Below are 128058 nucleotides of genomic sequence, written 5' to 3' on the forward strand. Positions count from 1 at the left end.
GCATGCTACACCTTTTCCTGGACTGAACATAGAGGAAGTTAACTGGAAAGATGCAGCTTTTAAGGAAAAATATTTTGACCAATAGCTCCAGGGACAGTAGGACCCCCTCAGCCAGCCTATGGCCACTGTGGGAATGCCAGCCCCCTCACTCTCTTGTACCTCTGATCATCCAGGGCTTTCTGTTTGATCATCAGGAGACTTCAGAATTCACCTCGCCTGAAAGCCCTCGCTTCCTCCGTCTCTGACCCTGTCCCTCGCAGGAGAGTCTGTCACTCTGAGAAGTACAAACAGGGCAGCCTGTGGTTGGAAATGCCTGTCCTGGAGGCTCTGCCCTTCCTTCCTTGCCCCTGAGGGCTTCCCTGTGCCACTTGGGGTCTCATCACCGAGGGAAGGACATACCCCTGGCACCTCCAGGGTTTCCCAGTTCCTAATACTTGCTGTTGTGGCTGAAACTTGGCCTTTTCTGCTCATTATCGAGTCTGGGCCTTGGGAAGACTGATCTCTGGGTCTTGGGAAGACTCATCTATGAGCCCAAGGATTTGGTCTTAGGGATCCCTGGGGCCTGTCCATCACCACCATCCTCTCATCAATTCTCCCTCTGTCCTGGGACCCCTCACTCCCCTTGGGGGCGCTGCTGTGGGAGACAGAATCCCCTGGGCACAATGACACTAATGATAGTAGTACCTTATAACAAAAATGTTTACTCTAAAAACACTATAACATGTCTTGGGATTTTATATTTGTAAATAGAAGATCATCCAATGTGCTCCCTCCCCCCTTTATTTGCAGAATGTTCAGTGAATTTGCTCCTTTGGAACATGGGAATGACCTCATTTTCTTGAACTTTTATAATATTTTGTGACTTCTCCAAAAGGAGTTTCCTATGAAAGTGATTTTCTTAGTAAATTTAAACACGCAAATGGGAGAAATTTTCACCTCTTTTTAAGGGAAGTCTTTCATAGAAGGAATTATACTTAAACGTTAGAGAATAATTTGTATATTTAGTTAAGACCCTGACAGGTATACCTCTTCCTTGTACCCTTCTTAACCAAGCCACAGTAATAGGTTAAAATTGTTTCCTCTTGAAAACAATTGAACAGTAGCCCCTTAAATGTCCTTATTAGATGAGTGACTTCAGAGTGATGCAGAAAACATATGTTTGGCCGAAAGCCTTGACGCCACAAACCTGAGAGGCTAAGACACAACCACCTCACCTGTGTTTGTCTAGGAGGGTTGTACGTGTCAACATAAGGTCTATCTATGTACATTTCTGAACATGAGGGAAGGATTCGAGACCTCAGGATGAAGAGAGAAAACAGACGGAGCCAGGTTGGGTGTGTGAGTGTGGTGTGGGGTGGAAAGTAGCGAAAGCTCTCAGAAGCAAGTTAGCGGCCAGGCAGAGGACCAAGGAGGAAACAGGAAACAGGGCTGGGGCGGTCCAGGGCAGCATGGGCAAGCAGCTGAAAAGATGGAGGAGGGCAGACACTGGCTGATGAAAGGGTGTACAATTAGGAACCACAGAAGCTCAGGTTCAGTTTGTTGTTGTCAGTTGCCATGAAGTCGATTCTGACTTGTGGCGACCCCATGTGTTTCAGGGTAGAACTGCTCCATTGGGTTTTCTTGACTGTAATCTTAAGAGAAGCAGATCGCCAGGACTTTTCCTCCCAGTACTCCTACTTTTAGGTGAGCTGTCGAGCACAAACTGCATCACCTAGGCACCTTTACCTCCTTGACCTATACTTTAAATTAAGTAGAGTAGGAATTTAAAATGCTATCTTGAAGTGAGGCTTTGCTGTGACTGGGTGTTAAGCCTTGGAAGAGGAGAAGGGGATTCCCTGGATCTAGGGGGATGGGGTCTTCCGCCCAAGCCCAGGCTGGGACAGCATAGTTCACAGTGGTACAGACACAGTGCTTCCTCACGCCACCCACTTTCATAAGCTCCTGAGAAATTTTACTTCTTTCGTTATTCCTGACATGACATATTAATTCAATCTTATTTGAAAATATGATACAAATGAATAACTGATCTCCCTAAACACCCTTCACCCCCGTCCCAGTTGCCCAGTGGCTTCCTCAACATAGGAGGTTCCCAAGCCTGAACAATTGAGTAGCTAGTCTGTGCCTACTCAGAAAGGCCCTTAGAGTTACAGTAGTGTTCTTTGGTTCACTCACTCATTCCTTTATTCATATCACTGTTTTGTTGTCTACTAAATGACAGCAAGTACTTTCTCTGGGAGAGCCACTTCATCTCCTCACTCAAAATCCATATCTTGTCTCCAAATCTTGTCTGGTGAAATCAGACTCTTTGCCACACACCTCCTGTCAATCAGGAAGAATTTTTCTCCCACCCCTACCTCGAGTCTTAGAGGTTTCTCCTTCCCATATTGCCATTTCATCCTGACTGGGTGAAGGTAAACCAAAAAAAAAAAAAAAAGGTCCCCCAAAGGATGTTCACCCCTCTGTTCCAAGCTCTCACGAGTTGGGAACTCCAACTGAGGAATCACTCTCTGTGAACTGGTAGCTTAAGTTGCTCTCCCACAGGAGACCTCAGATCGACAACCTCTCCAAAGAGCAGTTGGATCTGAGTGAGCACCAAGGCTTCCATAACACTTGTGTGACATCATTGCTGACATTGTTCAGTTTCGAGGGCCCAGTTTGAACCTAAACAAGACAAACATGGCAGCTTTTGGAGATGTTGGGAGGATTGGGGGAAACTTAATAATAAGTATGTAATAAAAATGAATTGAAAGTTTTCCCTGCCTTCAAAGAGGTTACCATTCTATTGGAAAGAGAAATGTGAGTTCAGGGAATGATAACGGAGTGTGATGGGCTGTGGTTTCTCCCAAACCTCTTATCTCTGAATTTTAGATGGCGGCTTACTAGCTTGGAAGACCCCAGATGCCATTCACCAAAACTGGATGCAGAACATTTTCTTAATAAACTTCCTTATGCCAATTACCTACACGTCCCCCGAATCCATGGTCCCCAGACCACCGCCCCTGCTCTCCTGTCCCTCAAAGTATTTGGTTGTGATCAGGAAACTTCTTAGCTTTTAGTTTAGTCCAGTTGTGCTGACTTCCCCCGTATTGTGTGTTGTCCTTCCCTTCACCTAAGATGATATTTGTCTACAGTTACTGTTAAAAAAACTGTCTTTGGAATTGGAATTGGGATTGCATTGTATCTGTAGATGGTTTTGGGTAGAACTGACATTTTCACAATGTTAGTGAATTTTCTTCTCCCTCACTCCCCACACTCTTAACCATCAAAGAATGTTTTCTTCTGCGTTTAAACTTTTTCATGAGTTCTTACAATAGTGGTCTCATACAGTATTTGTCGTTTTGCGACAGACTAATTTCACTCAGCATAATGCCTTCCAGATTCCACCCTCAGTCCCCTGTAGGCCCGAATGCTGCCGCCAGGTGGGCAGACGCTGCCTGATGGCCGCCAAGAAGAGGGAGGTGAGGGAGAGTGTGGGTCTGCAGGCACCTGGAGGAGCAGCTGGAGAAGCAGAGAGAGGAGCTAAAGAGGCTGAGGGACCAGCTGGAGAGGCTGCAGAGGCAGAAGTTCAGGCTACAGAGGGTGCAGGTGCAGCACTAAGGCCAGAGCGGGAAGCACCAGAAGACCCTCTAGCACCCCCGGACTAGGAGGAGCAGGGCCTTTGGGCTGGAAGTGTGGGCCCTTCAGGAGAGACCTCCATTCAGTTTTGTTTAACCCAGCTCCCCTGGAAGATCCCCACCCTCCTACCCCGAATACACAGAGAGCTCCAGCCCTAGGAGGATCTGGATGGAGGAAGCCCCAGATGGCTGACCGCAGACACCAGGTCCCCTCAGAGGCTCCACTGGCCCAGAAGAGGAGAGGACAGGCCTCACCTGGATGATGAGGTCTCAGAACTCTGAGGATGAGCATAGCATAAGTAGGGAAAGGGAAATGGGATTTCAGTGGGACTTGGGAGGCTGAGGGGTCCCTGCAAGGACAGCTCTAAGGGAGGTGTGACGGTCATGGGGTGTCACTGAGTTCTTTGCAGGAGAAGGAATCAGAGAAGCCGCAGACTGAGCGGAACCTGCCCGCAGGTGAGCAGTGAACATAAAGCCCTAAACCAAGGCCTCTGGGTCCCTTCCCAGCAGCCTGCAGGCAGAGAAAGAAGCAGGGCTTGGGAGGAGGACAGGAGGGCGGGGTGGAGAAAAAGGAGCTCACCCCGGTCATGTCTTCTGTCCTCACAGGGTGAATTTGGGTTTACGATTAGGATTAGGGGAGTGGAAGGGGGAGCTGGTGTAGCAAAATCCTCCTGGGTGTTTTCCATTTCTGGATAAGAGTTGATCCAGTGCTTGCAGGATATTTTCTGTATAGCATGTCCTAAGGTAAGGAGTAGAGCTTTGGAACTTTTTCCTCTCCTCTAAATCAAGCTATTCTTTCAGGTTTTCCACATGTTAATGAAACTTGCTAATATTTTTTCTTCTTTCTGTGGTCTAACCTGACATGTCCTGAGGTCAAAGAACTGAAGAAAAAGGTTGACTCAGATGAAAGAAGCAGAGGGCAGGCTTGTAAACCCAGAGAGAACAGCAAGAACACAGGTGATCAGAGGTGAGGGTGGGAAGGGGCAGATTCAGGCCCAGACTAAGTAGTGGACAGAAAAGCCCAAATCTCAGCCGTAGCTTCAGGTCCCAGGTCTGGACATGACAGGGGCGTAGCCATCTCCCTGGAAGATGAGACCTCTACTGTCACAGGGAAGCCTTCGGGACACAGGCAGGGAGGGCAGGACCTCCAGAATGAGCACCTCCAACCACAGGCTGTCCTGTGTGGATTTCTCAGAGTGACAGAGACAGCTCCTGCATGGAACAGCGTCAGAGGTAGAGGGCAGTGAAGGCTTTCAGGACAGGTGAATTCAGCAGTCTCCTAAGGATCCAAAAGGAAAATCAGAGATTCTCAGAGGTATCAGAGTGGGAGAGGTTGGCATTCCCAGGTTGGGGAGAGGCTGGTTGGGGAGGTACTGCTTTCTGAAATCTTTTCATCAAACTCTCTTCTATTCATCAACTATCTTCTCAGTTGATGTCATCTAAGCTCAGTCCTGAAAAGGGCCTAGAATGCACAAGGGTGGGCTATTCGGTGTGGCAAGGTGGGGAGGAGGTAGTGGCAGCATATCCGGGAAAGAGAATCTTCTAGAGGCACATGAGTTACCTAGTGAATTGCACATGGTGTCCATTCTCCTTCATTTAGCTGTGGACGTGTGTTTGCAAGAGGTGATTGACTTCCCCAAATTATTTCTGGTCATTTCTAGTTACAGACACCAGAAGAGCACATTGGCTCCAAGAACATGCAAGAAATCCACTGATTGTGATTATTACTGTCTGTGGTATGCTCTCCTTTCAGTGATTAAAACCTTTGTCTGTCATAGAGAATTTTCACCTATTTAAAAATATATGTCTATGTCATTTACTAATTTCCAAAGCTATGAAATTCTTTTTTATTACATGTCTAAAAATACAAATTTGTATAATGAAAAAGTTAACATGCAGAGTCCCACCCTCATATTTTGCTCCTGCTCCCCCAAGGTATCCAAAGTTAATAGACACGTGTATCCTTCCCTAGGTTTCTCTGCTGTGACATGTATACACAGTCACAGGTACACAAGTAGATCTGATGGGGTGTTTGCTTTTATGGAAACTTGGTCACACTCTACCCACATTGCTCTTGCCCCTTCTTTCCCTTGACATTCTATCTTGACTCTCTGTAAGTCATTAGATATAGCATTAACTATATTTTTATGTCTTCTAAGTTACACACATAAATTAAATAGATGATAACAATTTTAGTACACTTTATCTAGACTTATACATGTTGTTAAGTGCTATCGAGTTGGCTCTGACTCACAGCGACCCTATGCACAACACAACAAAACACTGCCTGGTCCTGGGCAACCCTCATAATGGTTGCTATATTTGAGCCCACTGTTGTAGCCACTGTGTCAGTCAATCTCATTGAGGGTCTTCCTCTTATTCGCTGGACCTCTGCTTTACCAAGCATGGTGTCCTTCTCCAGGAACTGGTCCCTTCTGATAACATGTCTAAAGCCATCCTTGCTTCTAAGGAACATTATGGGTTCTTTCAAGACAGATTTGTTTGTCTCATACATAACACTAGTGAAATGGAAACACGTTATCACCCATGCTTTTTCAGTCCACTCTTCCTGCATGTTCTAGCTTTCCACCCCCTGTTCTTTCCCACAAGTGAATCCAAGGTAATGCACTTCGACCATATGGTAAGTAGTCTATCTTATCCTTGCTTAAAAAAGCACACGCACACATACATGTACCATCATCTGTTCATTTATACACACACATACATGTAAACAGGTATTCAAATATGTTCAATTGTTATTGTTCTACCCAAATGTGCTCATTTTATATATACTTTTCTGCACCTTGATTTTTTCAGTAAACTTCCATAATACTTCACAGAGATTTCTCCTACTTAACTACTACAACTCTTTTTCATTCTAATGACTCCCTATGTTATTGATGATGTAGCTCTACCATATATTCTCTATCATTTCACCACCAATGGACAGTCAATGTTTTGTCAGCATCAATAATAAACATCCTTTGTATAGTACAGGATTCGCTTATGTGGAGTAGACTCCACAGAGTGAGATTTCCAGTTCAAAGAATGTTAAAAGTACAGAGCCATGGTCATGTCTTTCCCCTATAGGCTGTCCTAAAGCACCTTTCCAGCCATGTCTCAGGGCTTCCTTCTCCCCACAGCCCAGCCAGCTATAGATGGTGTCGATTTTTAAATTGTGCCAGTTTCACTGGGACTTTGATATTTTCTTATTTACCAGTGTTTTTGAGCAACTTGGACTATGTTTATTGGGCATGTGGATTTGCTGTGAACGATCTGTTTGAATTCACTGCTCATTTTTCAAGTGCTTAACTTTTATCCTTCTGTGTAAAATATAAACTGTTATTAATCCTGGTCATCTACATTTCACATAATTTTCCAAATCTATGATTTGTGTATCACATTTTTGCAAGCTTTGTCCCCCAGAACAATCAGTTGAGTCAGCACCATTTATTAAATAAATATGATTTTCACACCACCTTTTTTTTTTTTTATGAATAGTTACTGTGATTTCCTAGTAGGTTTTCTATTTCAGTTGTCTACCTGTCAGTTTGTATGCTATGTAATATTGATTTGTTCTGTTACTTGATGAGGTAGACACCTGTTACTATCCTGTTATTTCAGGTTTTTCTTGTCTATTCTTTGGTAATGCAGCCCTGGTGTTGCAGTGGTTAAGTGCTTGACTGCTAATTGAAAGAAAGGCTGCCAGGTCGCACCCACCCAGTGGCTCTGAGGGAGAAAGGCCTGGCGGTCCGCTCCCATAAAGATTACGGCCTATAAAGGCCTACTGGGCAGTCAGACGGGATGGCTGAGTCAAACATCTTGTCCAAGGCTCCAGCAACAACATTCTTTGTTATCTATTGTACTACTTGTAGCTTATGATTAATGTATACAATTAAAAAACAACTACCCGAATATTCTAATTGGAAATGCAATCCATTTATGTGTTAGTTTTGGGAACCTCCATTTGATTAACAAGGCTTCCCACTTGGAAATATGGCATATTTTTTTGCACATATTCAGGTTTTGTTTTATTTACGTTAATACATTAGTTTTCTTTATATATGTCCTTCGCTGCTCCGGTCAAAACAATGTTCCCCTAAATATTTTATAGTTTTGGACACAGTTTGCTACAGTCAAGTAATAGGCGAAAGAGAACGACCAGCCTTTCCCACCCTTGCTAATTTTAGTCTCTTATGTCCACATGGGACAGAAACCCTTGATTTTGATGTATTTGTCTTTTATTCGGGTATGCAATTATATCATTATTTTGAAAATCTGTTTTTATACTTATACCAGTTATTTAAATTTTCTAGTTTAACCCTTCACCTTAAAAGTATGTTGAGTCTTACCAAAATCTTTGTCTAGTTCCAAATTTATCAGCATGAATTGAATATTTTTCCATTTATCTCTCATCTGCTAAGTTTGGGGATAGTCTATTATGCCCCAATAGGTAACTAATACTCTGACCTGCTGACCGTTGTTGTAATCACACACAACTTGTTTCTGACAGTTAAGTACTTCTACCTGGCCTCTGTTGGGCTGGGATCCCATTACTTATATTGGTATGAGGTAGCCCAGCTCCCATGAACAATCTCAGCCAATAGAGAATTGTTGTCGTTTGTTGTTGTCGTTTGTTGCTGTCAAGTCATTTCCAACTGATGACAACCCCATGTGTGCAGCGTACAACTGCTTAATAGGGTTTCCAAGGCTGTGACCCTTTAGAAGGAGATCACCAGGCCTGTCTTCTGAGGCACCCCTCGGTGGGTTCAAACTGCCAACCTTTCAGCTGGTAGTTGAGCACTGAACTGTTTGTGGCACCCAGGGACCCCCTAGAGAAGACAGATATCAGTAAGTTCAGTGTTGTTGCTGCTCCCCTCATCTCTGCATTCCTTATTATTTTGATGAAATGCGTGTCCTTCAGGACTGCCAAGAAATGGTCTTATAGAAACTAACTCTGCCACGGCCACATATTGGAGACTTTTGCCTCATCTTCCCACATCTGACACAGCAGGTCTGGCATTTCTATTTCGTAGATAGTGGGCCATTGCCTTTTCCAAGCATCGAAGAACAATGCCACAGCTTACGAGACCCATTTCTAGAGCCCTTGCTATGGCGATAAATCCTTGTTAGGAGAGAGTTCCCCCATATCAACAAACTGTCCTTGACCCAACTTTATATTAAACTCCCCTTGACTCAGCACCTTCAGCACCCATCCTCAGCACACCCCCGTCCTGCTCACACAAGGCAGCCAGATCTTGCAGCTCCTTCAGTGTACAGTCCCTCCCCCCCTTACCACAACCAACACTTCCCCCAGTGGCTATACTGGTATGTGACAACTAAGTATCTGGACAAATGCATGGGCCGCTATCTCAGGACTCTGCAAAGGAAGTGGTTGGCAGTGGTAGGAAACCAGAACATAAAGTATAAACATTCCAGAGGCTGAAATTAAATGAGTCCAAATCATGTAACTGCATACCAGCTGTGCACAGAAACAGCTCCAAGAGAAGCACTCTCTCATATCAAATGGGATAGAGGGTCCATAAAGGAGAGAGGTGGGCAAGTCGGCAGGTGGGAAGAAACTTAAAACTCTGGAAGAACAGATTCCTTCTCTCTGACCAGAGTATGTAAGGGCCCAAGAGTGTGGAGGAAGCTCCATTACGTTTTCTCTCTCCCTGTCCGCTGTTGGCATTTAGTCAGTTCTGCCTCAAAGGGTGTGACTTTTCGAAAGCAGATCACCAGGCTAGTCTTCTGAGACGCTTCTTGACAGACTCATGCTGCCAACCTTTGGGCCGGTTGTGGAGTATTTTGGCCCCATAGGCAGAACCAGTCGCTTATGTGCACGACAGAATGAGGAGATTAAAGCCACAGGATTCCTACCAGTGGGCCAAGAAAGCACTCCTTCAGAGCTCAGAGAGCATCAGAGAAATAGAGAGAGGAAGCGGCACAAGAAAGAGATTCTTCAAACTTGCTATGAACTCCTGGTTCACCACCCATCCCCCCAGATGCATATGCCTTGCCCTGACCCTAAGAAGCACTATCAAATCCTTTAAGAGCCTCACTAGGGGTTACAACGCCATCAAGATTCCAGTCTGGGTGGCACTCATGTAGATTAGACCCGAGTATCACCGCAAAGGCTTCAAAAATTGAACAAAGATGTGAGCCACAGAATACAAAAACAGGACAGAACTTGCAGCATGAACATATCTGGGTCAATTGAATGCTAAAAAAAACAAAATTAACATTTTGTTTTTCCATAACATTTAAGCAAGACTTACAGTTTTGAAATCTTAAGACACGTATTTTAAAATGCTATTCTAATCATGCTCCAAGAAATATCAGGGACATTTTTTAAATACGTGGAAAGATAGTGGCTATTTGCAAATGAAAATTTTACATGCTAAAAATGCAATGCTAGCAATGAAAAATTCATTTGATAGTTTCAAAAGCAGAATGGTGATGACAGAGAAAAAAACTGAGTTGGAAGTAGATCAATAGAAAATATTTATTCTGAAAACAGAGAAAAAATACAGAAAAAGATGAGCAGAGCCTCAAAAACTAGACCAAAACCCTATTTCTTTATTGGAACTCCAGAAGACATGGAGAAAATGTGTGGTGCAGAAAAAAGTATTAGGAGAAATACTAACACTTTCCAAATTTGGTGAAAGACATGAACTTACAGATTCAAGAAGCTCAGCAAACCCCAATGAGTTAAATTTAAGGAATTATATACAGCAATAACATATTATTATGAAAATATTTTAAGCACACTATACGAATTCTTTTACAGTGACATGTAAAAAAGAAAACGGCGTACTGTGCTTATGACAATACCTGGGAGGGGGAAAATGCAGTTGACAAAAAAAGAAAAAATATATATAAAACATGCATTATTTGCATAAAAATATGATATATCATAATCAATGGCAGAATAACAAAGACCAAGAAAATACTCAGGAAGAAGTTAGACAGAAAACAACACATTTCAAATGGGAAAAATAATTCAAATAACTCTATAGTCATTATCAGAAGCCATGGAAGCCAAAAGATTGTGAAACAACATTTTTTCAACACAAAGAGGGAAATATTAATCTATATAGATATATAATTCTATACCCAGTCATACCTTTGGGAGTAAAGCAAAAGTAATGCCATTCTCAGGGGATGGAAAACTGAGAGAATTCATCACCACCAGACTTCTGCTAAATGAAACACTGAGAAAAGTGGTTCAGGTGGTAGACTTGGAATTTCATTCATATTTCAGGAAAGCAGAAAATGTGGGAACTATGTGGATAAATATACTATGTCAACACTGTAGTCACTGCACAACATGGCACTGGACATGCCTCTTTGGAAAGGTTTTCCAGTCTCTTGGAAATGCTTGGGAATACACTCTTGGTGGCAAATCATTATTAGAGAAAGGAATTAATTTTGACAATATCTGAGAGCTGGCTGTATTCAAGTCTGGTGAATAAACTGGAAAATAAATTTTTGGACCCAAAATAAGTCGTGGAAACAAAAAAATGAGTCTCAATTCCCATGTGGCCATGAGCCAGCTCTGAAGGCCTTCCCCAGAGAGGCATTTCAAGCACATCGGGAGCAATGTCTTCCTGTTGTTTTTGCTAGGTGCCATCGAGGGGATTTCTGAGTCACCGTGGCCTGGTGTGAAAGGAGAATTGTCCCCATAGGGTTTACTGGTGTGTAATTTTAACGGGAGCAGGCTGCCAGATCTTTATTCCTTAGAGCCTCTGGGTAGGTTCAAACAATTAACATTTCGGTTAGCAGCCGAGCACTTAACTTTTGTACCACCAGGGCTCCTTGGAGCAATATCAGTACCACAGAAGTTGGTATGAACCTTCCCATGGACCTTCTCTGAGAGATAATCCCTTGCTTAAGAACCAACTTTAGTTTTCATATATACTCATTCTGCATCAAGTCTAGGTAAGAATTAGAGTGCATCCTTGAGAGGACAATATTTTATATGTGGTCATCAACAAAATATGCCTCAAGGGCAAAGTTTAAGAATAAACCAAGGGATTTCCCATCAGTCCTTGGGACCTGAGAGGGTCTTCAGGAGGATTTTCTGAGACTCATGGAAAAGGAAGTAGTAGATGCTGCCTTCTTTTTACCACTTCCCTCCCAAACAAACAGGAACCACTGCTAAGATGTCAGGTGTCAAACCCAAACTCCTCTTCGCATCCTCTATGAAACTTGTATAGTAAGACCAGGAACCAGGTGTTCAGCTGTGTGAAGAGAAAAGAAAAATTTTTTTTTTTTTTTAGTATTTCCCATCTTCCAAAGTTTCGAGTTCCAGTGGAATCCTGTTATAAGTCACTAGATCAGCCCAGGACCTGGAAGACTGAAATTCCTGGTGCTCTGACAAGTGGGAGGGGTGGGGGGGGCACTGGGCAGAGCCTCCTTGACATCACTTGCCCCAAGAGGCTCTGGAGGCTGCTTCATGTTAAAAGTCAAAGGCCCTTCCGGCCCAGCAGAGTAAGAGCAGGGAAAGACTTTCTCCATTGAAAGAAGAGATGGGCTCAGGAGCTGCAGGTGTGAGACCATTCAGCTTTTTGGCTTCAGGGCATCCCGGCCGGCCCCAGTTCACCTTTACAACTGGGCCTTTATAGCCTCTCCACTTCTCTCTCCCTCCCAGCTTTCTCCCAGCACCATGGGCTGTGGCTTCTGCTAGTTTCAATGTTTCAGTAGCACCTCACCCCACTCAGAGGAGGCAGGTTTGCAGGGTGGGGGGCACAAACCCATAGTGCCGCTTAGGTGTCCTTCAACAGAAACTCTCTGGAGGGGACAAGTTGGCCTGACTGATCCTGAGACCCAGACAGAGGGAAACCCAGGGGGAGGGTCATTGGTTGAGGAAGTGTCAGCACCCTCAGGGTCATGTCCCTGGGGTCATGCCCAATTGCAGGAAAAAGGAATTAGCTCTGCAGCTTGGTGTGTTGACCATCCAGTATGAAGGCCCCGGAAGCCTCTGGAGAATTCTCAGAATTTAGTCTAGTCCAGCACTGGGGAAATCCTTACTGAATGAGAGCAGCCATATTCCTGGGGATCTTTATTCTAAAACTCTCAAAGCAGTTGATACAGTCTTAGGAGGTGGGAGATAAGAAAGCTTGGGGCCACAGAGGGACTGTGGCAAAAGAGGGAGGTTCCTATCACTCCCTCTGGGGTCTTGTTCAGGATTTTTTTTTTTTTTTTAATGCAACTTGGGCTCCAAACAGGCATTTATCGCTGAAGTTGTATTTATGATCCTTAACTCAAATCTGGAGTTTTGAGCTTATTTTGATGATTTCTTCTTTAGTCTATGGAGAAAGGAGTCTACTATAAGCCAGTGGTGAAAGTGCAGGAAATAAAGTCCCTAGTCCTGACCGGGGTCGGCTCTGCTGCACCCCAAACTAGGGGTGACCTCCCTGGGGAGCCCTTCTGAGGGAGAAAGGGGGTGCAGTGTGTGTACCTACAGTGTGGCCTCTGGGGCTTTGCCTTCTCCTCCCAGAAGTGCAACCTCGGGCCTCCACGTGCGGACCCAGAGTTAGAGGGTGACCTCAACTCTCCCACCTTTCCTGGGTCATCCTCTGGACCCAAGTCCCCATATGCCTCCTCTGCCCTCCTATCCCAGCATAAGCGCTGTGATCAGGCTCAGGTGCGTGCACTGGGTCTCGCTCTCTGTGACCTCAGGCTTCCCCTATTCTGGTGCGACCTGTGAGCCTGGTGGGTCTGAGTTCAGGGCAGGGCTGGGTGGGCTGGGACTGTCGCAAAAGGCTCCTGAAGCCAGCTTCATCCTGCTGCCCGCGAGCTTGCGGTGGGGCAGCCCTGGGCATCGCGCATCCCCCAGGGCGCCCCTCTCTGTGCAGCCCTGCCCCGCCCCCACCCCCCAACCACCCACCCTCCGCCTCAGGCCTCCTAGTTCTAGAGGCGCCTTTTCTTGATGCCCAGATGCAACTGGGCACCGCACCGCCCCGCAGAGTCAATCCAGCTAATGACCTCAACCTGAAATGCACAACTTTAAAACTGCTAGATAGGTGGGAAATGAAAAAAAAAAAGTAAATGTGAAACACTTAAAAAGAACAATTACAAAGGTGTCACATTATGTGGGACTGACTGTATTCTCACATCATAGACTCAAAGGAGGCTTGGTTGTATGTTTCTTTGCAAATAAGTCTTAGATAAGGGAACTGGTACCAGGAGTAGATACGCAGCGTGACTTCCGGAAAATGGAAAATCTGGGATTGATTAATTGGCCTGGATGAGGCTGAAAACAGTGATAACCGCGTAATATTTAATGATGACATCCTAGCAGTCTACAACATGCAGTGAAAATTTTTCTAAGTAAATTGGCACCAGAAATGGCCTTTAATCACTATACAAAATGGGTCAGTAGTTCAAGATCTCCCTAAGAAGAAGGAATCAACTCGATGGCCAAATGGTTTCAGGTTTGGGAGACCACTTTCAGGCAAGTTCCAGCAAACATGCAAAAAACAGATCATCTTAATCTTGTACATAGTCACCAAAGAAGAGAAAAATATGAGATGCTCTCCAACTTGATCCCTAAGACTACTTTAATATTGATACCGAATTAGAAAAGAAAGGTATAAGTAATTGAGATGCAAAACCCTACATAAAATGCTGGCAAAGAACTCCAGACAAGTGTAAACCATGTAATACGCCACGATCAAGGGGGTTTATTGTCAGCATGCAATCGAGTGAACATTAAACATTTAATAACTTAATCCACCACATGTGTAGGTTAAGGAAGAAAAGACAAGGCTCACATAAAGAGATGGCGAAAAGTAGTGATAAAATCCAATCACACTGAGACATAAGAACTCTGAGCAAACTAGGAACAAAAAAAGGAGTTCCCAAACTTGGAAAACTACAACTAGCATGATAGTTCATGGCGAAATGTGGGACATTCTCTTTAAAATTAATTAGCAATAAAACAAGGATGCTTTCTCTTATTATTTCTATGAAATATTTAACAATGGAGGTCGAAGCTAGAACGAAATGACAAGAAAAAGTATAACTGTTATTATTCATAGATTATACGAATGTCTTCACAGGAAATTTTTAAAAGCCATAGAAAACATTAGAATTAATACTAGTTAATCATAAATACAAAGTAAAAAATAAAGTGAATTTCTATGCCTCAGCATCAAGCCGGCTCTTTTGTAGCTTAGTGAAAGCAGAGGACACTGATAGGGAAACAGCAGGATCCAGGTGGGCTAGACAAGGAGGGGAGAGCACTATTTTACCCTAGGCTGGATTTATAAGCACAGATATGTGTGTTAGTTACCTAGTGCCGCCATAAGAAAAAAATAACACAACTGAGTGGCTTTAAAGAACAGAAATTTATTTTCTTACAGTTCAGGAGAGGCTCGAAGTCTGAATTCAGGGCACGGCTCATGTCTACTTCAGCTTCTAGCAGCTTCCAGCCACCCTTTGTGTTCCTGGCCTTGTAGATGCATCTGCTCCTGTCTGTGTCTATTCTGCTGTTTTTATAACTCAGAAGGGACTAGGTCTAGGACCCACCCTACACTGGTATGGCCTTATTAACATAATTTTAAAAATCCCCTATTTCTAAATTAGGTCACATTTACAGGTACAGTGGTTAGGATTTCAACATACCTTTTGGGGTTATACAATTCAGTCCATAATAGTGCCCTCACCAGACATTCTGGACTGAGAGTCCAAGCATGAGCTGCTGAGAGTGGTTCTGTTTTTTTTTCTATATTAGTTGACTGTAACTTGTATCAATGGTCACCCATATGAACTTTGGAGCAACTTATTATGAAGGACCTGGTCAACCTTTTTAACCATGTCCATTATGTGGAAAAACACACAGACTCCCATCACTGTAGCCTTGAGAAATTGATACGGGTGGAATGGGTTTGGGACCAAGACTTGCTTCATGGCCTTGATAACATGGCATAGCTGTCAGACGTCCACGTGGAGATGTCAGGTAATAATACTAACAGCTAACACTTACTGAGCACATGCACTGGTGTCAGGGGCTCTTGTAAAAGCTTCTCCTTAAGAGTTTTGCTCTGCATGATAGTCCTATGAGGAATGTGCCATTATAATGCCCATTTTACAAAAGAGGTCGATACAGAGAGTTAGGCTGACATTTGAATATACGAGTCTGCACCCAGGAGGAATTTGACTAGAGCTACAAAGCTGGCATCTTTAGCTACAGATAGACAGCAGTGGACTCACTGAGTCATTCTAGACAGAGGGTGTCAATAGAGAGAACTAAGCACCGAGCCCTAGGGCACCCTGACGCCTACAAGCTGGCCAGGTGAACCACAGCCAACAAAGCTCTCTGAAGGCCAGTGTGGTTCCTGGAAGGTGGCCTGTCCTTTCTCTAGGCCGAATTTCCCCACTGCCCCTCCCACCCGCACTGGCTTGTCCCCTTCCTAATGGCAGGGACAGTGTGTAACTTTCACCACTGCCCAAGATCCCAAGGTTACAATAACATTGGTATGGAAAGCAGAATGATGGAGTCAGGAAGCCTGGTGGTCACATGCAGCCAGCTGGAAAGAGAAAAGAGCAAATAAACAAGGGGAGAAGACCGTGAGCCAGAGGAGTGGGAGAAATGAAATATTTCCTGAGTGCCAAGTAAGGCTGGGCGACTGCTAGTGGCATGTAGTTCCTCATTTAAGCTTCAGAGGGACACAATGGGTGGAATAGACATTGTTACCACTTTCATCATGCAAACGCTTTATTATCTTTGATTTTAACAGTCACATGTTAACAAACCAGAAAACTGAGAAAAGTATAATAAAAGAATACATCTCATCAATTGCAGACTATAATGTTGCCTCAGAAGCTGCTCATTTTTGTTGCTGCTGTAAATATTGCACACAACCTTTGCCAAGTGAACAAGTTGTACAGGTGTACAAGCTATTGACAGCAATTACATTAATCAGCTGTGCAAACTTACCCTTATCAATGGGATTTTTCCACCACCATAAACTGAAACTCCGTGCTCTGTATGCAATAACACTGCTTTATTTCCTCCCTCCTGCCCCGTTAACCCCTAATAAACTTTCGTTACTATACATTTGCCTGTTCTTATAAAAGGCAGGTTTCTGAATCTGAAAGCTCTTGACAAGCCACAAGGGTGAATTCGTATGGTAGCAGAAGTTATTTGCAATACCTATGTCCTACTATGGACTTGGTTCTAGAATATATAAAGAACCGTTTATAAAGCAAAAACAAAAAAAAAGTCCAATAGATGAGGAAATACTTGAAAAGATTTCTGTATGGCCAACATACATTCATTAGTTATCAGAGAAACTCTTAACAAAATGTCACAATGTGATACTATCCCCCACACACCAGAATGGCTAAAATGAAAAAGATGGAAAATACCAACTACTAGGTAGAGCATGGAGCAAAGGGATCTCTAATTTACTGCTAGTGAAAGTGTAATTTGGTACAACCACTTTAAAAATGCTTTGGCCATATCTACTAAAGCTGTGAACACACATGTATCCTACGACCCAGCAATTCTACTTCTAGATACATACCCAATAGAAATGGGTAGATATGTTCAACAAAGCACATACTTCTAAGGAATGAACACTCTCATTCTGAAAGCCTAACTTTTTAAATTTTTCTTTAGATGAAGGTTTACAGAACAAACTAGCTTCTTACTAAACAGCTAGTACATATATTGTTTTATAACAACGGTTACCAACCCCATGACATGTCGACACTCTCTCTTCTTCAACTTAGGTTCCCTATTACCAGCTTTCCTGTCCTCTTCTACCTTCTAGTCCTTGTTCCTGGGCTAGTATGCTGCTGGAGCCTCATTTCGTTTTATGGGCCTGTCTAATCTTTGGCTGAAGGGTGAACCTCATGAGCGACTTCATTATTGACCTCAAAGGATATCTGGGGTCCATACACTCAGGGTTTCTCCAATCCCTGTCAAGTCAGTAAGTCTGGTGTTTTTTTTGTGAGTTAGAAGATTGTTCTACATTTTTCTCCAGTTCTGTCCTGAATGCTTCACATTCAAAGCATTATTCTCTGTCTGTTCTAAGGTGATGGCCATATATAATATGTTTATATAGAAAAGTCTAGAGCTTTCTCTGAAATTCAAGAGCAAATCTCTAGAGGCTCATGTGCTTATAGCTTCTGTTCCCTCTGGAGCTACTGCTTCTGTCTGTCCTTCTGCTGGGCTGCACCACATGGAACCAGTTATAAAATTCAACCTCATCTTATAAATTCACAGGAGTCCTACTCACACAAAATTTTTATTGGCTATGACAACAGGTGTGTAGAAAAGGAATAGAAGGGATTTCTATTGCAGCAAAGCAAAATCTTAAAATGAAATGGCTGGGAATGGCGGGCCTCCTTCTGTAAAAATGCTTTTCTATATGGAATATGGGAAAATGCAGTTAAGATATGGCTTATGCAAAAAGGCAAAAAGGAATGTTTGCAGCAATTTGGTAATCATTTAGATCACCTGTAAAAATATTTTCATCCTTTTTCTCATAGCTTGCAGGAAAAAAAATTCCAAAAGGATCACATACTTAAAAGTAAAATATGCCACCATAAAAATTTCAGAAGAAACTATGAGAGATTTTGTTTTGCTTTTTATTGGTAAAAGAGAAAGATTTTCTAAAAATCCCAAAGCTGTGAAGGCTAAAACTGGTAAGATATAGATACAGATCTTTGGCATAGCAAAAACTATATGAAGAAAGCAAAAATACAGGCAAAAAGCTGAAAAAAAAAATTGCAGGCTAAGGATTTGACTAGACATTTCTCCAAAGAAGATATAGAAATGGTCAATAATCACATGAAAAGAAGCTCAACCTCATTAGTCATTAGGGAAATGCGAATCAAAACCAAAACGCACTATTATTTCAAAACCACTAAGATGGCTCAAATCAATAGGATGGACAACATATGTGGTGAGGATGTGGAGAAACTGGAACCCTCATACATTGCTGGTGGACATGTGACACGATCCAATCAGTTTGGAAAACAGTTAAGTACTTGCTCAGAAAGTTAAACATAGAGTTACCATGCATAGCAATTCCACTCCTAGGTATGTACCCAGGAGAGCTGAAGCATGTTCACATAACAACTTACAAAAGAATTTTCATAGCAGCATTATTCATAAATACCCAAAATATGGAGAGAATCCAAATGTCATGAACTGATAGACAAGCTGTGGTATATTCGTAGACTGGAATATTAGTCATTAAAATACATGCAACAATATGGACAAACTTTGAGAACGTTATGCTAAGTGAAAGAAGCCAAACAGAAATGACCGCATGGTGCGTGACTCCATTTATATGAGATGTCCAGAACAGACAAACCAACACAGACAGAAAGTAGATTAGTGGTTGCTACGTCTTGGACGAAAGGAATAATGAGGATGACTACTAATATGTAGGGCATTTATTTACAGGGCACTGAAAATATCGTGAAGCTAGACAGTGGTGATTGTTGCACAACTCTGTCCATATACTAACAACCACAGAATTGTGCACATTTCAAAGGGCAATGTTATGGCGGGTGAATTATCTCTCAATAGAAATATTTCTGACTCCTAAAAGACTAACTTTTCAATTCAATATATAGAACTTATAAATCAGTAGGGGAAAAACAACCCAACTTTACCATGTCTCTTTCCAACCAAAGTGAAGGGGGTACATTCAGTTAGTACACTTTATTTTTGTCTCTCTCTTCATTATAGAAGTTCTGTTCTCATTTTATATAACTTTAAGTTATACAAGTACTAGTCTCCATTCCCTTATCCCTGTTTTCACTATTGTAACTACATAAAGAGAGCAGTACCATGGTTTTTATAAAAACCCACCCACTCATTCATTCACTCAAATCAGTTTTGAGTGCTTCTTAGGTGCTAGGAACCAGGATACTCTTGCAACACAGCAGAGAAGCTCCTGCCTGCACGGGCCTTCTATTTGTGTGGAGCAGTCAGATGATAAACCAGCCAAACAGCATGGAATGTTACCTAACATCAGGGAGGAGGCGTGTGATTTTGGAGGTGTCCCAAGCTGTGTCTCTCTCGTGAAGAGTTCTCTCTTTCCTCTAAACCCAGTGAAAAGTACACACTTCGAAGGCACTGTGGGGTCGATAAGTGTGAAAAAGAGATTTCATTTCAGTTTCATTGTGTTGGTTTCACCTGCTACTCTGTCAGCATTTTTTTAAACATTATTCTGCAGCTAATATCAACCCCTCTCCAAAAAAAACACTCTTGCCATGCAGTTGATTCCGACTCACAGCGACCCTATAGGACAGGGTAGGGCTTCCAAGGAGTGGCTCATCTTAGGACACAAATAACTCCTGCTTATGAGAATCCGAAAGCTGTTCAGTGTGGATGTGTGAGGGACTCAGCAACACTTACGGTAATTTCCCAGTAGGTGGGCTGCAATAGTGTGAGCATCAGGAGTAACGAACCCCATGTGCACTTTGCATCCTTCCACAGATTATGACACAACAAACATTCCCTCCTCATCGTCCTGCATCTTGTAAGAGAACAGAGGGAACCGTTAGGCAGGACCCTTTGAAAACGCAGGGCAAGAAATTTTATTGAAACATTAAATTCAACATAAAATCTTTCTGCATTTTCTTTCCTTCCCTACCTCATTTCAGAGAGGTAGTTGGACTCACAGAGTTGAATCCCTGAAGCCTGGAGACTCTGAAGAGTCTATGGTAAAAGCCTCAGCTCACTGGATTAATCACAGTGAGTGAACTGGAACCCAGGGGAAGAGTGGGAGTCAGACAGCAGAGTCCTAGACATTAGGAAGGGGTGAGGTCTGCTTCTTGATAAAGCCCTGGGGTAAGTGGCAGCACCTCAAAGGGTGATGCAGGCACGTAAGTAGACAGACTCCCTTATGGCGTTCCCAGCCCTGCCAACGTTCTCATGCTCCAGCTGGGAAAGGAAGCTGCAGAGGCAATGCTTCTAGAGAGATCACCCACATAGACTGGGGCAATGAGTGTGTTAAAGCTCTTCTCCAAACCTTGGTCCTTCATTAGACTCCAGGAATTACTGCATATCTGGGTGAGGGGCACCCTAAAAATAAACCAACACGGAAAAAAAAACAAAGCCCTAAAAATAAGTAAGGTTAAAATTTCACCCCAATTTTGTAAGCCAAGAGCTCTGAGTTGGAATTCAGTTGATTGAAAGAAATATCATGTTTTCTTGCACACATGAATTTGTGCAGATTCACAGTTACGGTTCATATTATTCATTCATCCATGGAGCCACCAAAGATTTACTATACAATAGCTACATGTGAGACCCTATGGCAGTTGCTCTTGATGATGAAATGACTCAGAGAATTTCCCTCAATGCCTGGTGAGAGAAACAGCCAAGTTAACAGTTGTATCAGTCATGTATTGCTCTGTAACAAATGACCCCAAATTGTCGTGTCTTAAAAGAGCAACAATTTACCAGCTCACAATCTTTCAAGTTGTCAGTTTGGAGCTCTTCTGATCTGGGTCAGCGTCAGTGGCTCACAACACGGCTTCCTCATGTGTCTACAATTTGCTTCCAGGTAGCTGGGAGCCAGTTCATAACATCAAGTCAGTGAAACCACTAGATCCTCCCTCCATTGGTCTTCCATCATCTAGCAGGCTAGCCTGAGGATGTTCCCATGAGTTCTCAGGGTTTAAGAGCAACAAAAGGGAAGTCTCAATGTAAAGTCTTCCAACTCTCTCATTTTATCAGGTTTTCTACCATCCCAATGTCCAAAACAATAATGTCAGCCCCAACTAAGGGATGGAGAAAGACTCCTACTGCTAATGAAAGGCGCTCCAGAGTCTCATAGAAGGCATGGGCACAGAGAGAGGATAAATGTGTAGACATTTCTTACATCAACCACAACAGGTAAATGCAATTGTGTTTTATACTGTGGTAAAGGGTTTTGCAGGTACAATGGAGTAGGGAGCAAGAAGTGAACAAATCTACCAGGAGGATATTTAGGGAAGAGCACAACCAGGAACTGATGCCTCAACCAAGTTGGGAATATGATTGGATAGTTAAGGGGTGAAAAAAGGCCCGGGTCCAGGAAGCCCCATGTCTTCTCCAGAGAGAAGTCTGAGGAGACAGGCTGAAGCCACTGAGGCATTTGGTACATTTGTGACCAGATGCAGATCATCTTTTGTTCTACTGTTTTCCAACCACTCGTCCCTATTTATAGTTTGGAGTCATACAAGAGTAGACCCTAGCATTTCCCTGTTGAAACTGTTATTTTCCTCTGAGAAGTCATCACCACCCCAACGTTCTTAATTGCTTCCTCAAATGCTGCTTCCATTTACCAGCTCCTTTTCTATATGGGCTCCAGAGTGAAAGCAGAGCCTGGAAGATGCAGAGGTCATGGACTTTCCCCAAGTCAACTCCTAAACCTCCCATTCTGGCTGACCACAAATTCCTGAGTCTTAGCATTTTATGGTGAGCTCATAAGCCCAATCTGTTCCAATGGGGTCAGTTCTCTTAACCACCATGCTTCACCAGAGAGTAGGCCATAAGATGGGATGGGAGAGAAAATCTTCTAGTCACGGGGAAGAGCCTGTGTGAAGCCTCAGAGGCTAAGGAGACCTGAGAGGTGTTCAGAGTGGACATTGTATGACCAGGGCTGGAGAGACATGATTCCAAGAGAGTCAAATGAGAAGTTTTGGGCAAATCAACTCCTGATCACACTGTAACGATTCCCTGTACTCTCTCTCTCCCCACCAAGGGATAGTAACGACATGGAGTGCAGAGAAAAGTTGCAATTCCTTTTTTATATCTAAGCCCCCTTTTCCCAGTCTGGGACTGGCAGTATTCAAGCTCCTACTTGAACTGTTTCATATTTTTGTTTTTGCTGTGTTTCTGTTTAAAGCGGGCCCATGGAACTAAGCAATGTCAGGAATGATGTCACACAGGGTTATGGAAGTTCACGCTGATCTCACCTACTCTTTTGGAGAGGGTGTCGATCTGAGGTCCTGTGGGAGAGCATCTGAAACTACTCTATCACGGAAATTCCGGACTAAACCGGGGTCCCCAAGTCACCAAACGGTCATGCATCGTGAAGAACTGGGAAAAGGGATAAAGATCCTTCAGAACATCATTATGATTGAACTTCTTCACCCAGAGAGGAGGAAACAGTGATACAGAAGGAAGAGGCCTTTCTCTAAGACTCTAGATAAGGGTGAGAGGAAAAATTGTCCCAGACTGATGTGTGTTATGGAACAAAGGGTCTGGTTTCCACCAGAAAAGAGAGCCATGATAGGACAAGATGAAGGAATTGGGAATGGATAAGGTCATAAGAAGGAGCGTCCTGAGAAAGCATTTCCTGTCATTTGGTGGGCAATTAACCAAATTCTTATATCAATAAGAAATGTAGGAATAAGTGAGGGATCAAGCTACAGAATTCATTGGGAGTTCGAGAGCTTTCCAGGCACTCTGTTGTTTAGGATCTGTACCTGGTGGAAAGGAAGGAAGCCAGTGGCCAACTAGGGCAGAGAGTATAGGATGGGGGAAAGGGTGGTTAGAGAGAAGCGTACTTATTATATTTTCTAATGACATGATATTAATGTACTATGTGAAGAATTAAGAAAATATTTCAGGAGGTTCTGGGAGTGAGAAGTTGAAGGAGCCCAGAGCCCACATCATTGAGGGCAGAAGATGGCTTGCAGACTCCTCCCCTAGATTCAGGAACTCCCCTTCTCCTCCTATGTCTTCTCCCCACATCTCCCGAAGGGCCTAAAAAAACTCTCACAGCAAAGAGAGCTATAGAATTTTTTTACATTCCTACTTTTCTTAACCTGAATTTTGTCTAGGATCTTTAATTTGCCACTCCTTTCAGGGCAGTTTTGTTGCCCTCTCCACTACCATTATTTTTGCTACCCCCCACCACTACTGTAGTGCTGCCCTCCACTGGCCCTATTTCCTTTTGCTTCCTAGGTTTCTAACTGGCCTCTAAAACCCTCTTGAGAGATCCCCTGCTGCAACTTCTGTCACGGAGTTTGCACTCCACTCCCAAGATGCTTCCATCTCTTTCTTCCTTAACTCGCCAATCCTACCTTCATACTCAGGAAAATACAGACCCTTATGTTCACATATACAACCCACCCACACACACAGTTGATGTGGTTGTGTCTTGGCTACTGAGATTTGTACCATCGGACTCTCAAATATGGACATCTCTTTCTGCCTCACACTGAAAGAGTATTTCCCATAATGACATGGTGAGAGCTTTCTGTTCAGGGAAAGGCAATCTTAAAGGAGAAGCTTTAAATTATACATAAATATACAAATTTTGCTCTAAGTATAATTCTTTGAATAAAAGGTCTTCCCTTAATGGCCACATAAACCAGAGACGCCATCAGCCTAAAACCAGAAGAACTAGGTGGTGTGCAGCTACAGTCAATAACTGCCCTGACAGAGGATACTTGCAAGTTATAAAAATGATGGTACCCTCTAATACAGCCCTTATACTGAAAGAAAAGACCAATATGAATGTCAGAGATACTCTGAAACTTGCTCTTGAACGTAAAGTAGCTAAAGGAAATGAAAGAAATGAGGAAGTAGAAGAGCTGAAGAGAAGATTTCAAAGGGCGGCTCGAGAAGACAAAGTATGATAATGACATGTGCAAAGACTTGGCGTTAGAAAAACAAAAGGGAAGAACATGCTTGGCATCTCTCAAGCTAAAGGAACTGAAGAAAAAATCCAAGTCTCGAGATGCAATAGTGAAGGATTATACAGGCAAAATATTGAACAACACAGGAAGCATCAAAATAAGATGGAAAGAATACACAGGGTCACTGCACAGACACACAGACACAGACACACACACACACACACACACAAAAGCATGGGTCGATGTTCATCCATTTCAGGAGGTAGCATGTCATCAAGAACTGATGGTATTGAAGGAAGAAGTCCACACTTCACTGAAGGCATTGGCAAAAAACAAGACTCCAAGAACTGACAGGTACCAATTGAGATGTTTCAACAAACAGATGCAGCACTGGCCGAATAATCTAGCCATCCGATTGGAAGAGATCCATGTTTGTGCACATTCGAAAGAAAGTGATTCAACAAAATTCAGAAACTATCAAACAATATCATTAATATCAAAACTCAGTAAAATTTTGCTGAAGATCATTAAAAAGAAGTTGCAACAGAAATTCAAGTCAGATTCAGAAGAGGATATGGAATGAGGAATATCATTACTGATGTCTGATGGATCTGGGCTGAAAGCAGAGAATACCAGAATACCAGAAAGATGTTTCCATGCGTTTTATTGACTATGAAATGGCATTATACTGTGTGAATCATAACAAATTATGGATAACACTTCAAAGAACGGAAATTCTAGAACACTTAAATTTGCTCATGTGAAACCTGTACATAGACCAAGAGGCAGTTTTTCAGAGAGAACAAGGGGTACTATGTAGTTTAAAATCAGGAATAGTTTGTGTCAGGGTTCTATCCTTTCATCACATTTATTCAATCTGTATGCTGAGCAAATAATCCAAAAAGCTGCACTCTATGAAGAAGAACGTGGCATTAGGTTTAGAGGAAGATTCATTAACAACCTACGATATGCAGATAACACAAACTTGGTGAAAGTGAAGAGGACCTGAAGCACTTAGCGGTGAATATCAAAGACTACAACCTTCAGTATGGGTTGCACCTCAACATAAAGAAAACAAAAATCTTCACAACTGGACCAATAAGCAACACCATGATAAACAGAGAAAAAATTGAAGTTATCAAGGATCTCATTTTATTTGGTTCCCCAGTCCATGCTCATGGAAGCAGCAATCAAGGAATCAAATGATGTATTGCAAATCTGCTGCAAAAGAACTCTTCAAGGTGGTGAGAAGCAGAGATGTCACTCTGAAGGCTAAGGTGTGTATGACACAAGCCATGACATTTTCAAACGCCTCATATGCATGTGAAAGCTGGACAATGAATAAGGGAAACCGAAGAAGAAGTGCTGCCTTTGAATTATGGTGTTGGTGAACAATATTGAATATACCATAGACTGCCAGAAGAACAAACAAATCTGTCTTGGAAGAAGTACAGCCAGAATATTCCTTACAAGCACAGATGGTGAGTGTTTGTATCACATACTTTGGACATGTTATCAGGGGAGACCAGGCCCTGGAGAAGGACATTATGCTTGGTAAAGTAGACAGTGAAAAAGAGGAAGACCCTCAGTGAGTTGGATTGACACAGTGGCTGCAACAATGGGCTCTAGCATAATAACAAGTGTGAGGATGGCACAAGACTGGCCAGTGTTTTGTTCTGCTGTATATAGGGTCACGATAAATTAGAACTGACCTGATGACACCTAACAACAACAATACCCTGTTCAGCTCGCTGCCTGTCTCTTAGTTTGCTGTACTGTGGTGGTTTGGACGTTGCTATGATGCTGGAAGCTAGGCCACCAGTATTTTAAATACCAACAGAGTTATCCATGGTGGACAGGTTTCAGGGGAGCTTCAAGACTAAGACAGACTAAGAAGAAAGACCTGGAGATTTATTTCTGAAAATTAGACAATTCAAACCTTACAGATCACAAGAGAATACTGTCCAATTCACTTGCTTTGGACATGTCATCAGGACAGATTAATCAGTCCTAGAGGAGGATATCGTGGTTGGTGAAGAAGAAGGCCAACAAGGCTGTAGGAGACCCTTGGTGAGATGGACTGATACATTAGCCATAATGATGGAATCTAAATTGCTGGCACTTGTGAGGATGACACAGGACCTGGCAACCTTTAGTTCTGTGGTACCTAAGTTCACCATTAGTCGGAGTCACCTCAATGGCAGCTAGCAAAAAATTACTGTTTGAGAGGAGAACTGAGATATGAACTTGATACAATATACCAAATATTAAAATGTTCAAAGATCTCATGTTTACTATGAAAGAACAGGAATTAAAAATACAGCTTTCAAATAGCTAGAAGGAAAAAGAAAATTTCATCATTCCAATAAAAAAAGAAACAGGAAAGGCAGAATAATAACAAAAAAAAGAACAGTGAATATGAAGTATAATATGGGAATTATGTCTAAATGTATGAGTAATAGCAAGAAAAAGGGATTAATACCTTAGGAAAAAACATGTACACTCAGCTTAGACTTGCAAATCCAGCCATATCTTATTTATAAAACAAAATTAAAACATAATGACAGAAACTTTTAAATTATGTGACTACAGGAACAACCCTCTGCCAGATACCGTTGATACAGAAATGATTAAGAAAAGATTCCTTGCAGTCTCGAGAGAGAAACAGCCCAGTTAACAAACCAGTTATCAATTGCTGTATAACAAATGACCCAAAAATGAAGTGCCTTAAAAGAACAAGCAGTTACTTCGCTCACAGCTTTGCGGGTTGGCAGTTTGGGGTTCTTCTGGTCTGGGGCAGACTCAGCCGCTCTCGGCTGGGCTCCCTCATGTATCCGGAATCAGCCACAATGTCAGCGGGAGGGCAGAGGGTCTGAATTCTTCTCAGCTGGATTCTCTCTCTAATGATCTCTTGTCATTTATTAGGGTGGCCTGGGCTGTTCCCATGGGTTCTCAGTGTTTGAAGAGCAGCAAGAGGGCAAGGAGGAGCCCTGGTGGTGCAGTGGTTAAGGGCTCAGTTGCTAAAGGAAAGGTAATCAGTTTGTACCCACCAGCTGCTCTGTGGAAGAAAGACATGGCACTCTCCTTCTGTAAAGATGACAGCCTTGGAAATCCTATGGGGCAGTTCTACTCTGTCTTTCAGGGTCACTATGAGTTAGAATATACTTGAGAGTGATGGGTTTGGTTTTTGGTAAGAGAGCACGCCATGATGTGTCTGATTATATCTGGTCTCTGCTTCTATTAGTCTTTGTACTGTCCCAAAGACCAAAGCAATCATAGATCAGTCCAAATTCAAGGAGTGGAGGAAGAATCTTGCTCTTGAGAAAGGGAGCTATAAGTCATATAATATGTATGGGTACATACATATTAGAACATGTGGCCATTTTTGCTATCCATCACAACATGTAAATGCAATCAAGTTTGTCCCTAGTTGTGGCAGAAGCATTTCTTAAATACAATAGAGTATGCAGCAGGATGGGAAATTCTACCAGGTGTAGGGTTGGAAAGGCTCCCACCAGGAAGTGATGTTTGACCTAAATTTTGAAATACGAGTGGATGGTTAGGAGATTTTCTTTTTTTTTATATTTCCAACCACTTGCCCACATTCTACCATCTGTACTCACAGAAAACGAGCCCTCTGCTCCCATGTTGACATCTTTCATTTTCCTTCAAATCCTCAGGCTCTCCTCTACCTACCAAGCACAACTTCCCAAACCCTGCCTTAAAATGTTTCAACAATTTACTTGTTCCTTTCCTAATTGCCCCCTGGACAAAAAAGGAGATCAAGCAGAGGACAGTGGACCTTTCCCCGAGGGCTCTCCTAAGCCTCCCAGGCAGGTTGACCATAGACGTCTGGAGTCTCAGTGCTTTTCTGTGATGATGTAATCCTACCCTTTTGAGTGGCTCCAAGGGAGAAGCATGTGGACAGGCCAAGAGGCTTCACACGGTTTAGAGTCAGGAGGTCAAGAGAGAGTGGCGTAGACACCACCACTGAGTGATAGTACCTCCAGGCAACAGACCGAAAACTCCATTCTGCACGGATGGCTACGAAGGGTGAGTCTTTTGGAAGAATCTTCTTTTATCTAATCAATAGATATACATTGAGTATCTCCTATGGGTGGGGCTCTGTCTCACTTTCTGGGACTGCCAAATATGAGGCAGACCTCATCTTTGTTCCCAAGTTATTTACAACCCATTTGGAAGACACAAATTGGAAAATGAGCATCTCCTATGACTCAGTGCTATGATGGAGGATTACTAGGTGCTCTGAATACATAAAGCAGGAGCACAGACTGGGTACCATGGAGGAGGAACCAGTCAACTGAAGGGAGAGTATGTCTACTAGTCAGAGGGAACAGCCTGTGTGAAGCCTAAGTGGCAAAGGAGGCCTGAGAGGTGTTCAGAGTGGACATTGTGTTTCTAGAGCTGGAGAGATTTGATGCAGGGCCAGAGAAGAGGTTTGGGAGAAACAGCGACTCATTATACTCTTCTATTCCCTCAACTCACAGTTTCCTTCCTCTTGGATATTGACTTCTTTAAGTGAACATCTCAATTCATTTTTAAGATACAATTTCCCTCCTCCCAGCCTCCTATCCTCTCCCACAACAGTTGCCATGTTTTTTCCTAGTGCGCTGTTTAGATTCAACCTGGGCCCTTGGAACTGAGCGATGTCAGCGATGATGTCACACAAGGGTTACTGGAAACCTTGGTGCTCACTCAGATCCTAACTGCTCTTTGGAGAGGTTGTGGGTCTGAGGTCTCCTGTGGGAGAGCGACTTTGGATACCAAATTACAAACGGTTCTGCCTAAATCAAGGTCCCCAACTTGTGAGAGTTTGGGACATCATCTCTACGTGGGAGGAGGAGAAACATCTTGCCGGTGACCATCCTTCGTGGTTCATCTTCACCCAGCCAGAATGGAGCAGCAATACATGAGAAAGAGGCCTTTCTCTAAGGCCCAAGGTAAGGGTGGGAGAAAAATTCAGTCTGTGCGATGGGTGCTGGGCAGCAAGAGGTTTGATTCACTCCGGAAACAAGGACCACAAGGGATCACTGAGGCTTTCACCTGAAAAAACTTCCTGTCAATTAGTAAACAGTAAGAAATTATACTGTGAATAAATAAATGAAGGAATAAATATGTGAGTGAAGTATAGAAATCTACTGTCATCTGAGGGGCTTTCCATAACAGTAGCAGACAAGTCAGATTTGTGAACTCTCCTGCTCTGTTAGTGGAAAGAACGCAGGTGGGCAACTGGGGCAGTGGGTATAGAACCAGGGAGAAGGGTGGTTACAAAGACTTGTACTTAATTTTTTCAGGAGACTGAATTAATATATCATGCGAATTAAAACAAAATATCAAATTTATCAGGAGGTTTTGGGAGAGGGTGGTGTGATGGAGCACAGTACCACACGTTCATTCAGAGTTCCCAGTCAATGTAAGCTGCCACAGTTCTCAGCCTGGACTCAAGCAGAAGAAGGTCCAGGAAGGCCCTGCCCCTCTAGCTCTAGGGATTTCCTTTCTCCTCCAAGGTCTCCTGACCATCTTTACCTAAGGGTTTAACAATTCTTCTAGGTAAAGACAGCTATAGTATAGATCTTTTTTTCTCTTGTAATTGAATAATTTCTAATGTATGAGTCAGTGACACTCATTACATTCTTCAAGTCATGTAACCATTCTCAATATCCGTCTCCAAACTCTTCTACAACCATTAACATAACCTCAATGCCCCAGTGGAAAAACTTCCCCTTACCCCTGCCCACAACTGGCAATGACCAATAATCTTTGCTTTCTATATATTTCCTTATTTCATATAAGTCACATTGTACAGTATTTGCCCTATACTTAGGGCAAATACTAACTTATTCCATTTAGCATGATGTTTTCCAAGTCTAGCAGGAAAGAATTTTAAAATTCCAACTATAGCTAAACTCATTTTCTGCTATCATTCTTAGTTATCCATTCTTTCTCCGACTAGTGTGCCCCCGCCTTGTCTTCTTTGTTGCTACCCCATTCTGCCCTTCAGTGGCTGAGCCCTGCTTTCTGCTCCCTCCTTGATCTCTGTATCCTTCTAACCAACTGCTGGCATGTTCCCTCTCTGAATCTTGTCTCTCTCTCGAGCTTTCCCTCCATTCAACGCACCCAACCTAGCTCCATCTCTTTCTGCATCCTGAACTCTGCAGTCCTTCCCACAGATTCAGAAGCATACACAGACCTTTAGGTTGACATAGACAACCCACGGAGACATACACAGGAGAGGAGGTTGTGTGTTCTCCATCTGAAGTTCTCGCATCAAGGTTCTCAGATACGGCCATCTCTTTCTGCCTCACTTCATCTACTAAGGACTGGGCTTCTATTCTGAGAAAAACAATTTTCATCTTCTACTGTGGCTGGGTTAATAGGGGTGCAAGGAAGAGGTATACATGTAAGAATCATAACTAAATATACACATTCTTCTCTTTACGTATACCTCCTCTATAAAAAGCCTTTCAGTAAAAAGAGGATGAAAAGAGGTTACCATTGCTCTGGAGTGTTTACCCTCCAAATTTACTAAGAATATCACCCGCATACAAAACATCAAGTCACACATTTATTATGAAGCTTCATGGGAATGAGGTCATTTCTAAGTTCCAAAGGAACAAATTCATTGGAATTCAATAAATGTGGAATTAAAGAAAAATAACTTCTTAAAAAATGAACTATCATAAACAGTGCCACTTTACAATGGAGACTTTGTCTTCCACAGCAGTGCCCCCAAAGGGTGGTGGGTCTCTGGGGAAGAAGAAAGAAACCATGGGGTCTGCAGAGGTGGAGGATGTGGTGATGGAAAGGCCTCCAGGGGTCCCTATGACCAAAGCTTTGGGGTCACAGGTGAGAATAAGGACCCTGAAAGCTCAAGTAAATTAACTCTCTATTCTCAGAGGTCTCTATCCAAGAGGAAAATGCGCAACAGTCAGCAACATACCAAGAAAAAAGTCGAAGCTCCAGGCCAAGGAAGATTCCAAAACAATCTCAGAATTCTTATCCTTCATCTTCCACCGAGCAGCCCTCTCACTCCTCCAGCTACGGGGCTGCCCCAGGAAAGCCATGGGTCAGGTGCGCATATTTCACCAAGGTGCGCACGGTCAAGGGGGTGGCGGTCGCCTGGCAGACCAAAACCTCCTTTGACCCCGTGGGCAAGATGCCCCAGGTCTTTGAGGCCGAGCTCTCTGAGGAGAGCACCATCGGCTCTGCCCCAAGTCTGGCCAACACTGAGTCCCTGGTCAGCAACCTGGAGCCCTGGCAGGAGGGGCCCCAGACCTGTACCCAGGAGCCCACTGACCAACGGGAGGAGCATGGGGAGAGACCCCGCGCAACCACCCCGGAGTGGCTGGTGACCCGTGAGCACGGCTTCCGCTGCGTGGCCTGCTGCCGCGTGTTCCAGTCCCGGGAGGCCCTCGTGGCCCACGCGGAGCATGGTGTGAGCCAGGGCTTCAGCTGCCGGGTCTTCTTTGAAGAGCTGCTGGAGAGGCAGCTGCCACGCTCAGTCCAGCGAAGGCCCAGACGCTGCCACCAGCTGGCCAGGCGTTGCCTGATGGCCACCAAGAAGAGGGAGGTGAGGGAGAAGAGAGCGGTCTGCAGGCGCCTGGAGGAGCAGCTGGAGAAGCAGAGAGAAGAACTGAAGAGGCTGAGGCACCAGCTGGACAGGCTGCAGAGGCAGGAGACCAGGCTGCAGAAGGAGCAGGTGCACCACCGAGGCAAGATGGGAAAGCACCTGAAGACGTGCTAGAGCCCCGGGACTAGGAGGAGCAGGGCCTTTGGGCTGGAAACGTGGGCCCTTCAGTAGAGACCTCCATTCAGGTTCGTTTCACCCAGCTCCCCTGGAAGATCATACCCTCCTTCCCCTGTGACCCCAACCCTCCCAACCCAAGTGCACAGAGAACTCCAGCCCTAAGGGAGATCTGGATGGAAGAAGTCCCAGATAGCTGACCGCAGACACCAGGTCCCCTCAGAGGCTCCCCTGGCCCAGGAGAGGACAGGACAGGCCTCATCTGGATGGTGAGATCTTGGGACCATAAGGATGAGCGCAACATAAATAGGGAAAGGGAAATGGGATTTCAGTGGGACTTGGGAGGATTGGGGGGGCCCTGCTGAGGTGTCATGGTGAAGGGGGTGTCACTGAGTTCTTTGGAGGAGAAGGAATCAGAGAGATGGCAGGCTGTTGGGAAACATGCCTGCAGGTGAGCAGTGGACATAAAGCCCTAAACAAACAACTCTGGGGCCCTTCCCAGCAGTATAGAGGCAGAGAAAGAAGCAGGGCTTGGTAGGAGGAGAGAAGGGCAGGTTGAAGGAAAATGAACTCACCCCAGCCATGTCTTCTGGTCTCCTAGGGTGAATTTGGGTTTATGATTTGGATGCACCCTTTTTGCCACATTGGGGGAATGTGAACTGGGAGGTGGTGTAGAAAAATCCCCCTGGGTGTTAACCATTTCTGGATAAGAGCTGATCCAGGGCTTGCAGGATATTTCCTGTAGAGCATGTCCTAGGGGAAGGGGTAGAGCTTTGGAACTTTTTCTTCTCCTTAAAATCAAGCTGTACATTCCGGTTCTTGACATGTCAAACAAACTTGCTAATTTTTTTTTTGTTTTCCTGTGGTCAAATCTGACCTGTCCCGAGGTCAAAGAACTGGAAGAAAAAGGCCCTCTGAGGTGAAAGAACCAAAAGAGAGGACAAGCTTCAAACCCAGGGAGAACAGCGAGAACACAGGTGATCAGAGGTAATGGTGGGAAGGGGCAGACTCAGGGCCAGACTCAACAGTGGACAACAAAGCCCCAGTCTCAGTCGCGACATCAAATCCCAAGTCTGGGGAAGCCCTGGACATGACAGGGGTGTATCCATCTCTCTGGGAGATGAGACCACAAGTATCACAGGGAACCCCCCATGGGCAGAGGAATGGAGGGCAGGGCCTCTAGGATGGGCACCTCCGTCCACAGTCTGTCCTGTGTGTATTCCTCAGAGTGACAGAGACAGCTCCTGCGAGGCAGAGGGTCACAGGTAGAAAAGAACCAAGGTGTTCAGACCAGGTAAATTCTGCAGTCTCCTAAGGATCCAAAACGAAAAATCAGAGATTCTCAGAGGTATCAGGGTGGGAGGGGTTGGTATTCCCAGGTTGGGGAGAGGCTGGCTGGGGAGGTGCTGCTTTCTGAAATCTTTTCATCAACATCTTTCTTCTTAAAAGCTACCTTCCCAGTTGATGTCCTCTATGATCTAGGCTCAGACCTGAATGGGGCCTAGCATGCACAAAGGCGGGTTATCCAGCGGGGCTAGGCAGGGAGGAGGTGGAAGCAGCATATCCGGGAAAGAGAATCTTCTAGAGGCGCAAGAGTTACCTAGTGAATTGCACATGGTGTCCAGCCTTCTGAATTTAGCTGTAGACGTGTGCTCGCAAGACGTCTTTGAGGGGTAACTCTACTGACTTCCCAAAATTATTTTTGGTCATTTCCAGTCATAGAAACCAGAAGAACTCACTGGCTCCAAGAACAACAAGAAATCCACTGGATCTGATTATTACTTTCTGCGGTGTGCTCTCCTGACAGTGATTCAAATCTTTTGTGTGTCATTCTGGAGAATTGTCACCTATTTTAAATATCTAACAAAACACGTTAAAATATACATATATCTATGATGTTTATGAATTTCCAAAGCTCTGAAATTGTTTTTTATCACATTTGCAAGATTACAGATTTGTATGACAAAAAAATTTATGTCAGGGTCCCACCCTCATATGTAATTTGGTCCTGCTCCCCCAAGGTACGCAATGTAAATAGACACACGTGTATCCTTCCCTACACCTCTCTGCAGGGTCACATATACACAGTCACAGGTACACAAGTACATCTGCTGGGGTGTTTACTTTTATGGAAGCCTGGTCACACTCTACCCACATTGCTCTCGCCCCTTATTTCACTTGATATTCTACCTTGATTCTCTTTAAGTCGTTAGATATGGCACTGACACTATATTTTTCAGTCTTTAACTTACATGAATAATTTAAATAGATGATATCAATTCAGTACACTTTATCTGGACTTCTACATGTTGTCAGAAGCTATCAAGTCAGTTCTGACTCACAGTGGCCCTTTGCACCACAGAACAAAACACCATCCGGTCATGGGCAATCCTAATAATCTTTGCTATATTTGAGCACACTGTTGCAGCCACTGTATCAATCTCATTGAGGGTCGTCCTCTTTTTCACTGGACCTCTGCTTTACCAAGCATGACGTCCTTTTCCAGGGACTGGTCCCTCCTTCTTGATAACATGGCCAAAGCCATCCTTGCTTCTAAGGAATATTCTGGCTTTCTCCCTTTAAGACAGATTTATTCTTCCATACATAACACTACTAAAGTGGAAACATTATCATCCATGCTTTTTAAGTCCACTCTTCCTGCGTGTTCTAGCTCTCCTCCCCCTGTTCTTTCCTGCAAGTGAATCCAAGGTAATTCAGGTTAACAATGTGGTAGTCTCTCTTATCCTTGCTTAAACAAACACACAGACTTATACACACTCATAAACATAAACAGGTATCCAAGCATATTCAAACAATTGATATTGTTTAACCCAGATGTGCTCATTTTATATACACTTCTCTGCATGCACCCTGATTTTTTCAGTAATACTTCAATAATACTTCACAGAGATTTTTCCCACTCAACTACTACAACTCATTTATTGATGATGTAGCTTTACCATAAGTTATATATCATTCAATTATCAATGGACAGTCAGTGTTTGGTCAATACTAATAATAACTATCCGTTGTATACTACAGGATCTGCTTCTGTGGAAAAGACTCCATAGAGTGAGATTTCCAGCTCGAAGTATGTTTTAAAAGTACAGAGCCATGGCCATGTCTTTCCCCTAGAGGATGTCCTAAAGCACCTCTCCAGCCATGTCTCAGGGTATCCTTCACCCCACAGCCCAACCAGCCATAGATGGTGTTGATTTTTAAATTGTGCCAGTTTCACTGGGACTTTGATATTTTCTTAACTACCAGTGTTTTTGAGCAACTTGGACTATGTTTATTGGGCATGTGGATTTGCTGTGAACGATCTGTTTGAATTCACTGATCATTTTTCAAGTGCTTAACTTTTATCCTTCTGTGTAAAATGGAAATTGTTATTAAGTCTTGTCATCTCCATTTCACATGATTTTCCAAATCTATCATTTGTGTATCACATTTTTGCAAGCTTTGTCCCCCAGAACGATCACTTGAGTCAGCACCATTTATTAAATAAATATAATTTTCTCAAAATACCGCCTTTGTATCAATGGTTATTGTGACTTCTTAGCAGATTTTGTTTCATTGGTCGACTTGTCAGTTTCTATGCTATGTAATATCAATTTATTCTGTTACCTGAAGAGGTAGACACCTGTTAGTATCCTGCTTTTTCATGTTTTTCTTCTCTATACCTTTTAAAGCAGCCACAGTGTTGCAGTGATTAAGTGCTCATCTGCTAATCCAAAGAAGGTTTGGCAGGTCGAACCCACCAGGGGGCACTGAGGGGAAAGACCTGTTGTTCTGCTCCCATAATGATCACAGCCTAGAAAACCCTATGGGGCAGTGAAATGGGATCGCTATGAGTCAGAAATGGACTCCAAGTCTCCTAACACCAGCAACATCCTCTGTTATCTACTGTACTATTTGTAGCATATGATTACTGTATACAATTCAAAAACAACTATCTTAATATTCTGACTGGAAATACATTCCACTTATATTATTAGTTTTAGGGACCTCCATTTAATTGACAAGACTTCTCATTTGAAAATATGGCATATTTTTTGCATATATTCAGGTTTCATTTTATGTACTTTAGTACATTAGTTTTCGTCATAGAAGTCCTTTGCTGCTTTGGTCAAAACAATGTTTTCCTAAATATTTTACAGTTTTGAACACAGTTTGATCCAGTCAAGTAGTAGGGGAAAGAGAACGGTCTGCCCTTCTCACCCTTGCCAATTTGAGACCCTCATGTCTATACTGGAGAGAAACCATTGATTTTGATGTATTTGTCTTTTATTCAGGTATGCAATTATATCATCATTATTTGAAAAATCTCTTATTATACTTATACTAGTTATTTAAATTTTCTAGTTTATTCCTTCACCTGAAAACTATGTTGAGTGATACCAAAATTTTTGTCTAGTTCCAAATTTATCAGAATGAGTTGAATATTAATTTTCCATTTATCTCACACCTGCTAAGTTTGGGGAGAATCTATTATGCCCCAATAGATAACTACTACTCTGACCTGCTGACCATTATTGTAATCACACACAACTTGTTTCTGACAGTTAAGTACTTCCACCTGGCCTCTGTTGATCTGGGATCCCATGATTTGCATTGCTACTAGGCAGCCCAGCTCCCACTAACAACCTGAGCCTATAGACGATTGTTGCTGTTAGTTGTCATCAAGTCATTTCTGACTCATGACCACCCCATGTGGGCATAGTAGAACTAACTGTTCAATAGTGCTTTTAAGGCTTTCATCCTTTAGTAGCAGATGGCCAGGAATGTCTTCCAAGGATCCTCTGAGTACGTTCAAACTGCCAAACTTTCAGATAATAGTCAAGCACTTAATTGTTTGTGGCGTCCAGGGACTCCCTACAAAGTATACATATTGGTAAGCTCTATGTTGCTGGTGCTCCCCTCATCTCCGCATTCCTTATTCTTTTGATGAAATGGGTATCCTTCAGGACCTCCAAGAAATGGTCTTACAGAAGACTAACTCAGACATGCCCACATATTGGAGGCTTTTAATCCCTCTTCCAACATCTGACACAGCAGGTCTGGCATTTCGATTTCAGAGAATGTGGGCCATTGCCTTTTCTAAGCTTCCAAAAGCAATCCCACAGCATATTAAACCCATTTCCAGAACCCTTGCTACGGCAATAAATCCTTGTCAACAAACACTCCTTGACCCAACTTTATATTAAACTCCCCTTGACTCAGCACCTTCAGCACCCACTCCTCAGCACACCCCCATCCTGCTCACACAAGGCAGCCAGGTCTTGCAGCTCCTTCAGTGTACAGTCCCTCCCTCCTCAACCACAACAGCACTGCCCCCTGGTGGCTATGCTGGTATCTGACAACTAAGTATCTGGACAAATGCATGGGACACTATCTCAGGACTCTGCAAAGGAAAGTGTTGAAGGTGGATGGGGGCAGGGCGGAGCCAGAACATAGAGTATGAATATTCCAGAGGCTGAAATTAAGTGAGCCCAAATCTCACAGCTGCACACCCGTTGTGGACAGAAACAGCCCCGAGAGAAGCCCTCTCTCATATAAATGGGATAGAAGGTCCACAAAGGAGAGAGACAGGCAGCTGGGCAGGTGGGCAGACACCTGAAACTCTGGCAGAGGAGAATCCTTCTCTCTGACCAGAGTATGGAAGAACCAAATATTGTAGAGAAAGCTCCATTACATTTTCTCTCTCTCTGCTGTTAACTGACACCTAGTCAATTCTACCTCAAAGGGTGAGACTTTTCAAAAGCAGATCGCCAGGCTTGTCTTCTGAGGCGCTTCTTGACAGGTTCAAACTGCCAGCCTTTTGGCTGGTTGTCCAGTGCTTTGGCCCCATAGGCAGAACCAGTCACTGATGTGCACAACAGAATAAGGAGATTAAAGCTCCAGCATTCCCACCAGTGGGCCAGGAAAGCACTCCTTCTGAACTCAGAGAGCAGAAGAGAAAGAGGAGGCTGTGCAAGAAAGAGATTCTGCAGACTTGCTATGAACTCCTGGTTCACCCCTCAGGAGCGTATCCATTGCCCTGACCCACAGAAGCATTATCAAATCCTTTAAGACCCGCACTATGGGTTAGAATGCCATCGAGGTTCCATACTGAGTGGCGCTCACATAGATTAGACTTTAATACAGCTGCAAAGCCTTCAAAAATTGAACTAACATTTGAACCATAGAATACAGAAGATGGGACAGAACTTGGAGCCTGAACATAACTGGGTCAATCGACTGCTAAAAACAAAAAAATTCTCCATAAAATTTAAGCAGGACTTGTACTCTCAAAATCATAAGAAACAGATTTTAAAATGCTATTCTAATCCAAGAAATAACAGGGACACTTTTTAAATAAATGGAAAGATAATAGGTGCTATTTGCAAATGAAAATTTTACATGTTAAAAGTACAATCGTAGAAATCAAAAATTCAGTTGATATTTTCACAATAGCAGAATGGTGATGACAGAGAAAAAAACTAAATACTTGAAATAGATCAGTAGAAAATATCCATTCTGCAAACTGAGAGGAAAATATGGAAAAAAATGGACAGTGCCTCAAGAACTAGACAAAAAGCTTATTTATTGGAACTCCAGAAGAAGTGGACAAAATGTGTGGTGAAGAAAATAGTATTTGAAAAAATACTGGCTGAACACTTTCCAAATGTGGTGAAAGACGTAAACTTACAGATTCAAGAAGTTCAGCAAACCACAGCAAGTTAAAGAATTCCATGCCCCAAAACCGAATTTGCACAAAAATATTCTGCGAGTTATGGGTTTTTTGCCAAGCCAGTGGGCCTTATGCCACATCCCAAGTATATTTGTAAGTACATTACTAATATATATATATATATATTTTTAACAGCAGCATGTAAAAAGAAAAAAACAGTGTACTGAACTTACAGACATACCCGGGAGGGGAAAAACAGTTGACACACACATATATATATAAATCAACTGCAGAATAACAAAGGTCAAGAAAATACTCAGGAAGGAGGTAGAGAGAAAACAACACATTTCACCTGAGAAAAATAATTTGAATGACTCTGTATTCACTATCAGAAGCCATGGAAGCCAAAAAAAAAAAAGATTGTGAAACAACATTTTTTCAACCCTGAAAGATGGAAATATTAACCCAGAATTCTATGTATCATGTATCTATGTATCATTACCTTCAGGAGTAAAGCTCAAATAATGCCATTCTTAGGGGAAAGAAAACTGAGAGAATTCATCACCACCAGACTTCTAAGTGAAACACTACGGGAAGTACTTCAGGTGGTAGACTTGGAATTTCAGTTGTTATTTAAGGAAAGCAGAAAACGTGGAAACTATGTGGTTAATATACTACATCAACACTGTAGTTACTGCACAACATGGCGCTGGACAAGCCTCTTTGGAAAGTTTTTCCAGTCTCTTGGAAATGCTTGGAAATACATCCTGGCAAATCATTACTAGAGAATGGAATTAATTTTGACAATACCTGAGAGATGTCTGTAGTCAAGTCTCGTCAATAAACTGGAAAATAAATTTACTAACTGAAACTAAGGTGTGGTAACAAAACATGAGTCTCAGTTCCCGTGTGGCCATGAGCTGGCTGTGAAGGCCAGCCTTCCCCAGAGAGGCACTTCAAGCACATTGGGGGCAACAGCTTCCTGTTGTTATTGCTAGGTGCCATCGAGTGGGTTTCTGAGTCATTGCGGCCCAGTGTAAAAGGATAACTGCCCCGATAGGGTTTCCTGGTTTGTAATCTTAATGGAAGCAGTTCGCCAGGTCTTTACTCCTTAGAGCCTTTCGGTGGGTTCAAAAAACTAACCTTCAGTTAACAGCCGAGTGCTCAAACTTGGCACCACCTGGGCTCCTTGGAGCAATGGCAGCACCACAGAATTTGGTAGAAACCTTCCCATAGGCCTTCTCTGAGAGGTAACCCCTTGCTTAAGGACCAAGTTTAGGTTTTATATATACTCATTCTACATAAATTCTAGATAAGAATTACAGTGCTTCCTTGAGCGGACAATATTGTATATGCCCTCCATAAAAAAAATGTGTCAAGGGCAAAGTTTAATATTAAACCAAGGCATTTCCCGTCAGTCCTTACCTGAGAGGGTCTTCGTGAGAATTTCCTGAGACTCTTGGAAAAGGACTTAGTAGACACTGCTTTCTTTTTACCTCTTCACTCCTGAACAGAAACCGCTGCTAAGAGGTCATGCGTAAAGCTCCAAACGCCTCTTCTTATCCTGAATGTAAGCCGTGTAATAAGACCAGGAACTAGGCATTCAGCTGGGTGAAGAAACCCAGGAGTACTTCCTGTCTTCAACACCTTCCAGTTCCAGTGAAATCCTGTTATGAGTCACTAGATCAGCCCAGGAGTTGGAAGACTGAAATTCCTGGTCCTCTGACAAGTGGGAAGAGCAGGGTGGGGTTAGGCAGAGCCTCCTTGACCATCACTTGCCCCAAGAGGCTCTGGAGGCTGCTTCATGTTCTAAGTCAAAGGCCCTTCCAGCCCAGGCACATAAGAGCAGGGAAAGACTTTGTCCATTGAAAGAAAAGATGGGCACAGGAGTGGCAGCTTTTAGGGCACTCAGCATTGGTCAGCTTTGCGACTTCAGGACATCCTGGCCCATGGTCGCCTTCACACCTGGGCCTTTATAGCCTCTTCACCTCTCCGTCCTTCCCAGTTTTCTCCCAGCACCATGGGCTGTGGCTTCTGCTAGTTTTAATGATTTCAATGTTTCAGTATTCCAGTAGCTCCTCACCCCACTCAGGGGAGGCAGTTTTGCAGACTGCAGGACACAAACCCACAGTGCTGTTTACGTGTCCTTCAGCAGAAACACTTCCGAGGGTACAAGTTGGCCTCAGAGATTCTGAGACCCAGGCAGAGAGAAGCCCAGGGGGAGGGTCACTGGCTTCAGGAAGTGTCAGCACTCTCAGGGTCATGTCCCTGGGGTCATGCCCAACTGCAGGAAAAATGAAGTGGGCTCTGAGGCTCTGTGTGTTGACCATCCAGTACACAGACCCCGGAAGCCTCTGGAGGATTCTGTCTTAGTCTAACCCAGCACTGGGGAAATCCTCACAGGGTAACAGCAGTGATATGCCTGGGGATCTTTATTCTAAAAGTCTCAAAGCAGTTGATACAGTCTTGTGAGGTGGGAGATGAGAAAGCTTGGGACCACCGAGAGAGGATGGCAAAAGAAGGAAGCCTTTATCACTCCCTCTGTTCAAGTTTTTTTTTTTTTAATTCCAACTGGGGCTCCAAACAGGTCTTTGTTGTTAAAGTTGTATTTCTCTGTGTTAATTTATGATCCTTAACTCAAATCTAGAGTTTTGAGCTCATTTTGATAATTCCTCTTTAGTCTGTGGAGACAGGAGTCTGCCTTCAGCCAGTGGTGAGAGTGGAAGAAATAAAGTCCCTAGTCCAGACTGGGGCAGGCTCTGCTGCTCCGCAAACTAGGGGTGTGGTCCCTGAAGAGCCCTTCTGAGGACAGCACAGGAGGGGCGTCCCGCCTGGAGAAAGGGCAGAGGGGGGTGGGGGATTGTTTGTGTGAGCAGTGTGGGCTCTGTGGCTTTGCCTTCTCCTCCTGGAAGTGCAACCTGGGGCCCTTCACGTGCAGAGCCAGAGTCCTAGGGTGACCACAACTCTCCCACCCTTTCTGGGTCACCCTCTGGACCCAAGTCCCCATACGCCTCCTCTGCCCTACTATCCCAGCATAAGCACTGTGACCGGGCTCAGGGGTATACCCTGGGACTTGACCTCGGTAGACTCAGGCTTCCCCTAGTTCTGGTGGGACCTGTGAGCCTAGCGGGTCTGAGTTCAGGGAAAGCCTGGCGAAAGGCTCCTGCAGCCAGCTCCTTCCTGATGCACGTGAGATTGTGGTGGGGCAGCCTCCGACCTGGCACCTCCCCTGGGCGCCCCTCTCCACACAGCCCTGCCCAGTTCCCTCCCCCGCCCCCGCAACCGCCCAACCACCTCCTCCTGCCTCCTAGTTCTAGAGGAGTGCTCTTTGGATGCCCATTTGCAACTGGCACCCCATGGCCCTGCACGGAGTCAATCCAGCTAATGACCTCAACCTGAAGTGCACAACTTTGAAACTGCTAGATACGTGGGAAATGAACAAAAAAAAAAAAAAAAAAAGAGGAGAAACACTTAACAAGAAAAACAGTTACAAAAAAAGTTATATGGGACTGTATTCTCACATCATGGACTCAAAGATGCTGGGTTGTATTTTTGTTTGCAAACAAGTCTTAGATAAGGGAATTGGTACCAGGAACAGATGTAGAGTTTGACTTTGGAAAAATGAGGGAAAATCTGGGATTGATTAATTGACGTGGATGAGACTGAAAATAGTGATAACAACATAACATTCAAAGATGAAATCCTAGCAGCCTAGAACATGCAGTGGAAATTTTTCTAAGTAGCACCAGAAAAGACCTTTAATCACTACACAAAATGGGTCAGTAGTTCAAGATCTCCCTAAGAAAATAGGAGGCCGAGACCACTTTCATTCAGGTTGCAGCAAACAGGCAAGAAACAGAGCATTTTAATCTTGTGCAAAGTCAGAAAAGAAGAGAAAAAGATGAGATGCTCCTCTACTTCATCCCTAAGGCTAGTTTAATATTGACACCAAATTAGACAAGGATCGTAGAAGAAGAGTTACAGGGCAAGCACACTAAGTAACTGAGATGCAAAAACCTACATAAAATACTGGCAAAGGAAATCCAGCAAAGTATAAACCAGGTAATACGCCATCATCAAGGGGGTTTATCGTCAGCATGCAAGCTTGAGTGAACATTAAAGATTTAATAATTTAATTCACCATAAGCATAGATGGAAGAAGAAAAGACATGCTCACCTCAAGAGATGGGGACAAAGCAGTTGATAAAATTCAATCACACTGAGAGATAAGGACTCTGAGCAATCATGGACCAGAAAAGGAGTTCCTTAAGTTGGAAAAATACAACTGGCATGATAGTTCATAGTGAAATGTGGGACATTCTCTTTAAAATTAATTAGCATTAAAATAAGGATGCTTTCCCAATTTGAAGACTGGCGTCTGGCGTCTTAAACATTAGAAAGCAGCCATCTGAGGTTCATCCATTGGTCTCAACCCACCTGGATCAAAGGAGAATGAAGAACACCAAGGACACGAGGTGATTACAAGCCCAAGAGACAGAAAGGGCCACGTGAATCAGTTACTACATCATCCTGAGACCAGAAGAACTAGATGGTGCCCGGCTACAACCAATGACTGCCCTGACAGGGAACACAACAGAGAAACCCTGAGGGAGCAGGAGAACAGTGGGATGCAGACCCCAAATTCTCATAAGATCATACTTAATGGTCTTACTGAGACTGGAAGGATCCCAGTGGTCATGACCCCCAGACCTTCCGTTGCCCCAGGACAGGAACCATTCCCGAAGCCAACTCTTCAGACATGGATTGGACTGGACAATGGGTTGGAGAGGGATGCTGGTGAGGAGTGAGCTTCTTGAATCAGGTGGACACTTGAGACTATGTTGGCATCTCCTGCCTGGAAGGGATATGAGAGGGTGGAGGGGGTTTAGAAGCTGGCGAAAAGGACACGAAAAGAGAGAGTGGAGGGAGAGAGCAGGCTGTCTCATTAGGGGGAGAGTAATTGGGAGTGTGTAGCAAGGTGCATACGCGTTTTTGTGTGAGAGACTGACTTGATTTGAAAACTTTCACTTAAAGCACACAAAAAAATTCTTTAAAAAAATAAGGATGCTTTCTATCATTATTTATATTAAATATTTAACACTGGAGGCCCAAGCTAGAACAAAGCGACAACAAAAAGAAGGAAAAGCTGCAACTGCTATTACTCATAGATTACAGAAATGCCTCCACAGAAAAATTAACAAACCATTGAAATTAATGCTAGTCAATCATAAATATAAACTAAAAAATAAACTGCATTTCTATGCATCAGCATCAAGCCGACTCTGTTGTAGCTCTTAGTGAAGGCAGAGGACACTGATAAGGAAATAGCAGGATTCGGGTGGGCTAGACAAGGAGGGGAGAACACTATTTTACACCAGGCTTCATGGATAACCATGGGTATGTGTTAGTCATCTAGGGCTGCCATAAGAAAAAAATAACACAATTGGGTGGCTTTAAAGAACAGATATTTATTTTCTCACAGTTCGGGAGGCTAGAAGTAGGAATTCAGGGCATGGCTCATGTCTACTTCAGCTTCTAGCAGCTTCCAGCCACCCTTTGCGTTCCTGGCCTTGTAGATTATCTTCCCCTTTGTCTGTGTCCCTCTTCCCCTGTTTGTGTCTGTGTCTATTCTGTTCTTTTTGTAACTCAGAAGGGATTAGGTTTAGGACCCACCCTACACTGGTATGGTCTCATTAAAATAATTTTAAAAATCCCCTATTTCCAAATCAGGTCACATTTATAGGTACAGTAGTTAGGATTTCAACGTACCTTTGGGGTTACACAATTCAGTCCATATAGTACCCTCACCAGATATTCTAGGCTGAGAGTACAAATATGAGCAGCTGAGAGTTCTATTTTTTGTCTATATTAGTTGGCTATCACTTGTCTGAGTCCACCCATATAAACTTTGGAGCAACTTATTATGAAGGACCAGGCCAACCTTTATTAGCCATGTCCATTATGTGGGAAAACGCACACATTCCCATCACTGAAGCCCTGAGAAATTCATCGATAAGGGTGGAATGGGGTTGGGACCAAGAATTGTTTCATGGCATTGATAACATGGCATAGCTGTTAGACATCTACGTGGAGATGTCAGGTAATAATACTGACAGCTAACACTTACTGGTGCCAGGACTCTTGTGAGGGTTTCTCCTTTCTTAAGATACTTGCTCTGCATGATACCCATGTGAGGAATGTATCATTATAAGGCACATTTTACAGATGAAGAACTCGGTACAGAGAGTTACGCTGACATTTGAATAGAAGTCATGAACCAGGAGGAGTTGAAATGGATGGAGGTGTAAACATCACATCCTCAGCTACAGACAGCCACCGACTCACTGAGACATCCTAGAGAGAGGGTGTCTATATAGAGAGAGAGGACTAAGCACTGAGCCTGAGGGCACTCTGACATCTAGAAGCCGGACAGATGAACGGCAGCCAACAAAGCTCTCTGAAGTCCAGTGTGGTTCCTGGAGCATGGTCTGTCCTTTCTCTGGACTGCATTTTACCAGTCCCCCTCCCACCCGCACTGGGTGTCCCCTTCACAATGGCAGGGACAATGTGTACCTTTCACCACTGCGTCCACATGATGTAGACTATTCCTGGCACATGGAATCTTTCTAGATATTGATTGAATGAAAAAATGAAAATGATGAATGAAATCATAGTTTGCTACCCCCACGTGTCTGACAGTTTGTCATATTGTGGGGGCTTGTGGGTTGCTGTGATGCTGGAAGCTATGCCACCGGTATTCAGATACCAGCAGGGTAACCCATGGAGGACAGGTTTTAGCTGAGCTTCCAGACAAGAGAGCCTAGGAAGAAGGACCCGGAAATCTACTTCTGGAAAGCATTAGCCAGTGAAAACCTTACGAACAGCAACGGAACACTGTCTGATATATGGCCGGAAGATGACCCCCCCAGGTTGGAAGGCACTCAAAACATGACTGGGGAAGAGCTGCCTCTTCAAAGTAGAGTCAACCTTAATGACATGGATGGAGTAAAGCTTTCAGGACCTTCATCTGCTGATATGGCACTTCTCAAAATGAGAAGAAACAGCTGCAAACATCCATTAATAATTGGAACCTGGAATGTACGAATTATGAATCTTGGAAAATTAGAAATCATCAAAAATGAAATGGAATGCACAAACATCAATATCCTAGGCATTCGTGAGCTGAAATGGGCTGGTACTGGCCATTTTGAATCAGACAATCATATAGTCTTCTACGCTGGGAATGACAACTCGAGGAGGAATGATGTTGCATTCATCGTCAAAAAGAACATTTCAAGATCTATCGTGAAATACAATGCTGTCAATGATAGGATAATATCCACACTCCTACAAGAAAGACCAGTTAATACAACTATTATTCAAATTTACACACCAACCACCAGGGCCAAAGATGAAGAAATAGGAGATTTTTTTCAGCTGCTGCAGTCCGAAATTGATCGAACATGCTATCAAGATGCATTGATAATTACTGGCTATTGGAATGCAAAAGCTGGAAATAAAGAAGGATCAGTAGTTGGAAAATACGGCCTTGGTGATAGAAACAATGCCAGAGATCAAATGATAGAATTTTGCAAGACCAACGACTTCTTCATTGCAAATACCTTCTTTCACCAGCATAAACGGTGACTATACACATGGACCTCGCCAGATGGAACACACAGAAATCAAATTGACTACATCTGTGGAAAGAGACGATGGAAAAGCTCAATATCATCAGTCACAAAACGGCCAGGGGCTGACTGTGGAACAGACCATCAATTGCTCATATTCAAGTTCAAGCTGAAATTGAGGAAAATCAGAGCAAGTCCATGAGAGCAAAAATATCCCACCTGAATTTAAAGACCATCTCAAGAATAAATTTGACACATTGAACACTAGTGACCGAAGACAAGACAAGTTTTTGAATGACATCAAGGACATCATCCATGAAGAAAGCAAGAGGTCACTGAAAAGATAGGAAAGAAAGAAAAGACCAAGATGGGTGTCAGAGGAGACTCTGAAACTTGCTCTCGAACCTCGAGCAGCTAAAGCAAAAGGAAGAATTGATGAAATAAAAGAACTGAAGATTTCAAAGGGCCTCTCAAGAAGACAAAGTAAAGTATTATAATGACATGTGCAAAGAGCTGGAGATGGAAAACCAAAAGGGAAGAACATGCTCGGTGTTTCTCAAGCTAAAAGAACTGAAGAAAAAATTCAAGCCTCGAGTTGCGAAAGTGAAGGATTCCATGGGGAAAATATTAAACGACGCAGGAAGCATCAAAAGAAGATGGAAGGAATACACAGAATTATTATACCAAAAAGAATTGGTCACTATTCAACCATTTCAAGAGGTGGCCTATGATCAGGAACCAATGGTACTGAAGGAAGAAAAGTCAAAGCTGTTCTGAAGGCACTGGCGAAAAACAAGGCTCCAGGAATTGATGGAATATCAATAGAGATGTTTCAGCAAACAGATGTAGCACTGGAGATGCTCACTCGTCTATGCCAGGAAATATGGAAGACAGCGTCCTGGCCAACTGACTGGAAAAAAAAAAAAAAAGAAATATATATATATATATATTTTTTGGAAGAGATCCATATTTATGCCTATTCCCAAGAAAGGTGACCCAAACGAATGTGGAAATTATAGAACCATATGATTAATATCACACACAAGCAAAATTTTGCTGTAGATCTTTCAAAAACGGCTGCAGCAGTATATCGACAGGGTACTGCCAGAAATTCAGGCCAGTTTCAGAAGAGGACGTGGAACCAGGGATATCCTTGCTGATGTTGGATGGATCCTGGTTGAAAGCAGAGACTACCAGAAGGATGTTTACCTGTGTTTTATTGACTATGCAAAGGCATTCAACTGTGTGGATCATAACAAACTATGGATAACACTGGGAAGAATGGCAATTCCAGAATACTTAATTGTGCTCATGAGGAACCTTTACATAGATTAAGAGGCAGTTGTTCAGACAGAACAAGGGGATACTGATTGGTTTAAAGTCAGGAAAGGTGTGCGTCAGGGTTGTATTCTTTTACCATACCTATTTAATCTGTATGCTGAACAAATAATACGAGAATCTGGACTATATGAAGAAGAACGGGGCATCAGGATTGGAGGAAGACTCATTAACAACCTTCATTATGCAGATGACACAACCCTGCTTGCTGAAAGTGAAGAGGACTTGAAGCACTTACTAATGAAGATCAAAGACCACAGCCTCCAGTATGGATTACACTGCAACATAAAGAAAACAAAAATCCTCACAACTGGACCAATGTGCAACAAAAGGAGAAATGGAGAAAAGATTGAAGTTGTCAAGGATTTCATTTTACTTGGATCCACAATCAACAGCCATGGAAGCAGCAGTCAAGAAATCAAAAGACACATTGCATTGGGCAAATCTGCTGCAAAGGACCTCTTCAAAGTGTTGAAGAGCAAAGGTGTCACCCTGAAGACTAAGGTGCGCCTGACGCAAGCCATGCTATTTTCAATCACATCATATACATGTGAAAGCTGGAAAATGAATAAGGAAGACCGAAGAAGAGTTGACGCCTTTGAATTGTGGTGTTGGTGAAGAATATTGAATATACCATGGACTGCCAAAAGAATGAACAAATCTGTTTGGGAAAAAGTGCGGCCAGAATGCTTCTTAGAGGCAAGGATGGCGAGACTCCGTCTTATATACTTTGGATATGTTGTCAGGAGGGATCAGTCCCTGGAGAAGGACATCATGCTTGGCAGAGTACAGGGTCAGCGGAAAAGAGGGTGACCCTCAATGAGGGGGATTGACACAGTGGCTGCAACAATGAGCTCAAGCATAACAATGATTGTAAGGATGGCCCAGGACCAGGCAGTGTTCCGTTCTGTTGGGCATAGGGTCCCTATGAGTCAGAACCGACCTGACGGCACCTAACAACAACAACGACAATCTTTGAATACTTTAAGGGCCTTCGTGTGTAAGAGGGAGAAAATATGATCTGAGTTGATCCTGAGACTATCTCCTAGTGTTAAAGAATGCTGAATAACAAATAAAAAAAAAGGTTCAATAGCAAAGATTTTTGTTAAAAGATTTAAGTATAGGTTGAAGATTACTAGAAACATGCACATTTAATATTTCAACTATACTCAAATTGCTAAAATTATATACTCCTTGCACACAGCAGAATATAATAAAACAATTTGATGTCTGTAAAATAAACAAAACTTTATCATGGAAATATAATATTGAGTGAAAGGAGCAGGATATAATATTTAAGTGAATATACATAAATGTGTGCGACACACATATAAAACCCATTGCCGTGGAGTCTATTCTTACTCATGGTGTTCCCATGTGTGTTGGGGTAGTCTCCAAATTTTCAATGACTAGAATATACTTCTACAAGCAGGACAAAATTAAACGAATATATTTAAACAATAAATGAACAGAAGTGAAAGAATTAAACCTGTGGAGAGGCTGCCCAGGAACCCAAGACTACAATAACATTGGTATGGAAAGCAGAATGATGGTGTCGGGAAGCCTCTGGTCACATGCTTCCAGCTCGAAAGAGAAGAGCAAATAAACCAGGGGAGAAGACAGTGAGCCAGAAGAGTGGGAGAAATCAAGTATTTATCGAGTGCCAACCAAGGCTGAGCCTCTGCTGATGGCATGTAGTCCCTCATTTAAACCTTAGAAGGATGTAATGGGTGGGATAGACCTTGTTATCCACTTTCATCATGCAAACATTTTATAAATTTGAACAGTAGCATGTTATAAAAACAAATTAGAAAATAGAGAAAAGTATAATAAAAGAATACGCCTCATCCGTTGAGTACTATTATGTTGCCCCAGCAGCTGCTCATCGTTGTTGTTGTAAACATACCACACAACCTTTGGTGACTGAACAACTGACAGTAATTACCATTAATTGGCTGTGCAACCCTGCCCTTAATCAATGTGACTTTCCTACCACTGTTAACCAGAACTCAGTCTCCATATGCAGGAACACCACTTTATTTCCTCCCTCCTGCCCCTGGTAACCCCTAATAAACTTTTATGTCTACACATTTGCTTGTTTTTGTAAAAGACGGGTGTTTGCATCTGAAAGTTCACGACAAGCCACAAGGGTGAATTCATGTGGTAGCAGAAGTTATTTGCAATACATATATCCTAATACTGACTTGGTTCTGGAATACATAAAGAACAATCCAAAAAGGAAAAAGGAAGCGGACAGTTCAATAGAAAAATGAGCGAATACTTGTACACTGTATAAAAGATTTCTATATGGCCAAGAAACATATGAAAAGTGACAAAACTTCACTGGTTATCAGAGAAATTCTAATAAAAAGCCATAATGTGATACTATCCGCTACACGCCAGAATGGCTAAAATGGAAAGGATGGAAAATACCAACTATTGGGTATAACGTGGAGTAAATGGAGCTCTAATCTACTGCTACTGGAAGTGTAATTTGATACAACCAGTTTAAAAATGTTTTGTCTGTATTTACAAGAGCTGTGAACATACATATATCCCAGGACCCAGCAATGCTACTTCTAGATACATACCCAGTAGAAATGGGTACATATCTTCACCAAAACACATACACTTCTCAGCATCCGCTAAGGAATGAACACCTTCCTTAGGAATGTCTAACTTTTAAAGCATTATTCTCTGTCTGTTCTAAGGTGATGTCCATATATGATGATAAGTTTACACAGAAAAGTCTAGAGCTTTATGTGAAATTCCACAGCAAATCTCTAGAGGCTCCCGTTCTCATAGCTTCTGTCGCCTCTGCAGGCCCTGCTTCTGTCTGTCCGTCTGCTGGGCTACACCACACGGAACCAGTTATGAAATTCAAGCCCATCTTACACTCGCCAAGGTCCTATTCACACAAAATTTGTATTAGCTTAAAAGAAAAGGTGTGTAGATAAGACACACAAGGGATTTAATTGCAGAAAACAAACCTTAAAATGAAATGGCTGGGAATGGTGGCCTCCCTTTGTAAAAAGGCTTCTCTGTACGGACTACGGGAAAATGCAGTGAAGATATGGGTCATGGGAAAAGGAGCGTTTGTAGCAATCTGGTAATCACTCAGACCACCTGTAAAAATGTTTTCATCCTTTTTCTCATACCTTACACAAAACAAAATTCCAGATGGATCGAATATTTAAAATTAAAATATGCAACCATAAAAATTTTAGAAGTTTTTATTTTCTTTTTATTGATAAAAGAGAAAGACTTTTTAAAAATCCCAAAATATGAAGGCTAAAACTGTTAAGATCTATAGATCTTTGGCATATCAAAAAGTATATGAAGAGAGTAAAAATACAGGCAAAAAGCTGAAAAAAAGTTTGCAGGCTAAGGATTTGAATAGAGATTTCTCAAAATCAGATGTAGAAACTGTCAACAAGCACAGGAAAAGAAGCGTAACCTCATTAGTCATCAGGGAAATTCAAATCTAAACTAAAGTGCACTATTATTTCAAAAGCAGTAAGATGGCTAAACTCAACAGGATGGACAACAAGTGTCGGTGATGATGTGGAGAAGCTGGAATACCGCTGGTGGAAATGTAAAATGATCCAATTGTTTTGGAAAATGGTTTGGCAATTCTGCAGAAAGTTAAACAGAGAATTACCATACAACACAGCAATTGCACACCTAGGTCTGTAGCCCGGAGAATCAAAAGCATGTTCACATACAAACTTACACAGAGTATTCCTAGTAGTGTTATTCGTAACAGCCAAAATGTGGAGAGAACCCACATGTCATGACCTGATAGACAGGATGTGGTATATTCATAGACTGGAATATTACTCAGCCATGAAAAGGCACCAAGTACTGATACATGCCACAACATGGACGAACCTTGAGAACATTACGCTAAATGAAAGAAGCCAAACACAAATGACCGCATCGTGCATGATTCCATTTACATGAAATGTCCAGAACAGACAAACCAACACAGACAGAAGTAGATTAGTGGTTGCTACGGCGTGGAGGAAAGGAGTAATGAGGATGACTGTTAATACGCCTTTATTAACAAGGGCCTTTATTTACGGGGCACTGAAAATATTCTGAAGCTAGACAGTGGAGACTGTTGTGCCAAGTCTGCCCATATACTAAAAGCCAAGGTATTGTGCATATTTTCAAAGGCAGTGTTACGGCAGGTGAATTGTATCTCAATAGAAATATTTGTGATTCCTAAAAGACTACCTTTCAATTAACATATAGAACCTATAAATCAGTAGGGAAAAAACAATCCAATTTTAAAATGTCTCCCTCCAAAGCAAAGGGAAGGGGGTACATTCCATCCGTACAGCTTATTTTTTTATCTTCATTATTCAAGTTCTATTCTCATCTTATGTAACTCTAAATTATACAAATAATTGTCTCCATTTTCCTTATCCCTGTTTTCACTATTTAACTAAATAAAGACAGCAACACAGTGTTTTTTATAAAAACCCACCCACATTCACTCAAATCATTTTTTAGCACTTCTTAGGCACCAGGTACCAGGATGCTCTGACAAACACAACAGACAAGTTCCTGCCTGCATGGGCCTTCTATTTTTGTGAAGCAGGCAGATGATAAACCAGCCAACCAGCTCTTAATGTAACCTAACATTAAGGAGGGAAACGTAATTTTGGAGCTATCTCAAGCTGTGTCTCTCTCACAAACATTTCTCCGAATCTAGTGAAAAGTAAACACCTCGAAGGAACTCTGTGGGGCCAATAAATGTGAAAAAGCCATTACATTTCAGTTTTGTTTTGTTACTTTCACCTGCTACCCTGTCATTATTTTTTAATAACATGATTATGGAGCTGACATCAAACTCTCACCACTCGGCTGAAAGAAAAAGCCAAACCTGTAGCCATCTAGTCAATTCTGACACAGAGACCCTATAGGACAGAGTAGAACTGCCCCATAGGGTTTCCAGGGAGCAGCTGGTGTTAGGACACAATTCCCTCTTATAAGAATCTGAAAGCTGTTCACTGTGGATGTGGGAGGGACTCAGTAACACTTGCAGAGATTTCCACATGGGTGGGGTGCTCTAGTGTGAGCATCGGGGGAATGGACCCCATGTGCACTTTGCGGCCTTCTGCAGATTATGACACAACAAACACTCCCTCTTCATCGTCCTACATCTTGGAAGAGAACAGAGGGAATTGTTAGGCAGGACCCTTTGAAAATGCATGGCAAGAAATTTTATTGCAACATTAAATGGAAAATAAAATCTTCCTACATTTTTCCTCCTTCCCTACCTCATTTCAAGGAGATAGCTGGACTCACAGTGTTGAAGCCCTGAAACTTCAAGACTCTGAAGAGTCTGTGGTAAAAGCCTCAGCTCACTGAGGTGATCAGACTGAGTGAACTGGAGCCCAGGGGAAGAGTGACAGTCAGATAGTAGGGTCCTAGACATTGGGAAGGGGTAGGACCTGCTTCTTGATAGTGCCCTGGAGTAGGTTACAGAACCTCAAAGGCTGATGCAGGCACATAAGTAGACAAAACCTGTTATGCTGTTGACAGCCCCACCAAGGCTCTCATGCTCCAGCTGAGAATGGAAACAGCAGAACGAATGCTTCTAGAGAGATCACCCACATAGGCTGAGGCAATGGGTGTGTTGAAGGTCTTCTCCAAGCACTGGTCCTTCATTAAACCCTGGGAATTATTGCATATCTGGATGAGGGAGTACCCTAAAAGTAAGTGAGGTTAAAAACTCCCCTCAATTTTGTAAGCAGGTAGTTCTGAGCCTCAATTCATTTTATTTTTTAAAAAATCATGCTTTTTTTCATAATGATTTTGTGCAGACTCGCACATACAATTTGTATTACTCATTCATGCATTAAGTCAACAAAGATTTCCTGTATGAACAGCTACATGTCAGACCCTAGGCCAGATGCTCTTGGTGATGAAATGACTTAGAGAAGTTGCCTCACTGCCTGGTGAGAGAAACGGCCAAGTTAACAGGTGTATCAGTCACCTATTGCTGTGTAACAAATGACTCCAATAGGTAGTGTCTTAAAAAAACAACCATTTACTAAGCTCATAATTTTTCAGGTTGTCACTCTGGGGTTCTTCTGATCTGGGCCAGCCACAGTGGCTCGCATCAGGGCTTACTCATGTGTCTACAATTTGATTCCAGGTCACCTGCGAGCCAGTTTCATAAAATCAACTCAGTGAAACCGCTGGATCCTCTTTCCAATGGTCCCTCATCATTCAGCAGGCTGGCCTGGGGTCATTCCCACAGGTTCTCAGGGTTTAAGAGCAACAAAAGGGCAAGACTCAATGTAAAATCTTTTCAATTCTCTCCTTGTATCATCTCTGCTACTATCTCAAAGGCTGAAGCAACCGTAAGGTCTGCCTTCAACAGGTAGAAGAAGACTCCTCCTGCTAATGAAAGGTGCTCCGGAGTCTCATAGAAGGCATGGGCACAGAGAGGGGAAGAATGTGTAGTAAATGCAATTGTGTTTTATGCTGTGGTAAAGGGTTTCCTGGGTACAATGGAGTACAGAGCAAGAAGTGGACTCATCTACCAGGAGAAGATTCAGGGAAGACTACAACCAGGAAGTGATGCCTGAACCAAGTTGGGAATATGACTGAATAATTAAGGGGTGAAAAAAGGCCAAGCATCCAGGAAGCCCCAGGTATTTTCCAGAGGCTTCAGTAAAAGGGGAGGGATGGCTTGATGACAAAAGTCTGAGGAAACAGGCTGAAAACACTGGGGCATTTGTTACATTTGTGAAGAGGCACGGATTATCTTTTGTTCTATTGTTTCCCTACCATTCCTGCCTCTTCTGTCCTTTGGGGTCACACAACACAAGCCCCTACCATCCCCATGTTGAAACTTTTATTTTCCTTGGAGAAGTCTGCTCCTTCCTCATCACCACCCCAACCTTCTTAATTTCTTCCTCAAATGGTCTCCCCATTGGCTGGTTTCTCTTCTAAATGGCCTCCTAAACAAAAGCAGAGTCTGTCATGGGCTTTCCCCAAGTCAACTCCCAAACTTCCCATTCTGGCTGGCCACAAAACTCCTGAGTCTTAGGGCTTTTTGGTGAAGTCATAAGCCTAATCTGTTCCAGTGGGGTCAGTTTTCTTCACCTTCACGCTTCACCAGGGAGAGTAGACCAGCAGACGGGAAGGGAGAGAACATCTCCTAGTCAGAGAGCAGAGCCTGTGTGAAGACTCAGAGGCTAAGGAGACCTAAGAGGGGCTCAGAGTGGACATTTTATAACCAGAGCTGGAGAGACATGATTCCAACAGAGTCAAATGAGAGGACTGGGAGAAAGCAGCTACCCGTGATACTGTTATCATTCCCTGTGCTCTCTTTACCCACTAAGGGATAGTAACCCCTTACACGGCACGGAAAAGTTTCAATTCATTTTTAGTATCTAATCTCCTTCTTCCCACATTGGCACTAGCACTTCTCAAGCGCCTACCTGACAGTTTCATGTTTTTCTGGTTGCCGTGTTTAGCTTCAAACTGGGCCCATGGAACTCAGCAGTGTCAGCAATGATGTCACACAGGATTACGGAAGCCTTGGTGCTAACTCAGATCTCAGCTGCTTTTTGAAAAGGGTGCCGACCTCAGGTCTCGTGGGAGAGAAACCATAGCTACTGAATCAAGGAAATTCAGGAGCAAGCCAGAGTCCCCAGGTTATCAAAGGTTCCTGATGGGAGAAGGGATAAAGGTCCTTCACACCATTATGTTTGGACATCTTCACCCAAGCAGGATGAAACAGTGACACACGAGGAAAAGGCCTTTCTCTAAGACTCTAGATAAAGGTGAGGAAAAGTTGTCCCAGATTGCTGAGTGCTACAGAACAAAAGGTCTGACTTCCACCAGAAAAGAGAGCCATGGTAGGACAAGATGAAGGATTTGGAACGAATGGATAAGGTCACAAGGAAGATTCTTCTGAGAAAGCATTTTCTATCATTTAGTAGACAATTAACCAAAGTTTATTTTGTCGATAAGAAATGTAGGAATAAATGAGGGATGAAACGAAAGAATTCAATTGTAAGTTTGAGAGCTTTCCAGAATAGCTGCAGACAAGGCACTCTTTTGTTCTGGATCTGAACATGGTGGAAAGGAAGGAAGCCAGTGGGCAACTGGGGCAGAGAGTATAGGATGATGGAAAGGGTGGGTAGCAAGAAGCCTACTTAATTATTATATTTTCTAATGAGATGGAATTAATATACCATGTGAAGAACTAAGGAAATTTCTCAGGAGGTTCTGGGAGTGGTAGGTTGACGAGCCCAGAACCCACATCATTGAGGGCAGAAGAAGGGCTGTAGACTCCTCCCTAGATCCAGAAACTCCCCTTCCCCTCCTGTGTCTCCTGCCCACCTCCCTCAAGAGCCTAACAACCCCTAACCACAAACATGGCTACAGGATAGAATTTTTTATTTTCCTACTTTTCTTAACCTGAGCTTCATCTAGGATCAGTCATTTATCACTCTTTTCAGGCCAGTTTTGTTGCCCTTCCCACTACTATTACCTCTGCTGTCCTCCTCCACCCAGTGCTGCCCTCCACTGGCCCTGCTTCCTGCTGCTTCCTGCTTTTCTGACTGGCCTCTAATACCCTTTGAGAGATCCCCCACCCCATCTTCTGTCTGTCACTGGAGCTTACACTCCCCTCCCAAACTCCTTCTCTTTCTTCCTTAACTCGCCAATCTTTCCCTCAAACTCAGAAAAATACTGACCCTTATGCTGACATATACAAGCCCCGCCCCCCCCACAGGAGGCATGGTTGTGATTCAGCTACTAAGGTTTGTGCCATCAGACTCTCAAATGTGGACATCTGTTTCTGCCTCACCCTGAAGGACATGGTAATGGGCTTCTGTTCAGAGAAAGGCAATTTTAATCTCCTGGTGTAGGCTAGTTAAGGGTACGAGAAGAAGTTTTAAATTACACAGAAAAGTACAAATTACGCTGTCTCCTTAAGTATAATTCCTTCTATGAAAATCCTTCCCTTAAAAGGAGGAAGAAAACAAGTTACAAAGAGGAGACCGATTCTCCTGTTTCAATGTTTACACTCTAAATTTACTAAAAAAAATAACTTTCATAGAAAACAGCTTTTAGAGAAACCATGTATTATCATGAAGGTGTAGAGGATGAGGTAATTTCCATATTCCACAGGAGCAAATTCACTTCCGTCCAACAAATGCAAAAAAAAAAATTTTTTTTTAATGTGGTGATCCTCTGTTTATATTATAAACTATCACTGGATAAACGTTTGGCTGCGAACTAAAAGGTTTGGCAGTTGGAATCCACGAGCTGCTCCTTGGAAACCCTATGGGGAGTTCTACTCTGTCCTACAGGGTTGCTATGAATTGGAATCTACTAAAAGAAAACTGGGAGTTTTTTTTTTTAAATCAACGTATTATAATTTTTTGAAAAACGATAGACTTTTGCTATAAGGTAGTACCATCACTGAAATTTTCTGGAGGAGACTTTATTGCCCAGAGTAAATTCCCTAAAGTATGGTCGGTGCCTGGGGAAGAAGAAAGAAACCATGGGGACTGTGGAGGTGGAGGATGGTGGTGATGGAGAGGCCTCCAGGGATCCCTGAGACCAGAGACTTAGGTCACAGTTGAGACACCAGAGCCCAGAGGGCTCATGTAAATTAACTCTCCACTATTGCAAGCCTCAACCCAAGAGGAAAGTGTCACTCAGGGTAGAACATGAGAACAAAAAGCCCAGGTTCCAAGCCCAGGAAGATTCCCCAAGTATCAGCAAGGCCTTTTTCATCAGCTTCCACTAGGCAGAATTCCCACTCATCAAATTACTCCAGAGATCCATAGGTCAAGTATGAGTATTTAACCCAAGTGTGTAAGGTCAAGGGGTTAGCCATGGTCTGGCAGACCAGACCAAAACATCTCACACCCCTGTTGGCAAAAGGCCCTTGGTCTTGAGGCTGAGTTTTTGAAGAAAGTGAGTGCCATCATGTCTGCCCTCAGTCTAACCAACACTGAGTTCCTGGTCAGCATCCTGGAGTCCTGGCAAGAAGAGCCAGGCACCTCCAGGAGCATCTGGAGCAGGAGACAGGGGCTGAAGAGGCTACCACACCTACTGCTGATGCTACACATGTGGGAGACCTGGCTGCAGACGGTGCAGGCATGGCCTCAAGGTCAAAGGAGAAAGCACCTGAAGACGTGCTAGGACTCTTAGACTGAGAGAAGCAGGATGTCTGGACTGCAAAATATGCACCCTTCAGGGAAGAACTTCATTCAGGCTTCTTAAACCCACTTCACCTGGAAGATCCACTCTTTTAGCCTTGTGCCCCTTCCACGCCCCCTCTACTACATGGAGAGATCCAGCCCTAGAGCACCAGGGTGGAAGAAGCCCTAGGATATCTGTCCAAAGACATGAGGTCCACTCAAAAGCTCCCCCCACCAAGGAGAGAAGAGGACAAGACTCACCTGCAGATGAGGTCTCAGGGCCCTGAGAATGAGCACAATGTTTGTAAGGAAAGAGAAATGGGATTTCAGTGGGACATGGAAGTCTGAGAAAGAGCCTCTGCAAAGATAGCTCTAAGGGAGGTGTGATTGTGAAGGTGGGCTGGTCACTGAGTTCTTTGTAGTACAAGGTACCAGACAGAAGCCAGACTCTGGGGGGAACCTGCGTGCTGGTGAGCAGTGGGCTTAAAACCCTAAACCAATGAGAATCGAATCCCTTCCCAGCAGCTTCTGCACAGATCAGTGATGTTTGCTTGGTCTTTCTCTTTTCTGTGGTCTAACCTGATCTGTTCTGAGATCAGAGAATTGGAATAGAAAAGCCTGACTGAGATGAAACGAGCAAAGAGAAGACAAGGCCTCCTAAATCTGGTGAAGACAGAACACAGATAACCAAAGGTGAGGATGGGAAGAAACAGATTGAGTTCCAAGTCCCATCCACAGTATCCCAGGGCCTGGGAATCCCTGGAAGTGCCAGAGGTGTGTACTCCCTGGGAGATGCGACCCCAAGTGTCAGAGGAAGCCCTATGGAGCAAGGAAGGGAGGGCAGGGTCTCTAGGATGGGCACTTCCATACAGGCTGCCCATGTCAATTTCTCAGAGTGACCGTGACAGATCCTGAGTAGGACAGTTTGAGGCAAAGGAAAGTAAGTTTTCTGAAGACGGGTGAATTCCACCTTCTCCTGACAATGAAACAGAAATCCCGTCCTGCTCAGAGGTACTGTGTAGGAGGGATTGTGAATTCCCATCCTGCACAGAGGTTGGCTGGGAAGTTCAACTGTCTAAAGACAATGTGGCCAAAGTCTTCTTTATCTTTCAAAGATATATCTTTAACTTCCTGCAAATTCAATCCTGGAAAAAAGCCTAGAATATACAAGCGTGGGTTTTTCAGGAGAACAAGGGGAGAAGGTGATAGTGGCATATCAGAGAAGGAGAACAATAGTCTAATGGTCCCCGTGTTACTTAATGAATCACACATGGTGTCCAGCATTCTTCCTTACCTGTAGACATGTACATGCAGTAGATGTTTGAGCAGTGACTGAATTAATCCTCACAGAATTGTTTTTGGCCATTTCCAGGCATAGAGGCCAGAAGAAGTCATTAGTTACAAGAGCAAGCAATAATTCGCTGGTCTGAATTTTGTTCAGTTTCTGTGTTTGCCCTTCATAGATGGATAAAAGTCTCTGAATCTGGCATTGAAGACAGTGTTTTCTCTATTGTTATGGATTGAATAGTGTCCCCCAAAATGTGTGTCAACCTGGCCAGACCATGATTCCCAGTATTGTGTGGCTGTCCTGCATTTTGTGATCTGATGTGATTACTTATGGGTTGTAAATTCTAACCTCTGTGATGTTAATGAGGCGGGATTAGAGGCAGTTAGGTTAATGAGGGAGGACACAATCTACAGGATTAGGGTGAGTCTTGAGTCAGTCTCTTTTGACATACAAAGAGAAAAGTAAGCAGAAATGAGAGGGACCTCATACCACCAAGGAAGAAGTGCCTGGAGTGGAGCACGTCTTTTTGACCCAGCGTCCACGCGCTGAGAATTTCCTAGGCCAGGGGAAGATAGATGACAAGGACCTTCCCCCAGAGCCACAAAGACAGAAAGCTTTCTCCTAGAGCTGGTGCCCTGACTTCAAACTTCTTGCTTCTTAAACTGTGAGAGAATAAGTTTCTGTTTGTTAAAGCCATCCACTTGTGGTATCTTTGCTATAGCCACACTAAACTAGATAACTAAAAAACACATTTATAAAATAGTCAAAAAAAAAAAGTTTCAAATACACACACATACACGTATGATGTTACTAAACTTTAAAAGGTTTTACATTCTTATAACACATTTAACAATAGAGATTTGTATACAGAAGTTATAATAAGAGCCATCCCCACATAAGTATATTGTACCTGCTCCCCCAAAGTGTCCAGTGTCCAAAGATACATATGTATCCTTTTACATACTTCTTTTTGCCAGGACACACGTAAGGACATTCATTTGTTTGTTTTTATGGAAATTAGGTCACACTCTACCCATGTTTTTCTCTGAATCACTCTTCACTTGACAATTTCTCATGGTTCCTCTAAATCAGCAGACATGGAAGAAGCACTCTTTTTGGTTCTTCTCATTTTTAACTCCCACCACTCTTCTGTCAGTTTGTTGTACTGTGGTGGCTTGCATGTTGCTGTGATGTTGGAAGCTATGCCACCGGTATTTCAAATACCACCAGGTTCACCCATGGTAGACAGCTTTGAGTGGAGCTCTGGTTTTAGACAGACTAGGAAAAAGGACCTAGTGATCTATTTCTAAAAAAAACTGGCCAGTGAAATCTTACGAATAGTACTGGAACACTGTCTGGCTGAATGACAGAGGATAACCCCTTAGGTTGGAAGGCACTCAAAATACGAGTGGGGAAGAGCTACCTCCTCAAAGTAGATCCCACTTTAATGACATTTGCTGATGGGGCACAACTCAAAATGAGAAGAAACTGACGCAAAAATCCATTAATACTCAGAGTGTGGAATGAAGGAATTATGAATCTGGGGAAATTGGAAGTCATCAAAAATGAAATGGAATGCATAAAAGGTCAATAATCCTAGGCATTAGTGAGCTGAAATAGCTTGGTTTTGGACATTTTAAACTAGACAATGGTATGTTCTACTATGCCAGGATTGAGATACTGTAGAGAACGGCATCATATTCATCGCTACAAAGAACATTTCAAGATCTGTTCTGAAGTACAACACTACGAGCAATAGGATAATATCCACAGGCCTACCAGGACGACCAGTTAATAAGACTATTATTCAAATTTACACACAAATCATGAATGTGAAAGATGAACAAGTTGAAGGTTTTTACCAAGTTCTGCAGTTTGAAACTGATCAAACATGATGCATTGATCAATCAAGATGTACTGATAATTACGTAATTGGAATGCGAAGTTGAAAACAAAGCAGACAAATCAGTAGTTGGAAAATAAGGTATTGATGATAGAAATGACACTGAAGCTTACATGATAGAATTTGGCAAGACCAATGACTTATTCATTGCACATACCTTTCATCAGGAGCATAAACGGTGACTATACTCGTGCACCATTCCAGGCAGAATAGACAGGAATCAAATTTGTGGAAGGTGATGATGGAGAAGGTCAATATCATGAGTCAGAATCTGGCCAGGGGCTGACTGCAGAACAGATGATCAGCTGCTCATATTCACGTTCAAGTTGAAGCTGAAGAAAATTAAAACAAGTCCATGAGTCAAAGTATGCCCTTGAGTATATCAAACCTGAATTTAGAGACCATCTCAAGAGTAGATTTGATGCACTGCACACTAATGATCGAAGACCAGATTAGTTGTGGGATGATAGCAAGGACATCATATATGAAAAAAAACAAAAAGTCATTAGAAAGACAGGAAAGAAAGAGAAGACCAAAGAGGATGTCACAAGAGACTCTGAATCTTGCTCTTGAATGTACAGTAGCTAAAGAGAATGGAAGGAATAATAAAGTAAAAGAGCTCAATAGAATAATTGAAAGGGAAGCTGGAGAAGACAAAGTATGATAATAATAATGTGAACAGATCTGGAGTTAGAAAACCAAAAGGGAAGAAAACACCTGGCATTTCTCAAGCTGAAAGAACTGAAGGAAATATTCAAGCCTCTAGGTGCAATACTCAAGGATTCTATGGGCAAAATATTGAACAACACAGGAAACATCAAAAGAAGACGGAAGGAATACACAGACTCAATACACCAAAAAGAACTGGTCAACGTTCAACCATTTCAGGAGGTAGCAGATGATCAAGAGCTGATGGTACAGAAGGAAGAACTCCAAGCTGCACTGAAGGCATTGGCAAAAAACATGGCTCCAGGAATTGATAGAGTACCAAATGAGATGTTTCAACACATGGGTGCAGTGCTGGAGGCGCTCACTTGTCTATTTCAATATATTTGGAAGACAGCTACCTGACCAAATGACTGGAAGAGAGGTGCTCCAACGCAATGCGGAAATTATCGAGCAATGCCATTAACATCACATGCAAGAAAAATTTTGCTGAATATAATTAAAAACAGTTGCAGAAGTACACAGACAGGGAACTACCAAAAATTCAAGCTGGATTCAGAGGAAGACATGGAACATGGGATATCATTTCTGATGTCTGATGGATCTTGGCTGAAAGGAGAGAATATCAGTAAGATGTTTACCTATTTTTGTTTACTATACAAGCACACTCAATGTGTGGCTCATGACAAATTATGGATAGCTTAGCAAAGAATGGGAATTCCAGAACACTTAACTGTATTCATGCGGAATATGTACTTTTTTTTTTTATGTACATAGACCAAGAGGCAGTCATTTGAGTAGAACAAGGGGATGCTGTGTGGTTTAAAATCAGGAAGTTGTGTGTCATGGTGGTATCCTTTCACCATACTTACTCAATCTGTATGCTGAGCAAACATTCTGAGAAGCTGGTCTCGAAGAACAAGAACATGGCATCAGTTTTGGAGAAAGATTCACTAACAACCTATGATATGCAGCTGATACGACCTTGCTTGCTGAAAGTAAAGAGGACTTGAAGCAGTTACTGATGAACAGCAACCACTACAGCCTTCAGTATGGATTACACCTCAACATAAAGAAAACAAAAATTCTCACAACTGGACCAGTAAGGAACACCATGATAAAAAGAGAAAATACTGAAGTCATCAAGCATTTCATTTAACTTGAATCCATAATCAATGCCCACAGAAGCAGCAGTCAAGAATTCAAACAATGTATTGCATTGGGCAAATCTATTGCAAAAGACCTCCTTGAAGTGTTGTGAAGGAAAGATGTCACTTTGAGGACTAAGGTGTGCCTGAGCAAAGCCATGATATTTTCTATCACCTCACATGCTTGAGCAAGTTAGACAATGAATACGGAAAACCAAAGAACTGATTCATTTAAAATATGGTGTTGGCAAAGAATACTGAATATACCATGGACTGCCAGAAGAATAAACAAAACCATCTTGAAAGAAGTACACCAAGAATGCACCTTAGAAGCAAGGATGGCGAGCTTCGTCTCATGTGCCTTGGACATATTTTCAGGAGGGACCTGTCCCGGGAGAGGCTCATCATGCTTGGAAAAGCTGAAGGTCAGAAAAAAAGAGGAAGGCGCTGAACAACACGAACTGACACAATGGCTGCAAGAATGGGCTCAAACATAGCAATGATTGTGAGGATGGTTCAGGATCAGGCAGTGTTTCATTCTGTTTTACACAGGATCGATGGCATCTAACAGCAACAACAACTAACATATGTATGTATGCATATGTGTGTGTGTGTGTGTATATACCCATTGCCGTCAAGTCGGTTCCAACTCATAGTGACCCTACAGGACAGAGTAGAACTGCCCCACAGAGTTCCCAAGGAGCGCCTGGTGGATTCGAACTGCTAACCTTTTGGTTAGCAGCTATAGCTATTAACCATTATGCGACTAGGGTTTCCATATATATGTATATATATACACACATACACACACATATATATACACACACTCATATATATGTGTGTATATATATATATATGTTCCCTTCACTAGTTTTGCACCTCTAGAGATCCCAGGCTAAGACATTTGGTACCTACAGTGATTGTAGAGGAACCAAATCTTAAGGATGAGTTTTCTGAATTGATTCTCAAGTCTAGCTAGTCTTAAAGGCACTGATGACTGTCTCCAGAAGTAAACAGGCTATTGCTAATCCATGGTGGGAGGTGACAATAGAAATACGCAAAATACTACTACCACTGGACCAAATATTTGTGAGAGACAAGGCTCTGCCTGATTACATATTTGATACTTTTCTATAATTTTGTCAGAATAAGAATAATAAGGAAGCTGCTTGGTTGGTCCTGCTTTTGGAGCCACACTGGTGAATGAAAGAAATGGGCTCAAAGCTCAAGCACCACATACAAGATCTGAAAGCTGCCACTTGTGCCCAGAAAGAAAACCATATTTCTTATAGTAACAAGGCTAATGCTGCCAAAAATAAACTCAGATTCTTATCATAAGAGTGACTGAATTAAAGCGCCAGTTGAATATCCAGCCTCAAATGGTGTCTGAAGTTAAAGTGAGGGCACTGATTGGGAAGAAATGGGATCCTGAAACTTGGGATGAGGACATATGGGCAGACAGTCAGGAAGCGGGGGACAATGAACCTCCAATTTCTGTTGAATCGCTCTTCCTAACAGAACCAGACCTCTTACTCCCATCTGAAGAGATTCTCTAACTTTGCCTGCTAAGGCACCCTTCCCAGTAAAACAATTATCCCTTCCACCTCCATCTGATGAGATTACCCCAGCTGTGCCTGAAGTGTCTTGTTTGAGTTATCTCCTGGGGTGGGGTCTGGGGCATTGCCTGGGGCATTACCTTAGGCAGATGCCTTATAAGACACGGCTGAACATCCCACTGCCACTGCCCATTTTTGCTTCTAGACCTATACCTAGACTTCAGTCCCAACAAGCCCCAAAAGGTGAACTATGAAGTGTGACCCAGGAGAAGGTATGCTAAACTCCAAAAGAACTACTTGATTTTTCTAATACATACATACATACAGAAACCTGGTGAACATGTGTGGGAATGGCTATTATGGGTGTGGGATAACGGTGCAAGCAACATAAAGGTGAATTAGTCTAAGTTTATTGATATAGGCCAAGGAAGCATAGATTCTTCATTCAGTGTTTCAGCTTGAGAGGTTAGAAAAGGATCTCATAGTTTATTTGGCTGGTTTACTGAAGCATGGATTAAGTGGTGGCCTACAATAAATCAAGTGGAAATGCAGATCTGCCATTGTATAATGTAGGAGAAGGTATCCAAAGGCTGAGGGAAATTGGCAGGTTAGAATGGATTTATTAGGCTGGACCCACAGACCCACACACGGAGTGCCCAGAGGGCTCTCTTTTTACCATAGCGGTGAGGTACAAATTTGTGCAGCAAGCCCCAGCATTATTGAAGACTTCTGTGGTTGCTATTTTATGTAAGTAAGAGTCCACAGTGAGAACTGCCCTAACTGAATTAAGACACCTAACTACAATGCAGCTGCCTGGACCCCGTGGTGGTAACAGCCAAGTGGTGGCACTCAATTAACAAAGACAAGGTGAGTGTGGTTACCATAACAGACAGTAGAGTCAAAGCAGTAATCAGAATAGTCTGCTTGCATGGATTTATGGCATTGGCTACTTAGTCATAGTGGCCCTGGGAGTGAAAGAGCTGGGAAATGTACATCTCCTGGTACCTAGTGTCTTAGATATCTAGTGCTCCTGTAACAGAAATACCACAAATGGATGACTTTAACAAAGAAAATTATTCCCTCACAGTCTTGGAGGCTCTATAAGTCCAAATTCAGGGTGCCAACTCCAGGGGAAGGCTTTTTCTGTCACTCCTAGGGGAAGGTCGTTGTCACCAATCTTCCCCTGGACAAGAAGGTTCTCAGCATAGGGATCCTAGGTCCAAAGGATGTACTGCTCCTGACACTACTTTCTTGGTGGTACTGAGGTCCCCCTGTCTCTCTGCTCTTTTCTCTTTTATATCTCAAAAGAGATTGACTTAAAACACAACTTAATCTTGTAGATTGAGCCCTGCCTCCTTAACATAACTGCTTCAAATCCTCGCTCATTAACATCACAGAGGTAGGATTTACAATACATTGGAAAATCACATCAGCTGACAAAATGGTGGATAATCGCACAATACTGGGAAGCATGGCCTAGTCAAGCTGATATATACATTTTGGGAAGACAGAATTTAATCCCTAACACCTAGTATGCAGCTATCAACCTGTTAATGCCTTTTTCTCCATACCTGTTTCGAAGTATCACCAGAAACAGTGTGCCTTCTCTCTGACCTAAGTGTATAAGGACCAAATAATGTAGAGGAATCTCTGTTATATTTTCTCCATCTTACCAATATTTGGCCTCATAGGCAGACCCAGGCACTTCATTGCACAGCAGAATGAGGAGATTAAAGCCCCAACATTCTTGCCAGTGGACCAGGAAGGTAGCTGCTCAGACATCAGACAGCCTCAGAGAGACAGAGACCAGGTGGCTCAAGAGAGGGATACCATAAAGTTGTTTTTCATACCCCCCCGACTCCCACAGTTGCATATGCTTTGCTCTGACCCTAAGAAGTAGATCAATCCTTTGAGAACTGCATTATGGGTTAGAACACCAACAAGGTCCCAAACTGAGTGACACTCCCATAGATTACATCCAAATATCACTGCAAAGTCTTCAAAATCTTAACTGACATCTGAGCCACAGCATCCAGAAGTTGGGAAAGAACTTGCAGCCTGAACATAACTGGGTCAAGTGATTCCTAAAACAAACAACATCGACATTTTCTGTAAGATTGAAGTAAGACATAGTCTTGGAATCATAGACAAAAACTTTAAAAAGCTACTTTAACCACGCTCAAAGAAGTAACAGGCACACCTTAGAAAAATAGAAAAATACATAGAAAACATTCACAAATGAAAATTTTAGACAGGAAAAATAGAGATAAAAAATTCACTTGATCAGCTCTACAGCAGAATGCTGTTGACAGACAAAAGGATCAATGAGATGAAAATAGTTCAATTGAAAATATCCAATCTGAAAACAGAGAGCAAATATTGAAAAAAAAAATGAACAGAGCCTCAAAAAAATCCAAAAATATCTAACATTTATTTATCGGAATTCCATAAGGAGTAGAGAAAATATGTGGTGTAGAAAAAAGTATTTGAAGAAATACTGGCTCAACACTTTCCCAATTTGTTGAAAGACATAAACTTACAGATTCAAGAAGCTATGCAAACTCCAGCAAGTTAAACTCACATAATTTTACCCCCAAATGCCTCACTGTCAATTGTGGAATAACAAGGACCAAGAAAATATCTTCAAAGAAGCTAGAGAGAAAACAACTCATCTCACACAGGAAAAACAATTGGAATGACTCTGTATTCATCATCAGAAGCCATGGAGGCCAAAAAGCTGTGAAAACAACATTTTTTCAACACTGAAAGAAAAGAAACATTAACCCAGTGTTCTATAGGCTGTTATTTCCTTCACGAGTAAAGGAAAAATATTGACATTCTCAGGTGAAAGACGATTAAGAGAATTCATCGCCACCAGACTTGTTCTAAATGAAACACTAAAGGAAGTTGTTCAGGTGGCAGGCTTGGAATTTCAGGAATTATGGAAAGCAACACAGTGGAAAGTATCTTCTGAAGTTCGCCCTTCAGCCAAAGATTAGACAGGTCTATAAAACAAACAACAACACACGTGAAGAAACTGTTTCTTAGTTCAATCATGTGTATGAGACCAAATGTGCAAAACCTGCCCAAAAGCACAGAAAAGAGGGCAGGATGGAACAGGAATCATGGCAGATGGAAACGGGGAACTGGAGCATAGGAGAGTGTTGACACATGATGAGGATTGCAACCAATGTCAAAAACAATTGTGTATAAATGGTTGAACAAGAAAGTAATTTGCTCTGTAAAGTTTCAAATAAAGCACAATAAAAAAAAAAAAAAGTGGTAGGTATCTGGGTAAACATATTATGCCAACCCTGCTGTCACTGCACAACATGGCGGAGGACTCCCCTCTTTGGAAAGACTTGCTAGCCTATTGGAAACACTTTGGAATATACTCTTGGTGGCAAATTAGTATTAAAGAATGGCATTAATTTTGAAAATATGAGATGTCTGTACTCATGTCTGGTGAATAAACTAGATAATAACATTTTCAGAGCTAAATGAGATGTTCTAACAGAAAAATAGGCCTGAATTCCCACGTGGGCCATGAGCCTAATCTGAAGGCCTTTCCCACAGAGGCATTTCAGGCACCTCTAGAGCAGCAGGAGCACTGGGGAATGCATGTATCAACCTCCCCCAGGGCCTTCTCTGAGGGGTAAGTACCTGCTTTAGTACTAAGCGTTCATAAATAGTCATTCTGCATAAGGTCTTCAGGTTCAAGTCTGTAATCCAGCTGGGATTCTGTGTGTGCTGCATCTCTGCATCAAAAGAACATGCTTCTAGAAGCAGAATGCCAGGAGAGAGGCGGTTGGGCAGTTGGGGGTGGAGGGTGCTGCACAGACAGGGGTGCCCGAGGGAGGCACAATATAGTCATTCTGCAGCAGGTCTAGTCATTCTGCATAAGAATTAGAATGCTTCTGTCAATGCACAATAGTTTACATGCAGAACATAAACAAAGTTACTGAAGGACAAAGTTGAATAGTAAACCAAGCCACTCCCTGTCAGTCCTTACCTGAGAGGGTCTTCATCAGGACTTCCGGGGATGGAGAAGGACACAGAAAACGCTGATTTATTTTACCTCTTCCTTCCTCAAGAAACAGGAACTGGTGTTAAGATGTCAGGTGTCAAGCCCCAAACTCCTCTTCTGGTCTGTATCTAAGGTGTATAATAAAACTGGGAATGAGGCAATCAGCCGTGAGCAGACAGACCCAGAGTATTCCCAGTGCCCCACATCTTTGAGCTCCAGTGAGATCCTGTTCTTAGTCACTACATTAGCAGAGGAGCTGAAAGACTGAAATTCCTTATTTTCAGGCAACTTGGGCTTCAAGCAGGCACTTATTGCTAAAGTCGTATTTCTCTGTGTTAATTTATGATCCTTAACTCAAATCCGGAGTTCGGAGCTGATTTTGATAACTCCTCCTTAGTCTGTGTAGACAAGAGTCTGCTCACAGTCAGGGAAGACAGTGGAGGAAACAAAGTCCCTAGCCCAGAGGAGGGACTGCTCCCCAAATTGGGGCAATGCCCCTGGGGAGCACTGGCGAGGTGCACTGTCCCCTCTGTGGCTTTGTGTTCTGCTCCTGGAATTGCACCCTGGGGGCCTCCATATGCAGACCCATAGTCCGTGGGTGGCCACAACTCCCGCCCTTCAGGGTCATAGGCACCTTGCGATATGCTTCCTGCCCTCCTTCTGAGCATAAGCGCTGAGATCACGCATGGCAGAACCAGTTCCGAGGTCCAGACCCTAGGCCTTGCCCTCCTTGGCCTTAGGCTTCCCCTAGTCCTGGGGGAACCCGCAAGCCTGGCGGGTGCGAGGTTAGCACCGGGCTCGGAGGGCTTGGGCCTGTCTCAAAAGGCTCAGGGCGCACGCAGGTTCCGCCTCCTTGGAGCCTGCGGGCTTGCGGCCGGCAGCCGGGCCATCTCCTGCCTCCCTCGGCCGCCCTCTCTGAGCAGCAGCTCCCCTCCCCCCACCCCACCAACAGCCCAACAGTCGCACTGCCTGCTTTCTGCTTCTAGAAGCCTGTTCTTTTGGATTACAGACTTGAACCTGAAACGCACAACTTTAAAACTACTAGATGGGGTGGCGGGGCGGGGGGGGTTGGGTGGCAGTGAAAAAAGGAAAAAAAATTAAGAAAAGAACAATTACAAAAAAAGTCTTAGAAGACTATCCTCACATTATGGACTCAAGAAGGCTGCGGATACACAACTGCATAGATAGCATACTGTTGTCTCTTTCTTTGCAAATAAGTCTTAAATGAGGGAATTTGGTACCGGGAATAGTTGTAGAGCCTGACTTTGGGGAAATCTGGGATTGATGAATTGGCTTGCATGAGGCTATAAGCCCTGATAGTCAATATTTAAAGATGAGATTTGAGCAACCTAGAACATGCATCAGAATTTCTTCTAAGTAAATTAGCACCAGAAGATGCCTTTAACCACCTAAATAAAATGGGTCAGTAGTTCAAGATCTCCCTACAAAGAAAATGGCAGACCTAGATCATTTCCAGTCAGGTTCCAGCAAACATGCAAGAAACAGTCATTTTAATCTTGTACATAGTCAACAGAAATTAGAAAACCATGAGATACTCCACTAACTTGACCCTTAAGGCTAGTTTAAAAATGATAGCAAATTAGAGAAGGAAGGTAGGAGAAGAGTTAGAGGACAAGCACACTCAGTAACTAAGATGCAAAACCCTACGTAAGATGCTAGCAAAGGAAATCCAGCAAAGTATAAACCATGTAACATGCCATGATCAAGGCGGTTTATTGCAGGCATACAAATTTGAGTGAACATTAAAGATTTAGTAATTTCATTCACCACATGCATAGGTGAAAGAAGAGAAGACATATGCTCACCTCAAGAGATGGGGGCAAAGCAGGTTGATAAAATCCAATCACACGGAGAGATAAGGGCTAGGAGCAAACATGGAACAGAAAAGGAGTTCCCGAACGTGGAAAACTACAACTAGCATGATAGTTCATGGTGACGTGTGGGACATTCTCTTTAAAATTAATAAACAATAAAATAAGGATGCTTCTATCATTATTTTTATTAAACATTTAACACTGGAAGTACAAAAAGAGAAAAAGTATAACTGCTATTCATAGATTATAGGACTGTCTCCATTGAAAACCGTAGAAAACACTGGAATTAATAGTAATCATAAATAAAAAAATAAATTGAAATTTCAATGCATCAGCATCAAGCGGACTCGGTCATAGCTCTTAGGTGAAAACAAAGGACACTGATAGGGAAAGAGCAGGTTCAGGTGGGCTAGACCAAGGAGGGAAGAAAATTATTCTGCACTGGGCTGAACTTACAAGCACGGGTATGTGTGTTAGTTACCTAGTCCCTCCATAACAAAAAATAACACAACTGGATGGCTTTAAAGAACAGAAATTTATTTGTTCATAGTTCAGTAGGTAGTAGTTCAAATTCAGGGCATGACTGTAGTGGGAAGTCCTTCCTTGTCTACCTCAGCTTCTAGTAGACGCCAGAAATCATTTGTGTTCCTGGCCTTGTGGACGCATCTGTCTTCTTTGTCTGTCTTCCTCTTTGCCTGTTTGTGCCTGTGTGTATTCTGCTCCTTTTATAACTAAGAAGAGTAAGGCTTAGGACCCACCCTACATTGGTATGACCTCATTCACATAATAAAAGGAGGCCCCCTATTTCCAAACAAGGTCAGATTTACAGGTAAAGGGGTTAGGATTTCCACATACATTTTGGAGGGACACAATTCAATCCCTAACAGTCGACTTACCAGATATTCTGGATTGAGAGTACTCGCATGAACAGCTGAGAGTGGTTCCAATTCTTTGCTACATTCGTTGGCTGAAACTTGTCTCAATGGTCACCCATAGGAATGCTGGAGCAATTTATGGTGTAGGACCTAGCCAACCATTCCTAATCACGTCCATTGTGTGGAAAAACACACACTCCCATCACCGAAGCCTTGAGAAATTCATCGATAAGAAGAGAATGGTGGTTGGAACCAAGAATTGTTTCATAGCCTAGATAACATGGTGCAGCTGTTAGATATCCACATGGAGATGTCCGGTAATAAAACTTCACCCCACACGGAGATGTCAAGAATAATACCAACAGCTAATGTTCATTGAGTACCTACACTGGTGCCAGGCACTCCTGTGCTTTTCCTTTCATGTTTGCTTTTCATGATGGCCATATGAGGAATGTATCATTTTAATGCATAAAGAGGTCAATACAGAGAGTTAGGCTGACATTTGAATATATGAGTCTGGACCCAGGAGGAGTTTGAATGGATGGAGGTATAAACCTCACGTCCTTAGCTACAAATAGACAGCAGTAAACTCACTGAGGCATCCTAGAGGGAGGGTGTCAGTAGAGAGAGGAGCAGGCACCAAGCCCAAGGGTACTCGGGTATCTAGAAGCCTGCCAGGTGAACAGCAGCCAACAAGCCTCTCTGAAGTCCAGTGTGGTTCCTGGAGGGTTGTCTGTCCTTGCTCTCAGCTGCATTTCCCCAGTGCTCCTCCCCCCTGCACTGGGTTGTCCCCTTCATGACGACAGGGACAGTGTGTACCTTTCACCACTGTATCTGCATAACACAGACTACTTCTGGCCCATGGAGTATACTGACTGAATGAAAAATAAACAAAGGATAAGGACGTAAAATCCTTCGTAGTTGATACCTTGGGATACATTAAGGGGCTTCATGAGTAAGAGGGAGAAAAACTGATCAGGGCTGCTTCTGAGACCATCTCTTAGGCGTAAAGAGTGTTAAACAATAATTAAACAAAGAGATTTAGTGGCAGAGATGTATGTTAAAAAGATGTAAGTATAGGTTGAAGATTACTAGAAACATGCCCATTTATTATTGCAACTATAGTCAAATCGTTAAAAAACATATACTACATGCACACAGAATATTATAAAGTAATTTAATGCCCTCATTAAAAAAAAAAACAAAAAAAATTTATCATGAGAAAAGACTAATGTTGAATGAAAATATCAGGATATAATATCTGTGTTAATATATATAAATGTGTGTGCTAATACACACATAAAACCAGTTGCCACTGAGTCAGTTCTGATCCATGAGGACACCAGTGTGCCACAGTAGAACTGTACTCCATAGGGGTTTCAGTGGCTGGGTTTTCGGAAGTAGACTGCCAGACCTCTCTTTCATAGCAATTCTGGGTGGACCTGAACTCCAACTTTCTGTCAGCAGCTCAAGATATTAACCATTTGCATCAACCAGAGACTCTAATACACATACACGCCAATATAAGTAAGATAATAGACATATCGGAATGTTAATAATTTATTCTATGCATTACGTATGTTTTCTTGTTATTTATTGCATACTTTCCCATTGCTTCCAAGTTTTTGAGGAATAGAATGTACTTCTGGAAAAATTCATGAGAAATTTTTAAGTAATGAAATAATTAACAGAAACAGAATGAGTAAATCTGTGGCAAGGCAGCCCAGGAACCCAAGATTACAGTAACACTGGTATGAAAGGCAGAATTGTGGAGTCCTGAAGCTCAGTGGTCCCATGCATCCATCAGGAAAGAGCAAAGAGCAAATAAACAAGGAGAAAATACAGTGAGCCAGAGGAGTGGGAGCCCTCCGTTGTGGGCACAGTTTCCTCGTGAAACTTTAGATGGACACAATGGGTGGGATTATCCACTTCCATCATACAAACATTTTTATTACCCTTGATTTTAATGGAACTATGTTATAAAAACACATGATGAAATAAAGTATAATAAAAGAATAAATCTTATCAGTGGACTACTATCATTTTCCCCGGCCACTGAGGAGGGCGGGAGACACACACGGGAAAAGATGGAGCAGTGTGAAAACTCATGCTAAGTGGGGAGGAGAGTGTTTCTGAGACAGGCCTTAGCTGCTACCACCTAGGGAAGTAGGCAGCCGTGCACAACCAACTGGAAGAAATGGCACATTATTTCTGAGACCTACTCCAGCTCATAACAAATTATGGATAACATGGGGAAGAATGAGATTTCCAGGACACTTAATTGTTTTCATGAGAAACTTGTACATAGAAAAAGAGGCAGTCATCTAAACAGAACAAGGAATACTGCATGGTTTAAAGTCAAGAAAGGTGTGCATCAGTGTTGTATCCTTTCGCCATACCTATTCAACCTGTATGCTGAGCAAATAATCCGAGAGGCTGGACTGTCTGAAGAAGAATAAGGCGTCAGGATTGGAGGAAGACTCATTAATAACCTGAGATATGCAGATGATACAATCTTGCTTGCTGAAAGTGAAGAGGCCTTAAAGCATTTACTGATGAAGATCAAAGACTACAGACCAAGAGCCTAACAACTGGACCAATAAGCAACATCATGATAACGGAGAAAATGTTGACATCATTAAGGGCTTCATTTTACTTGGATCCACAATAAACACCCACGGAAGCAGCAGTCAAGAAATCAAACGACACATTGCATTGGGCAAATCTGCTGCCAGAGACCTCTTTAAAGTGTTCCAAAGCACAGATGTCACCTTGAAAACTAATGTGCGCCTGACTCAAGCCATGGTGTTTTCAGTCACCTCATACGCACATGAAAGGTGGGCAATGAATAAGGAAGACAAAAGAAAAATTGAAGCCATTGAATTACGGTGTTGGCAAAGAATATTGAATATACCACGGACTGCCAAAAGAATGAACAAATCTGCCTTAAAAGAAGTACAGCCAGAATATTCCTTAGAAGCAAGAATGGCGAGGCTTCATCTCACATATTTTGGACATGTTGTCAGGAGAGATCAGTCCCTGGAGAAGCACGTCACGCTTGGTGACAAGTGGCCACAACAATTGGCTCAAACATAACAACGACTGTGAAGGTGACGATAGGTAGTTTAATATACATTTTGACCCATATGAATTAAAATTTAAACAATTATTTCATACCTTTTCATAGCGGTTTTAGAATATACAATTAAAATAAATGTAAACAACTATTAGAAAAAAATCTCTGAAAATAAAATTTAAGAAACTGCTCCATACCCCAAATCTAAATGGCTTGATATAAAGCACTGGTCTTTGTAATTCACAAAAAACAGGTACCAATTCCTGAACAAGAACTGAAGTGACAGGAGAAACTCCCCATGCTGTTAGAGCCCTGAGTATGGGCCCTAATCCAATGATCTGTCTTCATTAATTCCTTTTCATTTCATCTCTGTGAAAGAGGGAAGGGAGAAGGTGAGAGAGGGTTACATGTGCCTATTCTGTTCTTTAGCATCTAGTTCAGTGCCAGGAACAAGTATTCATAAGAGTCTAAAAATCATTAAAATACAAATAAGGAGGAAAACCTCCTAGTATATATATGTATTAGGCGGCACAAAGAGTTAAGTGCTCAGATACTAACTGAAAGGTTGGCAGTTTAAATCCACTCAGTTGCCTTGGAAGAAAGGCCTGGCAATCTCCCTCCAAATGCTCACAGCTATTAAAAACCGTATGGAGGGCAGTCCTACTCTGAAAACTCACGGGGTCGTCATGAGTGAAAATCTCCTCAACGGCAACTGGATTGGTAATCTATATATGGCATAGATGTTGGGAAAATTAGTTTCTGAACATATACACAGCATTGAGAATACACTGTACATTAGTATTATGTGCCAAAACCCACTGTCATCAAGTCGATTCTAACTCATAGTGACCCCAAAGGACAGAGTAAAACTACCCCATAGGGTTTCCAAGGCTGTAAGTCTTCACTGAAGCAGACTGCCACATCTGTCTCCTACAGAGAGGCTCGTGGGTTTGAAACACTGACCTTTCAGTTAGCAGCCAAGTTCTTTAACCACACAGCCACTAGGGTTCACTGCTGTCATGTACAGTGATTACATAAAGCAAATTCTGAAACAAACTGCCTGGGTTTAAATCCTAACTCAATTTATCAGCTGGGTGATCTGGGCACGTTACTTTACCTCTCACTGCCTCAGTTTCCCATTTCTAAAACGGATCTTATGCAAAAGGTTGTTACGCAGGTTAAATAAAACACACAAGGCACTTAGAAAAAGGCCTTACACACAGAATGAACACAATAAATGTTAGTTTTCATAATAAGGGAATACAAACAAACGGCTAGGTTGAAGGAACTTCCACTGAGAAAGAGTTGAGTTCTGAAATTCATGTGTAAAGTCATTTACATCAACTGTTAAAGTTGTATGTTTAGATTCAAGTGATTACTGAGGTATGTCATGATCTTGAACAGAGTTCTGGGGACTATACAGGCAGACTCTGCATGCCCTTCTCCTGCACATCCATTCCATCTCCCTTGGAGCCCAGACATCATGTTATCAATTAAACCCCTCCCACACTGGTGGTGTACTGTTTAAGAGCTATGGCTGCTAACCAAAAGGTCATCAGTTCAAATCCACCAGGCGCTCCTTGCAAAGTCTATGGCACAGTTCCGCTCTATAGGGCCTATAGGGCCGCTAAGAGTTGGAATAGACTCAGTGGCAATGGGTTTTTAATGGGTATGAGTAAACTGTTCAGTGCTTAAAGACATACCAAAAGCAACCACTAACACAAAAGTATAGTAAAAAGTTCTCATTTTAGAATAGCAAAGCCTTTTTCTAACACTGTGGTGAATTAGGGTGGACTGTGGATCAAGAAGAGCCCTGGTGGCATAGTGGTTAAGAGCTCAGCTGCTAACCAAAAGGTCAGCAGTTCGAATCCACCAACTAGTCCTTGGAAACTCTATGGGGTAGCTCTACTCTATGCTATAGGGTCTCTATGAGTTCAAATCAGCTAGGGTCTCTACGAGTTGGAATCAACTTGATGGTGACAAGTTTGGTTTGGTGGGTGCCATGGATTGCATTATGACCCTAAAAAAATGTGTGTTTCAACTTGGTTAGGCCATGATTCCCACTATTGTGTAGTTGTCCTCCATTTTGTGATTGTAATTTTACTTTAAGAGGATTAGGGTGGGATTGTAACACCACCCTCACTCAGGTCACCTTTCCCTGGGGTGTGGCCTGCACCACCTTTTACCTCTCAAGAGATAAACGGAACGGGAAGCAAGCCGAGAGTTGGGGGCCTCAGACTATCAAGAAAGCAGCACCAGGAGCAGAGCACGTCCTCTGGACCCAGGGTCCCTGCACCTGAGAAGCTCCTTGACCATGCGAAGGCTAAGGACAAGGACCTTCTTCCAGAGCCGAAAGAGAGAGAAAGCTTTCCCCTAGAGCTGATGCCTTGAATTGGACTATTAGCCTACTTCAATGTGAGGTATTACATTTCTCTCGGTTAAAGCCATCCACTCATGGTATTTCTGTTACGGCAGCACTAGATGATGAAGACAGTGGGTCAGGGTGGAAGGGGTGGATGAAGGACAAAAAAAGAAAAATGGACAACAGGAGAAATATAAGAATTCAGAGAACTGTGAAAAATTAATTCCTGAATATACTTTCTTTCTCCTCCCTATAACTGGAAGGACTTTTCTCATATACAGCATATATAAGTAAATCCTTGCAATATTTACAACACTTGGATTTTTGTAAAACTCATTCTCTGAAAACTCATGGTGGCCCCATTAATTTGTGGCTTAAAAACAACTCAGAACTAAAAAGAAGCATAAATAAATAAATAAAGGCACTGCTGTCATTTGCGGGTGATGTTCTTTTCCTGCTATCCACAACCCACACACTCGGGAGTTAATTTTCCAGGGTCAGTGTTCATAGACCATCCTCTTTCTCGCACCACCACCCCACCACCCTTAATTATTTAGAAAAGGCAGGGCCAGTCAGTGCTCCAAACATCAAGATTTCTCTCCAAAATGCCAACTGGCACTTGGGGAGCAGGCTACATTCTCAGCTATCAGCACTTCCACTAGCCCCTGCACATAAGGAATGTGTCTCCACTGAACTGTTCACTGTAATAAATTAAAAAAAAAAAAATTGTAAAAAACTGTTTCTTAAAACAAAAACAACAACAACAAAAAAAACAGGTATTTCCCCATTACCCACCCACCCCACTCTCCCACACCCACTGCTCCCCACCACACACACACTCAAATATTTCCTACCAAGGGTGTTTCCCAAGCACGGGGTCTGGCTCTGCTCTTCTTTTACACCCCGTGGAGGCCTCTGGAGAAACCATACCTTTGGTTGGCAATTCCCTGAACCCTGCCTATTCAAGCTGGCACTTATTCAAAAAGGCAGGTGAGTCTTCAAGTCAGGTTTTTATAAGGAGTTTAAGATGAGCCAGGTGATACGCCTACTCACCCTCAAGTTTCTCAAAGGTAATAATTTCTTGAGATGTTTACAATGTCTCAACTATGGGTTAATTAAATCCCTTAGGATGGTGGGCATAGGAAAATCCTCCATCTCAATGCCCCCTGTTTTGAAAAAAAAGGGGGGGAATCTCCAAAATTACGAATTTGAATTTCTACACGCTAAAAAGCCTGTCGGTTCCCTGGTGGTCTAGTGGCTAGGATTCCGCATTTTCACCGCCACCGCCAGGGATTTCCAGCCAGGGAAGAGTCTTTGGAAACCCTGGTGGTGTAGTGTTTAAGAGCTACGCCTGCTAACCAAAGGTCGGCAGTTAGAATCCACCAGACACTCCTTGGAAACCCTATAGGGCAGTTCTACCCTGTACTATAGGGTAGCTACGAGCTGGAATTGACTCCATGGAAATGGGTTTGGTTTTTGTTTTTAAAAAGACTCTCAGAATGATGAATTCCAAAGAAATGCATATTATGTATATTACCTACATGATTGCACAGAAACAAGACTAGAAGCACAGAGACTGGCATAGAGTGTAAATATGAATGTATATATTGAAATATATATTTTAAACCACACCCTCCCTTGGGGGCTTCTCAGGCTCTCCGAGGCCAAATGGTCAGTGTCAAGCCATCAGGGAGCCCTCTGGTGGGCTCGGAGAGGGCCATCGGAGGTCAGCAAACAAATGACCCTTAGAGGAGGTGCCCTCTGCACCTCCCCCCAACGCTTGGGTGGGGCTTCCTCTCCTCTCCATTTGGTCTGGACCATCCTCACCTGGTCGCCTTGATGCCCCTCACCTGGCCGATTACCCAGCTGGGGAATTGTCAGTTGTGAGCTATCTCAGTGGATTTTCTTTATTTAAAAAGCAGGTTATACAGGTATTCTTTTGATTATTTTTGATATTTTGATAACTGAAGACCCGTTTTAAACTACCAATAACAGACGAATTTTAAAAAATAAATCCATGTATTTTTTAAATCCCAGCACCTGAGGTATCCACGTCTCTAAGTCTGCTTCCAAGCTTCCAGTGCAAATACATATCAAACTACAGAATATTATACTCTTTAAAATGGGGGTGAGTCATACGCATTTTTACAATCTACGTTTTCCCATTAAAATGATTCTTTTCCTATTTTTTTTTATACTGAGCTTTATTTGATTTTTTTTTTCTTTTTAATTTTACTGGGTTTTAGGTGAAAGTTTACAGCACAGATCAGTTTCTTATTCAAAAATTGATACACAAACTGTTTCGTGACATTGGTTGCAATCCCCACTTTGTGTCAGCGCTCTCCCCCTTTCCCTGTCCACCTCAGGTTCCCCATGTCCATTCGTCCAGGTTTCCTGCCCTTTCCTGCCTTTTCATCTTTGCTTTTGAGCAGGTATTGCCCATTTGGTCTCATACTTGATTGAACTAAGGAGTAAGTTCCTCACGTGTGTTATTCTTGGTCTGAGCCCTGGTGGTGCAGTGATTAACAGCTCAGCTGCTAACCAAAAGTCTGCTGTTTGAATCCATCAGTTGCTCCCTAGAAACCCTATGGGGTAGTTCTACTCCCTCCTATAGGGTTGCTAAGAGTCAGAATCCACTAGATGGCAATTGGTTTGTTTGTTTTTCAATCTTTGGCTGAAAGGTAGACTTTGTTATCAATTTATTAAATCAACTGGTAATTTGCTGGATATTTCTCATACACGAACTTATGATGTCTTCAAATCCAGCCAATCAGGTTTAGGGAGAGAGAAACTTCTCTACCTTAGCCTCCCTGCCACTCCCACACCTTTTTCATTGATTTCCATGCCCTGTTTAAGTAACATCACTCATCACTTCTCACTGTCTAGGTTATCTGAGCCAATTCATGGCAGTCAATTCCACCTGAGCTCTAGGATACCCTCATTTACACACTCTGTCCTGTTGTTCCTTCACCCATGGCTGACTACATCTCCCCTTGAATGTCTACTAGGCATCTCAAACTTAATGTGGTTCAAATAAAATTCTTGCTCCAAGTGTCTTATTTACCTCCCAGTCTTCCTTATCTCAGCAAATATTCTCACTATCCTCTGGGTTGTTCAGGACAAAAACCTAGAAATCACCCTTGATTTCTCTCCTTTATTCAAATCTTGCATCCAATCCATTGACACATATTCTGGACTCTTGGCTCTACCTTAAAATAAATCCTGACTCTATCCACTTCTCACTACCTCCACCTTACAGCCACCATCATCTCTTGGTTAAAACTGGACTCCATGCCACTGATCTTCCCTCTTACAGTCTACATAACAGCATCATTTCAGTGGCTTCTCATGGCGATTAGGAAAAATTCCCAAACGCTTCCCATGGTCTTTCATGATGCGGGGCTTGCCCACCATACTAACAGTCTTCCCTCGGTTCACTCCACACTCGCCATGACTTATTTCCTGAGCTTCCTCAAACATGCCAAAACACTTGGTTATTTAAGGGCCTCAGAAACAACTCTTGCCTTTATTGGCAATATCCTCCCTCCAGAACTTCATACAGCTATTCTCTCCTTTGATATAGGTCAGTTATCTCCTCAAATATCCTGCTCCCATAAGCCTTCTGACTATTAATCTAAAACACCTCACCCCACTCCTTCCCTCACATGCAAATCTGTCTTATTTTCAAAATATTTAGCTCTCCTTGACATTTTTTGTTATTACCTGTAAATTTATTTTTTGTGGTGGAGAATGTATGCAGCAAAACACACCAACTTAACAGTTTCTACCTGTACAATTTAATGACATCGGTTACATTCAAGTTGTGCAACCATTCTTACCCTCCTTTTCTGAGTTGTTCCTCTGTCATTAACATAAACCCACTGCTCCTTAAGGTTCCTATCTAATCTTTTCAGTAGCTGTTGTCAATCTGATGCCATGTAGACAGTTCTTAAAAGAGCATATGCTCAAGGTAGACCATTTTTATTAGTTAAGTAAGCTAATGTTCTGGAGCCCTCGTGGCACAGTGGTTAAGTGATACGGTAGCCAAGCAAAAGAAGAGCAGTTTGAATCAACCACCTGCACCTTGGAAACCCTATGTGGCAGTGCTATTCTGTTCTACAGGGTCTCTGAGTCAGAATCAACTCAACAGCAACAGTTTGATTTTTTCTTTTTTATACTTCGGTTTTAAGATAATTCAAGGGAAGGCTTTTGGTGTAATGTTTAAAGAATATCTCACGGAAATAGTTTCAGGAGTTCATTCACCCTCAATGGCTCCAAAAAGTCTGGGGTTCATGAGAATCTGAAATTCTGTTCTGCATTTTCCCCCTTTTGATCAGGGCTTTTCTATGGACTCTTTGATCAAAATGTTCAGCGACAGTAGCCAGGAACATTTTGGTTCTTCTGGTCTCGTGGCATGCTAGATGTTCTTTTAAAAAACATGAGTGGATGCTGAAGGTTATCAAATACTTATTTTATTACACCTATTAATATAATCACATTTATTTTTCCTGTACATATGGTAAATTATACTGATTCATTTTTGAATGTTAAACTAACCTTGAATTCTTGGGATAGACCCAACTTGGTCATAATATATTCTTCTTTACAGTATTGCTGCATTTGTTTTGCCTATTTATTTTCATATTTTGCATCTATGTTCATCAGTGACATTGGCCTGTAATTTTCCCATCTTGTGCTGCTCTTGTCAGGTTTTGGTATCAATATTCATTCTACAAGCTTTACAAAGGAGTTTGGGTATATATTTCATTTTATATTGAAGAATTTGTGAAATATTTCTTGAATATTTGGCAGAATTTGCAGGAAAAGCCATCTGACATGAAGTTTTCTTTTTGAGAATAGTTTGAGCTCTAATTCAATTCTATTAACAGTTGTGGAATTACTTTTGCTTCCTGTTTCTTCCTGAATCGTTGTTATTAACTTACATGGTATGATACGTTTGCCTACTTTACCTAAATTTGCAAATTTATTGACTAATATGGTTCATAACATTCTCACGTTATCTTTATGTTCTGCAAGATCTGTAGTCATTTTCTTTCTAATTCCTGATATTCGGTATTTATACCTTCATTCTTTTTCTCTTGATCAGTCTTCCCTAAAGTTTGTCAATTTTACTAGCACTTTCTAAGAATCAACTTTAGTCTTCGTTGATCGTCTGTTGCATGTATTCAATCATTAATAGAAACAAAAATTTCTATGAATGTTTGTTTCTGTTTTTTTCCCAACATTTTGAATGGATGTTTAACTCACTTATTTTTCAAGATTTGTTCTTTCCAATTATATTTTTAAGGCTATAAGTTTCCTATATTATATTGTCTGTACTGCACAACTTTTTACATGCACTATGTTCATAATTGTTCACTTCAAAATGTATTCTAATTTTCATCATGATGTCTTTTTTGACTCATAGTATTTTAAAATATCCAAGGACATGGAGATTTTGTATTTTCTTTTTCTAAGATGGTTTCTTTTTTAATTATGATGTACTTACATAGTATCCTCTATATTATTGCAGACTCTTGAAATTTGTTGAAACTTGCTTTATAACACAGTATATAGTCAATTTTTATAAACACTATGTGCGTGAGATGAATGTATATTCTTTAGTGGTTAGATAATGCACACACATACACATATATCAATTTGGTATTTTTATACATGTTAAATCTTCTGTATCCTTGATAATTTATGGACTTCTATGTTTCTGAGGGGTGTGTTAAAAGTCTATTATGATGCATGATGTCAAAAGGAGCCCCAGTAGTGCAGTGGTTAAGCACTCAGCTGTTAAACCTTTTGATTTGATCCACCAACTACTCCACAGGAAAAAGATATGACTGTTTCCTTCCATAAAGATTACAGCCTTAGAAACCCTTTGGAGAAGTTCTACTCCATCCTATAGTCACTATGAGTCAGAATTTACTCAACAGCACACAAGAAAAAATGTATGATGTGATGGAAACTGAGGAGTACAAACCTCAAAGAATTGGTCCTACCTCCAGGGTCAAAGGATGAAGGACAGAGAAAACAGCAGAGACATCCAAAAGCTTGGAAACAAGGAGGCTGAGAGGAAGACGCCTGGTGGTTTAAGGGCTTTGAAGGGCTACCACATATACTGAGGAATCTGGAGTGCAATGTTCTTGCCTAAGGATGAAGACATGCTCATAAAGATCCTGACAAAGCTCTGGGCTTGCACCTCTGGCTGATCTTTGGGCTCCATGGGGGCAGGAAGTGAAGGCTAAGGCAGAGTTTTAGGCACTCTTGCTTAGCATTGAAAGAATGCCCCAGTTCAGAGCCAATCTGCAAAGACTGGGATAATGTTCCTTTTTGTTTTTGGCTACAAGCTTTTAAAGAAATCACTGTCAGGTCATGAACTGACTGCTGACATAACAGAACAGAACTTCAGTGTCCACACATGAGAAGACATACAATCTTTGCAGAAATAGTTTGGGAACATCACTAAGCAAATGGATGACTGGCCCTCAACAATTTAAGAAAAAAAAAGAAAAAAAGCAAACCCTAATGACAGGGAATCTGATTTCCAGAGTTACATTATAATGTTTAAAATATTCAGTTTTCAACACACTATTTTAAGTCATAAAAAGAAAAAAGAAAAGGATGGTTCATTTGTTAAGAAGAAAGAAGAGAATGAACAGAAAGCATCCCTAAGGAAACACAGATATTGGGATTACTAGACAAAGATTTTAAACCAATTGTCTTAAATTTCCTCAAAGAGCTAAAGAAACCATAGACAAAAAAAAAAAAAGGAAACCAAGAGAAGAATGTATGAACAAGTAGAAAATATTAATAAAGAAATATTATACAAAAGAGCCAAAAAGAAATTACAGAGCTGAAAAGTAGAATAGCTGAAATAAAAATTTCATTAGAGGAGCTCAACAGCAGATTTGAGCAAGAAAGCAGGAAAATGTAAACTTGAAAAAGCACAACTGAAATTGTTCTAACTCAGGAGCATAAAGGAAAAAGAATGAAGAAAATGAACAGAGCCTAAGGGACCTGAGGGACAACATCAAGCATACCAATATACTCATTAAGGAGTCCCAGAAAGGAAAGAAACATGAAAGGACAGAAAGAATATTTGAAAATGTAATGACTGGAAGGTTCCCAAATGTCATCTAGATATCCAAGAAGCTCAATAAACTCAAAGGACAATAAATACATAGATATCCACAGACAGACATAATCAAAATGTCAAAAGACAAACACAGAAACTTGAAAGCAGTAAGAGATAAGTGACTCCTAGTGTACAAGAGAGTCTCAACAAGTTTAACTGTTGATTTTTCACCAGAAACCACTGAGACAAGAAAATAGTGGGATGATGTACTTAAGGCACTGGAAAAAAAAAAAAATACAGAAACAAAACTATGAACCAAGATGTCAATATCTAGCAAAACTATCTTTCAAAAATGAAGGCGAAAGTAAGACATGCCCAGATACACAAAACCTGAGGGAGTGAGTTAGTAGCAGAACTGCCTTATGAGAAATGCCACAGGGAATCATTCTGGCTGGCATGAAAGGACACTAGACAGTAAGTGGAAGCCATAAAAAGAAACAAAGACTCCGTAAAGGTAACTACTTAGATAAAACAAAGTCAGTAATATTTTTATATCACGCCTCTCTTTTTTTCATATATGATTTAAAGCACGAATGCATAAAAATACTTACACATCTCTCTTAATGGACACACAATGTATAAAGACGCAATTTTTGTAACAGCAACGTAAGTAGGGGAGGTAACTGAGCTGAATAAAAGCAGAATTTTCCATACTGTTGAAGGTAAATTTATATTAATTAAAAGAAGATTGTTATAAATATAAGATCTTAATTGTAATCCTCATGGTCACCACTAAGAAGTTAAACAATATAAGGAAAGGAAATAAGGAGAGGACCAAAATTGTACACTTGAAAAAAATCAGTCAAACACAAAAGTGGACAGTAGTGAAGAAAATGAGCAACAAAATACATATATGACCTACTACTACAAAGTAGAAGATATAAGTCCTTCCTTATCATTAATCGCTTTAAATATAAATAGATTAAATTCACAATTGGGATCATTAAAGTTGTGTGTCAACTTTGTCGGACCATGATTCTCAGTGCTTTGGCAGTTATGATGTAGTTTAGCAGTCGTATACGGATGAAATCACTTCCATAATGAGATGTGATATAATGCGATTACCTCCGTGATGGGATCTGCTGTGAGTAGCCAATCAGATGTAAGGGAGTTTCCTTAGGGGTGTGGACTGCATCCAATATAGGTGGACTTTCTGGCAAGGCTCTTGAGCTTTTGCTCACTCTGAATCCTGCAGCTGGCTCCTCTTCATCTGATCTCAAGTTTTTGGGACTTGAACCTTCAGTTTACCTTCCAATTTTGGGATTCATCAGCCTCCGCAGTCTGTGAGCCACGACCTGCCAGCTTAACTGCCGATCTTGAGATTTGTCAGCCTTTGCAGCCTGTGAGCCACAGACCTGTTGTATGACCTGCAGATCTTCAGTTCTGCAGTCCCTGCATCTACGTGAGTCAGGAGAAGCCACCAGCCTGACCCATGGACTTGAGACCTACCAGCCTCTACAGCCTCGTGAGCCATTTCCTTGATATAAATCTATTTAAATATATATCTCACTGGTTTTGCTTCTCTGGAGAACCCAGCCTAAGATACCAATTAAAAGACAAATATTGGCAGAATTAATAAAAAAATCATTCAATTGCTATCAAGCTGATCTGACTCACGGTGACCCCTCCCCCCATGTGTGTCAGAGTAGTACTGACACTCAAGTGTGTCAGTTCAATGGCTAATTTTTCAAAAGTAGATCGCCAAGCCTTTCTTCCGAAGTGCCTCTGGGTGGACTCAAACCTTCAACATTTTGGTTAGCAGCTGAATGCATTAACCGTTTGCACCTCCCAAGGACTACAACATGTATCTATGTTTATTTCTGTATTACTTGTCTTTATACTCTATACGTACATACACACATAGACACACACACATAGACATCACACAGATGCTTTGGACTTCAACTAGCAGGGCTCTATTAATTGTTGATAGAAAAGTACTGATATCAATTATAAATGCGTATTTGTCCATTTCCCCTTTCAGATTTATTAGTTTTTGTATTTTGGAGCCCTGTTGTTAAATACGTACACATTTAGGATTGTTGTATCTTTTTGGAGAATTGAACCTCTATTATGTTATGTCCCTACTTATTCCCAATAATACTCCTTTTTCTGAAGTATAATTTGTCTGATATTAATATAGCTACTGCAGTAGAACTGGATAATTTTCAACCATTTCAAGAGGTAACATAAGATCAAGAACTGATGGTATAAAAGGAAGAAATCGAAGCTGCATTGAAGGCATTGGTGAAAAAACTACCCTCTCTCCACCATCTTCACTAACTCTGACACCAACTGTCCCTCACACAGCACTCCCTACTTCTCTGCTGGGTTCAATAATTCATTGCAACGGCCACACAGAGCTCACAGTCCATATTCATGATTATGGGGTTTATTAGGGAAGTAACAGTTACAACTCAGGCTCAGAGACACTCAGAATACAGTTCTTCTATCAGGACAGCCTCTTCCCTCCTGTGCTCATAGGCGTGCCTCTGCCTGGCCTTGGGCCTCTCTCCAAAGGCACTCAGCTTTCCTTCTCCATGGACCATCATCTCCTATAGCCGGGTCCCTGTTGCTTGGTCTCTCCTGCCATGGCATCTTACCGTCTTCAGGGTTACAGCTTCCTCTCTCTATCTCAGTCTCCTGCTTCTAGGAGCTTCTCAGTGCAGGGATCTCAGGTCCATAATATATGCTCAGCTCCTGGCTGTTCTTCCTTGATGGGAGTTGAATCCTCCTCTTTGCTCTGGAACTGGTTCTCTTTGAAGGGAAAACTAAACAATCCCCTTGGTGAGCCACAACTACCCTATCACACAGTCCTGCCCAAGCGCCAGGGTGGATGTTATAAGACCATGGCTAGAAAGGCCACACAAAGTAAACAATCACATCACAGCACCTTGGACTCATTTTTCGAGCCAAGTATCAAAAATCCCATACGAACAGATTGGTAAAGAACATAATCAACGGCAAGAACATTTTCATAATTATGTTTTCTGTATTTGGAAGAAATCTATAGCATTATTCTTATTTTGCCAATTCACAGGGATCACAGAGATTAGTGGTAGATATCGCAGTACCAGAAAACTCTCTGGTGAAACAGTCTGTGAGCAGTCTTACAAACACGGATATTCCACCAGAGTCAAAAGAATGACGTTACATTAATCATCAAAGAGAACATTTCAAGATCTAGCCTGAAGTACAATGTTGTCACTGATAGGCTAATACCCATACACTTACAAGGAAGACCAGTTTATATGACTATTCAAATTTATGCACCAACCACCAATGCCAAAGACAAAGAAATTGAAGATTTTAAACAACTTCTGCAGCCTGAAATTGATGAAACATGCAATCAAGATGCATTGATAATTACTGGTCATTAGAATGTTAAAGTTGGAAACAAAGAAGGAAAAGTAGTTGGAAAATACAGCATTGCTGATAGAAATGATGCCAGAAATCTCATGAAAGAAGTTTGCAAGACCAGTGACTCATCCACTGCAAATATCTTTCTTCACCAACATGAACGGCAGCTATACACGTGGACTTTACCAGATGGAATACACGGGAATCAAACTGACTACATCTGTGGGAAGAGAAGATGGGAAAACTCATATCATCAGTCAGAACAAGGCCAGGGATCGATTGTGAAACAGACTGTCAATTGCTCATATGGGAGTTCAAGTTGAAACTGAAGAAAATTAGAATAAGTCAGAAAGGGCCAAAGTACGACCTTGAGTATATCTCACCTGTATTTAGAGACCACCTCGAGAATACATTTTATGTGTTAAACTTAACAACTGAAGACCAGGTGAGTTGTGGAATGACATCAAGGACATCACACATGAAGAAAGCAAGAGGTCCTTTAAAAGACAGGAAAGAAAGAAAAGACCAAAACGGATGTCAGAAGAGACTCTGAACCTTGCTCTTGAATGTCGGGTAGCTAAAGTGAAAGGAAGAAATGACGAAGTAATAGAGCTGAACAGAAGATTTCAAAGGGGGGCTTGAGAAGAAAAAGTATTATAATGACATGTGTAAAGATCTGGAGATGGATAACCAAAACGGAAGAACACACTCAGCATTTCTCAAGCTGAAAGAACTGAAGAAAAAATTCAACCCTTGAGTTGCAATACTGAAGGACTCTACAGGTATAATATTAAATGACGCAGGAAGCATCAAAAGAAGATGAAAGTAATACCCACAGTCACTATGCCAAAAAGGATTGGTCGACCTTCAACCATTTCAGGAAGTAGCATATGATCAGAAACCGATGGTACTGAAGGAAGAAGTCCATGCTGCACTGAAGGAATTGGTGAGAAAAAAAAGCCTCCAAGAATTGATGGAATACCAACTGAGATGTTTCACCAAATGGATGCAGCACTGGAATCGCTCACTTGTCTAATCCCAAGAAATTTGGAATACAGCTACCTGGCCTATGAACTGGAAAGGATGCATATTTACACCTATTCCTAAGACAGGTGATCCAACCAAATGTGGAAATTATCAAACAATATCATTAATATCACATGCAAGTAATACTCTGCTAAAAATCATGCAAAAGCAGCTGCAGCAGTGCATTGACAGGGAACTGCCAGAAATTTAAGCAGGATTCAGAAGAGGACATGGAAGGAGGGATATCACAGCTGATGTCATATCGATTCTGGCTGAAAGCAGAGAATACCAGAAAGATGTTTACCTGTTTTATTGACTATGCAAAGGCATTTGACTGCTTGGGTCATAACAAATTATGGATAACATTGCGAAGAGTGGGAATTCCAGAACACTCAATTGTGCTGATGAGGAACCTGATCAAGAGGTAGACGTTCAAACAGAAAAAAGTGATACTGCGTGGTTTAAAGTCAGGAAAGGTGTGTGTCAGGGTTGTATCCTTTCACAATACTTATTTAATCTGCAAATAATCTGAGAAGCTAGACTATATGAAGAACAAGACATCAGGATTGGAGGAAGACTTATTAACAACGTGCATTTTGCAGATGACACAACCCTGCTTGCTAAAAGCTAAGAGGACTTGAAGCACTTACTGATGAAGATCAAAGACCACGGCCTTCAGTATAGATTGCACTTCAACATAAAGAAAACAAAAATCCTCACAACTGGGCCAATGAGCAACATCATGATAAATGGAGAAAAGATTGAGATTGTCAAGGATTTCATTTTATTTGGATCCACAATCAACACCCATGGAAACAGCAGTTAAGAAATCAAAAGATGCATTGCATTAGGCAAATCGGCTGCAAAAGACCTCTAAAGTGTTGAAAAGCAAAGACATCACCTTGAAAACTAAGATGCAACTGATCCAAGCCACAGTGTTTTCAGTGGCCTCGTATGTGTGGGAAAGCTGGCTGATGAATAAGGAAGACCGAAGAAGAATTGATGCCTTTTAATTGTCGTGTTGGTGAAGAATTCTGAATATACCATGAACTGCCAAAAGAACAAAAAAATCTATCTTGAAAGAAGTATAACCAGAACGTACCCTAGCCTAGAAGCAAAGATGGCTGGGCTACATCCTACATACTTTGGACCTGTTTTCAGAAGGAATTAGTCCATGGAGAAGGATATCATGTACTATTTCTTTGGACTATCTAAGACCTGAAGAACAAAATCTCATGGTCCAAATTAACATTTTTACTTACTAATTTTCAAATGTAGCCCTGGTGGAAGAGTGGTTAAGAGCTTGGCTGAAACTAAAAGGTTTCAACCAGCCTCTCCTTAGAAGCCCTGCTGTGCAGTTCTATTCTGTCCAATAGGGTCACTGTTAGTTAAAATTTAATCCACAGCAATGAGTTATTTAATTTTCAAATATAAATTTTTTCTGTTAATGTCTAAATTCTAAAGTAAATTCTATTTTATAAACTACCTGTTTTATAAATTTATTTTCTATTATTCAAATTCATTGTTATAGTAGAATCAAACTTAAAAAGTAACATAATTTTATATCCAGGCAAAATTTTCATTTTGCCAATAACTAAGTGGAGTGCAAAAATGGAAGCCTGCAGAAGATAAAAAGAAAATGATTTGTGAATCCCTAAAGACAATTCCAAAATTCCTTTTTAGAATGTAATAAATCAGCAGAGACTTCTTGCATTAAAGGTACGTGCTTAATGGGTGGGAATCATCCTACTAGTACCACTAGTGCTGAAATTAACGATGGCAATACAAATATAACAGAATTTGTTCCAAATTCTGCATCCATTTCTTGATGTAGTAAAAAAAAAAAAAATTAGTAATGATCTACAAAGTGAAACTAAGAATATTAAATTGTCACATCTGCAGAGCGCATAAATAACAGACATGCAGATCCTGCCTTGTGGAATAATTTTCTTCCAATGAAGTAAATTACTGGATCAAAAGAGGCCCAAGTGATTGTCAACATCACAATTGTCCACTTGTAAATTTGTGTTGAAAATTCCTGGATGGTAAACAAAGTTTTGTAGCCAGAATTTTTTCTAGAGTGCAAAGTTAATGATGAAAATTATAAGAGGGAGTGGCTACTGCAATCTCCATCAGTCAGCTCTGTGTATTGTTTTGTTTGCAAACCTACTAACCAAACAAACAAACCCGTCATCCTCATTTAATTCTTGAATTGCTACAGATGAATTTAGCAATTGGTGCAAATTGAATAGGATCGGTAAACATGAAAATAGTTCAATTCACAGAGATTATGTTATCCTATTTAAACCAAACACATTGTTCTGGCTTAATTTATGAACTGGAATCACAAATTAATGAACATCAGTATTGAAAAGCCATTTTGTAATGTGTCGTTGTTGTCATAACAATCACTGAATGGGGACTATCTTCGTGAAAAAGAAATGAAGTCTTTGGGTCCCCACGAAATGGAAAATTTTAAAGTTGGCTTCAACTTGCTGCTCATTTGATCTATTTTTAGCAAGTCACATCTCAAAACACGGTAACACAGGAAAGGGCAATCCATTCCATAATTCTAAAATAATGTGTAAAAAATTTATAATCTTGATAAGTGATGAAGTTCAATCAACTACTGTCAGTGAAATAAGTATAGCTCGATATTTTATTTTGTCTGTGGATTCCACTTCTGAGCCTTCTCATACAGGCCAGCTAAGTATTGTTTAAAGATCCGTATCTCCAACAGATAGAAAACCTGTGCGGTGATTTATCACATTTACTAGCTTAAAAAATCATACTGGTAAAGACGTTGCAAAGCAAGTGTTTCACTAATTATGTGAAGTTTGCAAAATTGACTTTTCTAAGTGCAGAGACCAATCCTATGACAATGCTGCCATTACGTCACTGCATTACAAAGGCATACAACAGAAAATTCTGGAATGAAATTAATATGCCATTTTCATACCAAGGTGCTGCACATTCCCTTAATTTTGTAGGATGTATCACAATAGTTTTTTTTTGTCCAAAAGCAATTGATGTTTTTTCTAATATTCAGTTACTTTATAAATTTTTTGCCACCTCTACTCACTGATGAGCTGTTCTTAAAACATATTCAGGCAATGATTGAGCATTAAAATGTCTAATACACATTGGGAAGCACATGCTATAGCAACAAGTACAATTCTAGGCCCCACACAGAATATTGCTGAAGACTAGATACAAAAAGGAAACTCCAAAACAGAAGCTAAAATCATGGCTGCCTTAGTCATCTAGTGCTGCCATAACAGATACCATAAGTGGATGGCGTTAACAAAGAGAAATTTATTTTCTCACAGTCTAGTAGGTTACAAGTCCAAATTCAGGACATCAGCTCCAGGGGAAGGCTTTCTCTCTCTGTTGATTCTGGAAGAAGGTCCTTGTCCTCCATCTTCCCATGGTCAAGGAGCTTCTCAGGCGCAGGGACCCCAGGTCCAAAGGACACGCTCTGCTCTTGGTAGTATGAGGCCCCCAACTCTCTATCCTTTCATCTCCTGAGAGATAAAAGGTGGTGCAGGCCACACCCTAGGGAAACTCCCTGTATCTCGGATCAGGGAGGTGTTAAAATCCCACCCTAATCCTCTCAACATAAAATTACCATCACAAAATGGAGGACAACCTCACATGGCCGATCCAAGTTGATACACATATTTTGGGGGGACATAGTTCAATCCATGACATTCTACCCTTTGGCCCCCCCAACATCACATTCTTGCAAATGGAAAACATATTCATCCCATCACAAACCAAAACCAAACCCACTGCCGTCCAGTCGATTCTGACTCATAGCGACCCTATAGGACAGAGTAGAACTTCCCCATAGAGTTTCCAAGGAGCGCCTGGCAGATTCGAACTGCTGACCTTTCGGTTACCAGACGTAGCACTTAACCACTAGGCCACCAGGGTTTCCTCATCCCATCATAGCATAGAAAAAGTCTTAAATCAAGTCCAAGTCCAAAATTCAAAAATCCCTCTTCATCTGTGAAATCTAGGACACAAGTTATCTGTTTCCAAAGGTACAATGGCATAAAAGGCACAAGCTAGACATTTCCGTTACAAATTGAAGAAACTTGAGGGAAAGAAGGCATAACATGTACCAAGCAAGTCAGGAGAACACATCGCATTAGCCCTCAAAGACATTGCAAACCAAGTGTTTCACTAATTAGGCGAAGTTTGCAAAATTGGCTTTTCGAAGTGCAGAGACCAACCCTATCACAATGCTGGGAAATGTCACTGCATGATAAAGGCATGCAACAGAAAATTCTGGAATGTAATGAATATGCCATTTTCATACCAAGGTGCTGCATATTCACTTAATTTTATAGGATATATCACAATGGATTTTTGTCAAAAAAATGATTTTTTTCTTCTATTCAGATATTTTACAAATTTTTTGCCATCTGTATTCACCGATGAGCTGTTCATAGGCAATGATCAGCATTAAAATGTCTTTCTAATACCCACTGGGAAGCACATGCTATAGCAACGAGTGCAATCCTGGAATCACACACTCAGATTCTAGGTGCCATAAAGAATATTGCTGAAGACCAGTCACAAAAAGGAGACACCAGAACAGAAGCTTAAAACGTCACCAACAAAATGTAAATGCAGACCATATAATTGTTATATATAATAATATATTGCATCATTTTCATTTGATGAGTCAATTCTCCAAGATTCAGAAGTAAATTTGTAGACATGCATGGATCTCTACCAGCTATTAACAAGATATTTACAGAAGAGAACATTTTGAAAACACAATAAAACAAATACTGCCAAATACTGATTATCAAGCACTTTATTGTTGCAGAAGCATTAAAAGAAACAAGTAAATGAGAGAAATGCTCCAGAAGTATTGAGTGCCAGAGATCAATTTCACATAACCATCATCACTAACACACTTGAATCTTGCATGAAATGAAGGGTGAAGATATATGAAGTTCCTTCTGATATTTTTTTCCTTCTTAATGTGAATATAACTGATGAAGAATTCCTGAAGGTACCCAATAAATCAGCACAGGCTTATCCTGATGAGAAAAGCCTGGTGGCATAGTGGGTAAGTGCTACGACTACTAACCAAGAGGACGGCAGTTCAAATCCACGAGGCGCTCCTTGGAAACTCTATTGGGCATTTCTACGCTGTCCTATAGGGGCAGGATGAGTCAGAATCGACTCGACGGCAGTGGGTTTGGTTTTTATCCTGATGACTTAAGACAAACCTTTATGGAGAAGTGCTACAATATCATTCTTACGTTAGAATTAAGTTTAGAGATTCAAGACAAATTTTACTCATGTAGGCATGTAAACCAAAAAACCAAACCCATTGCTGGTGAATTGATTTCAACACATAGCAACGCTATAGGAAAGAGTAGAATTGCCCCCATGTTTCCATGGAGCAGCTAATGTATTCGAACTGCCAAGCTTTTGGTTAGCAGCTGAGTTCTTAACCACTGCACCACCAGCGCTCCAAATATACCCTGGCCCCGTAGTTCAAATGCAACAGCCGCTCCTTGAAAACCCTATGAGGCAGTTCTACTCTGACCTATAGGGTCATTATGCATCAGAATCCACTCCAACCCGACGGGTTTGTTCTGCCTACTGCCTCATCCCTATTTCATTTTCTCAGAGATAAGTTTCTCTGATAGTGTCAGATTCAGGAATGTGATGGCCCTGAACATCAAAGGTGAAGTTACAGAATTGGACTTAGTAGCAGGGGGAGGGGGATATGGTTCAGAAGCAGTGAGAGGTTGACAGACCTGACCCGGCAGAAACAAGCACCCTGCAGGCTGGATTGGATGGCATGTGCGGTGAGGCAAGCAGTGATGCTCGGGACATGTTTTTCACATCAGAAGAGACCGAGTGGTGGAAAGTCTACACAAGCCTCCAGAGCCAGTGAAAAGCAGTGCTAAGTTGGTAAAAGATAAGTACATGCATTTAAAATGCCACACAAATCAAAAATCACCCCTTTGGGAAGAACATCATTCCCATTTACCTGCTTGTCCCTCTCTGTTTTTAGTCTTGGACCGGCTTCGGCTATTTCTGGGTCCCCTGGACCAGAAGTAGGAACTATCACATGCCCTGGAGCAGGAACAAAGAACAAAAAATAATCTGCCAGCTTCCCTAAGCCAGGAACTCAGGGAAGGCACAGACATAAGGGGTCCAAGGACTCTGAATGCCTTTCACCCTTGCATAGACCTGTGTGGGCCCATTTCAACAGCGTAGGCCCTCATTAGCACACTACAACAGGGTATATACCTGAAGCCTATTTTTAACTGTATCAGCTATAAAGTGGAGGGGCAGATTTCTGATATTTGACAACGTTCTGCCAATGAAGAAGGATCCTCACCTATCCACATCAGTGACTTGAGGGTTCGTGGCTCCACCCATGCCACCTAGCCACCCAATTCAGGAGTCCAAGAATAAGTGGTGAATCCCAGTACTTACAACCAACAGCATTGGGTGCCCACAGTCTGGCTGCAAAACCCACCCACCTATGTGCTCTAGGGAACAGGGACATGCTTTCCTCCCAGACACTCAAGGGCAGTCATTCCCCCCACAGTAGCCAGACACCTGTACCTACTCCAATCAACCCTGTCTATGTAGGACTGTAGGTGAGAGCCTACACCACACACTTGGTGACCTGGACACCTGAGCTGAATCCATACAAGAAAAGTAAAAGGGCTCCTAGGCTCACATACCTAGTAACAGCTCTGATCACCTGGTGACAGGATTTAAGAGCTTCAAAGGTGCCAATAATCAAACTAGCTCACCCAAACAGCCTATTTGGGCATATCAAAATAAAACAAGAAGCTAGGACACAGTACACCAAAAAAAAAAAAAAAAAAAAACCCCAGTGCCATCAAGTAGATTCCGACTCAGTAAGCAAACATAAAATAAATGGATATAATAACTTATTGATGGCTCAGAGACAAGTGTAAATATCAAATAACATAAAGAGGCAGACCATGATGGATTCAGGAAGTTCCCAAAACAAGAAATCTTCCAAATGAAGAGAAATTCCAGGAATTACCGGAGGAAGAATTTAAAGGATTAAGAGACCGAGCTCTTCAAAAGATCCAGGAGGAGATCAGGCAAAACGAAGAACAAGCCAAGGAACACACAGATAAAACAATAGAGGAACTTAAGAAGGTTAGACAAGAGTATAATGACAAATGTAACAGGCTGCGAGAATCCATAGAAAGATAGCAAGCAAATCCAAAAGAGTAACAATAAAATTTCAGAATTAGACAACTCAATAGAAAATGAGAGGAGCAGAATTGAGGCACTGGAAGTCAGAATTAGTGAGACTGAAGATAAAGCACTTGATGCCAACTTATCTGAGGAAAAATCAGATAAAGTAATTTTTGAAAATTGAAGAAACTCTAAGAATTATGCGGGATTCTATCAAGGGTGATTGGAACACCAGAATCGGGGCAGGGGGTGGAGGGATAACAGAAAACACAGTGAGAATTGTTGAAGACTTCTTGTCTAAAAACTTCGCTGATCTTGTGAAAGATAAGAAGATATCTATCCAAGATGCTTACTGAACCCCACCCAAGGTAGATGCCAAGATAAAGTCACCAGGACATATTATAATCTTGCTTGCCAAAACCAAATATAAAGAGAGAATTTTAAGAGTAGCTAGGCATAAACAAAAAGTCACCTATAAAGAAGGGTCAGTAAGACCAAGCTTGGACTACTCAGCAGAAACCATGCAGGCAAGAAGGACATATACAAAGCCCTGAAGGAAAAAAAAAAAAAAAAAATTGCCTGCCAAGAATTATACATCCAGCAAAACTGTCTCTCAAATATGACGGTGAAATTAGGGCATTTCCAGATAAGCAGAAGTTTAGGGAATTTTTAAAAACCTAACCAATATGACAAGAAATAATAAAGGGAGTTCTCCAGTTAGGAAATCAATAACATCAGCTAACAACCCAAGGCTAGAACACGGGACAGAACTACCAGATATCAACCCACATAGGGACATCACTAATAAATCAAAGCTAAAACACTGAAAATATTGAAACAGAGACATTGATCTGCAAAAGATGACAACATTAAGAGAAAAAAGAGGGACTAAATAATGTAGTCATAGATCTTTCATATGGAGAGGAAGTCAAGACGATATAAAGAAATAAAAAATAGGTTTAAATTTAGAAAAACAGAGGTAAATGTTAAGGTAACCCAAAGGAAACTAACAATCCTACACATTAAAATAAAAAAAAAAAAAGGAAAACATAAATTTTCGGCAAATACAAAAGCAACAACAAGGAAAAAGATGAAAGACTAAAAAGAAAAACGATTCAGCACAGAAAAAAATTAATTAGCAGTAAATACAAAGGCAACAAAAATGAAGAGAATGGAAAGAAAATGCACAAAGAACAACTACTCAACAGAGAAAATTAACTGGAATAAGGAACATGTCAACAACACATACACAAAAAAGACGAAAATGACAGCACTAAACTCATAACTATGAATAATTATGATAAATGTAAATGGTTTAATTGCATCAATAAGGAGACAGAGAGTAGCAGAATGGATTAAAAAACATGATCCGTCTGTATGCAGACTGCAAGAGACACACCATAGACTCAAAGACATTAAATAAATCTCAAAGAATGGAAAAATTTTATATATTTATATATATATATATACATATATCAAGCAGACAACAATAAAAAATAAGAGTGGCAATATTAATCTCTGATAAAACAGGCTTTAAAGTAAAATCCGCCACAAAGGAAAAGGAAATACACTATATAATGATTAAAGGGTCAATATACCGGGAGGACAAAATCATAATAAATACTTATATACCCAATGACAGGGCTCCAAAAGACATAAAACAAACTCAAACAGCATTGAAAAGAGAAATAGCTCCACAATAATAGCAGAAGACTTCAACATACCACTTCTGATGACAGACAGGATATCCATAAAGAAGCTCAATAAAGACACGGAAGATCTAAATACCACAATCAGCCAACTTGATCTCACAGACTTAAACACAACACTTCACCCAACGGTAGTCAAGTAAACTTTCTTTTCTAACGCTCATGGAGCATTCTTGAGAATAGACCACGTATTAGGCCACAAAGCAAGCATTAACAGAATCCAAAACATCAAAATATTACACAACATGTTTCCTGACCATAAAGCCATAAAAGTCAAAAGGCTGTAGTTATCATACATTTTAATTTCTTACATATTTTAAACCCAATAAAGTCTATTCTTATTATGTCATGCAGTCAGTAATCCTCTATTTTTACCCATTTCATTAACTTTCATTCCTTCTTGCATCTTAAGCCTTTCACCTTAATTTTCTTCCTGCTTGAAGAATACCTTTGGAATTTTAATAATGTGGGCATGCTGATGTTAACTTATCTAGGTTTTGTTTGTCTGAAAACAAAAGGTCTTTGCTCATTCATGATGTTTTTCCTCAGCATAGAGTTCTGGGTTGCCATATATTTTCTCTCTATAATTTAAATATATCATCTTATTGTCTTAGGGTTTTCACTATTTCTGTAGAGAAGTCATCAGTTTTTTTTGTTTGTCCTTTAAAGATAATCTCTTCCATTCTTTAAGTAGTGTTAAATTATTTGTTTTTTGTGGGTTTTTTTGTCTTTACCTTCAGCAGTCCTACTACGATGTACCTAGATAAGAATTTCTTTGTATTTACCCTACATGGGTCTTATAAGGAAACCCTGGTGGCGTAGCGGTTAAGTGTTATGGCTGCTAAGCAAAAAGGTTAGCAGTTCGAATCCACCAGGCGCTCCTTGCAAACTCTATGAAGCAGTTCTACTCTGTCCTGTAGGGTCGCTTTGAGTCAGAATCGACTCGACAGCAGTGGCTTTTTTTTTTTTTTTTTTTTTGGGTTTTGTAAGTCTTCTAGGATCTGTGACTTGATATCTTTAATCATTTGAAGAAAATTCTCAGCCATAATCTCAGTTTTTCTGCCTCATTCTTTTTCTTCCTTCTTAAAGTATCTTATGCTGGATATTCTCATTATATTCTCTGTATCTTATTCCTTTTTATCTTATATATATTTTTTCTTTTGTCTATGCCTCTATTTTCTTCCAACATATCTTCCAGTTCACTAAATCTCTCTTCAGCATTTTTAATCTGCTGTTATATACATACATTAAGATTTTAACTTCAGCTATAGTTTTTGGTTGACTTTCTAAGTTGATCTTTTTCTTAGTTTCTAGTTTTTTACCAAATTTCTAGGTCTTGCCTTTATTTCTTTGAACATAATAGAGTTATTTCAGTGTCTTTGTCTGATAGCTCCAATATCTAGTTTTTCTGTGGATCTCATTCTGTTATTTGTTGTTTCTACAGGTTTCACTCTTTTCTTTCTTTTTTAAAAAAATTGTTGATTATATTAGAGAGGCAAGGCCAAGATGGCAGAGTAGTGAGATGCTGCCAGTGAACCCTCTTACAAAAAAGACCCGAAAAAACAAGTGAAGCGATTATATCTATGACAAGCTAGGAGTCCTGAACATCAAAGGCAAAGTTAGAAAACGGACTCTGTGGCAGAGGGAGGGAGAGACTATTCAGAAGTGGAGAGGAGTTACTGGACCTGAACAGCCAGGAACCCTCAGGCACCATTCCCTGGAGCGACTGCAGTGGGCCTGGCAGTAGCATTCCAGAGGCGTTTAGCTCAGGGAAAGACAGCAAGTTGCACAGACTACTCACACCTGCAGAACAAGAGAAGAACGGCACTCTCAGCAAAAGCTAATTACTTGTGTTTATTTTACCACACCCCTAGCCCCCAAGCCGGCTTCAGTGGCTGTCAACTTCCCTGGGCCTGAGATAGGCCCTGGTACCACTCTGAGCCATTTTTCCATCCTTGAAGAAGGTATAAGTTCACAACTGGGGGAACGATAATCTGCTAGCTCAATTAAGCTGGGGAGCTCAGGACAGAAGTAGCTCTTGTTCAGGCACAAACGGTCCATGGGCTTTGAATACCTTTCACCCCAGCACGGACCTCTGTGGGCCGATTTCAGAAGAATAGGCCCTTGTTGCCAGACTGCAACTGTTTCAGCTGAACGGTGGAAAGATGGGTGTTTGATGTTTGACACTGCTTTGCCTATTAAACAGGGTCTTCACCTACCCACATCAGGGGCCTAAGGACTGGAGGCTCCACTCACAATACCTGGCCACCTCTGACAGGGCTCCAAAGATAAGTAGTACTGCCCTGAACTTACAACCAAAAGCATTGGGTACCCATCGCCCTTCTGCAGAACCCACCCGTGTGCTCTACAGAACAGAGATGCGCTTTCCTCACAGACACTCAGAGGACAGCTGTCAGACCCCTGCCTTGATCAGACTCTGACCCCCTACTGCAGCCAGATACTTCTGCCTACACCAATAACCCCTGCCCCTCTAAGACTGTAGGGCAGAGCCTGTACCTTACACTTTATGACCAACTACCTGGGCACCTGAGTTGAATCCATACAAGAAAATAAATGAACTCCTAGGCTCATATACCTGGTAACAGTGCTAGCCATCTGGTGATAGTACATTAGAGCTTCAAAGGTGAAAATAATCAACCTAACGCACTCAAGCAGCTTATTTGGGTATACCAAAACTAAACAAAGCAAGAAGCTAGGATACAAAAAGCAAGCATAAAGTAAACTAATACAATAACTTATAGATTGCTCAGAGACAACAGTCAACATCAAATCACATAAAGAGGCAGACACGGGGGCAGGACCAAGATGGCTGACTAGGTAGAAGATTCGGCTTATCCCTCTTGAAACAAAGACTCAAAAAAACAAGTGAATCAATTACATAAAGGACAATCTACAAACCCTGACCATCAAACACAGAACTAAAGAGTTGACCTGAGTGACAGGGGAGCAAAAAGCCACACTGCAGCAGGGACCGCTTCTGGAGCCACTGTCCCACGCCGCAGCCTTGAGCCCTCGTGGTTCCCTGGTGCCAGGGTGGTGGGGCTGATTGTGGCTTACTGAGACAGGGAAGCACGGATGTAGGCCTAACCCTCAGGACCAACCTCGGAGGGGACCCAGGTAGCACACGCAGACTCCACACAGATGCGGCTGACAGGGAAACGAAAAACCATGGGCAAGCAGCGACTGGTTTTGGAGCCTGGAGTGCAGCGTCCCAGAAAGGAAACCTTGGTGCTGGGCTTTGGACTAAGTGTGGGGGAGCCGATTGTGGCTTCCTGAGACGGTGTGAGCATGGATGCAGACCTAGCCCTCTGGGACAGTCTCAGCAGGGATCCAGCCAGCACACACGAGCGACACAATGCTCTGAAATCTCAGAAAAAACAGTCCTCACCAAACAACATAAGTAACTTTGTATATCTTGCCAGGCTACTCTCTTCTATATATCTGATTCCACCCCTCATTGCCCCAGCCAGCTTCATTAACATTGGAATTCTCTGTGCCAGAGAGAAGTGCACTGCTCGATTTTTTTTCTTCTTTTCTAATCCATTCTCCTGGCCTGAGAAAAGCAGCATTTAACAATCAAAGAAAAAATCCTTCCCTGACTTCCCTAAACTGGAATAACAATACAGAATCAGCTCCATCCAGGCATTAAGAGACCCATAGTCTTTGGCTTTCACCCTACAGGTAACTAGGTGGCTATTATAATGCAAAGGCAATTCTGATAGAGATCTCACCATAATTGTTTTAGCTCGGCAGTGGAAAGGCAAGTTTTGGAGGTCAGATACCTCTCTAGCTATTAAACAGAGCCGTTGCTGATCCACAGCAGTGAACTGAGGGCTGAGACTCCACCCACACCACCTAGCCTAGAGGGGTCTGAGAATAGTGACGTCTACCCAAGCATTAGGTGCCTAAGATACAGCTGCAGAGCCTACCCACCAGAGCGCTCTACAGAATAGAGCCACACCTACCTCACTGACACTTGAAGGAAGGCTGTCAGCATCCTGACCTCCTCGAAATGTGACCCCCTGCCACTAATAGAAACTGGTGCATACAACCATCACCACTACTCCTCTAAGATAATAGGTGAGAGGCTACACCACACACTAGGTGACCAACTGTCAGGACACCTGAGCTGATTCTATTCAAGAATAGTGAATAGACTCATACACTTATATACCTGGTAACAGCTCAGGCAAGCTGGTAACAGGACGTAAGTGATTCAAAAGCTACAGCAATCACGATACCACAATCTAGTAGCCCATTTGAATGTATTGTAACAAAACAAAACAAGAAGACTCAGTGAGGAAATATAAAAGAAAATATTACAGTATCTTATAGATGGCTCAGATAGAGAGATAGTATTCAAATCACATGAAGAAGCAGGCCATGATTTTTTCTACAAACACTCAAATCAAAGAATCAAAATCATTGCCAGATGTAGATACATTCCTAGAATTGCCAAATGTAGAATATAAAAAAATTGGATACAGAATGCTTCAAGACATCAGGAATGACCTCACAAATGAAATAAGGAAATCTATGGAAAAAGCCAAGGAATACACAGATAAAGCAGTTGAAGAAATCCAAAAGATTATTCAACAACATAGTGAAAACATTAATAAGCTGTAAGAATTCATACAGAGACAGCATTCAGAAATCCAAAAGATTAACAATAAAGTCAGAGAATCAGACAACTCAAGAGGAAGTCAGAGGAGCAGACTCGAGGAACTGGAATGCAGAGTGGGGGAGCTGGAGGATAAGGCAATTGACATAAATATAGTTGAAGAAAAATCAAAAAGAATTTAAAACTATGAAGAAACCCTAAGAATCAAGGGAGACTCTATCAAGAATAATTTGCATGTGATTGGAGTTCCAGAACGGGGAGGGATAACAGAAAATACAGAGAGAATAATAGAAGATCTGATGGCAGAAAAATTCCCTGGCATTGTGAAAGATGAAAAGATATCTACCCAAGATGCTCATCGAACCTCATACAAGATACATCCCAAAAGAAAATCACCAAGACATATCATCAAACCTGCCAAAACCAAAGATAAAGAGAAAATTTTAAAAGCACCCAAGCATAAACGAAAAGTTACCTACAAAGGAGAATCATTAAGTTTGCACTACTCGGCAGAAACCATGCAGGCAAGAAGGCAATGGGATAACATATACAGAGCACTCAAAGAGGAAAAACTGTCAGCCAAGAATCATATATCCAGCAAAACTCTAAAACATGAAGGTGAAATTAAGATATTTACAGATAAACACAAGCTTAGAGAATTTGCAAAAACCAAACCAAAACTGCAAGAATTACTAAAGGAAATTCTTTGGTCAGAAAATCAATATCAGATACCAACACAACACAAGGTCACAGAACAAAACATCCTGATATCAACTCAGATAGGGAAATCACAAAAACAAAATAAGATTAATTAAAAAAAATTGCTCAAAACAGGGAATCATTGATGTCATTATGTAAAAGATTACAATAGTGAAAAAAGAGAGACTAAATAAGGAGACACAGATCTTACATATGGAGAGGAAAACAAGGCGATACAGGGCGAAACAACTTAGGTTTTTACTTAGTCAAACCGGGGTAAATATTAAGGTAACCACAATGAGGTCTAACAATTCCATACTTCAAAATAAAAACCAAGATAAACATAACGACTCAACAAAATAAATTCAACTACTATAAAAAGGAGGAACACACATTCTCCAAAGAAAAACTCAGCACAAAAAAGTAAATGGAAAAATAAAATTGTCAAAAACAGGCATCAAAATGACAGCACTAAACTCATACTTATCTATAATTACACTTAATGTAAATGGACTAAATTCACCAATAAAGAGACAGGAAGTTGCAGACTGGATAAAAAAACACGATCAGCCTGTATGCTGCCTAAAAGAGACATGCCTTAGACTTAGAGACACAAATAAACTAAAACTGAAAGGATGGATAAAAATATATCAAGCAAACAACAATCAGGAAAGAGCAGGAGAGGCAATATTAATTTCCAACAAAATAGGATTTAAAGTTAAATCCACCACAAAGGATAAAGAAGAACACTACATATGATTAAAGGGACAATTTACCAGGAAGATATAACCGTATTAAATATTTATGCACCCAATGATAGGGCTGCAACATTCATAAAACAAATGTTAACAGAATTAAAAAGGGAGACAGACACCTCCACAATTATATAGGAGACTTCGACACAACACTCTCGGTGAAGGATAGGAAATGCAGTAAGAAGCTCAATAGAGACACGGAAGATCTAAGTGCTACAATTAAACAACTTCACTTCATAGACTTATACAGAACACTCCACCCAACAGCTGCAAACTATAATTTCTTTTCTAGTGCACATGAAACATTCTCTAGAATAGATCACATATTAGGTCATAAAACAAGTCTTTGCAGAACCCAAAACATTGAAATATTACAAAACATCTTCTCTGAACAAAAGACCATAAAAGTAAAAATCAATAACAGAAAAACCAGGGAAAAGAAATCAAATGCTTGGAAACTGCACAATACCCTGCTCAAAAAAAGACTGGGTTATGGAAGAGCTTAAGGAGGGAATAAAGAAATTCACAGAATTCAACAAGACTGAAAACACTTCCTATGAAAACCTTTGGGACATGGTGAAAGCAGTGCTCAGAGGTCAATTTATATCAATAAAGGCACACATATTAAAGAAGAGACAAAATGAAAGAACTGTCCCTACAACGTGAACAAACAGAAAGAGAGCAACAAAAGAAACTGTCAGGCACCAGAAGAAAGCAAAAAATAAAAACTACAGCAAAATTAAATGAATTAGAGAATAGAAAAACAATTGAAAGAGTTAACAAGGACAAAAACTGCTTCTTTGAAAAAATTAACAAAATTGATAAACCATTGGCAAGACTGATTAAAGATATACAGGAAAAGAAACCAATAATCCAAATAAGAAATGGGATGGGCCATATCACAACAGATCCAACTGAAATTAAAACAATCATATCAGATTACTACAAAAAATTGTACTCTAACAAATTTGAAAACCTAGAAAAAATGGATGAATTCCTAGAAACACACTACCTACCTAAACTAACACAAACTGAAGTAGAACAACTAAATAGACCCATAACAAAAAAAGAGATTGAAAAGGTAATCAAAACACTCCCAACAAAAAAAAGCCCTGGCCCTGACGGCTTCACTGCAAAGTTCTACCAAACTTTCAGGGAAGACTTACCACTACTACTGAAGGTATTTCAAAGCATAGAAAAGGACGGAGTACTACCTAACTCCTTCTATGAAGCCAGCATAACCCTGATACCAAAACCAGCTAAAGACAGCACACACAAAAAAAGAAAATTACAGACCTATATCCCTCATGAACATAGATGTAAAAATCCTCAAGAAAATTCTAGCCAATAGAATTCAACAACATATCAAAAAAATAATCCACCATAACCAAGTAGGATTTATACCAGGTATGCAAGATTGGTTTAATATTAGAAAAACAATTAATGTAATCCACCACATAAAAAAAAAGACAAGAACCATATAATTTTATCAATTGATGCAGAAAAGGCATTTGACAAAGTCCAACACCCACTCATGATAAAAACTCTCAGCAAAATAGGAATAGAAGGAAAATTCCTCAACATAATAAAGGGTATTGATACAAAGCCAATACCCAGCATCATCCTAAATGGAGAGAGCCTGAAAGCATTTCCCTTGAGAACGGGAAACAGACCAGGATCCCCTTTATCACCGCTCTTATTCAACATTGTGCTAGAGGTCCTAGCCAGAGCAACTGGGCTAGACAAAGAAATAAAGGGCATCCAGATTGGTAAGGAAGAAATTCAATTATCTCTATTTTCCAACGACATTATCTTATACACAGAAAAGCCTGAGGAATCCTCAAGAAAACTATTAAAACTAATAGAAGGGTTCAGCAAAGTTTCAGATTACAATATAAACATACAAATCAGTTGGATCCTCTATATCAACAAAAAGAACATTGAAGAAGAAATCACCAAATGAATATCATTCACAGCAGCCCCCAAGAAGATAAAATACTTAGGAATAAACCTTACCAAAAATGTAAAAGAGCTATACCAAGAAAACTACAAGGCATTACTGCAAAAAACCAAAAGGGACCTACGTAATTGGAAAAACATACCTTGCTCATGGATAGGAAGACAACATTATAAAATTGTCCATTCTACTAAAAGCCATCTATAGATACAATGCACTTCCGATCCAAATTCCAATGACATTTTTTTAAAACGATGGAGAAACAAATCACCAACTTCATATGGAAGGGAAAGAAGTCGCAGATAAGTAAAGCATTACTAAAAAAGAACAAAGTAGGAGGACTCACTCTGCCTGATATTAGAACCAATTATACTGCCACAGTAGTCAAAACAGCCTGGTACTGGTACAACAACAGACACATAGACCAATGGAACAGAACTGAGAATCCAGATATAAATCCATCCACATATGAGCAGCTGATATTTGCCAAAGGCCCAGTGTCAGTTAACTGGGGAGAAGACAGTCTTTTTAACAAAAGGTGCTGGCGTAACTGTATATCCATCTGCAAAAAATGAAACAGGACCCATACCACACACCATGCACAAAAACTAACTCCACATGGATCAAAGACCTAAACATAAAATCTAAAAAGATAAAGATCATGGAAGAAAAAATAGGGACAACATTAGGAGACCTAATACAGGGCATAAACAGAATACAAAACATTACTAAAAATGACGAAGACAAACCAGATAACTGGGAGCTCCTAAAAATCAAACACCTATGCTCATCTAAAGACTTCACCAAAAGAGTAAAAAGACCACCTACAGACTGGGAAAAAGTTTTCAGCTAAGACATCTCCACCCAGTGCCTGATCTCTAAAACCTACATGACTCTGCTAAAACTCAACCACAAAAAGACAAACACCCCAATTAAAAAATGGGCAAAGGATATGAACAGACACTTCACTAAAGAAGACATTCAGGCAGCTAACAGATACATGAGAAAATGCTCTCGATCATTAGCCATTAGAGAAATGCAAATCAAAACTACAATGAGATTCCATCTCACTCCAACAAGGCTGGCATTAATCCAAAACACACAAAAAAATAAATGTTGGAGAGGCTGTGGAGAGACTGGAACACTTATACTCTGCTGGTGGGAATGTAAAATGGTATACAACCACGTTGGAAATCAATTTGGTGCTTCCTTAAAAAGCTAGAAATAGAACTACCATACAACCCAGCAATCCCACTCCTCGGAATATATCCTAGAGAAATAAGAGCCTTTACACAAATAGATATATGCACTTCCACGTTTATTGCAGCACTGTTTACAATAGCAAAAAGATGGAACCAACCAAGGTGCCCATCAATGGATGAATGGATAAATAAATTATGGTATATTCACACAATGGAATACTGCACATCAACAAAGAAGAGTGACGAATCTGTGAAACACTTCATAACATGGAGAAACCTGGAAGGCATTATGCTGAGTGAAATTAGTAGCAAAAGGTCAAATATTGTATAAGACCACTATTATAAGATCTTGAGAAATAGTTTAAACTAAGAAGAACATATTCCTTTGTTGTTATGAGGGGGGGAGGGAGGGAGGGTAGGAGAGGGGTATTTACTAAAGAGATAGACAAGAACTACGTTCGGTGAATGGAAGAACAACACTCAACACAGTGGAGGTCAGCACAACTGGACTAAACCAAAGCAAAGAAGTTTCCTGAATAAACTGAATGCTTCGAAGGTCAGCAAAGCAGGGGCAGGGGTTTGGGGACCATGGTTTTAGGGGACATCTAAGTCAACTGGCATAATAAAATCTATTAAGAAAACATTCTGCATCCCACTTTGAAGAGTGGCATCTGGGATCTTAAATGCTAGCAAGCAGCCATCTCAGATGCATCAATGATTCTCAAACCACCTGGATCAAGGGAGAATGGAGAACACCAAGAACATAAGATAATAACGAGCCCAAGAGACAGAAAGGACTACATGAACTAGAGACTACATCATCCTGAGATGAGAAGAACTAGACAGTGCCGGGCCACAACCAATCACTGCCCTGATGGGGAACATAACAGAGATCCCTCGAGGGAGCAGAACAGTGGGATGCAGACCCCAAATTCTCATAAAAAGACCAGACTTAATGGTCTGACTGAGACTGGAAGGACCCCAGTGATCATGGCCCCCGCACCTTCCGTTTACCCACTACGGGAACCATCCCCAAAGCCAGTTCATCAGACATGGGTTGGACTAGACAATGGGTTGGAGAGGGATGCTGGTGAGGCGTGAGCTACTTGGTTTGGGTGGACACTTGAGACTATGTTGGCATCTCCTGCCTGGAAGGGAGATGGGTGGGTAGAGGGGCTTAGAAACTGGCAAAATGGTCACGGAAAGAAAGAGTGGAAGGAGGTAGTGGGCTGTCCCATTGGGGGGAAAGTAATTGGGAATATGTAACAAGTTGTGTATAAGTTTTTATGTGAGAGACTGGCTTGATTTGTAAACTTTCACTTAAAACACAATAAAAATTATTAAAATAAAAAAAAAAAGAAGCTGACCCATGATTGCTTCAACAAGCTCTCAGAACTAAGACTCAAGGAATCTTCTCGATGAAGGTGCAATCCTGGAATTACCAGATACAGAATACAAAAGATTAATATACAGAACTCTCAAAGATATCAGGAAGGAAATGAGGCAAAATACAGAACAAGCCAAGGAACACAAAGATAAAGCAGCTGAAGAAATTAAAAAGGTTACTCAAGCACATAATTAAAAATTTAATAATCTGCAAGAAACCATAGAGAGACTGCAATCAGAAATTCAGAAGATTAACAATAAAATTACAGAGTTAGAAAACTCGATAGAAAGTAAGAAGAGCACAACTGAAGAACTGGAAGGCAGAATTACTGAGATAGAAGATAAAACTCTTGGGACCAATATATTTGAAAAGAAACCAGATAAAAGAATTTTAAATGAAGAAATCCAAAGAATCATGTGGGACTTTATCAAGAGAAATAACTATGAGTGATTGCAGTACCAGAACAGGGAGGGCTAACAGAAAATACACAGGGAACTGTTGAAGATTTGTTGGCACAAAACTTCCCTGATATCATGAAAGATGCTCATCAAATTCCACATAAGGTGATCTCAAAAGAAAGTGACCGAGACATATAATAATCAAACTTGCCAAAATCAAACATAAAGAGAATTTTAAGAGAGGCTAGGGATAAAGGAAGTCACCAAAAACGGAGAGTAGATAATAATAAACCTGGACTACTCAGCAGAAATCATGGAGGCAAGAAGGCAATGGGATGACTTATACAAAATATTGAAGGAAAAAAATTGCCAACCAGGAATCAAACCATAACCCTGGCCCTCCGGCCTTAGCCCTCTAACTCTAGCCCCTAAGCCCTAAGTCCCAAAGCCCCTAAGACCCTAAGCCCTTAGGTCCTAACCCCCAAGGCCCTAAACTCTAACCCTAACCCAAACTCTAACCCCTATACCCTAAACCCTAACACCTAACCCCTAACCACCCTAACCTTAACGACCCTAACCCTAACCCTAACACTCGAACCCTAACCCTCTAACGCTAACCTGAAACCCTAACCCTCTAACTCTAACCCTCTAACCCTAGCCCTCTAATCCTAGCCCTAAACCTAACCCCAACCCCCAAACCCAACGCCAAACCCTAAACCTGAAATCCCTAGCCCTAAACCTAAGAATGAGTCTAAGCCTAACCCTATCACTTAACCCTAAACTGTAAACCCTAACACTTAAAACCCTAACACACAAAACCCTAACACCCTTAGCCCTAACACATTCAACCCTAACACCCTAAATGCCAAAACCCTAAACACTAACACCCTTAACCCCAACCCCTAAACCCTAAACTTAAATGTTAAACCATCTAACCCTCTAACCCTAATACCCTAACACTAAACCCTAAACCCTAACCCCAGCCCCCAGCCCTAACCCTCACTCTAAGCCTTAAACCCTAAACCTTAAGTCCTAAACCCTAGGCTCTAAGCCCTAAGCCCTAAACCCTAAGTCCTGAAACCCTAAACTCTAAGCCTTAAGCCCTAAACATAACCCTCTAACCCTAAACCCTAAAACCTTACCCCAGACCCAGCCCACACCCCTAAACCTGAACCCCTAAACCCTAGCCCTAATCCCTAACCCTAAACCTCTAAACGATACCCCTAATCTTCTAACCCTAACCCTCTAACCCTAACTCTCTAACCCTAACCACAACACCAACCCCAACCTCTGAACTCTGAAACCCTAACCCCCTAACCCTAAGCCTCTGAACCCTAAGCCTAAACCCTCTAACCCTAAACCCTAACCTTCACCCCCTCACGCCCTCACCTTCTCACTCCCTCACTCTATAATCTTCTCACCTCTAACCCCCTCACCCTCTAACCCCTCACCCTCTAACTCCCTCAATCTCTAACCCCCAAACCTCTAACACCCACCCTCCTACCCCAAACCACATATCCCAAACAAACTCAACACCAACCCCAACCCTAAACCTAAATCCTGACCCCTAAAACCTAACCCAAACCCTACTGACTAAACCCCAAAACCCTAAACCCCCAAAACTGTAAACCCCAAACTGCAACCCCTAACACCTAACCTGTAAATCCAAACTCTAACCTCAAACCCTAAACCTAACCCTAACACCTAACCCCAACTGAAAAACCCTAACCCAAACCCTAACAACCCTAACCCTAACATCCCTAACCCCAAAACCCTAACCCCAACCCCTAACCCCAAACCCTAACAACCAGAACTCTAACAACCCTAACCCTAACATCCCGAACCTCAAACCCTAACCCTTTTTGTTAGCAGCCGTAGCACTTAACCACTAGCCACCAGGGTTTCCATGAGCAGTCACAGGAATAGACATATGCACACCCGTGTTCACTGTGACATTATTCACAGTAGCAAAAAGATGGAAACAACCTAAGTGCTCATCCACGGAGGAATGGATAAACAAACTACAGTACATACACACAGTGGAACACTACACGACAATGAAGACCAATGATGAATCTCCGAAACACCTCACACCATGGATGAATCTGGAGCGCATCATGCTGACTAAGTCAATCACAAAATGACATATACACTAAGAGACCACGATCATAAAAACTCATGAAAACATTTACACACAGAAACAATCCTTGATGTTCACCAGGCAGACAGAGTGGGTAGAGAAAAGCTAACTAAACAATAACCAAAAAAAACAAACCACCGCCGTCGAGTCGATTCCAGCTCATAGAGACCCTATAGGACAGATTAGAACTGCCCCATAGAGTTCCCAAGGAGCGCCTGGTGGATTCGAACTGCAGACCTTTGGTTAGCACTGGTGGGTCTTAACCACTATGCCATCAGGGTTTCCAACCAAACGACACATATGTGGTAACTCTGGTGAAGGAAGAGAAGGTACACAAGACTGGGAATCAACCTCAGCCTCACTCTAACCCTAACCATAACCCTAAACCACTTGTGCCCTAGCCTAGTAACCCCAGCCCTAACCCCAACCCCCAGCCACCTAAAACCTATACCCCTAAACCTAACTCCCAAACCTCTAACCCCCCAACCTGAACCCCTAACACCAAACCCTAACCCCTAACCCTAATCCTCTAACCCTTCTGCATCTCTGGGCCTCTCGACTCTCCGTCTATTTTCTCCCTCCAAATCCTACTAACACTCAGTGGAATTTTGAAGTTTCAGCTGTGCTTTGCTTCTTGATGTCTCCACCGGTCCCATCAAGGCACTGCATCATTTATTTGCTCTGCTTCACTATTCAGTTCCAAAACCATGGCTTAGAATCACCTGACACTGAACCTCAGCGATTGGGCGCAAGGCCGCGAGAGGGCGTGCGCACCGCCGGTTCTGTTCTGCCCACCAGACCCTCCGAGCATGGGAACCTCCTGGACCTAAGACGGGACGAACTGGGTACCGCTCCAGTGGCGACAGCAGAAGCTATTCTTCCCGAGGGACCCAACGCCCCAGGGCGCTCTCTCAATACTCCCATTAATGCTATGATTATCCTAACCCACTCCTTCTGCGAGACCTAGTGGGTCCTCGACCAGGCCCAGCCTTCACGACCTGCACCCCCCTGCCGTGGTCATGTACAGGAACCTGCAGGGCCGCGCCCTCCCCGCCCAAGCTCTGCCCCTCCACACCCTGATGCCCTGCAGGCCTCTACTAGGTCCCCGCCCAGGAGAGAGTTGTCGCCCCGCGGGGGGGGGGCACGAGGAAACATTCGGAAACCACCCCCCAGGCACGAAGCCGACTGCCCCTATTGAGACCGTGTGAGCAGGGCTGCCCCGCCGACTGGAGCCTGCAGGGCATCACTCACGTTTGTCAGCTTCTCACCGCCCTCTGGGCTCAGGGTCCCAGAGCAGCCAATCCCCCCGGGGCGGGGGGGGGGCGGTCCGTCCGCAGGGACTGGAAGATCGGGTTGGTGCCCATGGCCGGAACGCTTAAAACCCTTACAAGCCCTCATAAACCGTCAGCTCCAGACCTTCAAATGTCAGCCCGAGAGACACCTAATCTCCAACCTAAAAAAAAAAACCACACCTGTTGCCATCGAGTCAATTCTGACTCATAGCGACCCTATAGGACAGAGTAGAACTGTCCCACAGAGTTTCCAAGGAGCGCCTGGTGGATTCAAACTGCCAACCGTTTGGCTAGCAGCCTTAGCACTTAACCACTACGCCACCAGGGTAACCCACTGAACCCACTGCCACCAGGGTAGAGCCTCCAAATCCCACCAGTTTGAGGAACCCTCAAATCCCCTCAGCACCAGAGACCGTGTCCACAGCTACCGCTACACAGCGCCGCACAAATGTTTAAGTTAACAAACAACATGGGCGCTCAGGACCCCTTCCTGCTACCCCCACCCCCGCCACCCAGAGGTGGAGCGGGACCCGGCATCCACACTGTTAACAGACACTGAATCACTGCTGCTTCCACAAGGAGTAGGGTCCCCGCGCTGCTCCACAGATTCCCAGGACCCCTTCCTTTCCAGGTGGGGCCGGGGCCGCGCCGACGCCCCAGCCCCGAGAGTAGACCAGCCGGGCGCGGGCGCGGGCGCGGGATGCCTCAGCCTCCCAGGCACAGCGCCCAAAACAGTAAGGGGCAGCGGGGCCTTGGGCGGGGGATCGCTCTCTCCCCGCCCCTGGCACCCTACGGAGTCTGGTGGGGGTGGGACGACGAACGGGGGCGAGTGCCCCGTCCTCAGTCTGGAGTCTCACCGCCCCCGGGCGAACTCTGGGCCTTGGTTTCCCCTCTGGCACAGGGAGCAGGTGGGGGCGGGGGTGGGCAGGAGCCCATCCCCCAGCTTGGCCCGCAAACCCGCCCCTGGCAGAGGAGGGACCTTGGCGCAGCCCTGGACACGGCCTTTCTCCCCAAGCCCTTCAAGCCCCTAGGCCCGAGGGCACTCCGCAGCTGGATCCCGCGGCTGGACCCCCCCCCCGCCGCAAATCCATGGGGATGAAATTTCGCAGACCAGCTGCGTCTCCCGGGCCAGAGGCTCCCTCTCGCAGCCCTTAGAGTGGCTGCGTCCGCCTGCCCCCGTGCCGCGTCCGCCCCTGGGGATCACTCGGGACGGGGTACGCCGGAGGGGGCGATGCGAGCTGCTAACCCAACGTCCGGACTCCCCAACCTCTGGAGCCCACGGACTGCTGGGACTGGGAACCGCCCTCCTGGTGCCTTCCCTCCACACCTTCGAGGGGCCGGGCTTGTTCAGTCTGGGAGCGGGTCCCTCCACCCACCTGCCGGAGTTTCCTACCTTTCAGAAACCACGGCACGGAAAGCAGCACGAACACCGTCCGCTGTAAGGCGCGCCACCTGCCCGGGCCCCTCACCACCCGTCCCAGCGCTTCCGTGAGTAACTGGCTGGACGGCGAGGAACATGGCTGCCGCCCCCGCCCAGCGGCCCGGGTGTGGGGCGGGCGTGGGGGGGTTGGGCCTCCAGAGGGGAGGGTGGGGTCTAGAAGCAAGGACAACGCCAAGGTGTGCGGGGTGAGGAGACGGGAGAGGTCAGGAGAGGGCCCTCTCGCGTGCAGAGTTAAGTATTGGAGGTGCAACGGTTAAGTGCTTGGCTAACTGAAAGGTGGGCGGTTGGAACCCACCAGCTCAGGGGTTGAAAAGATCTGGAGATGGGCTCCCATAAAGATTCTAACCAAACAAAATCCGAACCAGTTGCTATTGAATCAATTCCGACTCATAGTGACCCTATAGGGCAGAGTAGAACTGCCCCATAGGGTTTCTAAGACTGTAAGTCTTTACAGAAGCAGACTGCCATGTCTTTCTGCAAATAACCAACTGGCGGATTCGAACTGTCCACCCTTTGGTTAGCAGCCGAGCTCTTAACCACGGTGCCAGCAGGGCTGCGCCATAAAGACTGCAACCTAGGAAACCTTGTGAGGCAGTTCTAAGCTGTCATACAGGGTTGATATGAGTCAGAATCTCTTGATGGCACACAACCATGATTGTACTAAGAAAAATTCCTCCAAGCATCTGCCTACATGACCCCTGAAGCACATATGCATGCACGCTATGAAAGCAGTGTGGCCAAAGACAGGAAATTGGGATAGAGACATTATAGACTGCACACTGAAAAGTGATTTCTGAGGGGCATGCAGCTCAAGCGGAGGAGGTAGCATACAACTAAATGCCCTTCTCCTTCTATTGTTCAATGGTCTTCAGAAAGAATGTGTCCCAGGAATTAACTGTAGCCCAGGAGAACTTGAAGACAGCAAATACAGAGGACCAGTCAGGATGCTTCTGCAGTGGTCAGGGTGAGGAGTGATGGTGGAAGTGCAGGTGGGAACAGTGGGCAGGCTTGAGGTGTACCTTGGAGATTGAGCTGCCAAGAATTGCTGGTCAGTCAGACGAATGGGATGAGGGGAATGGAGAATCAAAGGTGACTTCTAGAATTCAGGCTACCATGAGCGCATGGTCACCAGAGCCATTCTCTACCACGTGGAAAACCATGGAGGAACAAGCTTGAGAAAATGACCAAAAGATTTTTTTCTGTACATGTTAGATTTGGATGTCTGAGGTCATCCAAGTGTGGAGAACAGTTCCCAGCTGTGAATACCACTCTGAGGTAGAGTAGTTTTCTGGGTTCTAAGAATTTGAAGATCATCAGCCTATAGCTGATTTGAAAGCCACTGGTGGTGCAGTGGTTATGCATTTGGCTGCTACCAAAAGGTCTGCAGTTTGAATCTACCAGTCGCTCCTTGGAAACCCTGTGGGGAAGCTCTACTCTGTCCTATAGGGTCCCTATGAGTGAGAATCCACTCAATAGCGACTTTTTTTTTTGTTTTGTTTTAATACTAAGCTCAGAAAAGTTGTGTGTCAGGGTTGTATTTTTTCACAATACTTATTCAAGCAGTTCGAATCTACCAGCCACTCCTTGGAAACCCTATGGGTCAATTCTACTCTGTCGTTTAGGGTCGCTATGAGATAGAATTGACCCAACAGCAATGGACTTAGAACTTGGACTTAGAGGAGCCCTTTCTTTGTCAAAGCTGAAAGTTTTACTTCATACTTTTTAAAAACTGCCATGTCTCATGTTACGTGGCTACCCTTACAGGAGCATTTTTGGTGCTAACTTGACTTGTCCTTGGTGAAGGGCTCTGTATTCATTTTCTAGGGCTGCCATAGTAAATCACCAAAAACTCAGTGTCTTTAAAAAAATGTATAATCCATATAGTCCAAGAAGCTGGACTATATGAAGAAGGAGGGGCACCAGGATTGGAGGAAGACTCATTAACAGCCTAGACATGCAGATGACACAACCTTGCTTACTGAAAGTGAAGAGGACTTGAAGCACTTACTGATGAGGATCAAAGACTTCAGCCTTCAGTATGGATTACACTTCAACATAAAGAAAACAAAAATCCTCACAACTGGAACAATAAAAAAATCACAATAAAGAGAGAAAATACTGAAGTCGCCAAGGATTTCATTTTACTTGGATCCACAATCAACACCCATGGAAGCAGACTTCGAGAAATCAAATGACATATTTTATTGGGCAAATCTGCTACAAAAGACCTCTTTAAAGTGTTAAAAATCGAAGATGTCACTTTGAGGACTAAGGTGTGCCTGAACCAAGCCATGATATTTTCAGTCGCCTCATGTGCAGCTAAAGGTGGACAATGAATAAGGGAGACAAAAGAACTGAAACTTGAATTATGTTGTTGGTGAAGAATAATGAATATACCATGGACTGCTAGAAGAATGAACACACCTGTCTTGGAAGAAGTACAGCCAGAATGCTCCTTAGAAAGGTGGGTGGCAAGACTTGGTCTCACGTACTCTGGACATATTATCAGGAGGAATCAGTCCCTGGAAAAAGACATCGTGCTTGGTAAAGTAGAGGGTCAGTGAAAAAGACAAAGATCCTCAATGAGACAGATTGAGACAGTGGCTGCAACAGTGGGCTCAGACACAGCAATGAGAAAGGCCCAGGGCTGGGCACTGTTCCGTTCTGTTGTACACAGGGTCGCTATGAGTTGGAACTGCCCAACAGCACCTAACAACAACATCGTAAACTCACTAGATCTCCTGGGGATAGAATGTCATATTCACTGTGGAGTAGATAGTTTGTCTGTTTGTTTACCATATTTACTAATACTATGATTTACATTTGATAACTTCCACAATCTGTTGGATCGCTTTTCTTTGGAATGGACACAAACATGCATCTCTTGCAGTCTGTTGGCCAGGTACCTAGCTTCCAAATTTCTTTGCATAGTGGAGTGGGCATGTACAGGGCTGCATCTGTTTGTTGAAACAACTTAGTGGGTATTCTGTCAGCTCCTGGAGCCTTGTTTTTTGCCAGTGCCTTCAATGTAGCTTGGACTTCTTCCTTCACTACTACCAGTTCTTCATCATATGCCACCTCATGAAGCAACTGAGAGTCGACCATTTCTTTTGGTACTGTGACTCTGTGTATTCTTTGCATCTTTTGTGTGTGTGTGCTTTAAGTGAAACTTTACAAATCAAGTCAATCTCTCATACAAAAATTTGTATACAGCTTGCTATGTACTCCTAGTTCCTCTCCCACTAATGAGACAGCACACTCCTTCTCTCAGCCCTGTATTCCCCGTGTCCATTCAGCCACTTTCTGTCCCTCTCTGCCTTCTCATCTCCCCTCCAAACGGGAGCTGCCCACATAGTCTTATGTGTCCACTTGAGACCAGAAGGTCACTCCTCACCACTATCATATTCTATCCTATAATCCAGTCCAATCCCTGTCTGAAGAGTTGGCTTTGGGAATGGTTCCAGTCTTGGGCCAACAGAAGGTCTGGGGACCATGACCTCCAGGGTTCCTCTAGTCTCAGTCAGATCATTAAGTCTGATTTTTTTATGGGACTTTGAGGTCTGCATCTCACTGCTCTCGTGCTCCGTCAGGGATGCTCTGTTTCGTTCCCTGTCGGGGCAGTCTTCGGTTGTAGACGGGCACCATCTAGTTCTTCCGGTCTCAGGCTGATGTAGTCTTGGATTTACGTGGCCATTTCTGTCTTTTGGACTCATAATTACCTTGTATCTTTGGTGTTCTTCATTCTCCTTTGCTCCAGCTGGGTTGAGACCAATGGATGCATCTTAGATGGCTGCTCGATAGTGTTTTTAAGACTGCAGACGCCACTCACCAAAGTGGGATGCAGAATGTTTTCTTAATAGATTTTATTATGTCAATTGACCTAGATGTCCCCTGAAAACATGGTCCCCCAACTGCTGCCCCTGCTACTCTGGCCTTTGGAGCATTTGGTTTATTCAGGAAACTGCTTTTGGTTTAGTCCATTTATGCTGACCTCTCCTTTATTGTATGTTGTCTTTCGCTTCACCTAAAATAGTTCTTGTCTACTATCTAATTTGCAAATATCCTTCTCCCTCCCTTTCTCCCCACCCTCATAACCATCAAAGAATATTTTCTTCTCTGTTTAAACTATTTCTTGAGTTCTTATAATAGTGGTCTCATACAATATTTGTCCTTTTGCAACTGACTAATTTCACTCAGCATAATGCCCTCCAGATTCCTCCAAGCTATGAAATATTTCACGGATTCATCATTGTTCTTGATCTGTGTGAAGTATTCCATCGTGTGAATGCACCACAATTTATTTATCCATTCATCTGTTGATGGGCACCTTGGTTACTTCCATCTTTCTGCTATTGTAAACAGTGCTGCAATGAACATGGTTGTGCATATATCTGTTCATATACAGGCTCTTATTTCTCTAAGATATATTCCAAGGAGTGGGATTGCCGTATCCTATGGTAGTTCTATTTCTACCTTTTTAAGGAAGTGCCAGATTGATTTTCAAAGTGGCTGCACCATTTTAAATTCCCACCAGCAGTGAATAACTGTTCCAGTCTCTCTACAACCTCTCCAACATTTATTATTTTGTGATTTGGGATTAATGGCAGCCTTGTTGGAGTGAGATGGTATCTCATTGTAGTTTTGATTTACATTTCTCTAATGGCTAATGATTGTGAGCATTTCCTCATGTATCTGTTACCTGCCTGAATGTCTTCTTTGTTGAAGTGCCTATTCCTATCCTTTGCCCATTTTTTAAATGGATTATTTGTCTTTTTGTTATTGAGTTTTTGCAATATCATGTAGATTTTAGAGTTCAGATGCTGATCAGAAATGTTATAGCTACAAACTGTTTCCCAGTCTGTAGGCAATCAGTTTACTCTCCTGGTGAAGACTTTGGATGAGCATAAGTGTTTGATTTTTAGGAGTTATCTAATTTCTCTTTGGGTACTTGTACATTGTTAGTAATGTTTTTGTTACAATCCCACCCTAATCCCCTTTAACATAAAATTACAATCACAAAATGGAGGACAGCTACAGAACACTGGGAATCATGGCCTAACCAACTGGATACACACATTTTTCGGGGGGGGACATAATACAATCCATGACATCCACCTTTTAGTATATTTTGGGGACTGGCTCTTTTAGTCAGAAACAGGTTGAATAAAAGTGCTTACTTACCAGTAGTTTCCCAGCAGTGTTGGTGACGGATCCCCAGTTGGATACACACAATCACACTGACTGCATTTGCGGTGCCTCAGGAAGTCCCACTTGCCTTCATAACACTGATCTCTAGAACAAAACACAGCTCTGTAAGCAAGTCAGTTAAAAATAAAGGCATTGGATATTGAACATCACTAAAGACATAAGTGCATATTGGTTCTGTGCTGGTTGCCAGAATCTAATTCTCTTAATTAATTCATATTTTTTGTAGATATTTTTCTTGCTCCATATACCCAGAGCTCTGTGTACATATAATGAACATTCTACACGTAGTTTTCTCACAAATATTACCCAATGTCATTCATTTTTTTGACCATTCACTCAATGTTCAAGAATAAATTGAAGTATAGGAAATATTCTTACGGTTATTTAACTCTAAGGATGAAGAAATTGCATAGTGGGTCTTGGCTCACTCTAGAAATTCTCTACCTGATGCAGTTCCACACAGCAACACGGACCTTCATCTCAGCACAGGAAGAAAGACAGCTTTGTCTCAATATTTGCAAGTGCTCTTCACCTTCTACTAGGGTAAAAATTCTTCAGCCTGCCAAGAGCATTGTTCAAGAATTGGCTCCAAATCTCTCCTTGAAAATTACAGTGAAAAATCTTATAAAAATGTTAAGTCTTATTATTAGGCAAACCACTATTTCATCAAATCATCGTCTCTATATAAATTTTTCACCACTATGTTTTTTTTTTATGTGGCTTAAGACAACAATCAGGTGTGTAATAATGTGTATATCATTACATTTCAAATTATAAAGTGATGTTCCAATGGTTTAAAGAGTTGGAGGGACTATTGTGGCTACAGAATACTGAATCAAAAAATATTTTGACATGAAAGTTTCAACAACAAATATGTTCCATAACTGTAGGTGTACTTGTAGGTAAATGTTTAATGTAATAATTCGGATGGTTAAAAAAGACAAAAACAAATAAAAACACATTAAACAGCAGAATAAGTCAATAGATATCTATTGTCATGACAGATACAAACAGAAAACAAAGAATAAAAAATAAGTGCAGCAGAGGTTACCAGCGTTATGTAAAAGAGAGGAGCATCTTGACACCGAAATAAAATAGCTAGATGCTTCAAAATGTGCATCCAGCAGCTTTTCCCTTTAGCAGGTGTTGCAATTTCTGATTTATTGGAATTAAATTAGTTGTCCATGTCATTCACGTATTATTTTAATGCAATAAATCATTTTACAAGTCCCGTGCTGTAAAAAAAATGCTTAAATCATTACATAAACATAGCTTTGCTCACAACTCTTCCCATTCTGAATGCATTACTTTTCCCTTTACCACTTCCTAAATAGCTGTGAAAATCTTCACAGTGCTGTAAACCCAAGTTCTAGTCCCACCACCATTTTATGTGATACTGATCACTGTGTGTCCCTGTGAAGTCTTTTTTTTTTTTTTAACATCCTATATATATATATTTTTTATAGCACTATGGTCACTATTGTCGACTCAACATGTTTACTGCCTTATTGCGCTCTTTACCTGTTGTTGAAGCCTTGTTATTTACTTTTAAATGTCTTTCTTATTTCTCTACCTTAACACTTAAAACAGTGTTTCATTTTATTTGCTGTTGTTTTTTTCTTTTATTATATTCTTGTCCACTCAGAGTTCAGGTATGATTAAAAAGTAATTACATTTTTGTGGAGACAGAATGGGATTTAGAATCAAGTTTCAATTACCTGGGTTTTACTTCCTTCATTGACTAGCTGTATATCGGCAATACTTACTGACTATAAAACTTAATTTCAACATTTGTAAAACAGGTTACAATCTATCTATGCTTTTTTTAGATATATACATTTCTTTTTAATTTCAAAATATAAATTCACCAAAAATGATGTTAACATTTAGATTTTTCTTGTGTTAAAAAAAACTAAACCAAACCTGTTGTCATCAAGTTGATTCCAACTCATACCGACTCTGTAGGACAGAGGAGAGCTGCCCCATAAGGGCTTCCAAGGAGTGGCTGGTGGATTTGAACTGTCGGCCTTTTGGTTAGCAGCCAGGTTGGAATCCGCTACATCACCAGGATTCCTTTCTTGTAATAAGTCAGATAAATTGATAAGCTTATATTCCAGCTATGTATTTAGTGCATGAAATATGTCAAAGAGAATTATGTAATGTTTAAAATTTTAAATGTAAATTGATCAAAAATTATAATAAATTCCAAATAAGTAAGATAAAATGATTAGCTCCAGTTCTCAGTAGGGGTTTAAATGCCTTTGAGACCAGTTGGTGCTCCTGTTTTCACCCATTCTCAATGGCACAAACTCAGCATCAGTCTCTGAATAGTGATTATGATACTAACACGGTAGACAGTCAGGAGTGGTTGGGCTACTATTTTCACATGTTTTGCTGGCTAATAGATTTAAATTATCTTTACTGTCTAATATTTCTTATCTTTTACTTTTGGAGAACGAAGTCAATTGTTCATGTCGTATTATGTATGGTACAGCCCAGAGTGTTTGTAGTGTTCAATACTTTAAATTTCTCACCACTTTCATCATTACTTTTTTGTATAGGAAACTCAGGAATCAAATAGGTATTTTATACTGTCCAGCAATGCTTACATTGTAAGTATAAAGTGGGAGCCATTATAACGTTAAGGGAAATATCATTGATACAATGTTGGCTTTTTAATTAGGCAGATTTGTATTTGTAATCCCACTCTGCCCTTAATTGGCTGATGACTTTAAGTATGCTTCTTTACTTTCCGTAGCCTTGATTTACTCACCCACAAAATGGGATGATGACCCTCATCTGGAAAGAATATACATATATATATATATATATATATATATATATATACACACGTATGAAACTTACTTCTGACAATGGATGAAACAAAGCCAATACTAACAAATATTGCTATTTCTTCTACCTGCCTTCTTTACTCACTCCAGGCTTCTAGACAGTTTGCTCAGATACGTTTCCTTCCTTCCCGTCTTCTTTCTTTCTATGCTACCTCTTTTTGTTTCCCTTTCAGTTTCATTGTGAATTCACAAACGCTAGGTTGAATTTCAGTGTTTATATGCTATTGGGGGTATGCATCTAAGTAAGCAATTTACCTTCCTGAAATTAAAATATAGATAATTCCTGCACTGCCTGCCTCACATGGCATGCGAAAGTTATTTAAAATAGTAAGAAAATATAAATATGTTACTTATTATCTATTGAATCCATACATCAGTCTAGATAATTTAACTGTCATGTTGAAGTGATAAATTTATAAATATAGATATTAATATTTTGTTATTAATGTAAGAAGAGTAAGTTGGAAACCTAATATGAAGAGCAGGTGAGGATTTCAAAAGGACTGGTTCTCAGAAGAGTAGGACTAGAACAGTAATAATCAAACAAAATGTAAAATATGTTCATAGCAGGAACATACAGAAGGTTGCTTCTACAATGGTGTTTAAAATAGAATAATGTATATTTGATTAGACGATCATTTATGGGAATAAAAAGATTAAGAAAATTTATCCTTACCTGCAAAATCTTAGAACCAAAAAACCAAACCAAACCCAGTGCCGTCGAGGTGATTCCTACTCATGGCGACCCTATAGGACAGAGTAGAACTGCCCCATAGAGTTTCCAAGGAGCGCCTGGCAGATTCAAACTGCTGACCCTTTGGTTAGCAGCTGTAGCACTTAACCACTATGTCACCAGAGTTTCCACAAAATCTTAGAAGCAACAACATATTCATCATATTTCATCCAGAACATTCCGGACGTCCTGCAGTCATGCATTTGAACTCATTTGTGCAGAAACATTCATTTTTATAGCTACTTACCTTCCTGGTGGTTACATCATTGGCTCCTAAAGACCAGAAAAAGAACCAAATGCAATTTGGCTGTCTTGACTGGGTCCCAAAGAAGACTCTTAAAGTTAAACAAATGAACAGAAATATCTTAAACAAGCAATATCTTCTAGGTGCAACTGCTTGTGTGTGGCACGAGGAAAATAAACACTAATCAAGGTAACTTAATTCTCAGTGAAATGAAACCTCATATGGAAACATGGGAATTTTACTCTTCCTTGATAATTACATCATCTAGAATCATCTCATGTGAGATTTTTATCATAAAGGAAGGGTTCATGGAAAGGAGATGCCTGACTGGAGCCCGCTGTGGATTATTCTTAATTGCCTCTCCACTCTCACATTTCCAAAAGGAAGGAGGATATCAGGGCTTAATATGACTCAAGTAAAGCATGAGAAAATGGAATATGTTTACAAATGTCAACACAACTATCTGTAAAATAATTCGATATTTATTAAATCTTTTTGTGAGAAATGAAGTGGCTCTAATCAGACTTAAATAAATGGGTTGACTAATTTTTTTTTTGTTAATATTTGAATGTACCATGCAACTAGGTTGATGGAAGTTGTATATAAAAGTTATCCAAATCACTCAGTAGGATGATTTCGAAGAATCTGAAAAAAGTTAGGAAAATAAATTTGAAATACTGTGGCACTATGAGTCAACCAGAATTACAGAGCGTTCAGTAAATTGGAGTAAAAAAGAACTGAAGGTATCATTTTCAAATTGATTGTTGTTGTTAGGTGCCATCAAGTCTGTTCTGACTCATAGCCAACCTATGTATCACAGAACAAAACACTGCCTGGTCCTGTACCATTCTTAAAATCGTTACTATCCTGGAGCCCATTGTCGCACCCACTGTGTCAATCTCTCTCTTTGAGGGTCTTCCTTTTTTTCCGCTGATCCTGTACTTTACCAAGCATGATGTCCTTCTCCAGGAACTGATCTTTCCTAACAACATGTCCAACGTATGTAAGACACACTCTCGCCATCCTTGCTTCTAAGGAGCATTCTGGTTGTACTTCTTCCAAGACAGATTTGTTCCTTCTCTTGGCAGTGCATTCAATATTCTTTGCCAACGCCACAATTCAAAGGCGTCAATTCTTTTTTGGTCTTCCTTATTCATTGTCCAGTTTTCACATGCATATTGGGCGATTGAAAACACAATGCCTTGGGTCAGGCACACCTTAGTCTTCAAGGTGACATATTTGCTTTTCAACACTTTAAAGAAGTCCTTTGCAGCAGATTTGCCCAATGCAATGCGTCTTTTGATTTCTTTCTTTTTTTTTTTTAATTTTTGTTGTGCTTTAAGCGAAAGTTTACAAATCAAGTCAGTCTCTCACACAAAAACTTATATACACCTTGTTACATACTCCCAATTGCTCTTCCCCTAATGAGACAGCCTACTCCCTCCCTCCACTCTCTCTTTTCATGTCCATTCCTCCAGCTTCTAACCCTCTCTACCCTCTCCTCTTCCCTCCAGACAGGAGATGCCAGCATAGTCTCAAGTGTCCACCTGATCCAAGAAACTCACTCCTCACCAGCATCCCTCTCCAACCTATTGTCCAGTCCAATCCCTGTCTGAAGAGTTGGTTCCTGTCCTGGGCCAACAGAAGGTCTGGGGGCCATGACCACCAGGGTCCTTCTAGTCTCAGTCAGACCATTAAGTCTGGTCTTTTTACGAGAATTTGGAGTCTGCATCCCACTGCTCTCCTGCTCCCTCAGGGGTTCTCTGTGTTCCCTGTCAGGGCAGTCATCAGTTGTAGCTGGGCACCATCTAGTTCTTCTGGTCTCAGGCTGATGTAGTCTCTGGTTTATGTGGCCCTTTCTGTCTCTTGGGCTCTTAATGACCTTGTGTCCTTGGTGTTCTACATTCTCCTTTGATCCAGGTGGACTGAGACCAATTGATGCATCTTAGATGGCCGCTTGCTAGGGCCGAAGACTCCAGATGCCAATCTCCAAAGTGGGATGCAGAATGTTTTCTTAATAGATTTTATTATGCCAATTGACTTAGATGTCCCTTGAAACCATGGTCCCCAAACCCCTGCCCTGGCTACTCTGGCTTTCGAAGCGTTCAGTTTATTCAGGAAACTTCTTTGCTTTTGGTTTAGTCCAGTTGTGCTGACCTCCCCTGTATTGTGTGTTGTCTTTCCCATCACCTAAAGTAGTTCTTATCTACTACCTAATTAGTGAATATCCCTCTCCTTCCCTCCCTCCCTCCTTCCCTCCCTCCCATCTCTCTTAACCATCAAAGAATATTTTCTTCTCTGTTTAAACTATTTCTTAGTTCTTATAGTAGTGGTCTTATACAATACTTATTCTGTTGTAACTAATTTCACTCAACATAATGCCTTCCAGGTTCCTCCATGTTGTGAAATGTTTCACAGATTCATCACTGTTCTTTATCAATGCGCAGTATTCTGTCATGTGAATATACCATAGTTTATTTATTCATTCATTCATTGATGGGCACCTTGGTTGCTTCCATCTTTTTGCTATTCTAAACAGTGCTGCAATGAACATAAGGGTGCATATATCTGTTCCTGTAAAAGTTCTTATTTCTCTAGGGTATATTCCAAGGAGTGGGATTGCTGGATCTTATGGTAGTTCTATTTGTAGCTTTTTAAGGAAGCGCCAAATTGATTTCAAAAGTGGTTGTACCATTTTACATTCCCACCAACCGTGTGTAAGTGTTCCAATCTCTCCACAACTTCCCCAACATTTCTTGTTTTGTGTTTTTTGGATTAATGCCAGCCTTGTTGGAGTGAGATGAAATGTCATTGTAGTTTTGATCTGCATTTCTCTAATGGCTAACGACCATGAACGTTTCTTCATGTATCTGTTAGCTACCTGAATGTCTTCTTTAGTGAGGTGTCTGTTCATATCTTTTGACAATTTTTTAATTGTGTTATTTGTCTTTTTGTAGTTGAATTTTTGCAGTATCATGTAGATTCTAGGGATCAGGCACTGATTGGAAATGTCATACCTAAAAACTTTTCCTCAGTCTGGGTAATCTTTTAACTCTTTTGGTGAAGTTTTTGGATGAGCATAGGTGTTTGATTTTTAGGAGCTCCCAGTTACCTGGTTTTTCTTCTGCATTATTAATAATGTTTCATATACGCTTTATGCCATGTATTAGGGCTCCGAACAGTGTCCCTATTTTTTCTTCCATGATCTTTATCATTTTAGATTTTATATTTAGGTCTTTGATCCATTTTGAGTTTGTTTTTGTGCATGGGGTGAGGTATGGGTCTTGTTTGATTTTTTTGCAGATGGATATCCAGTTATGCCAGCATCATTTGTTAAAAAAAACTGTCTTTTCCCTATTTAACTGTTTTGGTGCCTTAGTCCAATATCAACTGCTCATATGTGGATGGATTTATGTCTGGATTCTCAAATCTGTTCCAGTGGTCTATGAATCTGTTGTTGTAGGAGTACCAGGCTGTTTTGACTACTGTGGCAGTATAATATGTTCTAAAATCAGGTAGAGTGAGGCCTCCCACTTTATTCTTCTTTTCCAGTAATGCTTTACTTATCATTAAAAAATGTCATTGGACTCATTAGACATGGATTGGACTGGACAATGGATTGGAGAGACAGATGATGAGGAGTGAGCTACTTGTATCAGGTGGACACCTGAGACTATGTTGGCATCTCCTGTTTGGAGGGAAGATGGGACGGTTAGAAGCTTACAAAATGGTCACAAAAAAAGAGACTGGAAGGAGGGAGCGGGCTGTCTCATTGTGTAGTAAGGCGTATATTATAAGTTTATATGTGAGAGACTGACTTGATTTGTAAACTTTCACTTAAAGCACAATACAAATTATTTTTAAAAAGTTGGAATTTGGCTCAGAATTGCATTAAATCTATAGATTGCCTTTGGTAGAATAGACATTTTTATAATGTTAAGTCTTCCTATCCATGAGCCACGTATGTTTTTCCACATAGGTAGGTCTCTTTTGGTTTCTTGCAGTAGTGTCTTCTAGTTTTCTATGTTTAGGTATTTTACATCTCTGGTAAGATGTATTCCTAAGTATTTTATCTTCTTGGGGGCTATTGTAAATGGTATTGATTTGGTGATTTCCTCTTCGATGTTCTTTTTGTTGGTGTAGAGGAATCCAACTGATTTTTGTATGTTTGTCTTGTATCCTGATACTCTGCTGAACTCTTCTATTAGTTTCAGTAGTTTTCTGGAGGATTCCTTAGGGTTTTCTGTGTATAAGATCATGTCATCTGCAAATAGAGATACTTTTACTTTTTCCTTGCCAATCTGGATGCCCTTTATGTCTTTATCTAGCCTAATTGCTATGGGTAGGACCTCCAGCACAGTGTTCAATAAGAGTGGTGATAAAGGGCATCCTTGTCTGGTTCCCTATCTCAAGGGGAATACTTTCAGGCTCTCTCCATTTAGGATGATGTTGGCTATCGGTTTTGTATCAATGCCCTTTATTATGTTGAGGAATTTTCCTTGTATTCCTATTTTGCTGAGAGTTTTTGTCATGAATGGTGTTGAACTTTGTCAAATGCCTTTTCTGCATCAATTGATGAAATCATGTGATTCTTGTCTTTTGTTTTATTTATATGATGGATTACATTAATGGTTTTTCTAATGTTGAAACATTCCTGTATATGTGGTATGAATCCCACTTGGTCATGGTGAATTATTTTTTTTTGATATGTTGTTGAACTCTGTTGGCTAGAGTTTTGTTGAGGATTTTGGCATCTAAGTTCATGAGGGATATAGGTCTGTAATTTTTTGTGTGTGTGTGATGTCTTTACGTGGTTTTGGTATCAGGGATATGGTGGCTTCATAGAATGAGTTTGGGAGTATTCTGTCCTTTTCTGTTTTCTGAAATACCTGTAGTAGTAGTGGTGTTATCCCTTCTCTGAAAGTTTGGTAGAACTCTTCAGTGAAACTGTCCAGGCCAGAGCTTTTTTGGGGGGGGGCAGTTTTTTGATTACCCTTTTCGCTTCTTCTTTTGTTATGGCTCTATTTAGTTGTACTACCTCTGTTTGTGTTAGTTTAAGTAGGTAATGTGTTTCTAGGAATTCATCCATTTCTTCTAGGTTTTCAAATTGTTAGAGTACAATTTTTCAGAGTAATCTGATATGATTCTTTTAATTTCAGTTGGGTGTGTTGTAATATCGCCCATCTCATTTCTTATTCGGGTTATTTGGTTCCTCTCCTGTTTTTCTTTTGTCAGTTTGGCCAGTAGTTTATCAATTTTGTTGATTTTTTTCAAAAAAACTAGCTTTTGGTCCTATTAATTCTTTCTATTGTTTTTCTGTTTTCTATTTCATTTAGTTCTGCTCTAATTTTTATTATTTAGTGTCTGTGAGTTTTTTTTTTGTTGTTGTTGCTCTGTTTCTATTTCTTCAAGTTGTAGAGATAATTCTTTCATTTTGGCCATTTTTTCTTTTTGTATGTGTGCATTTATTGATATAAATTGGCCTCTGAGCACCGCTTTTGCTGTGTCCCAAAGGTTCTGTTAGAAAGTGTTTTCATCTTATTGGATTCTATGAATTTCTTTATTCCATCCTTATTTTTTTTTTTTTTAATGTCTTCTATAATCCAATCTTTTTTGAGCAGGGTATTGTTTAGTTAGTGTTTGATTTCTTTTTCCTGCTTTTCCTGTTATTGATTTCCACTTTTATGGCCTTCTGGTCAGAGAAAATGCTTTGTAATATTTCGGTGTTTTGGATTGTGCTAAGGCTTGCTTTATGACCTAATATGTGGTCTATTCTATAGAATGTTCCATGTGCACTAGAAAAGAAAGTTTAGTTGGTTGCTGTTGGGTGGAGTGTTCTGTATATGTCTATGAGGTCGTGTTAGTTGATTGTGGCATTTAGATCTTCCGTGTCTTTACTGAGCTTCTTTCTGGATATCCTGTTCTTCAGCGAAAGTGGTGTGTTGAAGTATCCCAGTATTATTGTGGAGCTATCTATCTCACTATTCAATGCTGATAGAGTTTGTTTTATGTATCTTGCAGCCCTGTCATTGGGTGTGTAAGTATTTAATATGGTTATAGCTTCTTGGTGTATTGTCCCTTTAATCATTATATAGTG

General features: G+C 41.7%; 1 long non-coding RNA gene across 3 annotated transcripts; it reads right to left on the bottom strand.

The window, feature by feature from the left end:
* Window positions 1-15852: 15852 nt before the first annotated feature.
* On the bottom strand, window positions 15853-112977 carry LOC135229562 (uncharacterized). 3 transcript variants are annotated; one of them, XR_010320252.1, is made up of 5 exons: window positions 68037-68358; window positions 61161-61335; window positions 40085-41490; window positions 19609-20122; window positions 15853-16150 (listed from the first exon to the last, which is right to left on the bottom strand). It is a non-coding gene; the product is annotated as an uncharacterized LOC135229562 (long non-coding RNA). The 3 variants fall into 3 exon arrangements; XR_010320253.1 differs by lacking the exons at window positions 15853-16150; window positions 68037-68358 and adding an exon at window positions 112877-112977 and having other exon boundaries at window positions 16171-20122; XR_010320251.1 differs by lacking the exon at window positions 15853-16150 and having other exon boundaries at window positions 16171-20122; window positions 68037-68351.
* Between the last annotated feature and the right edge of the window lie 15081 nt (window positions 112978-128058).

This window comes from Loxodonta africana, unplaced genomic scaffold (genome assembly GCF_030014295.1).
Source record: "Loxodonta africana isolate mLoxAfr1 unplaced genomic scaffold, mLoxAfr1.hap2 scaffold_394, whole genome shotgun sequence".
In the NCBI taxonomy this organism is placed as follows: domain Eukaryota; kingdom Metazoa; phylum Chordata; class Mammalia; order Proboscidea; family Elephantidae; genus Loxodonta; species Loxodonta africana.